At 36.8% G+C, this 101,451-nt stretch overlaps 9 protein-coding genes and 1 long non-coding RNA gene across 10 annotated transcripts in view; 5 read left to right on the forward strand and 5 right to left on the reverse strand.

Annotated features, from left to right (window-relative positions):
- Positions 1-7,631: 7,631 nt before the first annotated feature.
- On the reverse strand, positions 7,632-21,215 carry LOC131773027 (coadhesin-like). Its single transcript, XM_059088993.2, has 18 exons — positions 21,082-21,215; positions 19,027-19,087; positions 18,631-18,648; positions 17,914-18,096; positions 17,407-17,586; positions 16,806-16,976; positions 16,312-16,491; positions 15,397-15,573; positions 14,472-14,648; positions 13,927-14,103; positions 13,040-13,216; positions 12,488-12,664; positions 11,321-11,497; positions 10,682-10,858; positions 10,177-10,353; positions 8,933-9,363; positions 8,410-8,563; positions 7,632-7,765 (listed from the first exon to the last, which is right to left on the reverse strand). Exons 2-18 carry the CDS (start codon positions 19,073-19,075, stop codon positions 7,761-7,763), a joined length of 2,787 nt encoding a protein of 928 aa, XP_058944976.2. The 5' UTR covers positions 19,076-19,087; positions 21,082-21,215; the 3' UTR covers positions 7,632-7,760.
- Positions 21,216-23,195: 1,980 nt separating this feature from the next.
- LOC131773021 (uncharacterized) lies at positions 23,196-26,395 on the forward strand. The gene is made up of 4 exons (XR_009339302.2): positions 23,196-23,451; positions 24,962-25,015; positions 25,410-25,516; positions 26,050-26,395. It is a non-coding gene; the product is annotated as an uncharacterized lncRNA (long non-coding RNA).
- A 465-nt stretch (positions 26,396-26,860) lies between these two features.
- On the reverse strand, positions 26,861-66,824 carry LOC131773028 (fibrillin-2-like). Its single transcript, XM_066172876.1, has 67 exons — positions 66,770-66,824; positions 66,265-66,513; positions 65,088-65,201; positions 64,507-64,620; positions 62,356-62,469; positions 61,966-62,079; positions 60,945-61,325; positions 60,297-60,407; positions 59,690-59,803; positions 59,011-59,391; positions 58,571-58,681; positions 57,960-58,073; positions 56,922-57,035; positions 56,178-56,291; positions 55,778-55,891; positions 55,327-55,440; positions 54,510-54,632; positions 53,889-54,002; positions 53,124-53,237; positions 52,734-52,847; positions 51,813-52,193; positions 51,171-51,281; positions 50,563-50,676; positions 49,885-50,265; positions 49,421-49,531; positions 48,811-48,924; positions 48,392-48,505; positions 47,317-47,430; positions 47,010-47,123; positions 46,524-46,637; positions 45,880-45,993; positions 45,589-45,702; positions 45,077-45,190; positions 43,670-43,783; positions 43,268-43,381; positions 42,817-42,930; positions 42,437-42,550; positions 42,131-42,244; positions 41,549-41,662; positions 41,210-41,323; positions 40,752-40,865; positions 40,363-40,476; positions 39,144-39,257; positions 38,736-38,849; positions 38,286-38,399; positions 37,923-38,036; positions 37,308-37,421; positions 36,051-36,164; positions 35,575-35,688; positions 35,201-35,314; positions 34,580-34,693; positions 34,471-34,533; positions 32,643-32,756; positions 32,351-32,464; positions 32,115-32,228; positions 31,732-31,845; positions 31,455-31,568; positions 30,875-30,988; positions 30,477-30,590; positions 30,365-30,420; positions 30,224-30,265; positions 30,009-30,129; positions 29,743-29,868; positions 28,923-29,328; positions 28,446-28,625; positions 27,718-28,010; positions 26,861-26,973 (listed from the first exon to the last, which is right to left on the reverse strand). Exons 1-67 carry the CDS (start codon positions 66,822-66,824, stop codon positions 26,861-26,863), a joined length of 9,153 nt encoding a protein of 3,050 aa, XP_066028973.1.
- A 2,419-nt stretch (positions 66,825-69,243) lies between these two features.
- Positions 69,244-72,626, reverse strand: LOC131773029 (oncoprotein-induced transcript 3 protein-like). The gene is made up of 6 exons (XM_059088995.2): positions 72,473-72,626; positions 71,883-72,008; positions 71,334-71,739; positions 70,404-70,583; positions 69,868-70,148; positions 69,244-69,454 (listed from the first exon to the last, which is right to left on the reverse strand). Exons 1-6 carry the CDS (start codon positions 72,543-72,545, stop codon positions 69,321-69,323), a joined length of 1,200 nt encoding a protein of 399 aa, XP_058944978.2. The 5' UTR covers positions 72,546-72,626; the 3' UTR covers positions 69,244-69,320.
- Positions 72,627-73,539: 913 nt separating this feature from the next.
- LOC131773030 (oncoprotein-induced transcript 3 protein-like) lies at positions 73,540-77,369 on the forward strand. The gene is made up of 7 exons (XM_059088996.2): positions 73,540-73,755; positions 74,031-74,153; positions 74,561-74,686; positions 75,264-75,669; positions 76,065-76,244; positions 76,404-76,702; positions 77,252-77,369. The coding sequence occupies exons 1-7, from the start codon at positions 73,599-73,601 to the stop codon at positions 77,350-77,352; spliced, it is 1,392 nt and encodes a 463-aa protein (XP_058944979.2). The 5' UTR covers positions 73,540-73,598; the 3' UTR covers positions 77,353-77,369.
- A 1,088-nt stretch (positions 77,370-78,457) lies between these two features.
- LOC131773018 (adrenocorticotropic hormone receptor-like) lies at positions 78,458-80,157 on the forward strand. Its single transcript, XM_059088986.2, has one exon. It carries the CDS (start codon positions 78,860-78,862, stop codon positions 79,796-79,798), a length of 939 nt encoding a protein of 312 aa, XP_058944969.1. The 5' UTR covers positions 78,458-78,859; the 3' UTR covers positions 79,799-80,157.
- A 3,332-nt stretch (positions 80,158-83,489) lies between these two features.
- On the forward strand, positions 83,490-84,954 carry LOC131773019 (melanocortin receptor 4-like). The gene has a single exon (XM_059088987.2). It carries the CDS (start codon positions 83,659-83,661, stop codon positions 84,586-84,588), a length of 930 nt encoding a protein of 309 aa, XP_058944970.2. The 5' UTR covers positions 83,490-83,658; the 3' UTR covers positions 84,589-84,954.
- A 1,817-nt stretch (positions 84,955-86,771) lies between these two features.
- LOC131773032 (ZP domain-containing protein-like) lies at positions 86,772-91,218 on the reverse strand. The gene is made up of 5 exons (XM_059088997.2): positions 90,992-91,218; positions 89,203-89,608; positions 88,826-89,005; positions 87,601-87,908; positions 86,772-86,885 (listed from the first exon to the last, which is right to left on the reverse strand). Exons 1-5 carry the CDS (start codon positions 91,188-91,190, stop codon positions 86,782-86,784), a joined length of 1,197 nt encoding a protein of 398 aa, XP_058944980.2. The 5' UTR covers positions 91,191-91,218; the 3' UTR covers positions 86,772-86,781.
- A 2,091-nt stretch (positions 91,219-93,309) lies between these two features.
- On the reverse strand, positions 93,310-97,221 carry LOC131773033 (oncoprotein-induced transcript 3 protein-like). The gene is made up of 7 exons (XM_059088998.2): positions 97,064-97,221; positions 96,667-96,789; positions 96,201-96,326; positions 95,223-95,628; positions 94,427-94,606; positions 93,964-94,265; positions 93,310-93,479 (listed from the first exon to the last, which is right to left on the reverse strand). The coding sequence occupies exons 1-7, from the start codon at positions 97,215-97,217 to the stop codon at positions 93,382-93,384; spliced, it is 1,389 nt and encodes a 462-aa protein (XP_058944981.2). The 5' UTR covers positions 97,218-97,221; the 3' UTR covers positions 93,310-93,381.
- Positions 97,222-98,044: 823 nt separating this feature from the next.
- The window catches only part of LOC131773034 (oncoprotein-induced transcript 3 protein-like), a 3,426-nt gene continuing 19 nt past the window's right edge, over positions 98,045-101,451 (forward strand). The window contains exons 1-6 of the mRNA XM_059088999.2: positions 98,045-98,207; positions 98,664-98,789; positions 98,928-99,333; positions 100,087-100,266; positions 100,522-100,805; positions 101,209-101,451. The exon at positions 101,209-101,451 is cut by the window's right edge and continues 19 nt beyond it. Of these exons, the coding sequence (XP_058944982.2) occupies positions 98,135-98,207; positions 98,664-98,789; positions 98,928-99,333; positions 100,087-100,266; positions 100,522-100,805; positions 101,209-101,342 (1,203 nt within the window). The 5' untranslated portion in view covers positions 98,045-98,134 and the 3' untranslated portion in view covers positions 101,343-101,451. The remainder of the gene's footprint in view (positions 98,208-98,663; positions 98,790-98,927; positions 99,334-100,086; positions 100,267-100,521; positions 100,806-101,208) is intronic.

Genomic DNA, 101,451 nt, shown 5'->3' on the forward strand with positions numbered 1-101,451 from the left:
ACTATGGCTGAAAAAATTACTAACACAGACAAACTTCAGCCCACGGATCTGCTTAACCTCTTAAGCCGTCAAATGGATTAGGGTTTACTTTCTCTAAACTCTTCTTATACAAAAACAAAGGTAAAGCTGTGAGAATATACGCATTGATCTCATTAGGGCAATTGTCCGTGATTTTAGGGGGAAATTCCTTCAACTAGTTTTGGTTGGAAATGTGAAGAAATCGGTTAGGAGAATGCCTATGTTGACCTCATGGCTATAGGGTTAACAATGTTATCTGTTTCCGTTATGTATACCATGTCTTGTCGCATATACTGTGCCAGAATGGCACAAATATCAAGTGTTGAAATAGTTCTCGTATTGACTTACATATCGGGCTCGTTAAGGGATGATTGATTCTTTCCAATTGTATTTTACTTCAGTTTCATTGTTTTTGAAAATTCTAGACTTGGAAATTGGTGGGAACCCAAGGATTGTAACAGTGACATCTGCATGAGACGGGAATTGGCAATAATTGATCAGTATGTTCATTACACTTTTTGTAAAGCTCTCAGTCATGAGTTACAAGCAGCGAAATGTGTGGCAGTTGACTGTAACCGTAGGATTTCTATTAACTCAAAATATGAGCTGAACTTTTAGTCTTTTCCCTTTGACAGATTATAAGGCAGACACGACATTTGTTTTAATTTCAAAGAAAACTCCATTAAAGCTGACTTGAATTTCCGGATGTCGAGCAACTGTTCGGAATTTTAGTGTATTCAGAAACGAAGTTCAAAAGAATCTTTTTTTCTATGTCTGTCCGAAATCGAGCTCTCTGATTTTCAAAATTCTTGGAGCTGAATTGAAGCGCCGAACCGTCAAAAAAGACAAATAAACTTCTGATGAAAGTAAACTCCAATTTACGCTGAGAGAGTAATAGGTCAACATTATCTTGAACGAAAGCGGACAAGAATCTCTTCCTGTGCGGCTTAGCCAGGGAAGGGATAATACCTTTGCGCACGCAAAGCCGATAATTATAGTTGAGTTTAAAGCAAAGACGCATTGAAAAATTCCCGTCTCTTTTTTCTTCTGTTACATACGGGGCTACTTTATAACGACTGCTCTCCATTGTTATTAAATCACCTACTTTTTCATCGGAAGAGAACTTTTATCAACGGATAGCTTGCCAGACCAGAGGAGACAAATTTGAGAGACAAATTGATTAACACGGATTAACGCGTGGTAATGAAGAACTTGAGGCGGAATAAACGCGAATGTTCACGATACATTTTGCAAACAGAGGCGTAATGACATTAGAAATCAAATTTCGATCAAAGCGATTTTAGATTTAAAATCCTTTCAAAACCCGAATCATTTTGCGTCAATAAAGGGTTTTTTTTATATCACCAACACCTCCATGAATAGCTATCTATCTGGATTTAAATGAGTCAAGAAGCGAAATTTGGAATTTTTTTCTCGAAACTGAACTTGGTCTTCCTGTGGCTTTCATGGTGGAAAGAAAGGATTAAGAGTCATTAACACACCTCTTAATCTCCCTGTTTTGACCGGATATTATCAGGCAGATCAGATAAATGGAGCCATATTTGGCATTTTCTGTTACATTCTCCGCTTTCTCCTTTAAGTTCATTGGGTAAAAATGCTTTTTAAAATAATAAATTGATTGTAAAGATAGTCTCGATTATGATTACAGGAAATTTCCTTGGGCGTGTGCATTTTCAGTAACATTTCGATCTAATCTTTAATTTCAGTAATTAAGATATGAATCTTTCTTTCGTTGCTGTTCGTGTAAAACCTGACTTCATTATGTTCAGATGAAACGCCTCCTCTTCAAACACTCAAAGAAATTGATAGCATCAAAACCGATCTTTCATTAAGACTGAAGATAGGGTCTAGTAATTTAGTTCCTAGGAAGTCTCTTTGTTTATTCTTCCGGAGTTTTTGTCTTGAATACATTAATGCCTTTCTTTTCTTAAAGCTGCTCTGTTCTTGTTTGCAGTTTAAAATTATGGCGCGTTATCCCTTGTCAAATCCTAACAGTGGTGTTCATATCCTCCATACCGTTTTTATTTTTCATTTCTTCTGGTGCTGATGAGGAGAATTTGTTTGACAATCAGACTTGAACTTCCTAAATTGGTGACGATTTCCTTTATTTTCATGACCCTTACATTTGATTCAAAGGAGATACTTTATGGAGAAATTAGAAGCCGGTCATTCTTAGGGGTTAAAGGATTCGGCCTGAAAGCACACGCTTCTAGTTTATTTTTTAAAAAAGTCTTGTCTAAGTCTTAAAAAAATGAAATTTAAAGCCGAACGTTAATGAGTTTCGAGTACTCGAGTCATTAGTAAATTTTTTTTTTCCAAGGTCTCTTAATTAACATGGTGATTACGGCAAGGCGTAGTTGCAAAGTAAGCATAAGTAGGTGCTGTTTTAATTTTCTCAAAAGTGACGATAATAGTAATGCAGTTTTTGTTCTTTGGCATTCATATGTTCTGGGCCCGTCTTAGAGTCATTAGGGAGTTTAAGAAAACCACGACGACGACGGTGAAGAGAATCTCACTAAACAAAAGGTTTAACAAGCAGAGAAACGGCTGTGCACGTGCTTTATGAATCTTTGTAAATTTTGCCGTCGTCGTTGCGGAAACTTTTAAGCTAGAGGCCCGGACTTAAGTGACTTTGAGTCGCGCCCAAAATAGATTTATGCCCTCGAACATAAACTCTATTGTTTTATTGGAAACTTATGTAATATTTTTTACGTCGAAAGTTTGTTCACGAATGATCTTTTAGTCTTTGCTAATTCAGTTTATTTATTAGTGAAGAGCAGTTCTGTTTATAATTTCTCAAACCACCGCCAATTTTCACGAGTTTTTTTTCATTGCGAAGAATCAAATTTGAATTTGATCAAAGATAATTTGTTTTGACAATAATTCTTTCTGCTAAGATGGTTCATTGGTAGAAACGAGTTAGATTGTTGGCAAAGGAGCCCGTTTGCGTTGCTCCGTCTTTTTTTTCTTCTTTATCTCTCTCTCTTTTTTATGAAAAAAAAAGAGTTATCTGTTTTTTTTTACTGCTGTTGAATTAGGCCAGTTTTGCTTAAAAGGCTTAATTAACTCTCGCAGATCATCCACATAAGCACTTCCTTTTCCTGAATCGCAACGTGCTGTTGATAAAATAACCGGTTGTTTGTTAATGCTTGCAGAAAGTAGAAATTTCATTTCTTTCTTTTTTTGCATATGAATTTTATTACCCGGAAATTAAGAGACCTTCTTGAGAGCTATTTACCTGTGTTGCAAAATAGTTTTAGATTTCTTATCAAAGGTAGGTCATTAACGTTGAACTTTACAACATAATCTTATCTCTTGCGGTCTGATGTGAATCTAATTTATTGTGACAAATGTTTTGACGTCGGACACCACTTATCAGGACAGCAGCGCCAAGAAAGACGCAGATTAAAAAAATCGTTTCATATTTTAATTCAAAATTTCGCAAAGGCTGAATGTGTTTAAAGTCTTTACGGCGCCATACCTCGACTTTGGCATAATTTATGGAAACAGCGTTGAGTCTCAAATCGGTGGAAACCTATAATTAAATAATTTGCGGTCGGGTTTTCCAGTTCTCTGTCCGAGAAAATTTTGGTGATTTCACGTTGACGTTTTGCGGAGAACGGCAAAGAAATGTACAAAGTTATAAAACGCATGCGCTCAGCTGTTGTTTTGCCTGTTGGATCTTTTGTTTTGCCACGTCCTTAGTCGCCGTCGAGATTTCCTTCAGGACGTTATGTTCACATTTGAGCCACAGAAACTTTTTGGCACGTAATTGTTGTCAAATGGTTAAAAAGAAAGATGCTGAGAACAAAGAAAAATTTTGACTAGTGGAGTTATTATTAATTCCTCAGAGCTAAAATAATTGGAAATACATGTTAGAAGGCGCAGGTAACTGATATTCAGATCTTGGAGTAAGATTGACTTATTTTTCAATATATGACGGTTTGCGGTCAAGTGGACTGGGGAAGAAAAAAAGATTCGTTTTTCTCCTTCAACTCTGCCATGGAAAAACTTAAGGATACTTGTTGGTGTAAATGTAGCAAAAATTATTTAGTTGTATCTTTAGTGCACCCAGCTCTCAAGGTCATAGAGCAGAACAGACATACCAACCATGTTGACTGCAAACTCGTTTGGACGGATGACTTACGGAAGTGTTTTGCCTTCCAAAGAGTGAGAGGGTGTACTAAACGCACTTTCAAGCGGAGTTTGGTGTGGGGCGGAGGTTGAAGGGCAATGCCACGCTTGGGCATGTTTCATTTTGCTGTTATTCTCATTTGATTGCTATTCTAAACGTATGAAATTAAAATTAGTTCCTCTGTTGCCTTATTCATATTAGTGCTGTAATGTTAAATTTCCGTTCTGATGATTGCTGGATGGAAAATGGATGGTCCCAATCGTTTCAAAGATTTCCGTGTGCGAAACCTTGGACTAATTGGATCAATATCAGTATCTGGGCAATTGTCCACCTACCCCTCCCCTAACTCAACAACAGTCAATTGACAACAAGTTAAGATTAATGTGGGGTTAGGGGAGGGGTGGGTGGGCAGTTGCCAAGATACTGATATTGATCCGAATAATTAAATGTCTGTTATTTCCTAATCCTGTTACGAACACACATCAGATTTAAGGTTGATCCATTTTGGCTTACACTTAATTAAAGGGCAGGTCCCGACTGCGCCATGAAAATAACTTTACAAGTTGCTGAAGAGGGGTCGAACACTGCCGGTTCAATGAGCGCTTTTGCCATTTGACGAAACAAACTGACTAGACAGACCAATAAGTAAGAGAATGACCTCTTTGTAAATTGGAAAGTTTCCATGAATTTTCAGAAAAATAGAGACGATTTAGAAATTCACATATCTGGCCGCACAATTCTGATCTACTTATGAATTCTCTTAGTGTTCAGTGATTTTTTATGTTAAAATATCTGCGACTAGGCTAAAAACCCTAAATTCTTTCGCTGAAGAGGAATAAGTAACCTTAATCCCATTGCCAACAAATTCCTCTGCTATATTACTTACATAGTGCAGTCGTGAATCGTGATTACAAAAACATTGAAAAGCAGATTAGACGAAATATTGTGTGATTATACTTTTAGGCAAGCCTCCTTGGAAAAAATTTGAAATTATTTAAATTCCACGAAAGTTTTCCAATTCTAACAAGGAGCTCTTCGGCACCGAAGAGTCCAGGCACCTTGTTTTAAAATTTTTCTCGTCTCTCTTCTGGCTCCGGATGGACTCAGTGCTTAAACTTAATTTCATCAGAAAGAGAGGTACTTAAGATCTCTCGAGCGTGGTGCTCACTAAACACAATACATCAACATTAAGTAACCAGGACTGACAGAAATCCATAAATGATCTATTTATAATCGGTTTGTCAATATAAGCTTAACAACTTCACGGAATTTTTGCCAAAAGTAGTGCCTAACCTCAGAGCGTCTACTAACAGGATTTCAAATGAATATTGCCGCTATGCAAGACTATCGAGAGCAAGAATACAAAATATCTGACCTTGTAAACTTGCATGCATATTTCTTGTAGATTAAATGGCTTGCCTTACACGTAGTAAAATAAAACAAGTTTGTTGTTCTTGCTATCTGTGACAGGTAACGTATAGCTTGCGTGCATGGTGTGTGATTTTCAGCATGCCCACAGATATTTCTGATAGTAGTTAGGTAAAGCTTGAACCACCTAGGTAGAGTTTAAAAGGTTCGTGAATATTATTTATAAATGCCACCCAAACTTCAGTGTTCCTAAGGCTGTTGTCAATGAATTTTTTGAATGTGCAAAGGATTGTAAAGGCCCTGATATTGTGATTCATAACTTGCAAAATAATTCTTTAGATTAAGCTCCATCTCAAGTATAAATGAATGAAAGTCTAAATTTAGTGGATGTAAACGCCCATAGATTAGTATGTCTTTTAAAACACAAATTATGTTGGTGAGACTGTGGTCAGATGGGACCTGAAAAAAACTGCTTAGGCTATAATATTTACAAACAACTGTATGCTTAGAGGAGTTTTTATCCTTTTTTTAAATCATAGTTCATGATTCAACTTTTATTGCACTGTTTGTCGTGAAACCTTTGAGACAGTAGCAGGCTAAGGGTCACGTCCCATTCATAAAAGCAGACAGTCGAAGACGACATCTGATAAACGTGTCATTGAGTGTGGTCTTAAGTTAAGATTGTTTATATGACACTAAAAATATTGCATGTCAATAGATTTGTCTGGCCGTAAAAAAAAGGGTAAAACACTTCAACCCACTTAAATTGAGGAAAGGCTTATTTAGCGCAGTCTGTCATCGACACATTAATTAGTGTATTTGGTAAACGAAACAGACACATTGCAGAAATCATTTCCCATAGGAGTTCTTTTAGCGGCAATAACAAAAGATTTTTTAGAAGCCTTCTGGAGCCCCAATTATTTATGTTATTAGTTTAAATTGATGTATTCATTCGTGAATGAAAACATAAGGATAAACCGCAAACCCAGAGACGTGAGAAAATTCGAACCACATAATTGCTTTTGAAATGTCTGTCTGGGGGTAACTTACATAAAGGCGTGTTCTCGGGGGTGTGCGTTAAATGTGTGCGGGAGAATTGTGTGGCGTCCTTACACCAAATGTTGCAATTACGAGCGTATACGTTTCTAATTGGTCGACAGACGGAACGATTCGTTGACGTAATTATTGCAATTGCGAAAAAAAGCAAAAAGATGTGAAGCCGTTAAAATTAAAATTGTTTCTGGATTTGATCCTGTTCCAAGGTATTGTTGGTAACTAAATACTTTAGCTAAACCAGTGAAAAGTAAAGAGGGATTTAACATTCTTTATCTTAAGCCTTGAGGTTATCTCTGTGTTTATCGCAAAACAACACTCTACCACGCGGGATATCATTGTCTTTTGGACCTTTGGATATTTATGTAGACCTTGTTATGACTGGTTCGGTACACCTCCAGTGGCATAACGTGTCATTTTTTCTAATCAAAAGTGGACATTGGCTTGCTTTTTCAACCAAAAAAAGTAAAGAAATTAACTGATCCAGCTCGTATTAAATCTTGTGTCGTGTTAAGACCTCTTAACATAACTTGGACTAAGCCCAAACGGAGGTTACATTTCCCCGACGAATTAGTAGATGCTCGCTGTGAGCTCCAATTACTTCTGAGTGCGATAAGGGTTTCAACTATTTCTGTGGAAATTTTTTGTAATCCCGCATGTTCTGGCCTGGTTATCTACCTGATGAATTTGAGTATTTGAGGGTAGTTGATTATTTGGTAGGGGGGGAGCGGGGGGGGAGGGGGGGGAGGGGGAAGGAGCAACAAAAGACACCTCTTCTCTTCAACTTTCAGACCACCTCCCCCTCGCTCTCCCCTTTCCCTCAGGCCAGGACTAAAAAAAATGCAGGACTACAACATTTTGTGTTCGCCACTTAAAAGAGTTGCCAGCTTTTTGAAAATATTTTCTTGCAGGACTCGCTCAATCACAGAAAAAATCGCATCGAGTTTTATCAAAGCCGTGTATTTATTGCGCAGTACCAGGAGGCTATTACCGAAAAATCTTCTGGCAGTACGTAATTACAGAATATAATATAATCCGTTTTTCTCCATAAGTACTCCTTATGCATGGCTCTGTAACCCGGTTACTGCTACCCCAGTGAATTCCAATGTTGTCCCTCTTAATGTTTCTTTTGCAAGCAATGCTTGCTGTTGCTTTCATTCCGTGTTTATTCTTGAAAAAGAAAAGAGAGAACAAAAATTAATCAAAATTCTACACCATTCGATACCAACTGCTTTTCACCATTTTTCAATGAGGTTTTTCAAAGCAATTTTTTACGTGGGTAGAAGAGTTTTCATTTTTCCGGATGACCCGGCTTCTTTGGTAGGCTTACCACAAGCAATTCCTTCAGAAAATGGACCTATTCGCGGGTGTTGTGAACTTTGAATTCTGGATTTTATTTTATTATTATCTTTTTTAGGTTCGTAATCTATACGCACATAGTTTTGTGGTGGTATTATTAGTAGATGCCGTAGAAATTTAACGGAAAAAGAAGTATATTAAAAAAAGGCTTTCAAGATTCGAGAATCTTAGTACCTCTACCTCAGCGTGGTTTATTCAGCTCTGTTCTCCCAAAGTCTTAACATTAGTTTTTCTTCTTAGCATCTATGCCATTGCATTGAGTTTAAGGGTGCAATGATTTATTGTGGGTATGCCATTGTGTGTACATTGCATTGGACACGGAAGTGAGGGGCAGTTACTTGCTTAAGTGTACCGGTAAGTGGAACACAAATGGAAGGGTTTGGATTACAGGGCAGATCATCCCTGATTAAAATCTTGTTGAGGAAATTTCCCCCAGGCTTTAACACAAAACCTACCACAGACTTTGTCCTTAATTTCACTCAGTTCCGCTGCTAACTGATCAAAGCTTTCTACAGCGATTACATTTCCATTGGAACCGGCTATATCATGTAAGGTTGCTATGTTGATGCCAGTTCCAATACCCACTGCAACGGTGTACAGATCTGCAACCTGAAGATTAAAGAAAATAACGATGACAAAAAATACTGATAATGGTAATATCTTTCCTCCCCGACATAACTGCGCCCTGTGATTGGACTAGATAACTTGCACCATCCTTTCGACCAATCAGATGAAAGACTAAAACAAACTGCAATCGAAACCTCGTCTCCTTCGTTTCCCGCACCTCAGGCAGTGTACGAATTTACTTTGAGGCTAAAATCACACGATCTACCACTCTACCCTCTTCGTGCACACTTCCTGGGGTGTGGGAAAACGCAGGCGACCAAATTTCGGTTGCTGTTGGTTTTGGTCTTGCATCTGATTGCCGAGAGGATGGCACAAGTTATCAAGACCTGTCAAAGGACGAACAAGCTGTACCTTGGGGTCCTGGTAAAACTCAGTTGCGAAAATCTTGAAATCCCTGGGTTGTTTTGTAGGTTTTCCATCCGTGAGTACAATCATGACATTTGGTTTATCTGGTCTGTCTCCTCCAGATGGCGAGAAAAGCTGATCTCTGGCTGCCTGCATAGCCAGATCAGTGCGCGTCTGAAACTCCAATGTACGTGGCATGTCTTTTATTTTTTCTTTTAGTTGCTCTTTGCTGAAACGAGCTTCCTCAGCAAACGTGAACTCAACGTGGGCTCTCCTATTGAACGTAACTAAACCAAAATGATCTTTGTCTGGGGCCGGCTCAAACTTGTCCACGAGGTCAACCAGTGAATCGATTACTTTATGAAGATTGGCGATCTTGACACTTTTTGATTTGTCCAACACGATGCCAACATCGAGACCAGCCGAGCAGGGCGGAGCTTTTTAAAAATAAGAAGCAAATTTAGCTGCTCTTTTTTGGGTCTTTCAGAGAGTCAGTAGGTCATTGACTTGGAGCGTCAGTTTGTGAATCAATTACTCGATATGTCAGTCACGGCAGTCAGGCAGTCATTCGGTCAGACAGTCAGACGGTCAATCAGCTAATCAGTCCGTCGGTCAGTCAGTCAGTCGGCGCCAGGATAACGTCTTTGTGTTTGTTCGTGCTTTTCGCTTTTTGCTTAGTTTATTTTACCCTTTCTTGTTTCTTTAGTTAATTAGCCATATATTTTGTTTCACAAGTTAGGTTTTATTTTGCATTTTGCTAAGAGATTATAATCTCTGGGATTTTTAAACTTTTGCTTGATCAATTATTTTCATTGAATTCATGTTTTATTTCTGTGTCGGTTAAAAACTAGTTAGGGGCCGCGTGAATCAGTCACAATCATTTTTTACGCGCTTCGATCGCTTTTCTTTACTCTATATCGTGCTTTTTATCGATTCGCTTGGTTTCGTTTTGTCGATGAAATGAAATAATAGCGTAAAGCCGTTTGGAACTACATCGTCTTTCGGGTTTTCCGTCGGTGAGTCAGTGGATCAGCAACTAAGAGAGAAAGAGTCAGTATTCCCTCAGTCAGTAAGGCAACTGATCGAGTTTGTCGATCAAGACGTCAGTCAGTCAGACAGACTGTCGGACAACATGCCAGTGTACCTCCTGCATGATTTCTATCAAATCTAATGTCAGTCATACAGCATAATCATATAAATTATGTAACAAAACATGAAATCGGTCAAAACCGCTTTTGAACAGGACTTACGACATGCAGATTTGTTGCACTCTTGGATATCGTTTGCAGGACCCAAAACGTTGCAGTCCTTTCCACCGTATTGTGGGGAGGGATTGATGCATTCTCGTGATCGATTCCTTGATCCTCTGCCACAAGTCACAGAACATTCGGACCATTTGGACCATGCCGTGTAATTTCCATCAATTGCTTTTGAATAAAAGTAACCAATTAAATCATATCAGTGTAAATTAGTAGATATCAGGGAAGATAATTTGTTTTCATCAACTGAGTTGATGATGCGTGTAAATTGGCCACCATAAAGAGTTTCGACGTCTCGAGTACCTTTTAACTGCCATCTCTTGTTTGACAAAATAGAGTCGCAAATGAGGTACGATTTAGGGGTTTGTCTTCAAAATTTGTTTCCCCTTGTCCCAAAAACGATAAGCACGGTCTTTCCCCGACCACTATTGCTCTCCTGGAATTTGTCAAGTCTAACGAATGACTTTGCCATGTGAGTCAGTCAAAATTCACTTACGACACGGGTTTTTATTGCATTCTTTCGTTTCATCGGCTGGTCCCACATCCTCGCAGCTTTTCCCGTCGTATTGTGGGGTTGGATTAGTGCAGCTTCTTGATCGATTCTGGACACCGCTACCACATGTGACGCCACAGTCAGACCACTCTGTCCACTGTGTATAGTTGCCGTCGATTGCTGTAAGAGATGACATCATCTCGTTGCCAAACCTTCTGCGCGTTTTATCTCTCTTTTTGTCATAAAATCGTACGTTCGTTTGTTAACGTATAAGCATGCATGAACAGTACCCCATGAGTTTATCACTGACAACATAACTTGAAATTGAAATACGTTAGTTGTTTCAGCTTTAATACAAATGCAGCAGTGTATGCTTTCAAATTTTGATAACAGCTCTTATAACAGTTTTAAATGGTTCACTGTTCAAATAATCGATCTTTAGCATATAAGCTGGGGGTAGAATTTACTTGTCCAAAGTGTTGAGAAAAACTGCAAGATGGGCTATAAAATTTATTGATAATAATTAGAAATGCCTTTTTTGAGACTAAGAACAATGTGTCTTCGTAATTGGACAAATTTTTCAACAAAAGGTTTCATTCCCTGTCTTTGTATATCGCAAGTGGAGTCATATTGGTTACTCACGGCAGGGGTCTGGGTTACAAATTTGCGAATCAACAGCCGAGCCTAATTCGGAACAGTTCCTCCCACCATGCTTTGGAGGGGGACTGGTGCAGGTTCTTAGACGGCTTTGTTGTCCTCCTCCACAAGTGGCGCTACATTCTGACCAGTCAGACCAACTGGTGTAATTGCCGTCAATTGCTGGAAAGAAAAAGAAAAAACAGTGTCCAGAATCAGTGGCTATCGAAAGAAAGTACACATGATTTGTAACCAGTGTCTGGTTCGAGGGAAACAGTTAGTTTTGCTCGGTTTCCCGAGAATCTCAAACACACGATGTTCCTGTCTACAGTGTACATCTTGCAGGAAGCAGCTCAGTTTGTCAAATGTATTTAGAGTAGGGAAAACCCCAATAACAATTACTGTTTTTCTTTACCGAAGTGAGCGGGTTAAGATGTTTTCCTGTTATAAAAGCAACCACTGATTAAAAAGTGGTAATTCCTTACTCATCAAAGAGAGATAGTTTTATACGAAAAATTGGAACAATGATAGTTCCAATTTTTTGTATAAAATTATGTCAAGGCTTATATGCCGACGAATAAACTATTGCAAAATATGCCCGTCCCATTGTGCTCGTAAAATGCTTGAAATTTGCTCACTGGAATGCCAAAAAGTTGCTAAAAAATTGCAAAAAATCCAAAAAGTTGCTAGCTAAATTTTAAAAATTGCTACCGAAATTTGTCGATATTTTTTTATAAATGTCAATTAAAAGCTTTGTTTTTCGTTCTCCACAATAAATGCTAACATCTGTCGTGGAAAATAGCTTGAAATTTAGCTGCATAGAGTTGCTCGCAAATATGGACGAAATTTAAGGATATTCTTAAGTCTGAAGGAACAAAACACATGGTCAATAGTGTTCAAAAGGTTGGTAACTATTTAATAAATTCGTATAAATTGAAGTTTTTTTTTTACAAATTAAATCGTTTACTTTTTCGTGCTTGATATAAGGCAAAAATTACCCGAGGTTGTTAGAAACGCAAAAAGTTTCGCCAAACGCCAAACTTTGCTCATAAGTTGCCGGGCAAAATAGGGACAGGCCTATCTGCTAACTAAAAAAGAAGTTAGCAAACTAAAAAAAAAAAGCCAACAAACAGACAAAACAACACACCCAAACAGACGTGGTTGAGTACTCACGACATTTTTCCGAACCGCATGATTGTGTCTCCATTGCTAGGCCCAGGCCTTCACAGTCTCTTCCACCGTATTGTGAAGTAGGATTGGTGCAGTTCCTTGTTCTTGTTTGTAAACCTCCACCACATGAAGCACTGCATTCGGACCACTCTGACCACTCGGTGTAATTACCATCGATTGCTACTCAAAATAAAACAGGATCAAGATCAGTCATTTGATAACAAGTTAGGTGGTTAATGTTGGGTTAGGGGAGGGTAGGAGTGCAATTGCTCAGAGAATGATAATGATCACTGAGACACAAACTCGATAAAGACTGTAGAGGAGACTGCTGTAGTCTCGTCCGTCGATTGATAAACTTTTAAAGTATTACCAATATCACGGTTATGAACATTTATAATATGAAAGTTTAATCACAAGAAAAAAAGTCATCTAAAGCAGATATCATGATCAGTGTTTAAACGCCTTTCAATTCATACGTAAGTGTTTTAAAGCTCGTGATCATTTTCGCGGAAAAGATCACTGCTTGTGAAGTGAAAAGATGCTCTAACTACTCACGGCAGGGGTCTGGGTTACACTCTTGCGTTTTATTAGCTGGTCCCAAGCCCTCACAATTCTTCCCACCGTGCGAAGGAGAGGGATTTGTGCAAGTTCTTGTGCGGCTCTGTTCCCCTCCTCCACAAGTGACGCTACATTTTGACCAGTCCGACCATTTAGTGTAGTTACCATCAATTGCTAACGAAAAAATACAATTCTTAGAGACTGGTCTATTTTTATCGCCGGAGAGGTGGGGAGGGGGGTTGGCGAATGGAGGATTCTGGGAGAGATGGTAATGGTAATGGCAACTTTATTTATACACGGTAAATCCTTCAGGATATATTATAAAATGATACAAGATCAACTAATTATCCCTGACTAAACTAACTAACCTAAACTAACTAAACCTAAACTAACTAAACCTAAACTAACTAAACCTAAACTACATACTAAAAGCTGCTGATGGGAGAGATAACAGATCGCATGCTTTTCAGGGGGGAAGGGAGGGGGTATCAATCGTCAACAGAGTGTAAAGAGGAAGCTAGTGAGGGGGAGGGGGGGTTGGATACGAATATGACAGAGCCTGAGGTAGGGATGTTATCGTGACACGACCAAATTCCTTCAACTCTACCCTTCTTCCCCCTCCAGGCAATAAATAAGGACCCGTCTCTTAACGACTATTTTAAGAAACAAGAATATTCTGAAGAAAGAGATTTTACAATATTCATTGTTGTTAAATAGATGTATAAACCTGGTAAAGAGTCACAATCAAAAATCATTCATCATCATGACCTTTCAAATGATGCTTTGCTTATCTTCTTCAAGCAAAGCGAAAGCTGATATGCCCGTTGAAGCACCTCAAGAGTAAATCAAACAAGAGAAGCATGTGTACACAGTTTAGTACTTACGGCATTTTTCCGAGCCGCATGACTGTGTCTCGACAGCGGGGCCCAGGCCTTCACAGTCTTTTCCTTCGTATTGCGGAAGGGGATTGGTGCAGTTTCTCGTTCGTGTTTGTAAACCTCCGCCGCATGTAGCACTACAGTCGGACCATTCAGACCACTCGGAAAAATTACCATCGATTGCTACTCGAAGTAAAAGAAAAAAAGACGCTTTTTAAAGATGTGGGTACATTTTCTCAGCTAAAATTGATCGTTAAATTTAACTTACATCCATATGGTATTATAATCGCGTGTGAACATGAGTAGTTACGAATATAAAAATGTCTTTACTCTAATTCGTCGTTTTCAATAAACTATTCCCCTGCTTATTATAGGTGATCTCGTTGTCCAAAGTTGATCCAATTGTTCATCTTCCTCATCCAAAACGTATGCTCTGGGCACAGGCCTGTGAAATGCCTGCAAGGAACATTCCCTAAAAGCAATCTTCCCAATCTTATTCACTCTCTGAATATCTATTAGGTCTCTTTAGTAAACTATGATGACCTACTCACGGCAGGGGTCTGGGTTACAAGCCTGTGTGTCATTAGCTGGTCCCAGCCCTTCGCAATTGTTTCCACCGTTTTTCGGTGGGGGATTGGTGCACGTTCTTGAACGGCTATGTACTCCACCCCCACAGATGACGTTACATTCAGACCATTCGGACCATTTAGTATAGTTACCGTCAATGGCTGATAAAAAAGGGAAAGTAACAACATCAGAAAATAAACTGGCCTCAAGATATATGGTTTTCGCTTTAAAAAAGCAGAGGTATAGCATAAGATTCGAGTCACTGTCCACTCGGAAAAGGGCTCGTTAGTATAACTAGGTCAGATTTTCTTCATGATGAATGACTAGACCGGATACTTGCAGCTTAGGTAACTTATTTATTCCCAGACGAGTTTTAAATTTTGAGAATTTTTTTTATTCTAGATACTCAACCGATCAGTAGTTTATGCTCAAGCAGGCATTATTAAAAAAATATGCGTCTTCGAGTTGGTGTGTGAAGGGAAACTTGAAAGCTCGAAAATAGCGTGCTTTGTTCGTAAGGACATACTCCCTAAAATTACCTCATGTGATATTCATAACCTTAGGCAAGAATCGTTTGTCTTGTAACTTTGCCAATGGGAATGTACCAATGATAAGATTCAGGTAAAACTCGCTCATTTTGAAAGGCGAAGGTTAAATGAATTTTCAGACGGAACCCTTCGTGTTATTTTTTCTGCTGAGAGCTGCTTCAGTAGCGATCATATCTCAAATCAGTGTTTGACATGGGGTTGGTTAGTGAAGAATCGATCTTTCTTGCAAGTAAACTACAATCAAAGATTTGCAGAAAGTAAAGCTTTGTAACAGTTTACTAGAGAAGGTCAAATCATCGCACACTTTCATTGTCAAGTTGCCAAAGTCATTGATACATATAAGAATTGAACGGAAACTCACGGCAAGGGTCTGGGTTACACTGTTGCCTCTGATCAGCAGGTCCCAGTTCATTGCAATCAAGTCCACCGTATTTCGGAGGTGGCCTGGTGCACTGTCTTGTTCGCAGGTGGGAGCCTCCCCCGCAACTCGCACTACATTCAGACCACTCTGTCCATTCTGTATAATTGCCGTCTATTGCTAAATGGAACACGAATCTCTACTAAGAACGCAATGTAACATACTAAGGGACCAGTCAGGGGGTGAAAAATTTTGGGGGTCACATGGTTTTCGGGGGGGAGTGAAGGGGGGGGGGAGGGAGGGAGGTCATAGAGTAATACAGAGCCTTGTGGATGAGTGGATGAGGTAAACTTTTTATCAGTGGAATGACGTCGAGAGCCATAGGCAATTCCTAAAACGATCGAATTTGGCACGCACTTAATCCAACCGCTTGTGAATGGTTTTCCATATGCAAACAGCTTTTTTGAGAGAGACTATCGAAAGAAAAGTGCACGCGACAATCCCAAAAGGTAATATGGGTAGTTTTCAGGTTGTGGTTCCTTTACCTCGGCATTTCAGGGAAATCTGAGAAAACGTCTTTGTAAGGAAAAGGCATCACGGCTTTGGTAAATTTATATTTTGATTTGACTTAAAAAATAATTGATTTCCGAATACCCAGGTCACCAATCAAAATTTTTGCGTGCAATTTTGTCCTTTTTTCGGAAAAATTTTCTCGAAATAGCTGTCTAAGCTAGCGCGCTAACGTCAACTTTTTTCGTAGCCAATGTTTTTTGATTCGCGCGGAGGACTTTTGCCTAAAAAGGGGGAATGCTAGTAGTCTATGGAAACAACATTTCATGGAATAAAAATATCATATGCACACTCCAAGTAATGGTATGTTTCGATCGTTTAATTCTTATCTTGTACGTATTCACTTACGACATGGCTTTAGTCTGCATTTTTGAGTCTCATCAGCGGGTCCTAAGTGCTCTTCTTCACAGTTTTTCCTTCCTGGCCCAGGAGGGGGATTGGTGCAAGTTCTTGAACGTTTTTGTTCTCCAACACCGCAAGTGACGCTGCATTCAGACCACTCTGACCACTGGGTGTAATTAGCATTATCTTGGATTGTCAAAGGAAAGCGAATAATTAATTCACAACTAGATTCCACGTTGTCGTTGGTCTGTTCCTTAATAGATCCAGAAGATGTCAAAATGAGGTAGGAATATCAGAGACACCCGCTTGGTTGCATCTCGTGTGCTACCATTTTGCTCCTTCTACGTTTTGACATCATCTGTGATATTAATTACAAAACAGACCCTCGGCAACATGAAATCTATTTTTCATACAATGAAAAAGCAAAATGTTGCGAATGGTGACGTCATCTATGCGTGTCTCTTAATTCACAATTACAAATTTTGTTCTCTGACACTTACGGCATGACTCAGTATTACATATCTGTAATTCAGCAGCTGGGCCGGCACAATCGAGACCAAGGCCTGATGGGGGAGGATTAGTACAAGTTCTGTTACGGATTCTCATCCCACCACCGCATGAAACTGTGCAGCGTGTGAAGGCACACCACTCACTCCAGCTACCGTCAATATCTGAAGCCAAAAAAACTACAGTCAGTCATCGACATTCGTATCGTCGTTGTCCTCGACACAATCTTATTTGTCTATGTCGTGTTTGTCGCAGTACATCTCCCGCCTCGTCATTGTCATTGTCAAAGCCATAGTCATCGATCGTCAGGATCAGTTTATCTGAGCAAGTGTGCACCTACCCCCCCCCCCCCCCAACCTAAAAATTAACCTTAACTTGTTTTTAGTTGACTGTTGTTCGGTTAGGAAAAGGGTAGGTCACCATCATCCTTGTCTTTGTCGTCAACGACACTATCATAGTTAACAAATCGTCATCCTCTTTGAAAACATCGTCACTGTTGTCATATTGAGCTTGAGAATCTTCGAAATCCTTTGTAATAGTATTTGTCATCGTTGCTATCAAAAAATGACCAACTAAAGTAGATAATTGATTTACCACAGGCACATTCGCCACATGCTCTTGTCTCTGTACTTGGTCCCAAGTGTTCGCAGTTCATTCCACCACAGCAAGGCAAAGGGTTGTTGCATTTTCGCGAGCGACTCTGGATTCCACCTCCTCCACAGCTGATACTGCATTCCGTGAAGTTCGACCATTGAGAATAACCGCCATCAACGGCTAAAATGAATGGTACATGTTAAAAGTGGTACAAAAAAAGTGGAGAAATGGCCGTAAAAGACCAAACTACTTTCTGAAGCAAGGAAAATACAAGTTAAAAGGAATAGTTTTGTCTCTGATTGGTTAAAGAGAGGTTAGTGCGAGTATTTTTTGACCAATCACAGAGTGAAGTAATGCAAAACCAAAGCAGATAAGGTTATTTCGGACCCTCAGTCAAAGATATCTCAATATAAAAATTATTCGTCATTTTTAAATCCCTTCTAAGCCAATCCTAGACTTAAGTTGCCAACCTGAATACTTCTATTTATCAAAAATAAACACACTTACGACAAGGAAATGAGTTGCAAGATTTGGTGTCCGTGTCTGCTCCCAAGTCATTACAGTTTTTCCCTCCGTTTTTAGGTTCTGGATTATTGCACGATCGCTTTCGAATCCTCAAACCTTCTCCACAAGTAGCACTGCATTCAGAAAACTCACTCCAATCGGAATAACCACCATCTAAAGCAGCACCTACACGTGTAACAAAAAAAACAACAACAACATCAACAACAATAGAAACTAATAACAACAAATAACTTAAATAAAAAAAAGGCTTTCTGACATGCACTGCACAGACATCCAAGGTCTCATTATAACAAATTTAATCCAGCCAAATTTTGGACTTCTGAATTGTTTATTTCTTTTTTATAATAGGTTTTTGTTTGGAATTTGGAGCCGACCTGGCCAATTCCAATTTGATATTCCAACTGTGTTAAACTAACTGACCAAAAGAGACTTTTTTACCCTCATTGTAAAATCAAGCACACCAGATTTGAAAAGGATGCTTGTAGGCATAATAATTTTAAAAAATAAAATCTATGGCACCAAAAACTCGTGTTCAATTTCGTGTAACCCAACCGAAATAAAGCGAAAGTTGAAAGGAATTTTTTTCGTTTTTTAATTCCATAGATATTTGCAGTGCAATGTTCCCCTGAAACAAATAATGTAAAAAGGAACTTGAGCTATGAGAGGCATCCATACTATATCATGTGAGTTCATAGCTACCTTCAGAATCTCCTCGGACTGCAAAAAGAAAAGGAAAAAAGAGAACATTATTTAGTTACGTTTAGCATAATAGGAAAAAAAGCGCTAATAAAATTAGAAGCTCGCTTTTAGCCAAATAGAATAGATGACGTGTTTGAAATGAACTTCCTAATTTCAATCGTATTGCCGGGAAGCACACAGCTTTGATCAATCGAGCTGAGCACATTAAGGGCTCTACTGAGTAGTACCAAGCGATTATGAAATATCTTTAAAGTTATACAGACTTTTCCTTTCGGTTCCAAATAAAGCCGGACGAGGGTCAGTTGGCTTATTTTCAAGTATTCGTAACAAATCTTTGCAATTGGCAGGAATGATAAATTACCTTTGACTCTGGCGTTTATTGATATTTTATCTCACCTGTAACGACGATGAGAAATAACCCAGTTAGGTGAAACAAAACATCCATGATTGACGAATGCTAAAAAAGAAGAAGATTCGCAAATTTCAGCTTAGCTTCTCGTTTTGTCAACTTTTTGTTCCCCAAAGCTCAAAGTTATAAGAATTTTGCCGTTGGATCCTTGATATTTTGCCTTTCTTTGGTCTATTTAGTATAGGTAATCACATGATTTCGAGTGCAATTTGGTGTAAATAAGCACGAGTAAATTTTTCAAAGACTGAAAAATTTAGAAGTGTCTTTACACCAAATTGCAAGAGAATCATGTTATTACTTGTTAATAATGTGCACAAAAAAAACATCGCAGAAAGTCGACAAAGACGTAATTTTGAAAGCGTGCGCGCACTATTTGTAATTTGCATTCGTGTTACAACTTTGCGCTTGTGTTACATGAGAGTGCATCCGTTTTCAGCCATCAGAAGCGCGTAATTTTTTCAGGAACATAATTACGTATATGTGGTTAACTCTTTAGCTTCTAAGAGTGACTGGCTTCTTGTTTCTAAAGGGTAAAGGTTAGAGTTGGGGTTGAATCAAATGTAAAGTTCATGAGAACAACGGAAATTGTCAGCAATTCAAGAAGCTCCTGATTGTCAAATAAAGTCTCCTTATCACAGTGTGGAGAATATGAATACTGATGCTAGAGGATGAAGGATTAAAGAGTATCGGAAATGGCATTAGAAATAGAAGTTTCTAGGGGCCGGTTTCTTGAGGCAGAATATTTCTCTAATATAATTAGATAAATAATTAGGAAAAAAAAAAAAACAAGCCAACGTTGAAATCTTCAATCGTTCAGTTAAACATCGGCGAATTAAGTAACAACTGAACGTTTCCTTAACGAAAACAGAATTATTTTAAAGCTGTGAGGTATGATATGCAAGTACGGTTTCGTAAGAAACTGACTCTTTCGCGGCGGAATGTATGTCTTGACGATGGATAGGGTTTCCTTGGTAACTGAGCTGAAGTTTGCAGCCTAGCACAAAGTAGGCTACCGCCTGAAGGTTTTAATTCATTTACTAATTGCATGTCAACAGATCCCCCCTAAAGCAACAGTCAGCTTGTCCAGTGTGACTCGAGCTAAAAACCATACCAACATTGTAATGGGTAATGAAAAAACCTTGAATAGGTTAACTTTTTTATCAATAGCATTTTTTTGCAAGAGAAACTGGATATCCTTGAGATAGGATTAATATAGTCAGTTTCGTCAGATCATTGTAACTACGTGTCAGTAATTTGTTTACAGTGTCATTTTCAAGCTGAAAGTTCCATTTTGTTTTTTATAATTAATTTTTGTCACTGCCCTTAGATCTTTTAGAATATTATCAATCAGGAAGTGCCAGCAAAAATAGAAGTGATAATTGAACCCAGATTATATCACTGACACAGAAGAATAGGTGATTTTTCAATTCTGTATGTTCAGTCTTTTTTCGAAGAAACCCAATCAAATTTTGAAATTTAACTTGTTTGTTTAAACAAAAAATTGGAGGCATCCTGTTGAGTGGAGAATGTTTTCTGATAAGTAAGAACGAAATGAGTTTTGGGGTTGAGGTCGTTCCAGGGACATTTGTATGTGAGAGATTTTCACCCACAATAATTTACACATCGCGACGATTAGAAAGACGCATCGTTCTTTTTCAACACATGACGCCGAGTTTTACGCGAGGATTCTGCTTAGCTATTCCAAATCCTTCTGATATCATGAAGGTACTTCAAAAATCACCTTAAACTATACTCAATTTCTACAATTTAGCGGCAGAATTTCGTGGATGAAAAAATGTGCACCAGGTTTTTAAGGATCGTTGGAAATGTCTAATTCGAATTTCATAAGAAGTCGAAATTATTATATTGATAATAATTAATTTCCCAATAGATCCAGCACGAAATTTGTACATTAGTATACTTTTGCCTAAACGGTAAGATTTTTTAAAACAAGCACTGCGTTTTGAACATAATCCTGCTTTGTTTTGAACAGTACTCTCAGCATGTATAAAGAACTATCCTATCTCTCCTTAATTTCATACCTTTCCTTGCTGCGATGATCAAAATATGATTGATTCCTTATCGCTAGACCAGGCCGTCGTTATGGCGGTTTTATATTAAATTAACGCTTCTCCCGAGTTCGCAGTAAAGAGACAGTTGTGTAATGGTGTAGCAAAAATACTTCCTTTGCGCCGATCAAAATAAGATCAAGGTTATCTTACGCCACCAATTAAAATGAGAGCAATAATTATATGCATGTTGCGTCAAATTTAACCTAATTTTGGAGACAAACAGGGGCATTTTTTAGGAAGGCAAAGTAGCAACAATGGAAACAAGTTTGCAATCATGCGCTACGGAAACTATTTTCTTTGACTCACTTTCTCAACCGACATCATTTATGTACCATATTTTTTCATGGTTCTTTAAGAACTCAAGATTAATCTTTCGCCACGCAATTTTAAACTTATATCTGAAACGTCCACTAGGAAAAACGCTCAAACCTTAACATTTACCTAGTTCGCATTCATTACTTGTAGATTCAAATTTTTACTCTCTAATTTAATTTCTTTTTTTTTTTATTTGTTTACTTTTTTTATACCAGCCATGTTTGAGACCGCGAATGATCATTAATTTTTTTGGACCCAGAACCTCACAAAGGAAAATCTTTGATCAGCGAGTTCCATGACCTTTTTTCATGCGTGGAAAATTTGTCCCTTTTTCGTCATTGTTATTAGCAGTAAAATTGCGGGAAGTATCTGTCACTAATGAATCTCCTTAAGGTTGATTTTTTTATGCCTTTTCACTTTTCGGTAAGGTGTTTCTGCGGCTAAATAAACTTTCGCGAAAGTATGTTGTGATAGAGGTGAATTTGTTTGCCAGGGTGTTCTTTTGAAGGGGAACACCAAACTTATGCGAAGTTGTTCACTATCTCAAGTGCAGTAATTCAATACAATATTTTTCCTGATAACACACTTTTTCTTCACCGGCTTCCGTTATGTTAAGCAAGAAATTTGTACTTCAAAAAGCAGTTAAAAGCCTTGCTTAAAGTCACCTTTGTGGGGGGGAACATTATGGAAATAACAAAAGCAATCGGGACACTTTTCCGGTGAGAAAAATGATAGTGGTATGGCTTGATGAAGGGGATATATCATAGGAAGCTTCGGAAAAGCTTTCTAGATCTATTTTTAAAATGACATAAGGGAATCAGGGTTGCAATTCTATCTCACACTGTCAAAACTTTTCCCCCCAGAGATATCACCCTGGGAATCCGTGAAAGGTTTCATATGAACCGACTGCTACCACAAGTTTGCGGGATAGTAGCTTCGCTTCCGCAAAATGCAACAAAATCATCGATCGGAAACATAAAAAGACCTTTTTAAGGGGGACATCTAGAAATCGCTGAGTTTGTTCCATGCCATACAGTACGCGTTTGCTCTGTTACTTTGCGAAGCGCACGACGTCTGTTTCTTTTTTCTTTTCAATAGACACTTAAGAAAGCTTGATTTGGAGACACTTAGTCCAGAGCGAGCCCCTTGTGTCTCATATGTTTCATGCTCCGATGGCTGGTAAACGACTCTGTTACTCTAACTTATAATGAAATTTACAACGCTCTGGGACACGTGAAGATTCCTTCAATGCGTATTAAAATTAAATGACCCTATCGGCAATCAGAAAGTTGTAAAGGTTTAAGGGTGCGATGTCATGAAATTTCGGCTGACGATGATTTTGTTCGACTGGAGCCCACTTGTTGTTGTGCAAATGTTGCAAATGCCTGAAAACAACCCACAAAGATTGGATAACGTATCCCTCAATGAAAAAAAAATTGAGAAAAGACTTTTTCAAAGTTGTTGACTGACAAACTAATGGGCTGAGTGAATGAGTGTCTTAATGGCTGACTGATTGATCAATGTTTTGATTGATTATTGATTCAAATGCGTTTATCGCTCGTTGATGACCAGCTAATTAGCGTTAATCGATAATCTTTTTCATCAAACAACAGCTTTTTACAATTTCTTAGCTCTGATCTCTCAGATTTTAGCTCATACTCCTGTTAAACTCTCGATTCGTTATCGATTTGTGTGAACAAAACAAGCCCTCTAAACGTCTTGGCACTATTCCATGACCCAGATTCTCAAGCGCAAGACCTGAAAGCGATCCCAGCCTAGACCCAGACAAGAACATTTGCGGTGGTCTGAGAGCTTCTGTTTTTTAAAAAAACCAGAACGAACGCCTATGATTTATTTTCCATGTAACACATCACCAAAAGTGCTGTGGAACACACGAAAGAGTTTTTAAAAGTGCTCTCTGATTTAAGATGACCATGTTAGCAAAGATAACACTATATACAGTGATTTTGGTTCACCTAGTTTTAATCTGTCGTGGTGGGGATCAGTCCGACTTCGAGCACGTAGGTAGGTGATCTATATCACGTAAATTTTTACGAAGCTAGAATTACCTCTGCGTCTTCATATTAAGTTCAGACGTCGAATATTGCAGACTGATGAACTTCATTACGACAAACCGTTGAAAAATTGCCAGCACATGACTGAATGCTGCGTTGAACATGTAAGAGACCTTTCTCACCATGGCGGTGATGGCGAAAAAATAAGCGTAAATATGGGCTTGCACGTGTACCAGATAACATGGCACATTCAAGAGAACACAATTCACACAAGAGGATATATTTAATCGCTGTCTTCTTCATACAAACCATATGAAATCACTACCTTCTGTGCATTTAACGGGAAGGTAAGTCCAAAGGGCAAATTTTCAATCGGAACTGTTTTGACGCCGCCAGACGCAGTGAATCATCCGCCAAGTTCGTCGAGACAATTATGAGTTCGTTATTTTAAAACATTTGCTCGAAACAGAGGCAAAAATTTATTTGCAAAACTTATTTTTTAATAAATAAAGATGATAAGTATCCGTGCGCAGAACGCTTCTAGGAAAACACTTAACCCCATAAATTCTTGAAATGACTGACGAAGAGGGGAAAATTTTTGGCTTGTTCTTTGAATTAAGAAGCGTGCTCTGCGCTATGTCACGAGCACACTCAACACTGATGATTTTAAAAGCAAATATCCTGTTTTCTGAACGATGCCCAGAATGTAATTTCTCGTCTCTATATCAATACATTTTCAAAAAAAAAAAAGTTGATTAGACGAACATGTAAACATGAAAATGTTTTCCTGATATAAAACTGAATTCTCTCTGAATTTTCCTGTAACCTTTATTTATCTCCCATCCTCCCCATTTGAATGTTGCCTGGTTTTACGAAATGATCACAAATTTCTGGTAACATTGTTCAAGGGGAAAGGGAGGACTTGCAAGCGACCTATTATAATATTTATATTATAATAGGTTGTGAATAGGTTGTATAATATATCATGAGATAATATTTATTATGTCGAATGAATGTTTTTCGCCCACCCAGGAGGGGAGGTGTGCCAACTACTTTTGTTACTCATTGGCTCACGGCAGCCTCCTGCGCAGCTATTCTCAGAATTGTCACGCAACGCTTCTCCTCAGCTAACGTTGACTAAGGAGCGTTGCGTGACGAATTTGAGAACGGCTGCGAAGGAGACTAGGGTCAAGGGTACTTCTAATTAAGAAAGACCTAAACCTATTTCTTCCTTGAAAACAATTTTCAATAACCATTATTTTTATTTAGCTTGAAGTATATTTTATCTTTGATAATATGGTATAAGAATAAAGGATTGATGTGCAACATCATTACATTGACTGTTCCCGTTTTTATTTTTTTCCTTCAATATTTCTCACAAAAATAAACTTTTCACAGAATTAGAGAACAATTGTATTTATCACCTGGGGTCAATGAGGTGATCAAGTTAAATTTTAATTATTCGGATGTTAACGAAGTTACGTTGACTTGTCACAATTTATTTATTTTCATTTCATTAGTCACCGAGGAATACTGGAACGAAGTTGAAGAACAAGACAATCAAGGCAACGAAGGTAAACCAAAGGTAGAATAAATCAAGAAATATTATCGCCTTGAGGTTTTGAATTGTAACATTTTAGGTCTCAAGGGAATTCCTAGCTTAATCTTTTGCAAATTATGCGAACATATGCATGTGAAAAAGGGGAAATTTGAAAGAAATTGTTCTCTAGAGTATTATCACGTGAAATAAAAGCGGTAAAAAAAGTGATGTATGGATTTCCGGAATAGACGAGTCTCAAAAATGTTCCAGTATATCTAAAATCAAAGGGTACGTTTTGTCTAATAGTGTTACTAAGGTAAAGAATTTTGACTAAAGCTGGCAGCTGCTTAACGAATTATTTTTCTCGAGTCTTCTCCGCTGATTACTTGATGTACTGCAATTTTGTTAAAATATGTTTTTGTTGGCAGAAACAATCTGTTGGTTCAACGATAGAATCCTAAGAGTTGGTGAAAAACTGAGCAACAATTGTGTTTGCAGGAAGTCTGGTTATATTGTGTGCCCGTAGCGTTTAAAGGTACATACGAAAAACTTTACACAATTGAAATGTGACCTGACCAGTTATATGTGCTCTTGCTTGGTGTAGAAGACACAGTTGACGTTGAACAATAGAGAAAAAAAAGGAAAAAGAGCGAGGAAAACAATGAAACCACTAGCCTAGGTTAATGAAGCGTTGATGTCTCGACACTAGGAGGGAGTGACAGAAAATTTAGCTTCCTTTTAGCGGGAGATGGGAAAGCCTACCTGAAATTGTAATTATATCTAATGAACGTTGTCTAAAAAGCCATTCTATTCTATGGACGTGTAGCATGTGTCTTAACTGCACAAATATCGGAAGGGTAATCAGATTATTTTTGATAACATTTTGGAATACACACGACGAATCTTGGTTTAAGAAAGGATCAATTATTTTCGCCAAAGCCGTGCTTTACGCAATTTAAGATCCATTATACTTTTATGTTACACTTCACTGAAGTGAACTTAACAGGCTTATCTAACAACGTACTTTGATTTTATATTCATGCATTGTTTTTCATCTTAATTCCACAGCAACGGCTGGCGTTCAGTCAGGATAAACCTTCGAAAAATGAAACGAGGAAGAAATAAACTCTATTGTAGTTAGCTTTAAAGACGCGAATTACTTAAAACATGAAAGACGATGGTGCGACTAGAAATTCAGCCTGACTTGACGAGTTTTCTTTCAAACTGACATTTGAAGGCTACCTAATTTCATTTTTGGAAGTAATAAACACTATTAAAAAAAAAACAACAACAACAACAACACTGTCGCTTGGCAGGAGCTTAGACGAATCACAAGATTCTTTCTGCATGCCGTGATTTTTTTCGTAAATCTAAACTTTTTTTATACTGTGGCGAATAAAGGAATCGTATATTATATTCCGGAGTCGTATGTTGTATATTTATTTTGATAATTTAAAACCACTGTTTATCTGATTTATCGATTTAATTGTTAATTTTGCCTTCGGTCGTTTCATCTTTGGTCTCAGATTTACATTTTCTAATATCAAAACTTTAAAATATTTCCTTAGTTATGAGAGATACCGCTGAATAGGTTTTACCGAGTTGTCACCCACTGGATATTATACATTTAGCTAAAGTTAGTTGGCGAGTTTCGATCCGCTGAATTTCTCAGTCTGCTTGATATTCTACTAGTTTTTGTAAATCATTTTGTGTCGTAGCGACTTCTCATCAAAATTTACAAATCTTTTGGCTCAAGCGATCTTTTTTTTATTTTATTTACTACAAAAAATCTTGAAGACAATTTTTGTTTAGTTTTTTTTTGTCACTTCAGGCCACCAATAGGGTAGTGCAGGAGGCTTTGGTCCTCTGACGTCATTGACTATGGAGCATACACACGAGCGACTCTTTTTCTTTTGTGATCTAACCAAATCATTCCCACAATGCAAATCACAGCCAGTACAAGTAAAGGAAGGACTGCTGGTATGGTGGCATCTGAAATAAACCAAAGGATTTTCAATAAAAGGAATTTTCTTACGCATTGTTAAATCTGGGTGAATAAGTTTACCGAGTAAAAACCATGCACCTTCAAAATTGTTAGCAAAAAGGAAAATAAATGATGTCAAAATTAGTAAAGGCAATCATAAAAGTAAAGATGAAGATGATAATTATGATTAGGATCAGTATTATTATCATTATATTTATTATCTAATCATTTTTATTTGAGTTTTCACCGAGGTCCTGATTTCAAAAAGGTTGAAAAAGAAGGCTAGAGAGAAGTCGAAGTTTAGATGATGAAGATTAACAGAAAACAATGTTAAGACCATTAAAACGTGGATTAAACAAAAGTTTCCAACGGGAAAACTGACTTTTAGAATTATTTCTGAAGTCAAGATGCTATCTGAGCTCCTCAACCTTCAACACACTAACATCAGCATTCATGTTCTCTATATGCTTTCTTCACAGTACCTATGACACTGGCAAGAAGAACTTATCGACAGTCAGGAGATTCTTTTGCAAAATGGTGATCTTTCTCTCTAATCCCATGACCTCTACATTTGATTCAAGGAATATACTGGAAGGATAAATCAAAAGCCAGGCATTTTTGGGGCTAAAGGTTTTAGATTGGTTTTTATCTTGTTGCAGTCCTCACTGTCAACTTAAGTTCCAAAATCACTTCGCATATTTATATTTGGCGTTTATTAAAAAGCTGAAGAAAACAGTCCGTTGCTATTTTACCTTTTACAATCTTTTGATTGGCTTTCGTTTCTTCTAAGTCATCATCAGTTGTAAGAGGGCCCTGTACCAAAGAGTACAACTTATCCTCATTGTTAGCGTCTCGCTTTTCCCTCGATCCTTTCAAACATCCTTGAGAACATCTGGAATTCAGGTCATCTGAATCACAAATCCTCATTTGGCAATGAAGAAACACAAATGGATGATCAGCAATGAACTTGAATCCTTCGATGGAGAATCTGGATTCTTCAGTTTTAGGAGTTGGAACGAATTTGGTCGTTTTATCGACACAGCATCTACAAAACACCACATGGAAACATTTCAATGAGAAATATTAATCCGTCTCTGATTTGCAAAGGCCTGATATCCAACAAAAATTTTTACTTTTTCTCTTTGGAGATTCTGAGAAGTCGTTGTATACTAAACTTTGTTCAAGGTGTAATTTCAGATCTCATAAAAATCTGTCTGTTTGAAAGGGTGGATTAAATTATTGGAAAAAATAGTTTCGTGTGTGCAGCTTCTTTAATAAGTTAAGTTGTGACTCATCTTACTAGCTGCGAGTATCGTACAAACTCAAACCAGCCTGAATCTATACGACTAGTCACAGCGGCCAAGATTTCCACAGATATATTGTCATGAAGCAAATTGTCTCCAACTTTTTTTCAGTGGCATTAGCTCGTCGCATTGTTTATCCCTTTTAATGACACATGGAACGATAGTATACATCTCACCCGTTCTTGACGAGATAATATTTAGCCGCAAGGTCAGTATTTTTGGAGGAAGTAGCGAAACAATTTTCCACTAAAACCGACAAATTTTTGTCCTCGGATTTTACGGACGCTCGAAAACACAGATCCTGTTTTTGTTTGATTTGCACTGGATAGTCCTCTTCTCTGTATGGTAGGGTGAACCTGGTTAAAAAAAAAAAGAAGAATGTTTAGAGCAACAGAAAATGCGAAAGCAAGCAAATATTTTTTCTTCATTGTTCTTCGATGGAACATCAGCACTTACTACTTTTTGCGCCCTCTTAAGGAAATTTCAACTGACGCTGAAATGTGGAACAATGGAAGTTTGTTGCTCCAGGTTTTAGTGAATTATTTCGAACCCGAGTATGATAGAGTAGAGAGCTCAAAATGCTTCAAGACAAACTCCCTATTTGGTCTCCCACGATGCATTGTTACCTAAGTACACAGTTCATGCAAGCTTACTTTTTATCTGCAAACATGTCTAGATTTAGTGAAAAGTTTCCTTTCCCATCTTCGTCGACAACCAGTTTCCTGATGTCAGGTTTGTATCCAACAGATATTGCATCACCGCTGGATTTGAAATAGCAACTGAAAGGAATCTCAATCTCGCGAACTCTGGTTACCATAGCGTCACCTTCCACTGGTATTTCCAAAACTGTGTTACTATAGACAACGGCGCCCTTTCTGAACGTGGCAGTCGTGCCACAATCGGTGAAAGCTGTCGTAAGGGTGTAATGGGTATTTGTTTCCGTAGCAACGCAGTTAAGATCTCGTAGAGTGACATGCTCACGGCTTAACCCAAGAAGGAGGGTTTTGGGTAGTGTGATTGACATGTGGTTTTTAAAACACTTGACGTCAACATCATCGGCTATGGAAAAAAAAAAAGGAGACAGAGCATTCTTTGCAGCCCTTTTTAGGCGAGCTGAGAGCTTTCGGCAATCTCAAAACTTTTATGGCACGGCTAAAAAATTAGCTTTTACCCTGTGACCTATGGTATTTTAACATAGATTTTTACATGCAAATATATATTTATTTTTTTATCCAGTATAAATTTCTTAACTATTTAGGGAAGATGTGATTTTTTTTATCCATTTCATTGTAATATTAAAGTATATTCTACGCATCGTAATGTAAAGTGCATTACATCATGATCATATACCCATGTATTTTGCGTTATATAAATAATAAAGTTGTATGTTCTATATTATTAAAATGAATCTCAATTTTTCCCTAAAATTAATTCATAATGAACAACCTGCGGAGGTGATACCAATTTTCTTACCTACACAAGTTCGACGATCGGGTGCTAAATTCAGTTCAGGATCTGGGCAAGAGCATGTAAAGCTACCATCAGTGTTAGTGCACCTGTGAGAGCATCCGCCATTTTGTTTTGCGCATTCATTGATATCTGCAGAGCCAAAAGAACGTTAATCATGCGACTACGACAAAGTAGTTCAAATGAATGGTGAACAGAAAATCTAATTTTCCCCTAGTTTGAGAGTGATGAAATACATATTCAGTTTGAAGCAAAACAAAAGCATAACTAACCAATATGGCAGTTGCGTCCAGTGTGCCCACGGGCGCAGCTACAGCGGTAACTGCCAGGGATGTTATCACACTTGGCATTATTTTTACAGGGCTTTTCAGTGACGCATTCATCGATATCTACGAAGACAAAGTCTCTAAGGTGTAAGCACATACACAACGTTTCAGTTCAGTAAATAGGAGTGGCTTTGTTACAAAAATTGGACTTTTAGGGCCTGTTCACAATTTCTGCCTGTAAAACCGGGTTGACAATTGCAATGCTAACGACCGCGAATATTACGACAGACGGCTTCGTTTTTGCGGGGAGATTCAAGGCACCTATTCACATCTAAAAAAATAAGATAAAAAAGAGTACATACTTGTTTAAAAAAACCTCTACAAACTCGTTCCTGATTAGCAAAACACTGCAATGCGTCTGCAGAATTGCGAAGACATTCCAAACAGTGTTTCAGAAATTTTGAAAATATTTACCTTTCTCGCAGTTTCTGCCTGCATAACCTGTTTTACAACTGCACTGGTAACTCCCCAGAAGATTTTGACAACCAGCACCGTTTTTGCAACGAGATCCAGCACACTCGTCGATATCTCCAAATACAAAATAACAGAAGCACTTTTAAGCCCGCAAAGGGAAGTTAGTTAGTCTTAAAGAGTTTGTTCCTATTAACAAGATTTTCTAAGAATAAAAATTTGCATCTGAAGGTATTTTTTCATTATTATGTTTGATAATTTCTAGATATTATTAAAAGTAGTAGTAGGCCCTCTTTCCTACTGCTGAGGCTGCAAAGTAGTATTATTTGTGTAACAAGAAATCTAAAAAAAATGGAGCAAATAGTTCGTGAACAATAAAGAGCCATTTTTGTGATGTTCACCTTTTCCGCAGTCTTTGCCTGTAAATCCGGGTTTACAGTTACATTTGTGACTTCCGGGAATGTTTTGACAAGTTGCACCGTTTTTACATGGAGATCCAACACATTCATCGATATCTAAAGACGAAATCACAACTGAGTAACAATGCAAATAATGATAATGATAATAATACTAATTATAATAGTAATAATAATAATAATGAATAAGTGACATCGGGAATAATAATTCCGTTGGTATATAATTATAATGATATTTATTTCCTAATAATGACTTGATGAGGGAACTTAACTTGCCAAAACTGTTTCCACCGGGGCCCTCAGTCTAGACCTTGGTTGTTAAAAGTAACAATTGTAATAGTATGAAAATGTGATGTGGTATTCAGTAAAGAGTATATCGGGAAATGCACGTAAATGAAGAATGATAATGGTACTCAATTAAATATTCTTAAACAGGAATGCAAAATGCAACGAAGTGCTTCTCAGGAAAGGCGATATCTTGGTAATGAAATGGTTAAAAAATTGAAATTAAGGCAAGATGAAAGTAACTGTTCCTAATGAAATTTTTAAGCCTAAGAAAGCTCACCAGTTTGACAGTTTCGTCCAATATATCCGGATTTACACTTGCATCGGTAACTTCCAGGAAGATTTTGACAACTAGCACCGTTCTTACAAGGGGATTTTGCACACTCATTGATGTCTAAATAACAAATTAAAAGTCAAAAGAACTACGTTTACAAATTAAATACGTTTACAAATTCAAAATTAATCAAATAAAATCCCCTTAGAGATACTGCGAAACGTTCATAGATAGTTAGATTGTAGAAAGGTGTTGGAATTGAAAAGAGAGCGAGTTAGCTAACCTGCGTCGCAGTTCTTCCCTGTAAAACCTGCTTTACAACTGCACAAGTAACTCCCGGGAATATTTGAACATTTAGCGCCGTTTTTACAAGGAGATCCAGCACATTCGTCAACATCTAAAGAAAAAAGTACAAATTAATATAACTTTTCTTGCATAAAGTAAAAAGTACCTCTTCCTATACATCATATTATATATAATTATTTTTTTAAAAACGATCCAGGACACTCACCAACCACGTTTTCAAATGTAAAATTAATGAAATTAAATCCTTCTGGAGATACCGATAAAAGTTTGTGATTCTAATTTGCAAAACGTTCATAATTCTAAATGGATAGATAGATTGTAGAAAGGTGTTGGAATTAAAAAGAGAGTGGGCTAGCTGACCTGAGTTGCAGTTTCTTCCTGTAAAACCTGCATTACATCTGCACAGGTAACTCCCGGGAATATTTTGACATGTAGCGTCGTTTTTACAAGGAGATCCAGCACATTCGTTAATATCTAAATAAAAAAGTATAAATTCAAGGCGGTATTTTGGTACTGAAATGATTTTAAAAATTTCAAATGAAGGCAAAATGGAAGTTCCTGTTCCTTATAAAACTTTTAAGCGCAACCAAACTCACCAGTTTGACAGTTTCGTCCAGTATATCCGAATTTACACTTGCACTGGTAACTTCCAGGAAGATTTTGACACAAGGCATCGTTTTGACACGGAGATGCAGCACACTCATCTATATCTGTATATATAGAATAAGAAACTAAGTACACATGATTATCATTTTAGAACCGTCCAATCAATACAAGATTACGGAAGAACAATTTTTAATGGCGCTCTTTTAGAATATGGTCCAGCGAGAGAGGTAAATCTCATCTATGTCGCCAAAAGATGATATTTAATCTTCCAAGGCGGCCTACCTGTCTCACAGTTCCTGTCTGTATAGCCAGGTTTACACGCGCACTGGTAGCTTCCAGCTATATTTTGACAAGTAGCACCGTTCTTACAAGGAGACTTAGCACACTCATTGATATCTAGATAACAAAGTAGGCGTCAATATAACTTAAACCGCAATGATATATAAAACTACCATTTCCTTCCGTTTGTATTCTCCAATAAATAAGACTATCAGAAATAAAAACTAATGTAAAACTAAAATATTATGATCTTAATTTGAATGTAACGAGAAAGACGCATCGTCGAAAAATTGAAAAGTAACTTTATGTTCAGACTTCACCATCCTTTTTGTCGTTTTTCAAAACAATCCAGGATACTTATTAATTACGTTTCCAAATCCTTCCAGTGATATTGCAAATAGTTCATAATTCTAAATGGAAAGATAGACTGTAGAAAGGTATTGGAATTATAGTGCCGATGACACAAATTTTTTTTTGGCTTAAATATTTAGCTTATCACATGTACAATCCAATTCCGGTAGAAGAGAAATTTCAAAAAGCCCAAAACACGGTTTTTTTTGGGTCCTAAAGAGCTCCTATTTTGTCTTAAAAATGTCCCATGGACTGGTAACGAATTAGCGGGTGATGACGTAGAAAACTATAAAAACTCTCAGTTGACAATTACAAATCTCTCACATCTCTTGTAGTTTTGTATCAATCAGCGTTGAAATACTCTTGATCATCATCCTCATCATCATCCATTTCGCTCAATGGTTAAATTTCGTATGTATCGACTTTCACACAGCACTTGGATTCGTCACCGTCTAATTCAATAAAACTTGTGTTTCTTCGTTTATTTCGTTGCAGTGCTGTTATCACAATGGCATCGCTACAGTGGCTACTTTTAGTCTCAGAAGAGCAGGGAGAATTGATGGCTCGTGAGATGGATTTTCGGAAACCCAGGTTAAGAGAAAACACGGCCGCTTCGAGCTTGTGTTTTTTTTTTTTGTCAGTATCCGCCAGAGGTTTCGCACTGTTCATGCAACAGGGAGTCGGTCAGCCCAGGAAATGAGTTGAACTTTATTACAAATGATGTGTTTGTTATTAAAATACGATGGAAAATACAATTGGTTCGATTTTCATACGATAAGAAAAGCGCAAATGTAGTCACGTGGAAAGACAAGGACTATAGGTACATCTCTAGCGCGTGAAATAAAAAACAATAAGGAGCTCACTATTCTTCGCATGCCCACCGAAAAGAAAGAATGTTGAACAATTATGGTTGGTCTGGGAACAGGCCCCTTAATCTGCATTCTTTTAAGCTGAGTTCATTGTTTATCTTTCCATGATTTGACTAATGGTATGCGTTTGTAACAGCCATCTTCGAAGCCGGTGCGGAGAATAAGGCCGACGACACTGAAGAGTAAAATCTCCTCGATGACAACGATCGAAACGCATACAATTTGGCCATACAACTTCATCCTTTGGAAATTAGTGTATAGAAGTACTCGGTATATGTGTATTATTCTGGTACCTAACATCATTTGGCGCTCCGGTCAGGCAATACGATCTTCCTCTCCTTTGGATTTCTCCTCTCACCACTTTAGTTTCCGAGGTGTGTGTTTACAGTTTTCTACGTGACAGCTATGTTACATTAGCGTATTGGCCGCTTGCTTTATCGGGACACTTTTTGGCCGCCAAATCCTACTTTCAATGCACAAAAAAATGGACAAGTAGAACTCGCCAGGCGCGAAGGTCGATTATTTCTTATTTTAAATACCGCTGTCGACCAGAAAATACAAAAAAAAAATTTCCTTCATAGGAACTTTAAAAAGAGAGTGAGTTAGCTGACCTGTGTCGCAGTTCTTTCCTGTAAAACCTGCTTTACAACGACAAAAATATTTCCCGGGAATATTTTGACATGTAGCGTAACAATAAATAACCATTTTAGTGAAGTTCACCTTTTCCGCAGTCTCTGCCTGTAAATCCGGGTTTACAGTTACATTTGTGACTTCCGGGAATATTTTGACAAGTGGCACCGTTTTTGCATGGAGATCCAACACATTCATCGATATCTAAAGACAAATCACAAGTAACAACGTCAGTAATGATAACAATAATAATACTGATAATGATAATAATAATAATGATGATAACAACAATGATCATTAAGTGATTGCGGGAATAATAATTCCCGCAATCACTTAATGATCATAATAATAATAAAGTAACAACGTCAGTAATGATAACAATAATAATAATGATAATGATAATAATAATGATGATAACAACAATGATCATTAAGTGATTGCGGGAATAATAATTCTGTTGGTATATAATTATAATGATATTTATTTTCTAATAATGATTTTTAATAAATTTTAATAGTATGTAAATGTGATATGGTATTCAGTAAAGAGTACATCGCAAAATATACGTAAATAAACAATGATAATGGTACTCCGTCGAGGTGCTTCTCAGGAAAAGCGATATCTTGGTAATGAAATGATTCAAAAAACTTCAAATGAAGGCAAGATGAAAGTTATTGTTCCTAATGAGACTTTTAGCCTGACAAAGCTCACCACTTTCGCAGTTTCGTCCAATGTATCCGGATTTACACTTGCATCGGTAACTTCCAGGAAGATTTTGACACAAGGCATCGTTTCGACACGGAGATTCAGCGCACTCATCTATATCTGTATATGGAATAAGAAACCACATGTCTAATTTTAAATAAGGACAATGGAGGAGTTTCCAGTTGCAGAGATTTTAGAGCAACTATTCAAGACTTTTTTCCGATATTTCTACAAGGAACACACAGTGCCTTATCGAAGTTCACGATTGTTATTTTAGAACTGTCCGTCCAAGATGACAGAAGTACAACTTTTAATGGCGCTTTTTTAGAATATGGTTCAGTGAGAGAAAAGATGATATTTAATCTTTCGGGGCACCTTACCTGTCTCACAGTTCCTGTCTAAGTAGCCAGGTTTACACGCGCATTGGTAGCTTCCAGCTATATTTTGACAAGTAGCACCGTTCTTACAAGGGGACTTAGCACATTCATTGATATCTAGATAACAGATTTAAAGTCAATATTACTTAAACCGCAATGATATTTAGAACTATCATTTCCTTTCGCTTGCATCTTTCAATAGATAAGACTATCACATGTAAAAACTGGTGTAACATCAAAATATTGTGATCTTAATTTGAATTTAACGAGAAGGACGTAACGTCTAGAAATTGAAAAGTAACTTTATGTTTGGACTTTATCATCCTTTTTTTTCAAAACAATTCAGGACACTTATTAAATACGTTAACAAATTGATGAAATTAACTCCTCCAGAAATATTACAAAAAATCGTTTAATTCTAAATAGATAGATAGATTGTAGAAAGATAGTGGAATTAGAAAGAGAGCGAACTAGCTGACCTGTGTCGCAGTTCCTTCCTGTAAAACCTGCTTTACAACTACACAGGTAACTCCCGGGAATATTTTGACACGTAGCGCCGTTTTTGCAAGGAGATCCAGGACACTCGTCAATATCTAAATATGAAAGTACTAATGAATATGACATTTCGTGCCTAAAGTTAGCACTACCTCTTTCTGTAGATTATAATTATATATTTGTTTGTTTTTGCGATATAATTAAATATAGGGGAGTCACAAATATGCCTTTGAGGGGATGAAAGTTCAGTTAGTCCGAGAAAGGTTGTCTCTTGAGTCCACAAACCTCTTTGACAGTTTCTTAACAAATAGTTCGTGAACAATAAAGAACCATTTTTGTGATGTTCACCTTTTCCGCAGTCTTTGCCTGTAAATCCGGGTTTACAATTACATTTGTGACTTCCGGGAATGTTTTGACAAGTTGCACCGTTTTTGCATGGAGATCCAACACATTCATCGATATCTAAAGACGAAATCACAACTGAGTAACAATGCAAATAATGATAATGATAATAATACTAATTATAACAGTAACAATAATAATGATTAAGTGACATCGGGAATAATAATTCCGTTGGTATATAATTATAATGATATTTATTTCCTAATAATGACTTGATGAGGGAACTTAACTTGCCAAAACTGTTTTCAGCGGGGCCCTCAATCTAGACTTTGGTAGTTAAAAGTAACAATTCTCGTAGTATGAAAATGTGATGTGGTATTCAGTAAAGAGTATATCGGGAAATGCACGTAAATGAAGAATGATAATGGTACTCAATTAAATATTCTTAAACAGGATTTAGGTGAAAGAACTGCAGAATGTAACGAAGTGCTTCTCAGGAAAAGCGATATCTTGGTAATGAAATGATTAAAAAATTGAAATGAAGGCAAGATGAAAGTGACTGTTCCTAATGAAATTTTTAAGCCTAAGAAAGCCCACTAGTTTGACAGTTTCGTTCAGTATATCCGGATTTACACTTGCATCGGTAACATCCAGGAAGATTTTGACAACTAGCACCGTTCTTACAAGGGAATTTTACACACTCATTGATGTCTAAATAACAAATTAAGAATTTTAACTGCGGTAATATATAAAACCACCATTTCCTTTCGCTTATTATATATTACGTTTCCAAATGCAAAATTAAAGAAATAAAATCCCCTCAGAGATATTGCGAAAAGTTCACAGATAGATTGATTGTAGAAAGGTGTTGGAATTGAAAAGAGAGCGAGCTAGCTGACCTGTGTCGCAGTTCTTTCCTGTAAAACCTGCTTTACAACTGCACAGGTAACTCCCGGGAATATTAGAACATTTAGCGCCGTTTTTACAAGGAGATCCAGCACATTCGTCAACATCTAAAGAAAAAAGTATAAATTAATATAACTTTTCTTGCATAAAGTGAAAAGTACCTCTTCCTATATATCATATTAGGTATGATTATTTTTTTAAAATCAATCCAGGACACTCATTAATCACGTTTTCACATGCAAAATTAATGAAATTGAATCCTTCTGGAGATACTGATAAAAGTTTGTAATTCTAAATTGCAGAAAGTTCATAATTCTAAATGGATTGACAGATTGTAGAAATGTGTTGAAATTAAAAAGAGAGCGGGCTAGCTTACCTGAGTTGCAGTTTCTTCCTGTAAATCCTGCTTTAAATTTTTTTTAAAGCGCACTTTATGGGGACACTTTTTGGCCGCCAAATCGTACTTTCAACGTAGAAAAAAATGGACAAGGAGAACTCGCCAGGCGCGAAGGTCAATTAGTTCTAATTTTAAATACCGCTGTCAACCAGAAAATACAAAAAAAATTTCGTGTCATAGGCACTTTAAAAAAGAGAGCGGGTTAGCTGACCTGCGTCGCAGTTCTTTCCTGTAAAACCTGCTTTACAACTGCACAGGTAACTCCCAGGAATATTAGAACATTTAGCGCCGTTTTCACAAGGAGATCCAGTACATTCGTCAATATCTAAAGAAAATAGTACAAGTTAATATAACTATTCTTGCATGAAGTAAAAAGTACCTCTTGCCATTTTTTTTGATATGTTCTTCATATATATATTTTAAAAACAATCCAGGACACTTACTTATTACATTTCCAAATGCAAAATTAATGAAATTAACTCACTCCAGAGATACTGATAAAAGTTTGTAATTCTAAATGAATAGATAGATTGTAGAAAGGTATTGGAATTAAAAAGAGAGCAGGCTAGCTGACCTGCGTTGCAGTTCCTTCCTGTAAAACCTGCTGTACATCTGCAGATGTAACTTCCGGGAATATTAAGACATGTAGCACCGTCTTTACACGGAGAGCCAGCACACTCGTTAATATCTAAATAAAAAGGGATAAATTAATCTAACTTTTCTTGCCTAAAGTTTAAAGTATCTCTTTTTATATGTTATAATAATTTATCTGTTATTTTTTTGCGGTAGAATTAAGTACGGGAAAATCACAAAGATATCAACAAGGGGGTGAAAATTGATGAACAATAATAATTGTACTCAATTAAATATTATTAAACGGATTTTAAGGCAACGAACTGTAAAATGAAACGAAGCGCTTCTCAGGAAAGACGATATCTTGGTAATGAAGTGATTAAAAAAATCCAAATGAAGGTGAGATGAATATTACTGTTCCTAATGGAATTTCTAGGCCTAATCAGCTCACCAATTTGACAATTTCGTCCAGTATATCCGGATTTACACTTGCATCGGTAACTTCCTGGAATATTTTGACACAAGGCATCGTTTTGACACGGAGATGCAGCACACTCGTCTATATCTGTATATAGAATAAGAAACCAAAAAAGAAACCACTAATTTTAGATAAAGACAACGGAGGACTTTCTAGTTGCAGAGATTTTAGACAACAACTCAAGTCTTCCTATCGATTTTCGTACAAGGAACACACAGTGCTTTATCAGGGCTCACACATTTATCATTTTAGAACCGTTCAATCAATACAAGATGACAGAAACAACTTTTAATTGCGCTTTTTTAGAATATGATCCAGTGAGAAAAATGAACACCATCTATGGTACCAAACGACGATTTTTAATTTTACAAGGCAGCTTACCTGTCTCACAGTTCCTGTCTGCATAGCCACGTTGACACGCACATTGGTAGCTTCCAGCAGTATTTTGACATGTTGCACCGTTCTTACAAGGGGATTTAGCACACTCATTGATATCTAGATATTAAATTTATATGTATCAATGGAACTTCAACCGCAATGATATTTAAAACCAACATTTCCTTCCCGTTCCGTTTGCGTTCTCCACTGGATAAGACTATTAGAAATAAAAACTGGCTATGATCCTTATTTGGATGCAAGGGGAAAGACATATCGTCTTGAAATTCAACAGTTACTCCCGTTAGACTCGTGGCATCCTTTTTGTTTATCTTTTTTTTCAAAACAATTCAGAACACCTATTAAATACGGTTCCAAAGGCAGAATTAATGAAATTAACTCCTTCCAGTGATATTGCAAATAGTTTAGTATTCTAAATAGAAAGATGATGGAATTAGAAAGAGAGCGGGCTAGCTGACCTGTGTCGCAGTTCCTTCCTGTTAAACCTGCTTTACAACTGCACAAATGACTCCCGGGAATATTTTGACATTTAGCGTAACAACAAATAACCATGAAGATGAAATTAAAAGATCCTCGCAGCTAAGAACACTACTGAAACGAGTAGTTGTAAATAGGACCTGAAAAAAATTCAGGCCCGTACGGGATTTGAACCCATGACCTCTGCGATGCCGGTGCAGCGCTCTACCAATTGAATTTTCATATATCTAAAATCAATAAATAACCATTTTGGTGAAGTTCACCTTTTCCGCAGTCTCTGCCTGTAAATCCGGGTTTACAGTTACATTTGTGACTTCCGGGAATATTTTGACAAGTAGCACCGTTTTTGCATGGCGATCCAACACATTCATCGATATCTAAAGACAAATCACAAGTAAGTAACAAGGTCAGTAATAATAATAATAATGATAATGATAATAATAATAATCATCATCATTAAGTGATTGCGGGAATTGGTATATAATTCTAATGATATTTATTTTCTAATAGTGATTTTAATGAATTTTAATAGTATGTAAATTTGATGTGGTATTCAGTAAAGAGTACATCGCAAAATATACGTAAATAAACAATGATAATGGTACTCCGTTGAGGTACTTCTCAGGAAAGGCGATATCTTGGTAATGAAATGATTAAAAAAGCTTCAAATGAAGGCAAGATACAAGTTGTTGTTGCTAATGAAACTTTTAAGCCTGACAAAGCTCACCACTTTCGCAGTTTCGTCCAATATATCCGGATTTACATTTGCATCGGTAACTTCCAGGAAGGTTTTGACACAAGGCATCGTTTTGACACGGAGATTTAGCGCACTCATCTTTATCTGTATATGGAATAAGAAACCACATATCTAATTTTAAATAAGGACAATGAAGGACTTTCTAGTTGTATAGATTTTAGAGCAACTATTCAAGACTTTTTTTCCAAGATTTCTACAAGGAACATACAGTGCTTTATCGAAGTTCACATGATCATTATTTTAGAACCGTCCGTCCAAGATGACAGAAGCACAACTTTTAATGGCGCTTTTTTAGAATATGGAAATGAACCTCATCTATGTCGCCAAAGGATGATATTTAATCTTTCGGGGCACCTTACCTGTCTCACAGTTCCTGTCTATGTAGCCAGGTTTACACGCGCATTGGTAGCTTCCAGCAATATTTTGACAAGTAGCACCGTTCTTACAAGGGGACTTAGCACATTCATTGATATCTAGATATAGATTTAAAGTCAATATTACTTAAAGCGCAATGATATTTAGAACTACCATTTCCTTTCGTTTGCATCTTTCAATAGATAAGACTATCACATATCAAAACCGGTGTAACATTAAAATATTGTGATCTTAATTTGAATTTAGAAATTCAAAAGTAACTTTATGTTTAGAGTTTATCATCCTTTTTCGCTTTTCAAAACAATTCATGACACTTATTAAACACGTTAACAAATTGATGAAATTAACTCCTCCAGAAATATTACAAAAAATCGTTTAAATCTAAATGGATAGATTGATTGTAGAAAGGTAGTGGAATTAAAAGGAGAGTGGGCTAGCTGACCTGTCTCGCAGTTCCTTCCTATGAAACCTGCTTTACAACTACACCGGTAACTCCCGGGAATATTAGAACATTTAGCGCCGTTTTTACAAGGAGATCCAGCACATTCGTCAATATCTAGATAAAAAAGTATAACGAAATATAACTATTCTTTCATAGAGTAAAAAGTACCTCTTCTCAGATATTATAATATATTATATATACATAATTTAAAAGCAATCCAGGACACTTAATACGTCGCCAAAATCTAAAACTAATGAAATTCACCCCTACCAGAGATACTGCTTAAAGTTCAAAGCAAAGAGTTCGTGAACAATAAAGAACCATTTTTGTGATGTTTACCTTTTCCGCAGTCTTTGCTTGTAAATCCGGGTTTACAATTACATTTGTGACTTCCGGGAATGTTTTGACAAGTTGCTCCGTTTTTGCATGGAGTTCCAACACATTCATCGATATCTAAAGACGAAATCACAAGTTAGTAACAATGCGAATAATGATAATGATAATAATACTAATTATAATAGTAACAATAATAATGACTAAGTGACATCGGGAATAATAATTCCGTTGGTATATAATTATAATGATATTTATTTCCTAATAATGACTTGATGAGGGAACTTAACTTGCCAAAACTGTTTTCTGTGGCGCCCTCAATCTAGACCTTGGTTGTTAAAAGTAACAATTGTAATAGTATTATGTGGTATTCAGTAAGAGTATATCGGGAAATGCATGTAAATGAAGAATGATAATGGTACTCAATTAAATATTCTTAAACAGTATTTGGGTGAGCGAACTTCAAAATGTAACGAAGTGCTTCTCAGGAAAGGCGATATCTTGGTAATGAAATGATTAAACAATTGAAATGAAGGCAAGATGAAAGTGACTGTTCCTAATGAAATTTTTAAGACTAACAAAGCTCACCAGTTTGACAGTTTCGTCCAGTATATCCGGATTTACACTTGCATCGGTAACTTCCAGGAATATTTTGACAACTAGCACCGTTCTTACAAGGGGATTTTGCACACTCATTGATGTCTAAATAACAAATTAAAAGTCAAAAGAACTTTAACCGCGGTAATATTTAAAACCACCATTTCCTTTCGCTTATTAAATACGTTTCCAAATTCAAAATTAATCAAATAAAATCCCCTCAGAGATACGAAACGTTCACAGATAGATAGATTGTAGAAAGGTGTTGGAATTGAAGAAAATAGCGAGTTAACTAACCTGAGTCGCAGTTTTTCCTAGTAAAACCTGCTTTACAAATGCACAGGTAACTCCCGGGAATATTTGAACATTTAGCGCCGTTTTTACAAGGAGATCCAGCACATTCGTCAATATCTAAAGAAAAAAGTACAAATTAATATAACTTTTCTTGCATAAAATAAAAAGTACCTTTTCCTGTATGTCATATTATATATATCTTTTTACAAACAATCCAGGACACTCGCTAATCACGTTTTCAAATGCAAAATTAATGAAATTGAATCCTTCTGGAGATATTTATAAAAGTTTGTTATTCTAAATTGCATAAAGCTCATAATTCTAATTGGATAGATAGTTTGCAAGAAAGGTATTGAAATTAAAAAGAGAGCGGAGTAGCTGACCTGTGTTACAGTTCTTTCCTGTAAAACCTGCTTTACATCTGCACAGGTAATTCCCGGGAATATTTTGACATGTAGCGCCGTTCTTACAAGGAGATCTAGCACACTCGTCAATATCTAAATATGAAAGTACAAATATTTATACCTTTTCTTGCCTAAAGTTAAAAGTATCTCTTCTTATATGTCATATATTTATTCGCAATCTTTTGCGGCAGAATTAAATAGGGGAATCACAAAATGTCTTTTGAGAGGATGAAGGTTGATGAACAATAATAGTGGTGCCCAATTAATTATTACTAAACGGTATTTAAGTCAACGACCTGCAAAATGCAACGAAGTGCTTCTCAGAAAAGGCGATGTATACCTCGGTAATGAAATGATTAAAAGAAATTCAAATGAAGGCAATATGAAAGTTATTGTTCCTAATGAAACTTTTAAGCCTGGCAAAATTCACCAGTTCCACAATTTCGTCCAGTATGTCCAGATTTACAGTTGCATCGGTAACCTCCCGGAAGATTTTGACACAAGGCATTGTTTTGACACGGAGATTTAGCGCACTCGTCTATATCTGTATATAGAATAAGAAACCCAATAACTAATTTCAGATAAAGATAATGGAGGACCTTCTAGTTGCAACGATACTAGAGGAACTATCCAAGACTTCTTCGCGAGTTTTCTACAAGGAACACACAGCGCTTTATCGAAGTTCACATGATTTTCATTTACGAACCGTCCAATCAATACATGATGACGTAAAGACAACTTTTAATTGCGGTTTTAGAACATGGTCCGATAAAAGAAATGTACCTCATCTATGTCGCCAAAAGATGATATATAAATTTACAAGGCAGCTTACCTGTCTCACAGTTACTGTCTGTATAGCCAGGTTTACAGACGCACTGGTAGCTTCCAGCGATATTTTGACAAGTAGCACCGTTCTTACACGGGGATTTAGCACACTCATTTATGTCTAGATAACAAAGTAGGGATCAGCATAACTTAAACCGCAATTATATTTAAAACGGCCATTTACTTTCGTTTGCATCCTCCGATGGATAAGACTATCAGAAGTAAAAACTTGTATAACACGAAAATATTATGGTCTTAATTTGGATGCAACGAGAAGGACTATTCTATTTAATTATGAAATAGATTTTAAAGATATCGTGCGTCTGTTATAGATCACGGATGACATCTAATTGTGAGAAACAACAAAAAAAAGGTTCAGCTATTAGTTTTTTATTTGTTTGTATACAGAACCTCTGACACAGAATCTAGTTGTTTTATACAATGGAAAATCAACAAATTGCCATTTTTTTGTCGTTTTCAGACATTATTTAATGTTGTAAATAACTGGTCCTTAAGGGAATGACATAATTTAGAAGAACACGCTCCTCCTTTACCACATCCTTTTATGGCTTCGCTTAATGTCTAGAGTAGTGCTGAGAGTAGTAAGCCTCCTTTACTACTGCTGAGGTTGCAAAGTAAGTATCATTTGTGTGGCAAGTAATCTCAAAAACTGGAGCAAATGGCTCGTGGACAATAAATAACCATTTTGGTGAAGGTCACCTTATCCGCAGTCTCTGCCTGTAAATCCGGCTTTACAGTTACATTTGTAACTTCCGGAATATTTTGGCAAGTAGCACCATTTTTTTATGGGGATTCAACGCATTCATCGATATCCAAAGACGAAATCGCAAGTAAGTAACAACTACCAACGCAAACAATAATACTAATAATAATAATGATTAAGGACAGCGGGAATAATAATTCAGTTGGTATATGATTTTAATGATATATATTTTCTAAAAATGATTTTTAATTAGGGAACCCAACTCGCCAAAACTGTTTTCAGCGGGGCCCTCAATCTTGACCTTAAGTGGCAGCAGGAATATTAATTCCGTTGATATAATTATATTTTTTTCTAATAATGATTTTTAATAAGGGAGCCCAACTCGCCAAAACAGTTTTCAGCGGGGCCCTCAATTTAGACCTTTGTTGTTAAAAGTAACAATTTTAATAATATGTAAATGTGATGTGGTATTCAGCAAAAGGAAATCGGGAAATACACGTAAATAAAAAATGGTAATGATATTTAGTTGTACATTCTTAAACGGCTTTAGGTCAACGAACTGCAAAATGCGATGAAGTGCTTTTCAGGAAAGGTGATATTTTGGTAATGGAATGATTAAACAAATTCAGATGAAGGCAAAATGAAAGTTACTGTTCCTAATGAAATTTCGAAGCCTAAAACAAAGCTCACCAGTTTGACAGTTTCGTCCAGTATATCCGGATTTACACTTGCATCGGTAACTTCCAGGTAGATTTTGACAAGTAGCACCGTTCTTACAGGGGGATTTGGCACACTCATTGATGTCTAGATAAAAAAATTAAAAGTCGAGATAACTTAAACGGAATCATATTTTAAACTGTTGTTCCTTTCGTTTGCATTCTCCAAAGGATAGGACTATAAAAATAAAAACTGTTGTAACATGAAAATATGATGATCCTAATTTAGATGCAACGAAAAGGACATACCGTGTAGGAATTCAACAGTAACTTCAAGTTAAACTTTGAGCATCCATTTTTGTTTGCTCGTTTCATAAGTTTATAAAACAATCCAGGACACTTATTAAATTTGTTTCCAAATAAAACATAAATGAAATTAACTTCTTCGAGAGATATTGCAAAAAGCTCCTAAAAAGTTCCTAATTCTAAATGGATAGATAGATTGTAGAAAGGTATTGGAAAAAAAAAGAGAAAGGGTTAGCTGACCTGTGTCGCAGTTCCTTCCATTAAAACCTGCTTTACAACTGCATAGGTAACTTCCGGGAATATTTTTACATGTGGCGCCGTTTTTACATGGAGATCCAGCACACTCGTTAATATCTAAATATGAAAGTACAAATTGCTATAACATTCTTGCCTAAAGTGCCTCTTCCTACAAGTTATAAATATTTATTTCTTATTTTTTTTGCGATAGGGATGTAAGGGAGTCACAAATATATCTATAAAGGGATGAAATTTGGGTTGGTTCGGAAAAGGAAGTCTCTTGAGTCCACAAACCTCTTTGACAATGTCTGCCTGCAAATCCTGATTTACAGCTGCACCGGTAACTGCCGGGAACATTTTGACATAGAGCACCGTTTTTGCAAGGAGAACTTGTGCACTCGTCCACATCTGTAAATATAATTATAGATCAGTCTTAATTTCTATTGAATTAACAAACAGATTTCAGGATGTTGTGCGTCTGTTATAGATCACGGATGAGATCTAAATGTGATTAACAACAACAAAAAAACAAGGCTAAACTATAAAGTGTTTCACCAATGCTATCACCATATTGTGACGTTTTCTTTAGTTGTTACTATACAGACCTTTGGACACAGAATCCATTCATTTTACACAATAGAGAAACAAAAATTGTCTATGGTAACACCATTTATGGTAGTTATATGATTAAACATTCAATAAAGGCAAAATGAAAGCTTCTGTTCCTAATGAAATTTCTAAGTCTAACAAAGCTCACCAGTTTCACAGTCTCGTCCAGTATATCCGGATTTACATTTGCATTAAGACGTAATTTACATAAAGACAATGGAGGACTTTCTAGTTGCATCGATCTTAGAGTAACAGAATATGGTCTAATGAGAGAAATGAACCTCATCTCTGTCGCAAACGGTGATTATTAATTTTACAAGGCAGGTTACCTGTCTCACAGTTCCTGTCTGTATAGCCAGGTTTACAGGCGCACTGGTAGCTTCCAGCAATATTTTGGCAAGTAGCACCGTTCTTACAAGGGGCTTTAACACATTCATTGATATCTAGATAATAGATTTAAATTCAATATAACTTAAACCGCCATGATATTTAAAACTACCATTTCCTTTTATTTGCATCTCTACCATTAGAGACTATCAGAAATTAAAACTTGTGTAACATTAAGATATTATGATCTTAATTTGGATGCACTGAGAAGGAGGTATAGTCTAAAAACTCACTTTATGTTTAGACTTGTAGCATCTTTTTTGTTCGCTTTTTTTAAAAAAATCCAGGACACATTAAATACGTTCAAAAAAACAAAATTAATGAAATTAACTCTATCCAAATATATCGCATCATATATATTCATGATTCCAAAATGGGTAGATAGATAGCAGTAAGGTATTGGAAATAAAGAGAGCGGGCTAGCTGACCTGTCTCGCAGTTCCTTCCTGTAAAACCTGCTTTACACCAGCACAGGTAACTCCCGGGAATATTTTGACATGTAGCACCGTTTTTACAGGGATATCCAGCACACTCGTCAATATCTAGATATGCAAGTGCTAATTAATATAACATTTCTTGCATAAAGTAAAAAGTACCTCTTCTTATATGATCCTCTACAATATAATCATTTATTTGTTTTCTGATTTGTGATAGAATTTAATACAGGGGAGTCAGAAATATATCTATAAGTGGAGTGTGGTTCAGTTAGTCAGAAAGTCTCTCGAGTCCACAAACCTCTTTGACAGTTTCCGCCTGCAAATCCTGATTTACAACTGCATCGATAACTGCCGGGAACATTTTGACATAGAGCACCGTTTTTGCAAGGAGAACCTGTGCACTCGTCCACATCTGTATATATAATTAATTAACAAATGGATTCCATGATGCCGTTCGTCTGCTATAGATCACGAATGACATTTAAAGATGAGAAACAACAACAACAAAAAAACAAGGCTCGGCCACTAATTATGTCACTACTGTTATTACTACATTTTGACGTTTATGTTTTTTCTTTCTCTACAGACCCTTGGAGACAGAATCTATTTGTTTTATACAATAGAGAAGCAAAAAAATGCAATTCTTTTTGTCATTTTCAGACATCATTTGGTATTGTAAATAATTGGTCCTTAAGGCAATGACACAATTGAGAAGAACACGCTCTCCCCCTCTCCTACCACATCATTTTATGGCTTAGATAAATGTCTAGAGTGGTGCTGATAGTAGCAAGCCCCTTTTCCTATTGCTGAGTTTGCAAGGTAAGTATCATTTGTGCGGCGAGTAATCTCAAAAAATGGAGCAAATAACTCGTGGAAGATAAATAACCATTTTGGTAAAGTTCACCTTTTCCGCAGTCTTTGCCTGTAAATCCGGGTTTACAGTTACATTTGTGACTTCCGGGAGTATTTTGACAAGTAGCACCGTTTTTGCAGGGAGATCCAACACATTCATCGATATCTATAGACAAAATCACAAGTTAGTAAAAACGCGAATAATAATAGTTATTATTATTATTATAATGATGATAATAATGATTAAGTAATGGCGGGATAATAATTCCGTTGGTATACAATTATAATAATGTTTATTTTCTAATAATGTTTTTTATGAGGGAACCTAACAGCGGGGCCCTCAATCTAGACCTTGGTTGTTAAAAGTAACAATTTTAAACAGTATTTAGGTCAAAGAAGTGGAAAAAGCAACGACGTGCTTCTCAAGAACAGCAATCTTGCATATAGAATGACTAAAACTTCCAGATAAAGGCAAGATGAAAGTTACTGTTCCTAATGAAATGAAGCCTGGCAAAACTTACCAGTTTGACAGTTTCGTCCAGTATATCCGGATTTACACTTGCATCGGTAACTTCCAGGAATATTTTGACAAGAAGCACTGTTCTTACAAGGGGATTTAGCACACTCATTGATATCTAGATAACAGATAAAAAGTTGATATAACTTAAACCGCAATGCTATTTAAAACTACCATTTCCTTTCGTTTGCATTCTCCTATGGATAAGACTATCAGAAATAAAAACTGGTGGAAAATGAAAATATTATGATCGTGATTTAGACGCAACGAGAAGGGCATATCATCTAGAACAAGTGTTCTGGATTGTTTTATAACTTAAAATTTACAGTCAAAAGCTTGAGATAAAAATGGTAACAATAACAACAATAACGAGGAAAACAGCAACGACAACACTAAAGAAAAAAGAATGGCAGGCATACAAACCTATCTCGCAGTGCTTTCCAAGAAAGCCTGCTTTGCATTTGCATCTGTAGCTACCCTTTAAATTCTCACAAGTTCCACCGTTACGGCAAGGTTTTGCGACACATTCGTTAACATCTGAAGGCAAACCAAACATATTTGTTTTGTTTCTTTCATTATTATTATCATTATCATTATTATTATTTATTGCTTTTATCATTATCATTACTATTCTGACAGCTTTATTTCTGTATATTAATATGTACATAGCAGTATCAAAACAGTAAGAACCATGCCAACCTCAATTTTATCAGGCTTGCTTTTTCACCCGGAACGATTACGTTCTCAATTCGTTCATTATTATCTTCTTTAATATGTCTATGATCAGATATGCAAAACTCTATATTTGGAGTTTTTGATGAAATGAACTTCTTTTGATGTCCTTATGTCAGTTATTATTTGACAAGGTTCCTTTCTTTCTTTGTTTGTTTATGTAGGGTAGTTTTCCAGTCTTTTCCTATAAACACCGGCAGTCAATTACAGTAAGTTCAGGTAACAAAATATTTGCGCCCAACTTTTTTCTATCTAGTTTTAGATCCAATGATTTCTAGGGTTTTTCCCCTAGATACTTCACCTTGCTCGCAGATCTTTCCTTGGTACCCTGACTTGCAGAGGCAAGTGTACCCACCATTCTGGTTGACACAGGTGGCGCCATTTTGACAAGGCTTGCTAGCTTTGCACGGGTCTAAGAGAATTTGTGTTGAAAAGTAATAGTACCAGTTATGATAAAAGTATTTATGATCAGAATGATTATTCAATAGCAATAGTTTTTAAGATGTTGATAGCAATGTTAATGAAGAGAGAAAGAAAACAATAATCACCTTAATAACCATTTCGGAGCCTTATTATAAATGCCACAGTTTTGTTATAATAATAGAAACATACAGAAATGCACATTAAAAACATTGCTACCCTCTTTTCAAAAAAAAAAAAAATTTCTTTTTATTCAGAAGCCAAAAGCCTCCAACACGACAGAACCACCTAGCTCTATCCTGTCACTGTATTACAAAAAAAAGTTGAATAAAACTATAGACTTACCAAACCCTGCGTTTCCGCAATACCTCAGCCAACATCCTGGTGTCCTCGAAAGCTTGTACACGTAAAAACCGTTGCATTTCTTTATTTGAATGGCTGCATTCCAGTTGCAACAACTGGAACCCCAGTGGAAACACACCTTCCCGTTCACAACCTGCCCGACTCTTGTTGGATGTGAGCCACTTAACCATCCTGGCGCATGAGTTCCGCAGTAATGTTTTGGAACACAAGCCGTTGGCATTTGCACACCAGCTGCACCTGCAAACCTGTACCATTTGGGAGTTACAAGGTCCTTCTGGTCACACTTAAGGATATTGCCCCTGTGACGCCCTGCAGCCCGCTCTCTGTCACTTAGAACTTCATAATGTTTGCAATTATCGAAAACTGCAATATAAGATAAAAAGATTACAGCATTCTCCCGATGTGCATCTCGCGCCAGTTAAGACATTATATTTGATTCAGAGAATACCATAAACACTTTAGAATACTTTTTTCTCTAAACTGAAATACAAATAAACAGTAAGGAAACTGCTCAACAGAAAAGTCAATATCATAAAAGCCGTAACAGTTATTTCAATTATTTACAGGCAAAAACTTGAAAGAAAAACGGTAACAACAACAACAACAAAGAAACAGCAACATGAGCGCTAAAGGAAAAAAACAAATGGCAAGCATACAAACCTATCTCGCAGTGCTTGCCAAGAAATCCTGCTTTGCATTTGCATCTGTAGCTACCCTGTAAATTCTCACAAGTTCCACTGTTATGGCAAGGTTTCGTGACACATTCGTTAACATCTAAAGACAAACCGAACATACATTTGATTTTGTTTTATCATTATTGTAATCATTTATTACTATCAACATTGTTGCTACCATTCTGATAGCCTTTTTTCTGTATGTAAATCTGTACATAATAGTATCAAAACAGTAAGAACCTTGCCAGCCTCAATTTTATAGGCTTGTTTTTTCGCCTTTTGTACATTCACGAAAGGACTATGTCTTCAATTCCTTTATCATTATTATTATCCAGTTTAATATGTTCATGATCAGATATACAAAACTATAAATTTGGAATTTTGAATAAAATGAATTCCTTTTAATGTCCTTATGTCAGTTATTATTTGAAAGGGTACATTATTTTTTTGTTCACGTGGGGTAGTTTTCCATTCTTTTCCGACCAACCTGACCGGCAGTCAATTGCAGTAAGTTTGACAAAGAATACGCGACACCATTTTACTTTTTAGTTTTAGATTCAATGATTTTTAAGGATGTCCTCCTAGATACCTCACCTTGCTCGCAGTTCTTTCCTTGGTACCCAGGCTTGCAGAGGCAAGTGTAGCCTTCATTCTGGTTGACACAACTGGCGCCATTTTGACAAGGCTTACTAGCTTTGCACGGGTCTTGAAGAATTTGTAATGAAAAATAATACCCATACTATTTACGATCGGATTGATAATACTGATACTAGTTATATTCAAAATGATAATACTGAGATTAATGAAGATTAAAAGAAAGCAACGATCATATACATAACAACGCCGAGGCGTTAACCCAATTAGAAACATAGAAACGTACAAATATTGTACTTCTATGCAGTATGAAGCCTATTTTCGTAACCTCTCATGTCATCTAAAGGGCAAAAGCCTCCCTCATGACACAATCACATATCTCTGTCCTGTAACACTACTACAAAAGAAAGTTGAATAAAACTATAGACTTAAAAAAACCCTGCATTCCCGAAGATTTTTTATCCTCTCTCGGTTTCATTCGTGACAAATAACATTAAATGACAACCGTTAACACTATCCACGTGGATTAAATGTAGCATATTCAGCGTATATCTTTCCGGAAAGCTCAAAATCGTAGAGTGAATTCGGTGATCCTACTTTCCATACAAAGAAAGAAAGAAAAATAGGCGATTCCCAACTCACCAAAGCCGGCATTTCCACAGTATCTCAGCCAACATACAGGCGTCCTCGAAAGTTTGTAAACGTAAAACCCGTTGCATTTCTTTATTTGAATAGCAGCATTCCAGTTGCAACAGTTGGAGCCCCAATGGAAACACACCTTCCCGTTCACAACCTGCCCGACTCTTGTTGGATGTGAGCCACTCAACCATCCTGGTGCACGAGTTCCGCAGTAGTGTTTCGGAACACATGCCGTTGGCATTTGAGCACCAGCTGCTCCGGTAAACCTGTACCATTTAGGGGTAACAAGATCTCTCTGGTCACACTTAAGGATGTTACCCCTGTGACGCCCTGCAGCGCGCTCTCTGTCGTTGAGGACTTCGTAGTGTCTGCATTCATCAAATACTACAAAAAAACAGATTGAACAACTGCACATAAAAGTCCGAAAACATTCCATATCTCAAAACTGTAAATTGCTTACACCAGACTTTCTACATTTTGCAAGTATAGCAGAAACTCAATCTCTAGGGGATTTAAGCTTTTTGGCGTAACACAACGAAATTACGCTTTATAACATTCATCTCAACCACATTATACTTAATGTAATTTTTGATTTCATTAACTGAGCTAATAATGTTAATTGGTCAAAGCTGACATTTCCAAGCATTAGCCCTACATCAGAGCTCTGATGAAGGGTTAACATCAGCTTTGAAACTCTTTACGGCGGTCAGTTTACATCATTAACTCAGTTGATAAAACAAAAATTGTCTTGTTATACTCCCCCACTAACGCAGCATCACAGTTTCTCTAGACCTTAGCCCTTTATTCATTTACACTTAACGAAGACGACCCCGACGCAGATGTCAAATGACTCTTAAGAGACGTCAAATAAAGATGAGTTTTATGAAAAACCGGGAGGTCTACACTCAAATGAACAATACAAACCGATCTCGCAGTGTTTTCCTAGATATCCTGATTTACATTTGCATCTGTAGCTTCCCGCTATGTTCTCGCAAGTCCCGCCATTGCGGCAAGGCCTCGTAAGACATTCATTGATATCTAAAAATTGAAAACGATGAGTGTTACATATATGATTCAGAGACAGTCTCATGCCTTATTTTGTTTTATTAAGTATAAATGGTTTTTAGTTCGAGGTGACTAAAGGCCAATTTTCCTCTTTCAGTAAATTATCACAATCGGATCACAATGACTGTAAACGTTTCCTTGTCCAAATTCTCTTACACTATTTTATGTTATGTTGTTAACATAAACATTATTAACATTATATTGTTATATAACATAACAATATATAAATAAGAGAGCGGGCTTGCTAACCTGTGTCGCAGTTCCTTCCTGTAAAACCTGATTTACAACTGCACAGGTATCTCCCCGGAATATTTAGACATTTAGCGCCGTTTTTACAAGGAGATCCAGCACACTCGTTAATATCTAAATATGAAAGTATAAATTGATAATAAATTTTCTTGATTAAAGTAAAAAGTACCTCTTGCTATAAATTACAATATTTTACCTTTTTTTGGCGATAGAATTTAATAAAGGGGAATCACAAAAATATCTATGAGAGGCTACTGATAAGGTTATCTCTCGAGTCCACGAAAACTCAAAGTTATTTCACAATTTTTGCCTGTAAAATCTAAATTCACAACTGCATTCGTAACTGCGGGGAATATTGCCATAGAGCACCGTTTTCACAAGGAGATCCAACGCACCCGTCCACATCTGTATATATAATCAGAGATCACTTTTCTTTAACATAGGTAATGTTATTACCACATTCCGACATACTTTTTATTTCGTACCATAGAGAACCTCGGACACAGAATGCATTTGTTTTATATAATAGAGAGAAGCAAAAAATTGCAATTTTTATCTATTATTTCCAGATACTAATAAATTTTGTTAGTAATCCGTCCTTAAGGCAATGAAAATTTAGAAGAACACGCCCCCCTACCAGACCTTTACATGGCTTCGCCTAATGTTTAGAGTAGTACTGAGGGTAGTAAGCCTACTTTACTACTACTGAGGTTGCGAAGTATCATTTGTGTAACAAGTATGAAGAATCATTTTGGTTAAGTTCACCTTTTTCGCAGTCTCTGCCTGTAAATCCGGGTTTACAGTTACATTTGTGACTTCCGGGAATATTTTGACAAGTAGCACCATTTTTGCAGGGAGATCCAACACATTCATCAATATCTGAAGAAGAAATCATAAGTTCGTAACAACGCGGATAATAATGATAACAATTATAATAATAGTAATAATGATAACTTATAATAATGATAACAATAATAATAATAATAATGATAAAGTGACAGCGGGAATAATAATTCCGTTGGCATACAATTATAATGATATTCATTTTCTAGTGATGATTTTTAAAGAGGGGTCCGAACTCGCCAAAACTGTCTTCAACGGGGCCCTTAATCTAGACCATGGACGTTTAAAGTAGCAATTCTAGTAGTATTTAAATGTGATGTGGCATTCATTGAAGAGTACATCGCGAAATACACCTAAATTAAAAATAATAATGGTACTCAGTTGAATATTCGAAAACGGTATTTAGGTCAACGAATTGCAAAATGCAGCGAAGTGCTTCTCAGGAAAGGCGATATCTTGGTAATGAAATAATTAAAAAATTTCAAATGAAGGCAAGATTAAAGCTACTGTTCCTAATGTAATTTTAAGCCTTACAAAGCTCACCAGTTTCACAGTTTCGTCCAGTATATCCAGACTTACACGCGCATCGGTAACATCCAGGGAGATTTTGACAAGTAGCACCGTTCTTACAAGGGGATTTAGCACACTCATTGATATCTAGATAACAAATTAAAAGTCAAAAGAACTTAAACAGCAATAATATTTAAAACTAGCATTTCCTTTCGTTTGCATTCTCCAATGGAGAAATAAAAGAAATAAAAGTGGTGTAACATGTAAATATTTTGATCTTAGTCTGGATGCAACGAGAAGTACATATCGTCATGGAATTTAATAATAACCTCACGTTAGACTTGTAGCACACTTTTTTTTTTTCAAAACAATCCAGGACACCTATTAAATACGTTTTCAAATACAAAATTGATGAAATTATCTCCTTCCAGAGATACTGCTAGAAGTTGTTAAAAAATTTAAATGAATAGATAGATTGTAGAAAGGTAGTGGAAGCAGTTCCTTACTATAAAAACCTGCTTTACAACTGCATGAATAACTCCCGGGAATATTAAAACATTGAGCGCCGTTTTTACGAGGAGATCAAGCACATTCGTTAACAACGAAATTAAAGAGTACAAATTAATACAACTTTTGTTGCATAAAGTAAAAAGTACCTCTTCTTATATATTATAATATATTGAATATATATTTTTTTAAAAATAATCCAGGACACTCACTAAACAGGTCCACAAAAGCAAAAATAATGTAATTAACTCCTTCCAGAGAAACTGCTAAAAGTTTCATAGTTCTAAATGGATAGGTAGATTGTAGAAAGCTATTGGAATTAAAAAAGAGTAGGCTAACTGACCTGTGTTGCAGTTCCTTCCTGTAAAACCTGCTTTACAAATGCACAGGTAACTCCCGGGCAAATTTCGACATGTAGCGCCGTTTTTACAAGGAGATACAGCACACTCGTTAATATCTAAATAAAAAAGTACAAATTAATATAACTTTTCTTGCAAGGAGTTAAAATCATTTCTTCTTAGAAGTTATTATTATTAATTTGTTTTTTTTTTGCTATAGGAGTAAATATAGGGAAATCACAAAAATGTTTTTAAGGGGTTGAAGCCCATGAACAATAATAATGGTACTCAATTAAATATCATCAAACAGTAATTAGGTCAACGAACTGCAAAATGCAACGAGGTGCTTCTAAGAAAAGGCGATATCTTGGTTATGAAGCGATTTTAAAAAAATTAAGTGAAGGCAAGATGAAATTTACTGTTCCTAATGAAACTTTTATGGCTAACAAAGTTCACCTTTTTCACAGTTTCGTCCAGTATACCCGGATTTACACTTGCATCGGTAACTTCCAGGAAGGTTTTGACACAAGGCATTGTTTTGACACAGAGATTCAGCACACTCGTCTATATCTGTATATAGAATGAGAAACCAAATAACTAATTTCAGATAAAGGCAATGGAGGACTTTCTAGTTGCAACGATATCAGAGCGACTATTCAAGACTTTGTTCCGAGTTTTCTACAAGGAGCACACAGTCCTTTGTCAAAGTTCACATGATTATCATATTAGAACCGTCCAATCAATACAAGATGATGAAACAACATTTATTGACGCTTTTTAGAGTATGATCCAGTAAGAGAAATGAACCTCACCTATGTCGCCAAAAGATGAATATTAATTTTACAAGGCAGCTTACCTGTCTGACAGTTCCTGTCTGTATATCCAGATTTACACGTGCATCGGTAACATCCAGGGAGATTTTGACAAGTAGCACCGTTCTTACAAGGGGACTTAGCACATTCATTGATATCTAGATAACAAATTTAAAGTCAAAAGAACTTTAGACGCGATTATATTTAAAACCACCGTTTCCTTTCGTTTGCCTTTAGCCAATGGATAAAACTATTAGTAATAAAATTTTGTTAAACATGAAAATATTACGATCCTTATTTGGATGCAACTAGAAGGACATATCGTCTAGAAATACAACAATAACTTCACTTTAGACTTGTAGGATCCTTTTTTTTTCAAAACAATCCAGGACACTGATTAAATACGTTTCCAAATGCAAAATTAATAAAATTAACTCCTTTCAGAGATGTTTTCAAAAGTTCATAATTCTAAATGGATAGAATGGAGAAAAATAGTGGAATTGAACTTTCTTCTTATAAATTATGATTATTTATTTGTTATTTTTTGCGATAGAATTAAATATAAGGCAACCAAAAAAATATTTATTAGGGGATGAAAGTTGATGAACAATAATTATGGTACCCAATTAAATATTATGAAACGGTATTTAGGTCAACGAACTGAAAATGCAACGAGCTGCTTCAAAGAAAAGGCGATATCTTGGTGATGAAGCGATTAAAAAAGTTCAAATGAAGGCAAGATGAAAGTTACTGTTCCTAATGAAACTTTTAAGTCTAACAAAGCTCACCTATTTCACAGTTTCGTCCAGTGTATCCGGATTTACACTTGCATCGGTAACTTCCAGGAAGGTTTTGACACAAGGCATCGTTTTGACACGGAGACTTAGCACACTCGTCTATATCTGTATATAGAATGAGAAACCAAATAACTAATTTCAGATAAAGGCAATGGAGGACTTTCTAGTTTCAGAGATTTAATAGCAACTATTCAAGACCTCTTTCCGATTTTCTGCAAGGAACACACAGTGTATTATCGAAGTTCACATGACTATCATTTAAGAACGGTACAATCAATACAAGATAACGGAAGTACAAATTTTAACGGCGCTTTTTAAGGAAAAAGGTTCTAGTAAGAGAAATGAACCACATTGCGACGTTCTTGTTACTTAGTGATATACAGACCATCGGACACAGAATCTATTTGTTTTATACAATAGAGAAGCAAAAAACTGCAAATTTTTTTTTAATCATTCCAAATATGACTTAATATTGTAATTAATCGGTCCTTAAGGCAATGAGATAATTTAAAAGAACTCGCCCACCCCACCACATCATTTTATGGCTTCGCCCAGTGTCTAGAGCAGTGCTGATAGTAGTAAGCCTCCATTTATATTGCTGAGATTGCAAAGTAAGTATCATTTGTGTGGCAAGTAATTTCAAAATAAGGAGCAAATAGCCCACGGATAATATCGTGATCTTAATTTGGATGCAGCAAGAATTTCAGATCGTCTAGAAATTCAAAAGTAACTCCACGTTAATTTTTTCCTCAAAACAATCCAGGACACTTATCAAATATGTTTCTAAATGCAAAATTAATAAAATCAACTCCTTCCAGAGATATTGCAAAAAGTTCATAATTCTAAATGGATAGATAGATTGTAGAAAGGTAGTGCAATAGTGTTATGTTATAACATAGTCAATGTCGTAAAAGGGATAACTTAAAATTTACAGTCAAAAGCTTGCGATAAAAATGGTAACAATAACAACAATAACCAAGAAAACAGCAACGACAACACTAAAGAAAAAAGAATGGCAGGCATACAAACCTATCTCGCAGTGCTTTCCAAGAAAGCCCGCTTTGCATTTGCATCTGTAGCTACCCTTTGAATTCTCACAAGTTCCACCGTTACGGCAAGGTTTTGCGACACATTCGTTAACATCTGAAGGCAAACCAAACATATTTGTTTTGTTTCTTTCATTATTATTATCATTATCATTATTATTATTTATTGCTTTTATCATTATCATTACTATTCTGATAGCTTTATTTCTGCATATAAATATGTACATAGCAGTATCAAAACAGTAAGAACCATGCCAACCTCAATTTTATCAGGCTTGCTTTTTCACCCGGAACGATTACGTTCTCAATTCCTTCATTATTATCTGCTTTAATATGTCTATGATCAGATATGCAAAACTCTATATTTGGAGTTTTTGATGAAATGAACTTCTTTTGATGTCCTTATGTCAGTTATTATTTGACAAGGTTCCCTATTTTTCTTTGTTTGTTTATGTAGGGTAGTTTTCCAGTCTTTTCCTATAAACACCAGCAGTCAATTACAGTAAGTTCAGGTAACAAAATATTTGCGCCCAACTTTTTTCTATCTAGTTTTAGATCCAATGATTTCTAGGGTTTTTCCCCTAGATACTTCACCTTGCTCGCAGTTCTTTCCTTGGTACCCTGACTTGCAGAGGCAAGTGTACCCACCATTCTGGTTGACACAGGTGGCGCCATTTTGACAAGGCTTGCTAGCTTTGCACGGGTCTAAGAGAATTTGTGTTGAAAAGTAATAGTACCAGTTATGATAAAAGTATTTATGATCAGAATAGCAATAGTTTTTAAGATGTTGATAGCAATGTTTATGAAGAGAGAATAATAATAATAATATTATAATATTAATAATATAATAATAATAAGAATAATAATAATAATAGAAACATACAGAAATGCACATTAAAAACATTGCTACCCTCTTTTCAAAAAAAAAAAATTTCTTTTTATTCAGAAGCCAAAAGCCTCCAACACGACAGAACCACCTAGCTCTATCCTGTCACTGTATTACAAAAAAAAGTTGAATAAAACTATAGACTTACCAAACCCTGCGTTTCCGCAATACCTCAGCCAACATCCTGGTGTCCTCGAAAGCTTGTACACGTAAAAACCGTTGCATTTCTTTATTTGAATGGCTGCATTCCAGTTGCAACAACTGGAACCCCAGTGGAAACACACCTTCCCGTTCACAACCTGCCCGACTCTTGTTGGATGTGAGCCACTAAACCATCCTGGCGCATGAGTTCCGCAGTAATGTTTTGGAACACAAGCCGTTGGCATTTGCACACCAGCTGCACCTGCAAACCTGTACCATTTGGGAGTTACAAGGTCCTTCTGGTCACACTTAAGGATATTGCCCCTGTGACGCCCTGCAGCCCGCTCTCCGTCACTTAGAACTTCATAATATTTGCAATTATCGAAAACTGCAATATAAGATAAAAAGATTACAGCATTCTCCCGATGTGCATCTCGCGCCAGTTAAGACACTATATTTGATTCAGAGAATACCATAAACACTTATGAACACTTTTTTCTCTAAACTGAAATACAAATAAACAGTAAGGAAACTGCTCAACAGAAAAGTTAATATCATAAAAGCCGTAACAGTTATTTCAATTATTTACAGGCAAAAACTTGAAAGAAAAACGGTAACAACAACAAAAACAAAGAAAACAGCAACATGAGCGCTAAAGGAAAAAAACAAATGGCAAGCATACAAACCTATCTCGCAGTGCTTGCCAAGAAATCCTGCTTTGCATTTGCATCTGTAGCTACCCTGTAAATTCTCACAAGTTCCACTGTTACGGCAAGGTTTCGTGACACATTCGTTAACATCTAAAGACAAACCGAACATACATTTGATTTTGTTTTTATCATTATTGTAATCATTTATTACTATCAACATTGTTGCTACCATTCTGATAGCCTTATTTCTGTATGTAAATCTGTACGTAATAGTATCAAAACAGTAAGAACCTTGCCAGCCTCAATTTTATAGGCTTGTTTTTTCGCCTTTTGTACATTCACGAAAGGACTGTCTTCAATTCCTTTATCATTATTATTATCCGGTTTAATATGTTCATGATCAGATATACAAAACTATAAATTTGGAATTTTGAATAAAATGAATTCCTTTTAATGTCCTTATGTCAGTTATTATTTGAAAGGGTACATTATTTTTTTGTTCACGTGGGGTAGTTTTCCATTCTTTTCCGACCAACCTGACCGGCAGTCAATTGCAGTAAGTTTGACAAAGAATACGCGACACCATTTTACTTTTTAGTTTTAGATTCAATGATTTTTAAGGATGTCCTCCTAGATACCTCACCTTGCTCGCAGTTCTTTCCTTGGTACCCAGGCTTGCAGAGGCAAGTGTAGCCTTCATTCTGGTTGACACAACTGGCGCCATTTTGACAAGGCTTACTAGCTTTGCACGGGTCTTGAAGAATTTGTAATGAAAAATAATACCCATACTATTTACGATCGGATTGATAATACTGATACTATTCAAAATGATAATACTGAGATTAATGAAGATTAAAAGAAAGCAACGATCATATACATAACAACGCCGAGGCGTTAACCCAATTAGAAACATAGAAACGTACAAATATTGTACTTCTATGCAGTATGAAGCCTATTTTCGTAACCTCTCATGTCATCTAAAGGGCAAAAGCCTCCCTCATGACACAATCAAATATCTCTGTCCTGTTACACTACTACAAAAGAAAGTTGAATAAAACTATAGACTTAAAAAAAACCCTGCATTCCCAAAGATTTTTTTTACTCTCTCGGTTTCATTCGTGACAAATAACATTAAATGACAACCGTTAACCTGACATTAACACTATCCACGTGGTTTAAATGTAGCATATTCAGCGTATATCTTTCCGGAAAGCTCAAAATCGTAGAGTGAATTCGGTGATCCTACTTTCCATACAAAGAAAGAAAGAAAAATAGGCGATTCCCAACTCACCAAAGCCGGCATTTCCACAGTATCTCAGCCAACATACAGGCGTCCTCGAAAGTTTGTAAACGTAAAACCCGTTGCATTTCTTTATTTGAATAGCAACATTCCAGTTGCAACAGTTGGAGCCCCAATGGAAACACACCTTCCCGTTCACAACCTGCCCGACTCTTGTTGGATGTGAGCCACTCAACCATCCTGGTGCACGAGTTCCGCAGTAGTGTTTCGGAACACATGCCGTTGGCATTTGAGCACCAGCTGCTCCGGTAAACCTGTACCATTTAGGGGTAACAAGATCTCTCTGGTCACACTTAAGGATGTTACCCCTGTGACGCCCTGCAGCGCGCTCTCTGTCGTTGAGGACTTCGTAGTGTCTGCATTCATCAAATACTACAAAAAAACAGATTGAACAACTGCACATAAAAGTCCGAAAACATTCCATATCTCAAAACTGTAAATTGCTTACACCAGACTTTCTACATTTTGCAAGTATAGCAGAAACTCAATCTCTAGGGGATTTAAGCGTTTTGTAATAACGAACAGTGACGTCGTCTAAGTCACAAAACATTAAATGAGATCAGGCCAACAGAAAAAAGGATAAAACAAGGAAAATTTTTTTTATTAGGTCAGGCGTAACACAACGAAATTACGCTTTATAACTTTCATCTCAACCACATTATACTTAATGTAATTTTTGATTTCATTAACTGAGCTAATAATGTTAATTGGTCAAAGCTGACATTTCCAAGCATTAGCCCTACATCAGAGCTCTGATGAAGGGCTAACATCAGCTTTGAAACTCTTTACGGCGGTCAGTTTACATCATTAACTCAGTTGATAAAACAAAAATTGTCTTGTTATACTCCCCCACTAACGCAGCATCACAGTTTCTCTAGACCTTACCCCTTTATTCATTTACACTTAACGAAGACGACCCCGACGCAGATGTCAAATGACTCTTAAGAGACGTCAAATAAAGATGAGTTTTATGAAGAACCGGGAGGTCTACACTCAAATGAACAATACAAACCGATCTCGCAGTGTTTTCCTAGATATCCTGATTTACATTTGCATCTGTAGCTTCCCGCTATGTTCTCGCAAGTCCCGCCATTGCAGCAAGGCCTCGTAAGACATTCGTTGATATCTAAAAATTGAAAACGATGAGTGTTACATATATGATTCAGAGACAGCCTCATGCCTTATTTTGTTTTATTAAGTATCAATGGTTTTTAGTTCGAGGTGACTAAAGGCTAATTTTCCTCTTTCAGTAAATTGTCACAATCGGATCACAATGACTGTAAACGTTTCCTTGTCCAAATTCTCTTACACTATTTTATGTTATGTTGTTAACATAAACATTATTAACATTATATTGTTATATAACATAACAATATATAAATAAGAGAGCGGGCTTGCTAACCTGTGTCGCAGTTCCTTCCTGTAAAACCTGATTTACAACTGCACAGGTATCTCCCCGGAATATTTAGACATTTAGCGCCGTTTTTACAAGGAGACCCAGCACACTCGTTAATATCTAAATATGAAAGTACAAATTGATATAAATTTTCTTGATTAAAATAAAAAGTACCTCTTGCTATAAATTACAATATTTTACCTTTTTTTGGCCTAGAATTTAATATAGGGGAATCACAAAAATATCTATGAGAGGCTACTGATAAGGTTATCTCTCGATTCCACGAAAACTCAAAGTTATTTCACAATTTTTGCTTGTAAATCTTAATTCCCAACTGCATTCGTAACTGCGGGGAATATTGCCATAGAGCACCGTTTTTACAAGGAGATCCAACGCACCCGTCCACATCTGTATATATAATCAGAGATCACTTTTCTTTAACACATAGTGAAGCCTTGACCATGCTCTGTTCTGTTGTAAATCACGTAAGAGAGGCTGGCACAAAGAAAAGTGGGAAGAAACATTTGACTATGTCTCGTGTTTCTCCCCACTTCCTAAGTACTTTACAACAGAACAGTGCACAGTCGAGGCTTCTCTATTTGTTTTATAAGAAAGAATCCGTTAAATTACCCACCTAGTACTTTTAAATTAAAAAAAAAAAACTTTATTTCAGAGAGAACAACACCGTCGTCAGCATGCTTATACTCTCCTAAAGCACGCTACAAAAAGTCAATCTGAATTGTTGTTAGAATGGTTCAAATAATCTGATTGGTTGAACAAGACTAAAGCTGTCAAAAATGTCAAACCATCAAAGTTTACAATCTGCAATAGTTTAAATGAAGTAGTTTGGCAGGTCTAAAGTCTCTTTTTTTGCCTAAAGTTTTTTAGTCTCTAATACAGAATCTGAAAGAGAGATGTCCAGAGAAATTCGGCCGAATTGAAGTACAAAAAACACGCGAGTTTTTTCAAATGACAATTAGAAAACAAACTGCTCTAGGCGTGTGTTTTATGAATGAACGACAGCCGAATTCACAGGAACATAGAGATTGCTCGGGATGACAGCACTGTAAAACTCAGCTGCTGTGACTGATGTGGCCTTCCACTCAACGCATCTGTAAGGATATCAGAGCAAGCTCTTAGTTGTTCACTCGAAGGGCGGCCGATGTAATTTCTGAGGCTTGCTTCAATGTTATGACCGGAGATCGCCGTGATGAGCTAGCCGCGATTCACTACGATAACATTCGTTCTTACACCGTCATTTTAAGTTTGAAATTTAACAGTTATGCCAGTTTGGCTATACTTTTCATCATTTCTATTTCGTTGTGTTTTGTTTTTGAACACGAAACTAGCTATACTACACGAATGTTAGCTGTGTTTGATTTTATTACCGTACGCAAGCTTGCAATCAAACTGAACGTAAAAAGCTTCATAATTCGCTCTGTCCTTTCCAAATTTCACGTTATAATAACATCAATTACGGCGGTTGGTAGCTTATAAACCTTTGTTTGGTTCTTCTGTTGCAATTTTCTGGCTTGCTTGTTCCGATATTTCACTTTCAATGAATGAAAAAAAGCTAGAAGGAAGTCCAGGAAATGGTCGGCATAGTACGGTTTGGCAGACGGCGTGATGGCTTTAGCTCTCTTTCTCTCGGTTCTGTACTCTGATAGAGCACGCTGTTTCAACTAATGACAGCGCGCGTTATATCCGAACTTTATCATAAATTTAGTTGACAAATAGATTCAATGCTAGCGTGCGTCTGTTATAGATCACGGATGGTATCTAAATGTGGAAACAATAAAAAACAAGGTTCAGCTATTATGTGTCACTATTGTTCTAGCCACATTGTGACGTATTTGTTATTTGTTACTTTACTAGACAGACCCGCGGACGCAGAATCTATTTGTTTCATACAATAGAGAAACCAAAAAAGCGCATTTTTTTTAACTGTGACATTATCAAATGTTTTAAGTAATCAGTCCTTAAGGCAATGACATAATTTAGAAGAACAAGTCCCCTACCACATCCTTTGCCCAATGTCTAGAGCAGTGCTGAAAGTAAACACCCTTTACTACTTCTGAGGTTGCAAAGTAAGTATCATTCTCAAAAAATGGAGCAAATAGCTCGTGGACAATAAATGACCATTTTGGTGAAGTTCACCTTTTCCGCAGTCTCTGCCTGTAAATCCGGGTTTACAGTTACATTTGTGACTTCCGGGAATATTCTGACAAGTAGCACCGTTTTTGCAGGGAGATCCAACACATTCATCGATATCTGAAGGCAAAATCACAAGTTAGTAACGACGCAAATAATAATGATAATAGTAAAGGAAAAATAATAAAGACGATTAAGTAACAGCGGGAATAATAATTCCGTTGGTATATAATGATAATGATACTATTTGTTATTTGTTACTATACAGACCCTCGGAATCAGAATCTATTTGTTTTATACCATAGAGAAGCCAAAAATTGTTTATGGTTTTCTTGAAGTTCACTTTTCCGCAGTCTCCTCCTTTAAATCCTGCTTTACAAATACATTTGTGACTTCCGGGAATATTTCGACAAGTAGCACCGTTTTTGCATGGAGATCCAACGCATTCATCAATATAATAATCACAAGTAAGTAACAACGCGAATTATAATGATAATAATTTGGGATTTTTCTGCTTCAGTGTCTTTCGAAAAATAAACGCGTCCATGTTGCCAAAAGATTACTTCTTACACTTAAAACCAGCTTACCTTTCTCGCAGTTCTTGCCTGTATAACCAAGTTTACACGTGCACTGGTAACTCCAAGGAGTATTTTTACAAGTACCACCATTCTTACAAGGAAACTTAGCACAATCATAAATATCTGGATAGTAAAATACAAACAGACAGTAATTAAATTAAATAATGAAGTAAATTATTATGAAAGCGGTTTAAACCGTTTCCCGAGTTTTTCCTGTATATCCCGGATAAGGTCGCCCCGGTAACTCACAGGACTATTGCGACACTCAGCATCATTTTTGCAGGGAAAGCAAGGGTAATTCGTCGACATCTGAAAGTTTAGATAAAAAAGGAGGTTTTTTATTATTTGGGGCTCAATCTTAGCTAGAGCTTAGCTTTTCAGCAGTTTTTGTTTTCCTATGTAACCAGACAGGCAGGAGCATTCGTACCCTTCAGGTAATCTTTGATAAGCTGCTTCATGTAGATAAGGATTTGAGTCACAGTGGTCGATTGCTGTTAGAGTTAAAACTTAAGACGGACACACATTATTTTTTCCACTTTTGATGACACTTCCTTGCTTCTGCAACGACCAAAAATGATTTTATTCAGCCCCAGAGGGTAGGAATGGCAGAGTCTTGAAAGTACCGAACCACTGAGGCCTAGGTTCCATTCGCCCCACGTCAGAGATGATAAGTCGAATTCTTTGTTGCTTCGCGTTCTTGACCCAGCTCCGAAAGAGAGCGATATCACGCCTCCTTCGGCCTTATTTTCCCAAAATTAATGTATTGTTTCCGCCATTTTTTTCGCTTTTGTTTTCTTTCATCAGATGTAACTGTATGCTTACACGGAAATCTTGCCTGCACATCATTTTATACCCCGTTCAAACCAGAAAAACATGTCTAGTTAATCAGGGTGTAACTAAATTAAAATTAGTAACAGAGAAATGAAAACTGAAATAAGGCTCAGGCAACCACTATCTTGCATTTTAATGAGGTAAATTAGGATTCGACATCAGTTTAGGGAGAATCTATGAGGAAAGAAATTTTAAAACGAAACAGCTTTAAAGCATATTTAAGCTTTGGTGTGAGTAGGGTATGAGAAACCTTGCATAAAAGGCTACTCTGTACGCCGAATTGCTGCAAAATTCAATTTAATTTAGCCCTAAAATTTGCGTTGTCTTTTGTCTAAGCAGAATAGAGTCGACCTACCAGATTTGTTTTCCTTAATGAGGACGTGAGGAGGATAAACAAGGCTCCCTAGATTATGGTATGGACATTTCAAGTAAGGCTTTGTACATTCATAGCAGATTCCTCCAAATTGTTGCCACCATTCCACAGCATTACATTTAGGATTCATCATAATGCAAAGCTTTTTACATTCATCCAAATTCGAGAGGTGTTTGGACAAAAACGCTCGGCCTTTCACCGTACACCACTCTGGTACATAGTCCTTCCAAGCTAGAGAGGGTGAATGAGTCAATGCAACCATTTGTTATCTGGAATACCTTTATATCTAAAACAACCATCAAATGGAATTGTGAAGCAGAACAGTAAATAGCTAGGTTATTCGTGGTATTCGATCTCTTCTCAGCTTTTTCAACACGCATTGCAATTCCGAACCAGATGAAAATATATTAGGACGTCGATAAAACTTTGAAGATTGAGATTTCTCCCAGATTTCCTCCGTTGCTCGTCGAATCAACAAAATGCTTACCTTGCTCTCCATCCACATCATGTCCAAGAATTTCGCCAAAGGTTACACAGTACATTAATAAGATTAGCAAAACCAAATTTGATATCGACATTGTATCAGTTGGAAACGATGCTTTATCCACAACACTACCCAAAGCTCCTCAGAGAAGTTTCCGATTTAGTTTTTGGCGTACAGCTCATTTCGAGTGCTGCAAAAGATTATCTGAACTTTCTCATCCGTTTGGTTATTCTCTACACAATATGGCACAAATTACAACTTGCAATATTGTCACATGTTCGACAAAAAAACCGATGTAAACATACGTCTTCATTTGTGTCCTGCCATAACAAAGAAAGTGTTTAGATCAGGTGGGAATCAAACACAAAGAACATTTGGAAATTACAGGTGTAATCAAAAGTGTTATGTAACCAAGGTGTAGACTCCATCAGGTATGTAAATAGAGCGCCGTAGACTGGCTCCGAAAAGGTCGGCGTGGATGAGAAATACTCATTAAATCCTTTAATACAGCCAAATTAAATTTAAAAAAATAACAATTTGCTGTTATTTACGCAAGGTAAGGAAACAAACTAAGCGAGTAACAAATTCTTGGTGTGAGGGAATAAATGACATACTCGCTAAAGAATCAAAACACAAAATTTAATGATACTGATTTAAATCCTATTTAAATGGTCCTGGGTACCCGACAAGACCCTTCCCCTAGATACAGCGTTATTTAACGTTTATGAGGAGTTGTGGATGAGAAATACTCATCAAATCCTTCATTACAATCAAATTTTACGTAAAGCTGTTGCAAAGTAGAAAGAATCGTGGGAGGATTTTTTGCTATTGTAAAACAAATTCAGCGTAGAAAAAAAATAATATGTTACCATTATTTACGCAAGGTGAGAAGTAATGAACTAAACAAGGCGAATAAAAAATTCTTGGTAGAGGAAGAAACATGTCATACTCGCTGAAGAATCATCTGATCACGAACAAATTCTAATGGTATTGACTTAAGTCCTATTCAAATAGTCATGGGTACGTGAAATAACCTTCCCCTTGATACAGCTTTATTGAACGTTAATAAGGAGCTGTAGCAGTTTTCTCAACATCAGTCTCGACACCAGCCTCTCTCGTGACAGCTAGGGAGGTCATTAATCCTTTAACTCGGGGGATTACTGATTGAATGACCGAGACAGAATTTCTCCTCAAGTTAATATCAAGAACATAAGTGATGAGAATGAAGAAAAATATCATTTAGGAGATTACTGATTGATCCAATACCAAATTCTCCGAGCTAACATCATAGGAATTGTATGGCAGACAGTAAGGAGAATTGCTGATGAAATCTTGGGAACGAAAGGAATAGTTGGACAAGATTTGAGCTCTTTTGTCTTAGGCGGGTGAGTCGAAGTGTAAAAATGAAAAAACGTTGTCCCGCCTAACAGGGCTACCTTAGCTTCCACGGCGAGACAACTCGCCCCCCGAAAGGAGCTCCATATTTTTTTTATAAAAGGTTAGTTGAAATTTCAGAGAAGTAAGCAAAAAGTTAGCTCGGTCAGAGAAACTGTGAGCTGGAGCTGTCTCGGCTACCCGAGACCATATAAACGGTGGCGATTGATAAACAGAGATTGATTAAATCACTTTCACACGTACGGTTTTCATCCGAGAAGGGGTCACTTACAATGTATGTTTAATAGTAAGTCTGCTCATTTGCCCTTGTGCTTGATTGGAAACTGATGATGACTGTTTTAAGGCGATAAAATGTTACCAAAAAGTGGTTCTTTAAATTTGCAGCACCGATTTGTTTTGTGGGATTAGGGGATGGAATTCTCAGCCCTATTTAAAATTTGCTCTTCATTTCTCCTATCAAACGTTGAAAATGACCACAGAGTGTAAAAACTCGTCAGAGCAGAATCAACTTTACCTCTTTCATCAAACTATTCTCCCTACTTCTTCTGCTATATGTATTTTTTAAAATAATTCATCAGCCTTGACGTAAAACTGGATAAAGTGTGATTATCGTGTTGGTAGAATGAAATGGCTTTGGTGGTTACCACCATGTTTTATTTCCTCTGATCATTTTTGTAGCCAATGCAGTATAAAACTTTTGTTAGAAAAAACCATCGGCGTAGTCTTCGTTAGAGAAAAGTGATAATATGAATAGGGTGTTCTTGAAAGTGGCAGAGATTTCATTTCATTGGAAAACATTTTTTGAGGTTGTTTTACGCGTGTATCACTAGATCGAAACTGGATTGGCTGAGGTTACTCTTACATGTCTTCATCAAAAAGTCTTTGTGGTGTTTTTCAACCAAGTGTCTCTTTTTCGATAATATGACCACTTTACGTAAAACTGATCAGCTTTTTCTTACAATATGAAAATTTCCCTAGAGGGGATAAACTTTTGATGGTGGTGGTACGTGTAGGAGGAAGCTGTAGTCGTAAAGAAAGGAGACAGTATTTCTCTTACCAAAGTTTTATTGCATTGCCTCCTATTCTTTAAATACAATGTTTAGTCAAGTATAGTTTATGAACTTCTGTTCTGTGCTCCAGTTGTTGTGTTTCACCAGTCTTACTCTTCTGGTGACACACTGAGAGGAAAGTAACCCGAGTCTTGACTGGGTTTCTTGAGTGACATCCAAACGATTCCCACAAGGCAGAACGCAGAGATCATTGCCATGGAAACCATTGCTGGGACGGTTACACCTACAAGCAGACAATCAACAAGTTATGTTGGGATTTTTTTTAGCGCAACTGCAAACAATATAACTTTCGTTACATCTTTTCACAGGCTGTTATTAAACCATTATGGTTTCGAGACTGGCAAAGCTTCAGGATGGATTACTTTATGTTTGTGTATCACTGCTCTCTTATTTCTCGGACTTTGTCAACGCCAGTGTTTTATTTAAGCAGAATGGGATCTTTTTGTTAATGTATATACGTATTTTTGGTGATATTGGTTAAACTCCATTTGTATGTGGGCAGAAAGGATAATGAATAACCCACTCGATTGCATGAAACGGCTGTCAGAGAAGGAGCCAAGCACAAGGGAAACTGCCATAAGAACTTTTCCTAGATAAAAACATTGTAGCTAATTAAATTCGGCATTTTTCTTTTACCACTAAGAGTTGATCCAGCGTCTTCTTCATCAGCATAAAATGTTAGTGGTCCCTGAGCTAGTGAGTATATTTTGTCATCAGTGGTGACGTCACGCCTTATCCTGTCTCCTCGAAGGCATCCTTGAGCGCATCTCGACTTTGGATCGGTTGAGTCACAAACCCTTATTTGGCAATGGACAAAGAGGAATGGGTGTTTGGCGATGAATTTAAAGCTTTCTGTGGTGAATCGGAAGGTGCCTACAGAAGACTTCATGATATTGGTAGTTTCATCCACAGGGCACCTGAGGATAAAAGAAACGTTTGTTACTGCTTAGAAATATGCATCGGTGCTTAAATTAGAGAATACAAGAACTTATGTATCAGAATAAGTGAATAAGCCCAAGCACCTTGTATTGTAAACAAGTGCAGCTGTTTTTTTCCTTTCTTATTATTTCCTATTCTCATTATAAAACCCAAGATTTTTTTTCGTCTCTGCAAACCCAGGTGCGGTGAGAAATTCGAGATTTTCACTTAAGTGTTAGAAGAGCATAACTAACCCGTTGGTAATGAGAGGATATGATGTAGCGTGTTTACTATCTTGCGTGGGAGTGGCGACACAGTTTTCACCCAAAACTGACAAAGTTTTGTCCTTGGATTTCACAGATGCCTCGAAGTACAGATCCTGCCTTAGTTTGACTTGCACTGGGTAGTCTTTTTCAGTATAGCGTGACTTAAACCTGATGAATAAAAAGGAGAATCACATGTTTGATGTTAAATATGACGAATGTGGTTGTATCAAACTTGTCCCGAGTAAGGGGGTAGTCTCTGAACAATTGTGGTTCTGCGTTGGTGGGAGAGTATAACAGGGTAATTTGGTATCATCAAATTAGTTGATAACGTAAATTGGACACCGCTTTGAGCGTTAGTCCTTCGTCAGAGCGACCGACAGGTCTTACGCTCGAAACGTCTAACGGTGGCCAATTTACGTCAATTTACGTTAATAGCTCAGTTGATAATACCAAATTACCCTTTCATCACGAGTCAGTCAGTTGGTTTGGCAATGTCATAGCAAAAAAAAGTTAAATATTAATAACAAACCAGACTACATTTTAAACTTCTGTCCAGAGTGTGCGAGTGTGATTGATACTCTTAAGATGTTCGTGGATCAATTTCGTTTAGTATGGGCCGTGCAGTAACAAAAATATCACCAGGTCATCTTTGGAAAAACTCCTCTGAATTGAAATTTACCTGGCTACGTCGACTATGAAAACAGTCGACGAAAACACCGACCATTCAGTGATGTATGATCGTATGAGAATAACTATACTGGCTGGCACAAATCAACACAGTTAAAAATGAATTTTCTTAATTGCAAGTAGATTGTCAGGAGGAAAAGAAATTCATTCATAGATTTGTTAGATCCGCTTTTAAGTTGACGAAAATTCAACTTTTTATTATATAATAAAAATACCATGGCACTGACTTACTGTTGGTCTTCAAACAGATCCAGGGCAACAGTAAATTTTCCTTTTCCATCTTCGTCAAACACCAGTTTCTTGGTATCAGCTTGGACTCCAACGGCGGTTGCAGCTTCAGTATTTTTATAGTAGCAGCTGAAAGGAATCTCAATCTCGCGAACTCTCGTTATAATGGCACCATTTTTTACGGGAATCTCCAAGACAGTGTTGCTGTAGACCACGGCACCCTTTCCGAATCTTGCGGTTGTTCCACAGCCGGTTAATGCAGTTTTAAGGGTGAAGTGGGTTTTAGTTTCCTTGGCAACACATTTGACGTCTCGGAGAGTGACATGTTCACGGCTCAAACCGAGGAGGAGGGTCTTTGGTAATGTGATTGACATGTCATTTTGGTCGCACTTAACAGAAACACCGGAAGCTGAGAGAAACGAACAATAATTGAGTTAATTATAGAAACCGTCCTAGAAGGAAAATAATGCTTTTTCTACTAAAAGAAGCGAATTCCATCTTGCGTCAAATGTGGCAATTTCAAGCTCAAAATGATGTCATTTGGCAGCTTACCAACACAATTGCGACCATCTGGCGCCAGTGTCAGCTCGGGGTCTGGGCAGGAGCAGCTATAACTACCTTTGGTGTTTGTGCACTTGTGAGAACATCCGCCATTTTTCACATTGCACTCATTGACATCTGTAGAGTAGAACAACATGGCATAAATTGCGTTGGATTTCTTTAATTTCCTATAGATTTGTTCTAAGCTGTTTCACCGAAATGCACTGGGAGTAACTAGTAGTTTGCTAAGTTATGATACAGTGATACAAGTAAAAGTTTAGCATGTCACGTTTTTCCAACTAAAAATTAAAAAATACAAAGTTCAACTTTGAAAACGATTAAAGCCGACAAATGAACACTTGAAATGTCAAAAAATCTGTAACGGATACACGGTACACGGTACACAAGCATTTTCAGCAGATCTCTTATACTTTTCTTGTTCGTTTCAGTGGTCAGTTTACAAATGCAGTGATAGCTTTAAATTTAAAAAATTGATACTGTCAGAGAGACATGGAAAAATGAATTTTACTTCTTAAAATCCATCTTATTTCTTATCTGATGAAACATACTGGACAAAAATTCACAAAAGTTCTTGCACATACCTTTTCCACTGCTGGGCGATTGACTCAAGATAAACACCAAAGTTATCAACAGGGAAACACCTGAAATTGACATGGTGGAAGGCGAAGGGACGGAGCTGTACAATTTAGTCTATGTCCTTCGGTGAAGAGCAAAAAACGTTTGAGGAGTTCTAAAAATTTCGGTCAGATTTAAAGATGACCAGTTAACGCTCAACTAGGTAGGGTGTTTTCTATTTAATTCAGCGGAGGATCGCGAATTGCAGTCTGCTTATTTGACAATTCACGAAAGACGACAGTGCATATTTGATCACAAAAGATAATCATTAGCACCAGAAGGGAAAATGACGTGAAATGAAGCAACGCATACCAACGCACTAGTAAGAATGAAAAGCTGTCGATTAATCTATATTCATTTTTTCTGGGCATCATGCACATTTTATTTAATTTTAATTTAATATTTCTTATTTGTGAAGGAATTGACACTCATTACGTAACTTTCTTTTCAAATTATGCTGAAGATATATCATGTTTGCTATCTTGTTGAAAGAAGTCAACGATAGTAAACTCATAAACAACAGCTTCGGAAACTCTCTTATTTTTACAAACTTTCATATCAGAAATGAAATTCAATTTATTGGCTCTATGAAAATTTGAAAAAAATGAAATTTAAAGTATGACTTTTACCAGTCTAAGTTAAAGTTCAGTGAAAGATTAAAATCCGTAGAACTACCAGTCACATAAAAACGCCATCATTAGCTGATATTTATTTTGTCAACAGCATATCTTAGCACGCATTGTGGACAAATATGTTATAACAATGTTCTAATTATGCAAATGTCAGGGTTAATGAACCAGGCAAGGAAAACGTTACATCATCCCTTTTGTCGTTCATTCCACCATTTCACCAACAACTAGGACAATAACGTCCTAGAGTGAAAATTTTTCGAGCGGCTGATTTACAGTTTCAATACTTTAGTCCCTTGACAACTTTTTAGTTTACTGAAATAAAAACCGGCTTGTCTCTTTTGATGACGATATTTTTCCTCTGCCTATAAAATGGCCTACTAGATGGCTGTGATGTTTAGGTTAGTTGCTTTGATTTTTACTTTCGGAGGCAATTTAGTTCTGAGGCTGTGAGTTTTGAAACATGAAGGTTATTGCGGTAATAACGTTGGTTTTTAGCTGTACCAACCTTGTTAACGGTAACGTGGAGTCACTCGATCACACTGCTGCAACTGAAAGGGGACGACGAAGCATTGATTTTCTTCATGAAAAAACATTCATAGAAGATGAATCGTCTGGTGGTTAGTATATTTGTTGTCAAGATACATAGAATGAGTGACATAATACTTCGCTGTTCAAGAACATTTATTTCTTTATTATTATTTTTTAATCAATCTACTTTGAACATCTGTATTCTTCGCTTAGCCTTAAAAAAGCGTTTTACAGTTGCTTCTTGTATTTGCGTCTAAGTAACATAGCACAGAGACTGTTTTGATGAAATAAGGGGTATAGAAGAGGACATTTGAAATTGCCTGTTTACTTTATGTATCTCGTTTTGGTCGAAAATTTTCTCTAGTTCCCCCATTCTTCCCGTGTATCCTCAACCCCTGTAGGAGAGGAGCGAAATGTCTGCCGTTCCCTGGGAATGATTTCACTTGTAAATGCCCGGCGGGCACCACCGGAAAAATTTGCAACAAAGGTAAGCGAGGATATCATCTTTCACTTGTTCTACTTATTTGCATCTATTTTACAAGTGAAGGCCACGTGAAAGAGCCTCAGATAAATGTCAAGTGTAGTTCTTAAATATGACATATTTGAATAAAATGGGACATTTTTGTGATTTTTCCTTCATTTTGCTGACCTTTATCGTTTGTCTGTTACGTGACATCCCTTAGCTGATGTCAAAATAAAGTTAAAACAAAAATTGTCACCAAACGACATTTGGATATTGTTTGCGTACAATAGCAACACACCTATTTTGCAAGCTGTGCGGCATTTTGGGCAAAACAAAGGAGGAGGCTCTCATGACGTCGGTCTTTGAGGGATCTTAAGCATTGACCAATCACAGCGCGCGTAATATTAATTTTAGTTGAACTGTTCTCACAGATGTCGACGAATGTGCAGACAACAATGGTGGATGCTCACACGACTGTAGCAATACAGATGGAAGTTATGAATGTCTTTGTCCTGATGCAGAGCTGTCATTAGCTGATGATAAACACACTTGTGAAGGTAAATTGCAGCCGGAAAAGCCCCGGAAATAACTTTACAATCCAATGTAAAACATAAAAATACGATTATACGAGTATATCTATAAACTACATTTCATTTGAATTAGATTTAACTGTTTTTCGGCTTCCTAAAACTCAATGGGAATAAAAAAACTAATTTATTCAAAAGAAATTATTTCGGAAAATGTGTTTCTAAAAAGATATTCCTTTGCTATTAAAGTTAATAGAAAATAAGGTTTCAGCTTTAGTATTTATTCCTAGCTCTTTGAAGTTCTCATAGAAGTTCATGTAATGACAAAATGTCGTCTCGTTCATTTCTGAAAGCCTGATGAGTTACCGTCCAATGTCTGCAAAATCATATTTTGCGCTATTACTAAAGAAGGCAAAGTAAAAACAAGTGAGTTATCTGAAGCGTGGGAAACTGTAGCGACCAGGTCGTGAGTGGTATTAACTTTGCCTCTGATCGGTTTAGATGGCTGTAAAGTATAAAGTAAAGCCAGTATAAACCAAGCTTGCTTGTGACAATCCATTGAAAAATTATTATTGTGTACAACGAACACAATTTATTCTTTTTGTAGCCCAAGGAGTCACTGTGGATTGTCGTCAAAATGACATGTCCATTAGTATCCCCAAGCTCATACTCAAAGGAATGGACAGAGAACATCTTCGCCTCCTGGACCCGAAGTGTGGAGCAACAGAGACTAAAACGCATTTTTATCTCAAAACGCCGCTGACTGGCTGTGGCACCAGAAAAAAGCATACCAAGGCTGCCATTGCGTACAGTAACAAGGTCCTAGAGATTCCACTGAAAAAATCTGGTCTCATCACACGCGTCAGAGAGATTGAGATCCCATTCAGTTGCTATTATTCCAACAGTAGATTGGCTACGGCTGTTGGATTAAAACCAAAGAACAGAAAACTGGTCTTCATGGAAAAAGGGAAGGGAAAATTTACAGTTGTCTTGGAGATATTTCACAGTCAAAGGTAATATTAAAGGGCTCATTTCGAGTTTAACTCATTTTTAGCTTAACTCCCTTGAAATAACAAATAACGAGGAGCGCTCACGCGTTAAACATTCCTAAAATTTGCAATACTTAGATTGTGTCCTATGCTGAAAATCATTGAAAACGATGACTTTAATACCAGGTCCTAGAAATCTTTAAATACCGTAACTCGTTCATGGAAATAAAAAGACAAAACCTCAACTTGCATTTCTCGTTCGATCAGCACATTGACACGGAAAAATGACCTAACAGACCTTTTCTATTTCAAAAGCTTTCCTTATTGAAAATGATAGTGCGAAATAAAATTCGTCTACTTATAGACAAGTTATTGATTTAGAGCAAAAAAAGCTTCCGCATGAATAACTTCTTTTGCAGATTCACCACACCGTACAAATCCGATGATTTTCCTATTTCTTTGAAACTCCGCCAAAGTATGTTCGTACAAGGAAGAGTTGACAGCAAGGATAAAAAGCTATCAATTCTGCTTGAAAATTGTTTTGCCACGCCCACTGCCAACGAGAGTGATGCCACAAAACATGAAATCATTTCTGATGGGTAAGCCTGTTACATCAGTATCTTTCTCTTTTCTTGCCCTAAAAAAATCTTTCGTCAATTTTACATACCATTGAAAAGACATTTCCTACAAACGGAAAATAGGTCCGAGGTACGTGCGCCTGGTTACTTTATTAATTCATCATTTTTTTAATCTTACAGCTGTGCTGTCGACGATACAGTCCAACAGCTTCCCTCCTCAGGAGGCAAATCTCGTTTCAGTCTCGAAACTTTTCAATTCGTCAAGCAGCCCTTCGTTTTTATACACTGTCACGTGGTTATCTGCAAAGCATCTGACCGCAAGTCGAGGTGTGCCCGAGGATGCGAATCGGGTGGCCGAGTGAGGCGTGAGCTTGAAGAACAAAAAGTGTATTCGCTAGCACAAGGACCAATAACACTAGACTATCAGAATACTTTTGAACAAGATGAAAAAAATACTAATGATAAACCGGCCACAGAAGGTAATTTGTGAGTTCCTAACTTTTTTTCTGATTTTAAAGGTTGGCTCTAGGACAAACGGTCTAATAAGGAATAGTGGATGAGAATATGACAAGCATTACGACTATAACTTTGATTAAAATCAAGACTTCTTTTATTGATTTAAGTTTTGGTGTCAGAACTCACGGAAATACGAGAGAAAATTAATACAAAATTAGCCCAATATTCAGCTTTGGAAAATTTAATTTCCGATTAATTAAAAGCATAAAGAGAAGCTAGTATTGTAAGATCCGATAATAATAATATAAAAAAAAATTAAATTTACGAAGCTAAAGCCGAAGATATGAAGGAAATCAAAATATTTTTCTTCCATCATCACAGACAGATAATCTAAACGTACAAAAATTAATCCCAATGAAAACATTACACTTTTAAAGTTGATAAAGTAAAATTTGTGTGGATCGACTACTTCCTTGTGAATTCCTTTAAAAGAAATTCCCATCAGAAATAAGCTTACTTTACACCGGAAATTTTCTATAACGACTGTACTGTGAATGTCTTTTCCTTTTCAGCGGATATGAACATCCCAATTCTTACTGCTCTGGCCGCCTTGACAGCTCTTTCTGTGCTCGGTATGGCATTTACGGCGATGAGAAGGCGACAGCTCAATTAATTGTGTCAATTTTATAGATTACAAAGAAAGAAAATTAATGTAAAAGCTTCAGTTTACCAAGTAAAGAAGAAACTGTTGTTGAAATTTCCCGAGTTTATTCCTGTCTATGAAACTTTGTGCTTATAAGTACGACCATATCACAGCATGTAGGACTCACTGTTGGGACTGGACACTCGATATTACGTCGCGTTTTCCAATTATGATATGCAAATAGTTTAAAAACCAATTTTAACAGTTGGCTCGCAGGAACCTTTGTTTTCTCTAAAATGATCAATGTTCAGTGTTAACCCACGAATTTCGTGTATGACAACTCAGTACCGCCGTTCTAAAGATTTAAAATTTTCATCTGAGGTTAATAAACTTTCAGCTTATTCCATCAATTCTTGTAAAAGTGAACTTGGATTAACATATCCTTTGTTGGACTATTCTCTACAAAACGCGAAGATAGATATCTACTGATTTTGTTAATTTCTAGAAGTAATGCACACAATTACACCATACCAATAACCCGAACAAGCTTCTTAATTACTGTCGGGCAAAAATAACCCCTTCCGGAGATGTGCCTTAGAAATGATAAATTTGTATTGATTGAAGCTAAAAGGGTTCTGACAGCCAGCGTTGCTAAAGAAAATTATATTTTCTCAGCATTTCCGTCATATTAAAACCGACAGGACTTTTGCAATCTCTCCTAGGAAATTAACCCCATCATAGGAAGTTTAGACACTTTCCACTTACGCAACCCTGTATTTCGTAATGAAATGTGAATCGTTCTTTTCTTGTGTTCTTTCCAATCGCTTTTGAAACTTAAAACTGAAATTAGACATTTTATTTACAGAATCATAGTTTTAAAAGATTTAACCCTGAATTTTAAAATCTTGAAGAAAACAATGAAGTATGCGCCTACCTACTTAAAATGTTGCACCTTTTACATTGGATACGTGATATTTGCACTTCATGACAAGTTTTGCATTTTGGAAGTTGATGGAGACTATCCCCAAATCGATTTAATACTTGATAAGACTCGGTTTTAATACAATCTTTGTTGACAAGATTGATCTTCATTTTTTACCTGTTCAGAAGGTACAGGGTGTCATTTTCTGTATTATAGTCGGGCTACCATGATGTGCAAATTTCATGATAAAGAATAGTCCATTCTACGTCAAAAGCTCTCTTGATGTGTATTTGAGCTCTTGGGGTGTGTGGCGAGATGTCGCTTCTTTCGTCTGACAACAAGATAAATTACTCGAGAGCAGAAAATCAAGAAAAGGTAACTTTAAATCTTAAACCAAAGCAGAACTTTGAGCAACAAAAGATGCTCTTCAACGTTGATAAGAACTTGCAGCGATCGGCCGATGCAAACAGGTGCCCTATCACGGTTCTGTGAATTAATTTTCTACGTTGTAAGACGATTGTATTACCTTTTAATTTTATGCAGGAGATTCGGTGGAAGATGAGTGATCTTGAAGAAACGGGTGGCAAAGGGTTTGTGTTTCCCTAACTCAAATGCATGGAGCTCTGCAGACGCAGACTTGAAGAATATAAAATACTTGTGCATTCTTATGGGACCACAGTTCTCATTTTTGCCATTTTGAACTTGGCGTTTGCTGTAGTGGCAATCTTTGCCAATATCCTGGCTATTGGAGCTTTATGGAGAGCATCATCTATACCAAGTACCTTGAAAAAACTCTATCTAAGCCTTGCCGCCTCTGATCTTGGCGTGGGCGTTCTCGCTCAGCCTATGTATGGTATAGTCATATTAGAACTTTTGAAGAAGGAAAGCAATGAAAGAGACAGCTCTGACTTTTTATGTCCCATCATCTTGACTGTAAATTATTTTTGCATATATCTTCTCACCAGCGCATCTTTCCTTACGATGATCGCCATCGCTGTGGATAGACTTCTTGCGATATTTCTTCACCTGCGATACAGAGAACTCGTTACTCCTGGTCGTGCTGTTACATTTTTGATCACTTTGTGGTCGACAAGCTTTGCCGTCGCTTTCCCCGTGAACATTTCCATTCCTACGCAGAATCATCTGGTGGTAGCCATTTTTCAATTTGGTGGACTTTTCGTGACAACCGTTGTCTACATTTACACTTGCAAAGTCGTTCGTTATCATCGTATTAAGATACTTGACCAATGTTATTTTCGAAATCGTCAAGCGATGGAAGCTCTCCGAGAAAAGAAGTCAATGATAAATTCCTTGTTTATTCAAATTGTTTTTGTGGCTTGTTATCTGCCAAACTTGTGTTCCATAATTTTTCTGACAGTGAGCCATTATCGATCCACATCTTTGGCAGCGCATCATGTCTCTTCGTTTCTCGTTCTTCTGAATTCATCAATCAACCCCTTCGTTTACTGCTGGAGATATCGCGAGCTTCGAGAAATCGTGAAATGCATGATGAAGAAACTCATCAAGCTTCCCACGCAACCATCGAATGAATAAAGCGTTGATTCACATTGAGGATATAACGTGTGTATTTGATAATAAACGTTTATCTTACGAAACCCTAAGCACTAGGTACCCTAAGAACTTAATTTTACAGGTTCAAGTGTAAAATGCCCAAGGCCATATCATACTCGTCAAGATAATTGGAGCAGTACAAACTTATGCATGCACAATCTTATTTGTATATGTCACAGAAAACAAACCACTTTGCTCAAAAGGGGCTCAAATAGTCAAGTATATATGTATTTTTTTTCAAGTTTTTTTTTTATTACAGTGCCTTACGGAAAGAATATCAAAAGTGCTTTGATTGTTATGTTTTTAATCATAACGACCAACTTGGTTGATGTTTGCTCGATGTAAATTTTCTAGGAGCCGATGAGTTGAAATGAAGTAGAAAACTAGATCAGGAAATATTATTGAACTTAACTAACCTTACGTCACTCAGAGTTATTACTCAGAGCCTAATGAGAGGAAAACACCTTTCTTTCCAATTCGAAATTTATGGTCAATTTTACCGCAACATGGTTGGAGAGATTTTCCACAAAATATACCTCACACGACGAAGGTATCAAGGACGGCACCATGGAAAAAGTGTTGTTCAGAATTTCGAAAATATTTAAATCAGAAGGCGGGTTTAGTATCATTGTCAGAGATGTATTCGAATTACAAAAAATGGAAGAGACTCAGTCGCTGTCCCTACCACCTAAAGCCGTCGCTTGGGAGCAACATATGATAAGTTTATGTTTTTGTTTTGGTCAGAGAGGTTAGGAAATTTCCCACAAATTTTACGTACAAGCACTGATATTTTTCTGAGTATCGATTTTTCATTTCACCACGTTCTTAATTGAAGTCTCTGATGTGGTTTTCTAAGATACCCGCCAAAATTGAAGCGGGAGATTGCAGAAATGAAGGAGTTGCTTTGGAGAAAATGTTAAGGCGAGAGATAATTGAATGATTTTCCACGTTCTTCCTCTGCCAGCTGTCAACAAATAAGTTCCTTTTGATATTCAAATGTAGTATTGACACATTGTGTCCTTCTTCGAACGTCAAAAGATTTCTCTTAGTTTTGGATCTTAATGCAAAATGGTTAAAAAAAATATCAAACAACTTTAAGAGAAGCTGACATTCTGTTCGAACAGAGTTCCTTTAGTGGATGAAAGTCCGTTTTTATCAGTGAAGGTTATACGAAACGTTCAGATGTTTTGGCCTTGGGGGTTATCTTTTTCAATAACCAGCGAAAAAGATGCTATCCAACTACAGTTCATGAATATAATTTACATCTCATCTCTCGAGTGAATTCCAAAGTAAGCAAACTGTATTCTTGCTCATGTCGTTCTCTAGCAAGAGGACAGTGCAACAGTTCAGAATACACATTTTATTCACATTTCAGAAATGAATTGTTCTAGCATCCTTTTCTCTGATTAGAAATTTATTTGAAATTGCTCAAAATAAACTTAGATTAATATAGATTGTTCACAAGTTATTTCCAAAAGTGTGCATGCTTTGGTATATAAATTTTCTTTTCGTTCGTGTTTCCCCGCCTACATTCTTAGCAAGGAGGTGCGTTTGACTACCGGCAGCTGTTCTGCCCTTGAATTAGTGAAAGATTTGTCGCATTATTTTGAATCTTCTGTTGTATCATGCGAAATAACTTTCAAAATAACGGAACAACAAAAATATTACTGGTGTTGGTGAACTTACGAAAAAAAAAAACATGTATGCACAATTTGTTGTTTGTGCGGTATCTTTTCAATGGCCAGCGAAAAAGACGCTACCATTGACAGTTCATAAATATAATTTACATCTCATCTCTCGACTGAATTCCACATTAAGCAAACCATATCCTTGCTCACATCGTTCTCTAGCAAGCGGGGGAGTCACTGGGAAAGAAATTGAACAACTGATGGAAGGTGCTTTGAAGAATTCCTCTTTATGTTCATTTTTTGGAAGTCTTAATACGCCTGACTTGCCCCAAAGTCGTATTAATGCCATCTTGAACCTTGCGAAAATAAATGCGTTTCTTATTGAAAATGACCAGTCGAAGTAAGTATTTGTTGACGTTACAGGTGCTTTGAAATTTTACACATTCAGTCGAAAGCTGGCCAAACAACAAGGGTGAATTAGATTCTAATTAACAAGTTTTTAAATTTTGCTTAAAGTGTTAATGTAAACATATACACACGAAATGAACATTGGAAAAAAACTGATGATAAATTCAACTGTTCGTTAAATGTTTTGCACATAAAACAATAATTTGTGTCAGATTTTGTCCTTTCGGATGATTACTGAGTTTAAACAATTCTTTCCAAACTTTCATGCTTGTGTTAAATTCCAAATTTTTCCCTCGTCCTCCCCTTGTCAGGCATTCATTCATTAATGATATTTTTATCTGATGACTTGAAACTATCTCTTCTTGTTCTTGCCTCTATCATATTATTTCCTCGCAAAATGATAACTCAAGACTAGCGAAGTTGTCAAGAGGGTAGTCAGCGTTATTGAAAGACAAGAAAGAAAAAAAATACCCATATTTCTTTTTTTAATTCGAACGGTGTGAGGAGAATTTACATGGTCTCGGATAACCATGACAACCTTCCCCCCCCCCCCCCGAGTTTCCCTGACCGGGCTAGCTTTTCACTTATTTCTTTGAAAGCCTCAACTAAACATTTTCAAGAAAATGTCGAACTCGCCTCGGAAGGTCGAGTTATCCTGCCTCGGCAGGAAGGGTAGCCATGTCAGGGGGGACAACTTCTCATATAAATACTTCGGCTCGTCTGCCCGAGACGGGAAGGCTTAAATTTTGTCTAATATAATAATAATGATAACTATAATGATTTTAATGAAATTAATTTATGATAATGATAATAATAATCATCATCATCATTATTATAATCGGACTTTAAGTAGCGTCTAACCTGCCTAGCTATCACGAGAGAGACCGGTGAAAAGACAGCTTTTGCAGCTGGCAGCCCCCTAAAAACCCTCCGAAACCATATAAAAAGAGCCTATATGTTAAAAAAGCTAGAAAATTTGTTTAACATCGATATCTTATTCACGCTTTTAGCGTCTTAATTCGTATATTTAACGCGCGGATTTCAGACTTGAATGTGGCATTCTAAACTTCCATTCATTGCTATTCTTTTCGATATCTGTGAGAAAATTCTTCCTTTCACCACAAAGTTTTTCACATTAGCTTATTATACGCAGTTAAGCTTTCAAAGCTCAGCCGGAACAATGGAATAATTGTTGGTACGTTTATTTTATTTCCACCAAAATATTTGTCCAAGTAATTGTTTACGCGTTAGGTTTACGAAGATTTCACGGGAAAATCAGACGAGGTATTAAATTCATTTGTCGAAAATCTCTGGAGAAAAACTTGTTTTATGGTGCATCTAATCAGCTCTAATTTGAAAATATTCATCTAACTGCGTTTATTTTACCCATGGATAACAGCTTGCATGTATTAAATGTAGTCTTATAATATTGGAAGATCGAAATGAGTTATTAGCATAAAACAAACAGCTTTAATTTAACTACTTGCTTTTGTGTTTCATCCATCTAGAGGTTGGTCAACATTATACTTTGTTCCTTCATACATTTTATTTGACGAAGCCACCGAAAAGAGCAGGTACTACTTCTAAATCTGCATAATTCGTTTAAGAAAAAAACTCTTCCGCGGATAATAGTTCAATGTCAAAAATTTTGTTGCTTTGAAAAGCGTTTATAAAATCGGTTCTTGATAATTACCGTTCGCCATGCAAATTTTCATAATACAGCCTTGAACAGAACGTCAAAAACTGGATATGATTTATTGAAAAACAAGTGAGAATAACCATTCATTCAGTCGGTAACCATTCAATATGGTTACCGACCTCTGCAGAGAGAAACTGGAAGAATACGAGAGACTTGTTCGTTATCACAGGACTTTTATGTTATCTTATTGCGTCTTAACTTTCGCGTTTTCTTTCATTGCAACTCTTGGAAACCTACTTGTTATCCGTGCTCTGTGGAAAGCGTCGTCATTGCCCGAAACTTTAAGAAAGTTGTTCATAAACCTTGCCGTCTCCGACTTGGCAGTAGGATCAATTGTGCAGTTAATGTTAGGTGCAATTATTGCGATCGTCTTGTACAAGGAAGCAAATGGAAACCACAACCAAACAGTTCACATGCTTTGCCCAGCAACTATAAGTCTCTTTATGTTCCTTATATTAACTATGGTCTCGGCATCGTTCTTCACCATAAGCGCAATTGCTGTAGATAGATTTCTGGCCATCTCTCTCCATCTACGATACCAAGGACTTGTCACTTCAAAGCGGGTATGGATCGTCCTGATGACCGTGTGGTTGATAAGTTTTGTTATTGCAAGTGCATTTATCTCAATACCACGTTATAACCTTGCAGTTGTTGTTGCAGCTCAACTACATGGACTTGCCGTATCTACTGCAATATACATCTATATTTACAAAATTGCAAGATATCACAGGAATCAAATTCAGACCCAGTGCCAATTGCAAAATGACCACGTCGTGAAAGTTCTTCGGGAAAAGAAATCCGCCATCAGCGCGTTGCTTGTCTACATTGTCTTAATGGTTTGCTACGTTCCAAATTTAGCCTGTTCAGTTTTGATGTTAGTTGAAAGATTTAAAATTACATTTCTGGTTGCTAATCGCGCTTCCTTGTTTTTGGTGCTACTAAATTCCTCCCTAAACCCACTCATTTATTGTTGGCGATACCGCGAGCTTCGTGAAATGGTGAGAAAAATGGTTTGTGAAATATTTCGCTTCGGATAGGTACAGAAGGAAGCTTTCAGTCACGTTTAACATCAGGCCCTTTTAAAAAAAAAATTTTGCTATTCAAGTAAAGTAATTAATTCCTCCTACCCTTCAAGTTAACAACTAATACTGTCACATAGCAGCTTTATCACGCCTAATTATATAGTTCTATTTGTTTTGCTAACGATTAGATCTTTAGATTTGACAGTGCAACTGTGCAGCAATACACATTGTTTTTTTTTTCATTGGAAAATTTATTCAAATTTCTCAAAGTATGCTTAAAGTACAAGTTATTCCCAAAAAAGCGCTGTTATATTTAAATTTACTTTTCGTTCGTGTATCCCGCCTACGTCCCCATCAGGGAAGGATAGGTTTAGCTATTGGCAGCTGTTGCGACTTATCTGCGTGAATGAGTTATTTTAGTTGTCATTTCCTTTCAATTATCGAAGACGCTGGTACGATATAATAATATGTGTCTTAAAGAATCAATGAGCTTGAATAATGATTAAAAATACTTTTAGCGATAGTGATAATGCTTGAAGGTGCAGTAATATTCTAGAAACGAGCCATTATATATCTCATTAAGTTTTCTCTCTCACCGAAGCTATCAATATCCATTATATTGAAGGGAACCAAAAATATATTGAAGAGAAGATGAAAAAAGCAATGTACAGATTGTCAAAGATAGGAGGAGAACCACAGGATGCATTAATCTCCTTTAATTTGTAAAGAAATCGTAATGAGATTCTCAAGCGCACCTCAAAGAATTACATTTCTATATACTACAATGACACAATCGCTGATCCTAACCCTTGAATCCGCTTGAAGTCAACAATCAACCTCCAGTGTATTAAGGGGGTTGTTTTCGAAAAAAAACAGTGGTGCTGCGTCATTATGAGGGTATAAAAGGGTAGTTAATTATATTCAACTGAGTTGATAACGTAAATTGGCCACCTTAGAGAGTCTTAAAGCTGACATTTCGAAACCCTTAGCCATTCGCTCTGACGAAGGGCAAACGCTCGAAATGTCAGCTTTAAAACTCTATACGGTGTCCAATTTACGTTATCAACTCAGTTGATAATATTTAATTACACTAGTGTATTACCTTGTCACGTAGCGGCCTTTTTTAAGGTTAATTATGCAGTTTTATTCCTTTTCGCCCATGAGGGCTAGAAGATCTTCGGCGAAACATATTGTTTCTGTTTTAAGAAGTGCTTTGTTTTTTCATTTTTTTAGGTGATTAAAAATTTACTTCAGTACCGGAACTAATATTCACTATAAAGGAACTAATATGCTGGAATAATGTTTAAAGTACTTTTAACGACAGTGACAACGCAGGAAGATGCATGATTATTCTAGAAACGAGCGATCATTTGTTTCATTAGGTTTTCTCTCCCACCAAGACTACTATTTTGTGAAAGGGATCCTAAAACAAGTGAAGGAAAGAGAACAACAAAAAAATTGTCAGGAGAAAGCAATACGTAGAGTGTGAGCAACTATTGCCAGAGATAAAAAATGATGCTTTCTTTTCTTTAACCCTCCATGAATTACGAAGACAGAACTTCTCTTTGGAATATCTCTACAATATCATGCATATATGTGATGAGATTAAGTATGGGTAACAACATGTTTTCGAGTGCAACATGTTGTTAGTAAGCACGAGTAAATTTTTGAAGACAACAAAATTGCACGAATCCTTAGGACGAGTGTAATTTTTAATCCTTGAAAGATTTACAAGCGCTTATTTAAACCAATTGCACGAGAACTCATGTCAATACTTATTAAAAATTTTCATGAAAAAGGCATCTCAGTAAAGTCAAGACAGAAAAAGTTTTGACAGCGCGCGCGTGCTATCTATAATTTGCACTCGTGTTATAACTTGCGTTCTTGTCACAACTTTGCACTTGTTACATGAAAAATGCAATCGTTTTCAGTCTATCAGAAGCGAACAATTTTTTGCTTGTATATTATTAAAAAAATATCAATTAGGGGATTTATTTATTAATCGATCCAACACCAAATTCTCTAAACTAGCATCATAAAAATTTGTATGACAGAGGATTAATGCGGGAAGATATCGTAGAGAAATTCTCTCAAATGTACGGCTCAAAGTTTTGCATTTCTATGTACTACCGTGATACAAATCACAAAGGTTTTAAGAAACATTTTATTGATTTTTATCAAGTTTAGCGAGAATTACGCTGCCAGTCGTCAATTCTGGTGTGGTCTGCTTCTCAAAGCCACAAAAACGACACCGAACACAGTAAAAGCTGTCGCAGCGGCCATTGTAACCACAATCGGCATATTGACTTCAACTGAAATGAAATAGAATTGATGATAGTTTAAAGCTTCTTAACCTCTGTTACAATGGAGACACATAATAGTCTACACATCTTAAAAAGCCTAAGTATATTCTTTTTATCAACAAAAACTTCGTCTTCTGCAGTGCGCGACAGTCTCTTTCATCCTTAATTATCCCTGTTTTTAATCGACTGAACCGTAGTTGTGTTTGTAAGCCCAAAAAAACGGTTAATTTCTATATAATATTCACACTATTCTAATTTGATGGGAAAATTAAAATTAATCATTCAACTTCCTGTTCTTATCAGCTTTTTCTAATTTATGTTCTCCTGGGCGTTAAAGAGTTTTTCTTTCAGAAATCAATAACTTGTACGCAATAACCAATTGTAATCAATAACTTGTAACGCGGATAAACGAGATTTTTTTTTCGATTTTTCATGTGCACACCGAAATAAAGAAGAACGCAATTTATTTATTCGTAATGTAAGCGAGATCCTTGATAACATGGTGATATGTGACAACTGATCGAGGAAAAAAATAATTTATGGCTTTAATCACCACTAATTAATCTATGAACAAGTCAAAATATATCCTTCCTCTAAATGGGAACTATAGCACGTTCATCTTACATCACAAGTTCCTATCTTTATCCAGGTTTTCACCTGCAAACTTAAATCGTTTTGAAGTCAAGATGAGCGAAGGGTTTTTACTCGTTTAACTTCTACTCACCCTCAATCTCCGGTGGGTTTTGCGCCGTCTCGTCATTCGATGGTTCAAATTCTTCCGAAGAGTCATCGATCGTTAGTGGTCCTTGAATTAACGAATAGACTCGTTTTTCTTCGATCCCGCGTCGCTCTCGCCGCGGACTCGGCACGCAACCTCGGGCGCATCTTGACTGAGAATCTGATGCGTCGCAGATCACCACATGGCAGTGAATAAACACGAAGGGATGCTTAACAAATTGGAAGGCTTCCATGCTGAAGCGAGAATAACCTGTGGGAGCGGGATGAAATTGAACGGTATCATCAACGGCGCAACTGCAGAGAGAGGAAATAAAAAAATAAATAAATGTTTTTTACCACAGACAAGGTCACAGAGATAAATTTTATCTCGTTTGACTCTTCTCAGCCTTGCACAGGTCTTTTTCTTAGCTAATGAGAACTAACGAATAAAGGGGGTAAGTTTCTAAAGAAACTTTGGTGCTGCGTCGGTGGGAGAGTATAGCAGGTAATTTAATGTTAAAAACTGAGTTAAAACATAACTTGGCCACCGTAAAGATTTAAAAGGCTGAAGTTTCGAGCGTCAGCCCTTCTTCGGAGCTCTAACGAAGGGCTAGTCTCAAACACGAGCATTTCCCGTTCCTTCACTGCACGAGCCCGTAGGGCGAGTGCAATTCGTAGTCTTTGAAAAATTAACATGTTCCTATTAGCTCCAAATTTCACGAGAAACGATGTTATTACTTATCTATAATTTAAGTGAAAAAGAGCAGCACAGATAGTCAAGACAGACAAAATTTTAACAGCGCGCGCAATTTACAATTTGCACCCGCGCTACATGGAAAATGGACTCGTTTTCAGCCAATCAGAAGCGCGTTATTTTTTCATTTATATCATTAATATATCCATAAATGTTATTAATAAGGAAGGAGTTAAATAAAGTTTGTTGATGCTTTTGTTCGTATCGAGCTCCGTTTGTCTACCTGGAGTTCTGACCGGCTCCTTTGTTTCTCTGTTTGATGGGCTGTCGCTACTTTTCTGGTTTAATTTCTGGGCTGAATAAATAGCAAAGTAGCCTCTCTCTTCACGACAATAAATTGTTGTTACCAAGAGAAGAACAAAAAACAAATCAACTAAAATGCAATCTGTCTCAATTGACTTTTCTTCGTAATCTCATCATTTTTCCATACGATAAAGTAATGGTTTTTTTGAGAGAAGTGAAGAAATTAATCACTTACCCATTAGTTAAAATTTGGAGTCCTACAGCGTGCTTTTCGTCAGGAGTGGGCGTGGCGACACAATTTTCAAACATGATTGACAGCCGCTTATCTTTGCTATCTACTTTCCCTTGTAAATACATTTGCTGGCGAAGTTTGTAAGGTATTGGAAAATCTTTAGGACCGTATGGCTTGATGTATCTAAAAGAGATTGGTGAAATTATTTTAAGAAAAAAACTTTGAATATTTGTGATTTTTCAAGGGTTAAAATTTATTTAGCCCTTGTTCCATATTCACTTTAGATCGATAAAAAGTTTTAGCCACTCGAGACGAGATAATATAAGTGATCGATCATCAAACCACTACAAATCTACACTGATACGCTTATTCTTTCGTACCTTTTACTATGGTAAAATTCCAAAAGCACCGTAAAATTTCCTTTCCCTTTTTCCAAGAAGACTAGTTTTCTGCTCTTTGGTTTGAAACCAACGGCTGCAGCGATTTCACTGTTGGAATAGTAACAGCTAAAGGGGATCTCGATCTGTCTGATGCGTGTGATAATATCTGAGTTTTTCTGGGGAATCTCTAGGACCGTATTGCTGTAAACAATGGCAGATTTGGATGATCTGCGAGAACTCTTGCATCCAGTCAGTGGCGTTTGGAGACTGAAATACATGGGAGTTTCTGTCGCCTTACAGCTCGGATCCAGGAGGCGAAGATGTTCCTTGTCCACTCCTTTGAGTATGGGCTTAGGGATAGTAATGGACATGTCATTTTGACGACAATACACAGTGATTCCTTGAGCTAGAAAAATAATAAATTTTGAAAATTGTAAACAATAATTTTCCAAATGACGGTAAATATAAGAAATTCTAGAACTGTGAACTGCGGTTGAGGAAACGAATATGTAAGCGATCCTCGCAGTTATGAACATTACTTAAGTAGAAATGAAAACAAGGCCTGAAGAAAAAATGCAGGTACAGTGCTCTACCAACTGAGCTAACAAGCCAACTGGAAGCTGGTTATCATTTTGTTTCCAAATAAACCCTCGAAGTGGTGAATGAATGACTGTAAATATATGAAAATTATTTAAGTGAACTTCGGTTGAAGAAACAAATATGTAAGGGATCCTCGCAGTTATGAACACTACTGAAGTAGTGGAGGCCGGATTTTTTTCAGGCCTTATTTTCACTACTACTCAAGCATCGAGTAGTGTTCATAACTGCGAGGATCGCTTAGATATTCGTTTAATAATTTTTCAATCGATTGATGCAAGTAAGCTTGTTTTATACTGGTAGTGCGTACTTTATACTTCACAATCATCTTAACCGATCAGAGGCAAAGTTAATACCATTCGCGACCTGGTCGCTTGCAGTTTACCACGCTTCAGATAATTCAGTTTTTTGTCAACTTTGTCTTCTTTTTTTCAATCCAGTTTCGAGAATAATCCGGGATTCCTTTGGCTTTACTTTACTTCGCTCTGTGATTGGTCCACTCTCTCAACCAATAAGATTCAAAAGTGAAACAAATCACGACTTGCTCGCATGCGTTATCCCGCGCTGTCGGCAGTTTAGTTCTCATTGGCTCCTAAAGCTATTTTAATTTCTTCTGATTGGCCATTATGAGTAGCATGTTTGGTTTTAGTTTTACGATACTCAATCGAAATGCACGTAATTAAGAATATCCTTCTAAGAAAGTGCAAGAAGTCAAACAACCGAAGTTTTTATTTGCAATCTGATCATCCACCACAAATCTTTAATTGTCACCGAGGACATTAATTATATAAAACAACCTTAGCCTCTCAAATCGTGGGAGACAAGTTGAAATCCGAGGTCATTTCAATTGTTCCAACAAGCGCTCAAGACAAAAACAAGACAATATGACGATCATTCCTTCGTTTTTTGTAGCCGCATTGATCAGTTTATGTAGCTGAGCCTGAAATCTAAAGCTAGTACACATGAGCAATAAAAGTTAACGGTTGAATAATTTAACGTGATATTGAACGTAATTTATATCACGAGGAAAGCTATTCTATTTTGTTTTGTTGTTGTTGTAAGATATGATGGGACAAACGATCAGTTGGTTACGCAAATCGAAATGATTAAGAAATAATGGAACTAAGAGTGGTGTTGACTCCTGAAAGTTTGCCCAAGAGATAAAGAAAGTGACTCTTGGTAGTGCTCTTACCATCAGAAGAGTCCTCCAGGAACATTTCATGAGGTAAAGGGTTATCACTTTTTCCAGGGAAATAATCATCTTCAGGTTCTTGCAGTTGCTTAAGCAGGTCAGCAGTATCAATCCGATCTTTTTCTGTTTGTGGGAGACCTTTGCCATTCACGAAGAGAGCGTTGCAAAGCATCAAAACAGTTACGAAATTGAACGTCATGGTCCTCTCTAAAGACGATAAATTTCCAGATTTCTCGTCTCTTTTGAGGGGGTTTGACTCCTTGTTTAATCATTGCGAGGACATCTTATTTTTTCTACAAGGCACAGAAGGGCATTTTCTTGCGACTTTTTATTGTTCAGAAAGGCGTGTTTCATCCAACAGAAAAGGTTTTTTCGCTTTGAAATGACCGAAAACTGCGAAAAATGCTCTTTCTCACAATTGTCTGCATGCGCAATTTCCAGGTGAAACAAAACTATGAGTTCACAGCGTTGGAGAAATAAAAGAATGATGTAATTCCCTCACGAGTAATGAATAGCATGGAAAAGCTAGTAACACAAGGTGATACTGAAAGTGGCGTAAATTTTAACGGTCGACATCCACTGAAATCATTCATGTATCAAAACTTCTTTATTCGTCCTTAATTTTTCAGCGGTTAATTTTCTTATCAAACTAAAGAGATGAAATTATAAAAGAATACGACGCAATTAGCTATGTGATTTTTTATTCTTTTCCATTAGGAAATTGTTTGTTAAAAAAAGTCTGCACAAATTTTTTGCTTGCGTTTGCTGTTTTTTCAGTTCTTAGTTTCGATCAAAATTGTCCACTGTGTAGTTAGAAAAAAGAGAAAAATATGCAATAAATAAATCAAATTCTTTCGGCTTATATCTATTAAAACATTTTTTCGGAATTTGCATTTATGTGGCCGGTAACCCACATACAAGTTTGAGTGAGCGCAACAAAACTCTGTGAAGAGCAGTTGAACTTTGGTGCTGTTAGTTACCAAACAACACTAAGCCCCTCGCAACACTCATATCTCCAGCCATAACACTTTTCGAGTGCTTTTTCTAAGGTGTTACAAAACCTTAAGACTGGTTATAGAGTTGTCGAATACCACCCGCTAAAAAAAAGATTAAGAAGAATAATTTAGACCTAACCTGGTTACAGAGAGGTTTGCCTCAATTACTGCACCTTGGTAGTTTATTTTCGCCCAGTCCTCCTACTCCAGCGGTTTGCCTACGCCAGTTTTATATTAAATGATATAAATTACACAAATGTCCGGCATTGGAAAATAAAGATTTGTATTAGATAATATTGAAAAATTTTATCAAAAATATGTTGAAAGAGAAATAATGGGAAAATGACTAGATGAACGAAGTGTAAATCTATTTGTGCGAAATAACGTCTTTTTTGCTCAAATTTGTGTTTTTCTTAGGCTGAAAGATACGCTTTTCTGGCTCTCTGGTCACGAGTAAATCTATTCTCGTTAAAAGCCCAATTTCCATGTCAGCACTTGTCCTTAAAACACAATAGACAAATCAAGAGAGCTTTTGACGTATGATAAACTATGGTGATTACGAAATTTGCACATCGTAGTAGCGAGACTGTAAAGTAAAGAATGAAACCCTGCACTTGCTTGGCAGGTACAAGGTAAAGAGCGGTCCTTTTTAGCCAAGGTTGTATTATTCCCACGCTTTACCAAGAATTGAATCGTTTTGAGAAAATTCCCCTTCAACTGCCAAAATGCAAACCATGTCATGACGAGCAAATATTACGTCCACCTCAAATGACTTCTGATCAATAGGCGAGGGCGGTTTAAATTAATGTATACCAAGTTTTTGTTACCATCTATTGTAAATTCCAGAATGGAGCTTTAGCTAAGCACACTGTTTATAAAGGGAAAAGAATATTTTCGCAATTTTCTCTCATTCAGGTACGTTCAGTGGCAAACACTTTTATCAGGTTGTCCTATCATTCTGCGTATGCTATCACAGCGAGGTTTACCCCGGCAAGTTGATAAGACTGTCAGGGTACGAAAGAGGCGAGAGTTTCAACTTTCTTTAACTATGCAGGTCTACAGGACCAGTTCAACTTCAGTGAGAAAAAAATGTTCTCTTTCTATTGGACCTACGGAGTTTTCATAATCTGGAATTTGTAAACAAAGAGTTGAACATTTATTATTTGAGATAAAAAGAGCGTTCCTGTGGTTTAATAGTATACTAAAGCGTGCTTCAGTAGATTTAAATGTTAGGATTGGTTTGCAAGTGCGACGCAAAAATATATATTATCGCCCACAGTAAAGAAGTTTGAAGACGAAAAACACCATGGAATAGTTCAACAACAGTTTTTTATTCGGTAAACTGAAGCTTTTACAGGAATTTTCCATTTCTTTTTTGCACTGAAATTGACATAGTTATTTTAACATTCTTCTCCTTGCTGTGAACGCTAAACCGAGCACAGTGAGAGCTGTAAAGGCGGCCAGAGCAGTAAGGATTGGGATGTTCATATCCGCTGAAAAGTCAAAAGAAATTTCACAGTTGTTACTTAAAATTTGACGCACAAAAAACAAAACAAAATAAAACTTAAGCTAAATTGGAGTTGTCATAAAATAAAAGAAAGAAGGTGATCCCACAAAGTAAAACAAATTATGTCGTTCATTTAAATGTCATCACAGTGATAAAAGAAAAATTATGACTCTTCATTTTAATCATTTATTGAGCTAAAGGTTCTTAAATTTGTTGTTGTTGTTATTGGTGTGATCAGTCCGAATCTTGAGCTGATATCTTGGGCTGGTTGTGAGCTCGAATCGAGCTTTTCTTTCATAAATTTAGATCAAAGTGATCATGAAACTTGCCCCGGATAGTACATATTACCCATTTTACAAAAAACGAGAAGCAAGAGGATTTAGTTTGATCTTAATTTCCATCTGTAAGAAAGCTTGTACTACTGCCAACCATCAAATCAGTAAAGATAGTGGTGAGCTTACTCAAATTACCTTCTTTGGCAGGTTTATCATTAGTATTCTTTTCATCTTCTTGTTCATAAGCATTCTGGTAGTCTAGTGTTATTGGTCCTTGTGCCAGCGAATACTCCTTTTGTTCTCCAAGCTCGCGTCTCACTCGGTCACCCGATTCACATCCTCGGGCACACCTCGAATTAAGGTCAGATGCGTTGCAGATAACCACGTGACAGTGTATAAAAACGAAGGGCTGCTTGACGAACTGAAAGGCTTCGAGGCTGAAACGAGATTTGCCTACTGGGGAGGGAAGCTGTTGGACTGTATCGTCGACAGCACAGCTGCAAGATGAAAAAAAAAGATAAATTATTAAAGTAACCAGGTGCACGTACCTTGGACCTATTTTCCATTTGTGGGAAATGTCAATGTCGATGTTATGTAAAATTGACAAAAGAGTTTCTAGGACAAAAAAAAGAGAGAGATACTGATGTAACAGGCTTACCCATCAGAAATGATATCATGTTTTGTGGCATCATTCTCGTTAGCAGTGGGCGTGGCAAAACACTTTTTAAGCAAAATTGATAACTTTTTATCTTTGCTGTCGACTCTTCCTTGTACGAACATACTTTGGCGGAGTTTCAAAGATATAGGAAAATCATCGGATTCGTACGCTGTGGTGAATCTGCAAAAAAAAAGATAAATAAAATCATACATGTAGAAGCTTTTTTTGCTTAAACTCAATAACTTGTCGATAAATAGACGAATTCTATTTTGCATTTTTATATTTTATAAGGAAAGCTTAAATACAGAAAAAATCCCTTGGGTCATTTTTCTTTGTCAATGTGCTGATCGAACAAGAAATACAAGTTGAAGTTTGGTCTTTTTATTGCCATGAACGAATTACGGTATTTAAAGATCTCTAGAACCTGGTATTAAAATCATCGTTTGCAACGATTTTCAGCATAGAACACAATCTAAGTGTTGCAAATTTTAAGAGCGATTAACGCGTGAACGCCGTACATTCAATAATCTGCATATTTCATTAAAAAAAATTGGACAAGAACCAATAGAAGAGGAATGAAAGCAGGTAAATGGAGTTGATAACTGCTCAAATGTTGATAACCTTTACTCCGCACACTAAGTGATCTTAGCCACCACCTCAAGAAATAAGCAGATGTTCAAACAAAACTACAGGGTTGCAGTTATTCTCCCGCAGTTAGAGTAGTTAAATCTCATTGGCTCCTCGTTATTAGTTATTTTAAGGGAGTTAAGAAACTGGTAAGGACCTTTAACATTACCCTTGACTGTGAAATATCTCCAAGACAACTGTAAATTTTCCCTTCCCTTTTTCCATGAAGACCAGTTTTCTGTTATTTGGTTTTAATCCAACAGCCGTAGCCAATCTGCTGTTGGAATAATAGCAACTGAATGGGATCTCAATCTCTCTGACGCGCGTGATGAGATCAGATTTTTTCAGTGGAATCTCCAGGACCTTGTTACTGTACACGATGGCGGCCTTGGTGTGCCTTCTTTTAGTGCCACAGCCAGTCAGCGGTGTTTTGAGACCAAAATGCGTTTTAGTCTCTGTTGCTCCACACTTCGGGTCCAGGAGGCGAAGATGTTCCTTGTCCATTCCTTTGAGTATGGGCTTGGGGATACTAATGGACATGTCATTTTGACGACAATCCACAGTGACTCCTTGAGCTAGAAAAAGGATAAACTGTGTTAGTTGTAAACAATTTTTCAATCCATTGCCGCAAGCAAGCTTGGTTTATACTGGTTTTATTTCATTCTTTGCTACCATCTTAACCGATCAGAGGCAAAATTAATACCATTTGCGACCTGGTCCCTTGCAGTTTACCACGCTTCAGATAATTTACTTGTTTTTACTTTGCCTTCTTTAGTAGTGGTGCGACATATGGTTTTGCAGACATTGGACGGTAACTCCTCGGGCTTTCAGAAATAAACGAGATGAATTTTTGTCATTATATGGACTTTTATGATAACTTCAAAGAGTTAGGAATAAATACAAAGGCACAAACCTTATTTTCTGTTAACTTTGATAGCAAGGGAATATCTTTTTCGAAACACATTTTCCGAAATAATTTCTTTTGAAAGAATTAGTTTTTTTTATTCCCATTGAGTTTGAGAAAGCCGAAAAACAGTTAAATCTATTTCAAATGAAATATAGTTTTTAGACATACTCGTCTTATCGTATTTCTATGCTTTGAATTGGATTTTTAAGTTCTTTCCGGGCTTTTCCGGCTGCAATTTACCTTCACAAGTATGTTTATCATCAGCTAATGACAGCTCTGCATCAGGACAAAGACATTCATAACTTCCATCTGTATTGCTGCAATCGTGTGAGCATCCGCCATTGTTGTTTGCACATTCGTCGACATCTGTAACAACAGTTCAGCTAAAATGAATATTACGCGCGCTGTACGCAAACAGTGTCCAGATGTCGTTTGGTGACAATTTTTCGTTTTAACTTTATCTTGAAATCAGTTGGGGGATCTCGCTTAACAGAAAAACGATACAGGTCAACAAAACAGAGGAAAAACCACAAAAATACCCCATTTTATTCAAATATGTCATATTTAAGAACTATACTTGACATTCATCTAAGGATCTTTCACGTGGCCTTCACATAAGGACACGATTATATGGTACTGACAACCACCTCATTCAAATGAATAGAACATGTGAAAGATGATATTTATCTTCAAGCACCTTGCTTACCTTTATTGCAAGTTTTTCCGGTGGTGCCCGCCGGGCATTTACAAGTGAAATCATTCCCAGAGATCGGCAGACATTTCGCTCCTCTCTTGCAGGGATTGGGGATACACGGGATGATTGGGGGAACTAAAGAAAATTTTCAACCAACACGAGATACATAACGTAAACAGGCAATTTCAAATGTCTTTTTCTTATCTCTTACTTCATCAAGAAAGTCTCCGTGCTATGTAACTTAGACGCAAATACAAGAGGAAACTGTAAAATGCTTTACAACGGCTAAGCGAAGAAGACAGATGTGCGAAGTAGATTGATAAAAAAATAATAATAAAGAAATAAATGGTCTTGAAAAGCGAACAATTATGTCAGTCATTTTTTGTATCTTGTTGACAAATATACTAACCACCAGACGATTCGTCTTCTATGAATGTTTTTCCATGAAGAAAATCACTGCTTTGTCCCATTTCAGTTGCAGTAGGACCATCGAGGGACTCCACGTAACCATTAACAAGGTTGGTACAGCCGAAAACCAACGTTATTACTGCAACAACCCTCATGTTTCAAAACGCACAGCCTCAGAACTCGAGTAGCTTCAAATCATGGCCATTTTATATACAGAGAAAACATTTTTTTCTCTCAACTTTTCATTGGTTCATAGGGATATCGTCATCAAAAGAGCCAAGCACGTCTGTTTGTTTTTTGGTTTTTTTTTTAGTAAACTAACAGGTTGTCAAAGGAATAAAGTCGTCAAACTGTACATCGGCCGCCTGAAAAATTTTCCCCATAGGACGTTATTGTCCTAGTTGTTAGTGAAATGGTGGAATGAACGACAACAGGGATGATGTAACTTTTTCTTTGTCTGGTTCATTAGCCCCGACAGTTGACCAATTAGAACACTGTTATAACATATTTGTCCACAATGCGTGCTAAGATATGCTGTTGTCATTTTTTTCCGATTTTCATACAGCCAATATGAAAGTTTGTAAAAATAAGAGAGTTTCCGAAGCTGTTGTTTATGATTACAATGTAGTTGACTTCTTTCAACTAAGAGTTGCATAATTTGAAAAGAAAGTTACGTAATTAGTGTCAACTCCTTCTCAAAAAAGAAATTTATCGTTAACAAATGAATTAAAATGTGCATGATGCTCACAAAAATGAATTTAGATTAATCAACGGCTTTTTACTTACACTAGTACGTTGGTATGCGTTCTTTTATTTCACATCATTTTCCCTTCTGATGCTAATGATTATCTTTTGTGATCAAATATGTACTGTTGTCTTTCGCGAATTGTCAAATAAGCAGACTGCAATTTGCGATCCTTCGCCGATTTAAATAAAAAACACCCTATTTAGTTGAGCGTCAACTGATTGCCTTTAAGTCTAACCGAAATTCGTGGAACTCTCATATACTTTTTTTGCTCTTTACCGGAGGACATAGACTGCATTGTACAGCTCCGTCCTTTCGCCTTCTATCATGTCAATCTCGGGTGTTTCCTTGTTGATAACTTTGGCGTTTACCTTGAGTCAATCGCCCACCAGTGGAAAAGGTAAGGGCATGAACTTTTGGGAATTCATGTTCAGTATGTTTCCTAAGATAAGAAACAAGATGGATTTTAAGATGTTAAATTCCTTTTTCCATGTCTCTCTGACAGCATCAATTTTTGAAATGTAAAGCTATCACGGTATTTTGTAAACTGAAAGCTGAAACGAGGAAGAAAGTATGGGAGATCTGCTAAAAAATGCTTGTGTACGACTATCCGTTGCATATAGTTTCGTTTAACATTTTAAGTGTTCAGCTTTAATAATTTTCAGAGTTGAACTTTGTATCTTCACTTAAGTTTTTCTAAACTTCAAAACATTCTACACTTTTATCTTGTATTACTCTATCATACCTAAGCAAACTACTGTACTCCCAATGCATTTCGGTGAAACAGCTTGCGACACATCGGTAGGAAAATTGAAGAAATCCAACGCAATTAATGCTGTGTTGTCCTACTCTGCAGATGTCAATGAGTGCAACGTAAAAAATGGCGGATGTTCTCACAAGTGTACTAACACTAAAGGTAGCTATATCTGCTCCTGCCCAGACCCCGAGCTGACACTGGCGCCAGATGGTCGCAATTGTGTTGGTAAGCAGTCAAATGACATCATTTTGAGCTTGAAATTATTACAATTGACGCAAGATGGAATTCACTTTTAATAGAAATGCATTATTTCCCTATATGACGGTTTCTATAATTAACTCAATTATTGTTCGTTTCTCTCAGCTTCCGGTGTTTCTGTTAAGTGCGGCCAAAATGACATGTCAATCACATTACCAAAGATCCTCCTCCTCGGTTTGAACCGTGAACATGTCACTCTCCGAGACGTCAAATGCGTTGCCAAGGAAACCAAAACCCACTTCACCCTTAATACTGCATTAACCGGTTGTGGAACAACCGCAAGATTCGGTAAGGGTGCCGTGGTCTACAGCAACACTGTCATGGAGATTCCCGTCAAAAATGACGCCATTATAACGAGAGTTCGCGAGATTGAGATTCCTTTCAGCTGCTACTATAAAAATACTGAAGCTGCAACCGCCGTTGGAGTCCAAGCTGATACCAAGAAACTGGTGTTTGACGAAGATGGAAAAGGAAAATTTACGGTTGCCCTGGATCTGTTTTCAGACCAACAGTAAGTCAATGCCATGGTATTTTTACTCTATAATGGAAAATTGAATTTTCGTCAACTTAAACCGGATCTAATGAGTATATCGATGGATTTCTTTTCCTCCTGATAATCCACTGATAATTAAGAAAATTCGTTTCCAACTGTATGGATTCATGGCAACTAGTATAATTATTTTCATGAGATCATACATCGCTGACTGGTCGGTGTTTTCGTCGATTGTTTTCATAGTTAACATAGCCAGGTAAATTTTAATTCAGAGGAGTTATTTCAAAGATGACCTGGTGATATTTTTGTTACTGCACGGCCCTTACTACATGAAATTGAACTAAGAACTTCTTAGAGTATCAATCCTTTTTTTCATCATTTTATTATTTTTGGAGAGAAGTTAAAAAAGTAGTCTAGGCTATTACCAATATTCAACATTTTTCGCCTATGACATTACCAGACCAACTGACTGACTCGTGATGACAGGGCAAGCTGGTGTTATCAACTGAGTTAATAACGTAAATTGGCCACCGTTAGACGTTTAAAGCGTTAGAGCGCTGTCATTCGCTCTGACGAAGAACTAACGCTCAAAGCGGTGGTCAATTTACGTTATTAACTAATTTGATAATGCTAAATTACCCTGTTACACTCTCCCACCGACGCAGAATCACAGTTGCTAAGAGACTTACCACCTTGACTCCTGACAAGTTTGATACTTACACATTCATCATAATTAGCATCAAATATGTGATTCTCTTTTTTATCCACCAGGTTTAAGTCAGGCTATACTGAAAAAGACTACCCAGTGCAAGTCAAACTAAGGCAAGATCTGTACTTCGAGGCATCTGTGAAATCCAAGGACAAGACTTTGTCAGTGTTGGGCGAAAACTGTGTCGCCACTCCCACGCAAGATAGTAAACACGGTACATCATATCCTCTCATTACCAACGGGTTAGTTATGCTTTTATTACACTTGAGTGAAAATCTTGAATTTCTCACCGCAACTGGGTTTTCAGAGATGGAAAAAACCTTGGGTTTTATAAGGAGAGTAGGAAATAATGTAAAGGAAAAAATAGCTGCACTTTTCTACAGTACCAGGTGCTTTGGCTTATTCACTTATTCTGATACACAAGTTCTTGTATTCTTTAATTTAAGCACTGATGCATATTTCTAAGCAGTGGTAAACGTTTCTTTTGTTATCCTCAGGTGCCCTGTGGATGAAACTACCAGTGTCATGAAGTCATCTCCTGTAGGCACCTTCCGATTCACCACAGAAAGCTTTAAATTCATTGCCAAACACCCATTCCTCTTTGTCCATTGCCAAATAAGGGTTTGTGACTCAAAAGATCCAAAGTCGAGATGCGCTCAAGGATGCCTTCGAGGAGATAGGAGAAGGCGTGACGTCACCACTGATGACAAAATATACTCGCTGGCCCAGGGACCACTAACATTTTATGCTGATGAAGAAGACGCTGGATCAACTCTTAGTGGTAAAGAATAATACCGGATTAACTAGCTACAATGTTTTTACCGTGAAAAAGTTCTTGAAGCAGTTTCCCTCGCACTTGGCTCCCTCACTGACAGCCGTTTCATGCAATCGACTGAGTCATTCATTGTCCTTCCTACCCACATACACATGGAGTTTAACCGATATTACCAAAAATATGTATATATATCAAAAAAAGATCCCATTATGCTTTGATGAATTCTGACGCTGACAAATAAGAGAGCAGTGACACACAAACATAAAATAATCCATCCTAAAGCTTTGGCAATCTAGGAACCTTTATTGAAACACCCTATCAAAGGATGTAACGAAATTTATGTTGTTTGCTGTTGTCAAAAAGAAAGATCTATAGATCACAACGTAACTTGTTGAATGTCTGCTTGTAGGTGTAACCGTCCCAGCAGTGGTTTCCATGTCAACAATTTCTGTGTTCTGCCTTGTGGGAATCATTTGGATGTCACGCAAGAAGTCCAGTCAAGCCGCGGGTTACTTTCCTCTTAGTGTGTCGCCAGAAGATTAGGAGGCGTGAATACAATAACTGGACCACTTTGACTTGTCTTAGCTGAAGAGCTATGTTCAATAATCATTGATAATAGAATATAATAAAACTTGTGTACGAGAGACACTGT

Source organism: Pocillopora verrucosa, chromosome 10 (assembly GCF_036669915.1).
Source record: "Pocillopora verrucosa isolate sample1 chromosome 10, ASM3666991v2, whole genome shotgun sequence".
NCBI lineage: Eukaryota > Metazoa > Cnidaria > Anthozoa > Scleractinia > Pocilloporidae > Pocillopora > Pocillopora verrucosa.

Excerpts from the sequence above, each read along its gene's own strand:
- LOC131773019 (XM_059088987.2), top strand. The coding sequence starts at position 83,659 with ATGGTTACCGACCTCTGCAGAGAGAAACTGGAAGAATACGAGAGACTT.
- LOC131773027 (XM_059088993.2), bottom strand. The coding sequence starts at position 19,075 with ATGGATGTTTTGTTTCACCTAACTGGGTTATTTCTCATCGTCGTTACA. Across the intron at positions 14,649-15,396 it reads GTGTAACCCAGACCCTTGCC|CCATTGACGGTAACTATACT; the intron begins GTGAGTTTCCGT and ends CTTTTTTATCAG. Across the intron at positions 11,498-12,487 it reads ATGCGGTTCGGAAAAATGTC|CAATTGACGGCAATTACACC; the intron begins GTGAGTACTCAA and ends TTTTCTTTCCAG.
- LOC131773032 (XM_059088997.2), bottom strand. The coding sequence starts at position 91,190 with ATGACGTTCAATTTCGTAACTGTTTTGATGCTTTGCAACGCTCTCTTC. Across the intron at positions 89,006-89,202 it reads GAATTTTACCATAGTAAAAG|ATACATCAAGCCATACGGTC; the intron begins GTACGAAAGAAT and ends AATCTCTTTTAG. Across the intron at positions 87,909-88,825 it reads CTCCAAATTTTAACTAATGG|TTGCGCCGTTGATGATACCG; the intron begins GTAAGTGATTAA and ends CTCTCTCTGCAG.
- LOC131773030 (XM_059088996.2), top strand. The coding sequence starts at position 73,599 with ATGAAGGTTATTGCGGTAATAACGTTGGTTTTTAGCTGTACCAACCTT. Across the intron at positions 73,756-74,030 it reads AGAAGATGAATCGTCTGGTG|TTCCCCCATTCTTCCCGTGT; the intron begins GTTAGTATATTT and ends AATTTTCTCTAG. Across the intron at positions 75,670-76,064 it reads GAGATATTTCACAGTCAAAG|ATTCACCACACCGTACAAAT; the intron begins GTAATATTAAAG and ends CTTCTTTTGCAG.
- LOC131773018 (XM_059088986.2), top strand. The coding sequence starts at position 78,860 with ATGGAGCTCTGCAGACGCAGACTTGAAGAATATAAAATACTTGTGCAT.
- LOC131773029 (XM_059088995.2), bottom strand. The coding sequence starts at position 72,545 with ATGTCAATTTCAGGTGTTTCCCTGTTGATAACTTTGGTGTTTATCTTG. Across the intron at positions 72,009-72,472 it reads ATCGCCCAGCAGTGGAAAAG|ATGTCAATGAGTGCAATGTG; the intron begins GTATGTGCAAGA and ends TCTACTCTACAG. Across the intron at positions 69,455-69,867 it reads CGCTGGATCAACTCTTAGTG|GTGTAACCGTCCCAGCAATG; the intron begins GTAAAAGAAAAA and ends GTCTGCTTGTAG.
- LOC131773033 (XM_059088998.2), bottom strand. The coding sequence starts at position 97,217 with ATGAGGGTTGTTGCAGTAATAACGTTGGTTTTCGGCTGTACCAACCTT. Across the intron at positions 96,327-96,666 it reads CGGAAAAACTTGCAATAAAG|ATGTCGACGAATGTGCAAAC; the intron begins GTAAGCAAGGTG and ends CTGTTGTTACAG. Across the intron at positions 94,266-94,426 it reads CATGATATCATTTCTGATGG|CTGTGCTGTCGACGATACAG; the intron begins GTAAGCCTGTTA and ends TTCATCTTGCAG.
- LOC131773028 (XM_066172876.1), bottom strand. The coding sequence starts at position 66,824 with ATGTACTGTGTAACCTTTGGCGAAATTCTTGGACATGATGTGGATGGA. Across the intron at positions 61,326-61,965 it reads AGGAAAACACTGCGAGATCG|TATTTGATGAATGCAGACAC; the intron begins GTTTGTATTGTT and ends GTTTTTTTGTAG. Across the intron at positions 48,925-49,420 it reads AGGAAAGATCTGCGAGCAAG|ATGTTAACGAATGTGTCGCA; the intron begins GTGAAGTATCTA and ends GTTTGCCTTCAG.